At 43.3% G+C, this 116,147-nt stretch overlaps 5 protein-coding genes, 1 non-coding gene and 1 pseudogene across 7 annotated transcripts; 5 read left to right on the forward strand and 2 right to left on the reverse strand.

Moving 5' to 3' along the window:
• Nucleotides 1-1,273: 1,273 nt before the first annotated feature.
• ZSCAN4 (zinc finger and SCAN domain containing 4) lies at nucleotides 1,274-3,677 on the reverse strand. The gene is made up of 3 exons (XM_089902025.1): nucleotides 2,610-3,677; nucleotides 2,307-2,485; nucleotides 1,274-2,223 (listed from the first exon to the last, which is right to left on the reverse strand). Exons 1-3 carry the CDS (start codon nucleotides 3,003-3,005, stop codon nucleotides 1,470-1,472), a joined length of 1,329 nt encoding a protein of 442 aa, XP_089758151.1. The 5' UTR covers nucleotides 3,006-3,677; the 3' UTR covers nucleotides 1,274-1,469.
• Nucleotides 3,678-8,716: 5,039 nt separating this feature from the next.
• Nucleotides 8,717-8,823, forward strand: LOC115802599 (U6 spliceosomal RNA). Its single transcript, XR_004023101.1, has one exon. It is a non-coding gene; the product is annotated as a U6 spliceosomal RNA (small nuclear RNA).
• Nucleotides 8,824-18,987: 10,164 nt separating this feature from the next.
• LOC111170051 (uncharacterized) lies at nucleotides 18,988-27,405 on the reverse strand. The gene is made up of 4 exons (XM_022564863.2): nucleotides 27,139-27,405; nucleotides 26,475-26,513; nucleotides 25,736-25,862; nucleotides 18,988-21,167 (listed from the first exon to the last, which is right to left on the reverse strand). The coding sequence occupies exons 2-4, from the start codon at nucleotides 26,505-26,507 to the stop codon at nucleotides 19,852-19,854; spliced, it is 1,476 nt and encodes a 491-aa protein (XP_022420571.1). The 5' UTR covers nucleotides 26,508-26,513; nucleotides 27,139-27,405; the 3' UTR covers nucleotides 18,988-19,851.
• Nucleotides 27,406-33,778: 6,373 nt separating this feature from the next.
• On the forward strand, nucleotides 33,779-48,401 carry LOC111170048 (uncharacterized). The gene is made up of 4 exons (XM_022564855.2): nucleotides 33,779-34,052; nucleotides 34,678-34,716; nucleotides 35,329-35,455; nucleotides 43,982-48,401. Exons 2-4 carry the CDS (start codon nucleotides 34,684-34,686, stop codon nucleotides 45,373-45,375), a joined length of 1,554 nt encoding a protein of 517 aa, XP_022420563.1. The 5' UTR covers nucleotides 33,779-34,052; nucleotides 34,678-34,683; the 3' UTR covers nucleotides 45,376-48,401.
• Nucleotides 48,402-48,499: 98 nt separating this feature from the next.
• On the forward strand, nucleotides 48,500-71,171 carry LOC111171338 (uncharacterized). The gene is given in 4 exon segments (XM_089901964.1): nucleotides 48,500-55,648; nucleotides 56,763-56,889; nucleotides 69,232-71,021; nucleotides 71,024-71,171. Coding segments are annotated over 4 exon segments (1,980 nt in total). The 5' UTR covers nucleotides 48,500-55,615; the 3' UTR covers nucleotides 71,054-71,171.
• A 54-nt stretch (nucleotides 71,172-71,225) lies between these two features.
• Nucleotides 71,226-98,379, forward strand: LOC149744535 (uncharacterized; annotated as a pseudogene). The gene is made up of 2 exons (XR_016390807.1): nucleotides 71,226-80,481; nucleotides 90,686-98,379. The product of XR_016390807.1 is annotated as an uncharacterized LOC149744535 (transcript).
• Nucleotides 98,380-100,464: 2,085 nt separating this feature from the next.
• LOC111170042 (uncharacterized) lies at nucleotides 100,465-109,232 on the forward strand. Its single transcript, XM_022564842.3, has 2 exons — nucleotides 100,465-102,119; nucleotides 107,464-109,232. Exons 1-2 carry the CDS (start codon nucleotides 101,867-101,869, stop codon nucleotides 109,119-109,121), a joined length of 1,911 nt encoding a protein of 636 aa, XP_022420550.1. The 5' UTR covers nucleotides 100,465-101,866; the 3' UTR covers nucleotides 109,122-109,232.
• Nucleotides 109,233-116,147: the final 6,915 nt, after the last annotated feature.

Here is a 116,147-nt window from a genome sequence, read left to right on the forward strand (position 1 = left end):
TTCTGGTATTTGTTAATAAAATTGCATTCTGCAACTTTCAGTCACCATTCTTCTTTAGGTCCAGTTTAGCTATTAAATTGCCAGTAAATTAAATGATTATATATTATTTAAATACAAAGGGTCCCTTTCTTCAGTTAAGGCCTCTTTCTAAGTTTCCATCTTCGCTCCCCACTTTTTAGGTGCCTGTGGCTGCACTAGAGATAAAGGGTGTGGACAGAGGACAGGGCAGCAGGCAGGGAAAGTCTCGTTGGACCACTGAGCTTGGAACTCACTGTCTTATTGTAACCGAAAGTGGGGTCCGGCTGCTCTCCACTCAAAAGCCAATAAAGAGGCCAGGTTGGTGGAAAGGAAAGTGCTTTATTTTGGATGCCGGCAACCGGGGGATGGAGAGGGTGGACGCCTGTCCTAAGGCTGACTCCACCCCCATCCCCCACCCCCCGCGACAATCAGTGGGCAAGAACTTTTATAGACGGAGGGAGGGGACCACATGCAGAAACAGCACAGTCAGCTCTAACAGTCATCTTGAAATTGGTCATCTGTGCTCTGATCAGCGTCATCTTGATTGTTTTAAGCACAATTAGTCTTCAGGTTCAGGGTCTGTTCTTTCACCATTTCTTTGAGGCCAATTCTCGAAATTGTGGCAGCTATGTCATGGCTACAACCTGGTCATCATGCTGTTAACTTCTTCCACCTGGTGGGGGTTTCAGTATCTACAAGACAGCTCACAGGATATGGCTCAGAATATTATCTATAGTCCTTAAGGAGGAACTAAAGATCCTTGATTTTTGCTTAATGACTAAACAATTATTATTTGGTCTCCTTTGACTGTTTTCCTTTGTTTCTGCATTTTCTCACTTCTCTGATTAAACTTATTCTTTTGCTAAAGTTTTTCCACAGACAAAAGCAGGCTGAGGACATGGTGTGTGTGGAGGGGCAAGGACCATAGGGTCCTGCTCCTTTTCATTCTCACGTGGGACACACGCCAAAATTTTAAAGAATAAACACCAATATAACACATCCATTCATTTATTCAACAGATATTTATTGGTTATTTGAAATGTACCAGATGCTTTTCTACACACCTGAGATACTTTAGTGAACAAAACTGAGAAATTCCCTGCTCTTCATAAACTTACTTTTTTTGGAGGGAGGGGTGAAACAATAAATGGAAAATACAATCAGGAAATTACATTCTTTTTTTTTAACTGTCTTTTAAAATTTTCTTTCCTTTTTAAATTTTTAATCTTATTTAATTATTATTACTTTTGGCCGTGCTGCAAGGCATGTGGGATCTTAGTTCACGGACCAGGGATGGAACTTGTGCCCCCTGCAGTGGAAGTGTGCAGCCTTAATCACTGGACCGCCAGGGAAGTTGCCACATTTTTTCTTTTTTAAATTATTTTTATAAAGTATATTCTATAGAGCAGTACTATGGAAATAAACATACGCACATACATAATTTATATACATCACATTGGGGCCACAGCCAAGGAAGATTTTAGTGTGGAGGGAACACTTTTGAGGGCAATTTTCTGGTGAAACCTAAGGTGGCGGTGGTAGGTGGAGGACTGGCGGAAGCGTCTCTGGCAAAGGGAACATACATAAGGTTTCTCTCCCGTGTGGATTCTCTCGTGAGCCCGAAGGTTGGTTTTGTGGCTGAAGGCCATTTCACACACGCTGCACATGAAAGGCTTCTCTCCTGCATGAATCCTCTGATGCACATGTAGGTCTGATGCCTGGAAGAAGCCTTTGCCACACTCAGCACAAACATATGTTCTTTCATTATTGTGTCTTTTCTGGTGAACTTTTAACCGAGAGGAATACCTAAAGATCTTGGGACACGTCTCACATTTGTATACTTTTGGGGCTCCCTGGAATCTTTCTTGGTGTTCCCCACGTGCAGAATTCCCCTCAGTGCTCTGGTGCGTAGAAACAGGCTCAAGGGTGACCTGGTCTGGCTTGAAGAGAAACTCTGGTTCCACCTCCACAAGGACATCTTGATAGGAGGGTCCTTTCAGGGATCCTTCCTGGGACCTGGAGGGGTCTGGACCTGCTCTTCTGGAGCTGAGTGGATTCTCCAAACAAACACCTCCTTCTTCAAGCCTCGTACTGTTCTCTTCTTGGATAATGAGTAGGAAAGGTATTTGATTGCTTGGACTAGTAATACGGTCATTTACTTGACAAGTTTTCAAAGAAATGTTGCCACCATTTTCTTTACCTTCACTTTCTGTAGCGGGGGAAAAAGGGACTCAGTGAAGTTATGCCCAAGAAAGAGTCCACACAGATCATCCCTCTGGTACCTGGGCTTTCCCCACTCACTTTGTCTTGTTTCCAGGGAAGTATCTTGAGGAATCCAGAAAGGTGTCCCCATTTTCTCTCTTGCTGGAGTTCCTGTCGACAACTGTTTTGTGAAGTGAACAATGACTTCTCTTAAGGACGTATTCTCACAAAAGAGGGCTTCCTGTCCCTGCATGTGGACGTGGACCTGTGGACAAATCCTGATTACTATCTATAATAACTTCTTTCTCTACTTCCAGGCAACTCCAACAGACTACTTATTCCTTACACCCCCTTTCCCCTCACCCTGGGGGTCAGAACCCTCTACTTACTAAGCCAGGTGGCTTCATGCCATCATCGGTCAGACCTTCCATGAATTTCTCCAGGTTTCTGCCGCTTGCATTCCATTTCTCTTGTAAAGTGGACCTGTCACCGCAGCGGCCATTGATCATAAACTGTTCCAGGACCAAACGAGAAATTATTTCATCCTTGCTGTGTTTTTCTGGCTGCAGCCATGAGTGAAATAATTTATAGAGTCTTTGCAGCTCCTGCCTTGCACATGAGTTATTATTGTTTTGAAATAAGCTGAGCTGAGTGCTCTGGAACTCAGAGATCCCCTCTCTCTCTTGGATGGCAGATCCTTGGCTGGCTTTAAGCTCTAGATTATCTGACCCAGGATCCTTCCTGGATGTTTCATCTTGAAAGGAGATTCTGAGGTCTAAAGCCATTCTTAACAAGAATTCTCAGAGAGCTGCAACTTCAGGGATTCAATCTCTGCTGACTTGTTTCTTGGGGGATCTCTTTCAACAACTGGTGGATGTTTAAGAACTGCAAGCTAGAAATAGAAGAGATATGTAATAAATTACAACACTGGTATAATTGAAAAGAAACAAACAAAATTCAGGTTCAGTTGAGTTCACGGATGAATTCTACTAGACATTTGGTGAATACACAAATGGAGAAAAGCGCAACCTCATCAGTCATCCCAGAAATGCAAAATAAAACTACAAGAACGTGCTACAAAATACCTACCAGAATCACTAAAATAAAATAGAGTTAGCATTGGCATGGATTAGAGCACCTGGCACTCTCAGACACTGCTAGTGAATACTCACGTTGGAAATGCTTTGACTAGTATGTGCTAAATCTGTATTTATGCATTCCCTGTGACTCATCAATTTTACTCCTCGGCATGTACTCAACGGAAGAATATACTCGTGTGCATCAAAGGCATATACAATAATGTTTCTCCAACATAATTCATAATATTCCCATGCTGTAAATAATCTAAATGTCCAACATTCAATGGGACAGATTACAATTAATTGATGTAGAGGCATATTTGATAGCAATAAGAAGAAATTCTTCATGCAACAACATAGAATAACCACAAAACAGAATGTCAAATGAAATAATCCAGGCACCAAACAATACATTTTGTTTCTTCTTGTTTATGTTCATTGAAAAGCATATAAATACTATCAATATTATTTAGGATGTTGGTTAAAATTTTGGAAACAATAGTAGATCCTGGGATAGGTACATATGGAGGGCTCCATAGCACGACCCCATCCCAGTTTGCCTGGGACTAAAGAGAGAGTTCGTGTGATGCTGTACTTCCAATTTTAGCTGGCGATAGTCTACCTCTTGATCTTGGAGGTAGTTACATATGAGTGTTTCTCTGTAAAAATCCACCAAGCTATATACTTTCACTTTTCCTTTTTTCTGTATGTGCATTACATTTCAATTTTAAAAGTTCAATTTTAAACAGTAAACAGCGTCTTAAGTTGTAATTGGACATGATTTAACTGAACGAAGGCGATCTAGTACAAAGATGTTCTTTCAGTCATTATAAGAAAACAAAGTATAACAAACAATTGACAAGAAAGTGAATGAAATAGGACAGGCTGGAATCCATATACATGATTTCATCTTGTGTTAGAAACTCGTACACCAGACACAAACATCTGCAAAACCACCTCAGCTACACCCGGTGTCAGCCCAATGATACATTCCTCAGGAAATTTTCCTTTTACTTTCACCTCTTTCTTTTCTCCAATTACCCTTCCTTATGAAAAACATTTGTCTTTGCTTCACTGATCTTATCAAAGTTATAATTTTATGTTGATATGTTTCTTTCTTTTTAAAAGTAAATTTATTTATTTATTTTTGGCTGCGTTGTGTCTTTGTTGCTGCACATGGGCTTTCTCTACTTGCGGCGAGCGGGGGCTACTCTCCGTTGCGGTGCGCAGGTTTCTCACTGCGGTGGCTTCTCTTGTTGCGGAGCACGGGCTATGGGCACGCGGGCTTCAGAGCACAGGCTCAGTAGTTGTGGTGCACGGGCTTAGTCGCTCCACGGCATGTGGGATCTTCCCGGACCAGGGCTCTAACCCATGTTCCCTGCATTGGCAGGAGGGTTCTTAACCACTGCACCACCAGGGAAGTCCCTATTGAGCTGTTTGTATTGCCTATCCTTTTCTACTGGAGTGTAGGATTCAGAGGAGAAACTGAGTTTGTATTATTCAATATTGATTTCTGACTGCAAATCAATGATCTGGGCAACCACAGGCATATCCCTTGGGATGTCAAACAGATAAAAGATTTAATCCTCTTTCTATATCATTGCTCTATTTTTGTGTGTGTGTGTGTTTTTTTTATATAGTCAACATTTCAAAGACTTGTATTATTGTTATTATTATTTTTGTCCACACCAAGCAGCTTGCAGGATCCTAGTTCCCCCAACCAGGGATTGAACCTGTACCTTTGGAAGTGAAAGCACGGAGTCTGGACCACCAGGGAATTCCCAGAGTTTTTTTCTTTTGGCTGCGCCATGCAGCATGTGGGATCTTAGTTCCCCGACCAGGGATGGAACCCACACCCCCTGCATTGGAAGTTGGAGCTTTAACCACTGGACTGCCAGGAAAGTCCCTGGATTTGTTGTTGTTTTTTTTTAAAAGCAAACATTGTGCCACAAAATCAGAAAATGTGGGTGTTTGTTGGGATATGTGGGCTCCCAAATACCTAATTAATTTCTGTTAACTGATGTCATGTTTTATGTCAACCTCACCTGCTGATCTGATCAGACTAGCCACCCTCATCTCATCAATGAATGAGGCAAAGATGATCCTAGGCAAAACCCTATAGGAGAAAGTTGAACACATCCTTGCCTTCCCCTAATCCACTTATCACACCTATTTAGTCAAACTTTTTTTTTTTTTTTTTGCGGTAAGTGGGCCTCTCACTGTCGTGGCCTCTCCCGTTGCGGAGCACAGGCTCCAGACGCGCAGGCTCAGCGGCCATGGCTCACGGGCCCAGCCGCTCTGCTGCATGTGGGATCTTCCTGGACCGGGGCACGAACCTGTGTCCCCTGCATCGGCAGGGGGACTCTCAACCACTGCGCCACCAGGGAAGCCCTTAGTCAACCTTTTTAAAATGTTAATCTGCTCAGGTCATGCTCCACTTAATTCCCTCCATGGCTCCCTCTTGCTCTCAGGGAAAAGCACTAAGTCCTTCGTGGTTCCACCAGGCTTTGCCTGGGCCTGTCCTCACCCTTCCCACCCCACCTTAGGTACTGTGGCTGATTATCTACATCCTGGTATACTGGTCTCTATTGCTTTTCTTTTTTCTATATAATCCATACCTCCTCCTTCATCTGGGACTCCCCACGAGTTCTCTCTCTCTCTATATATATATATATATTATTTTTTGGCCACACCACATAGTATGTGGTAGTTTAGCTCCCCAACAAGGGATCGAATCTGTGCCCCCTGCACTGGAAGTGTGGAGTCTTAACCACTGGGTGGCCAGGGAAGTTCCATGGGTTCTCTTTCTGGACTACCCCAGGCACACACAGACCACATGGTCACATTTGCAGACATGCACTCAATTTCACACAAACAAGGCCACGGACCACTATTATGGCTAGGGCCTTGGAATTCGAAATTGCCATATTTTGAATTTTCATCACAAGAAAAAGGAATGTAATGATGAATGCTGACGGATGTTAACTAGACTTACTGTGATCATTTCCCAATACATGCAAATATTGTATCATATGCAGTACATCTGAAATTAATACAATGTTATATGTCAATCATGCCTCAATAAAAAACAAAACACAACAAAAACCCCCCAGACTGCCAATGTTCTCAACCCGGAGGCTGGCATTTACAAGCTGTGTGGCCCCAGACACGTTACGCATCAGGCCTCCATCCTTGTCATGGGGGCTCTGATCTCTAATGACACCCAGCTCAGAATTACCATGGGAGCTAAAAGAATTGATACATGTGAAGCACGTGGAGCATTCACTGGTAACTGACACACACCCTTTCATTTTCAGCCCCACCATCATCTCAATCGGCCGTGAACCTCCACTGCCACAAGATGCAATAAAAATGAATTACTAGAACATAAAATTAACAAAAAGCAATGTCAGACTAACAGACATTCCTAGGAGAAGTCTACTTCAGTCAGGCCAGATTTTGCACAGCCAGAGAAGCTTTCACAATCGACGATCCCCCATGCCTGAGAGACATCCATATCTTTGTACCTAGGAATTTTCTCCCCACAGCTATGCATAAATATACACGCATACACAATTGCACACACACACGAAATGGGAAACTTACCTCCTCCAGAAGACTGAACTTCAGACTGGGTAATCTTGAGCTGAAGGCTGAGGACTCGCTGTGTGACTCACTTTCTGAACTGGGTTCATCTGACGTGTCTTCCCAAGGCTCCTCCCTTTTATAGGATCAGGGAAAATAATGCATTTAAAGACGTGATTGGATAAAGTGTAACTGTTGATGGAATCTCTGTTGGAATCTTCATCAGCTGTAGCTCCAGCTTTTCAGTATGGTATTATATAACAGCCCTGGGCCTGGGGCAATAGGCCACAATCAAACACACATATTCCTGCAGTGAAATATAACAACATTCGCACTTAAGTGGGGATATAATGTTTAATCTCACGTCAAATTTTGTCCTATGTGAGTCTTATACAAAGTTAACACTTTCCAATTTTCCAACACTTGTGGATTGCAAGTGCAGAAAACAAGGCTAAGATTCTCTCCTTCTGGGAATTTCCTGACGGTCCAGTGGTTAGGACTCTGCACTTTCACTGCTGAGGACACAGGGAACTAAGATTCCTCAAGCCCTGTGGCACAATGCGGGGGTGGGGGTGGGGGGGATTCTCTCCTCCTGTGTATCGGGTCTGGTGAGTCAGAGGGTGCCCCAGGACCCCAAAGGAGGGGTTCCTAATCCAACAAAGAAATTGTAGGGGCTGAAACTAAGGTCATTTAGTGGGAAGGGAAAGAGCAGTTCTTATTTTATATAAAGAAAGCACATGATGTTTGATGGACTTGTGGGGACTGAGTTAGAGGAAGGGGTTAAAATGGGGAGAGGCTTCTGGTTTGAAAATGTTGTGGGAGGGGTGGGGTCTTACACTCACTAGGGGGAAAGCAGGAGGAAGAGATTTTAGGAAAACTCAGCACTTCTGTTTCCTGACTTCTTGTGGATTGAGTGACAACCTGGAAGATCAGAGAAGAGATAGGGAAGCAGATGGAATGTTTTTTTGGAGAGAAGGGACTTTTGCAGCAGTCCTTTCAAGTTATATCCATAATCAAATCACGTTTTACCCTGCACTGCCCAGGCCCCATCATCCTTCCCTTGGATTAATGAGGTCAGCTCCTAACTGGCTTCCCCTCCTCCCAGTAGTCTTCCTTCCTTTCTTTTCTTTTTTTTTTTTGGCTGAGCCACAAAGCTTGCAGGATCTTAGTTCCTGACCAGGGATTGAAGCCGGGGCCATGGCAGTGAAAGCACGGAGTCCTAACCACTGGACTGCCAGGGAATTCCCACACAAGTCTTTCTATTCCCAAAGCAGCCATCATAGGGACCCTGTTATAACCGAGCCTGGACACGTGCCTCCTCTGTGGAAGCTCCCCAGTGGCTTCGAGTTAATTACAGCAGGGCTCAGACTGCCTCTGGTAAAAAAAACTTCGCCGCTCCCCGTGGCCACACAGTTTCACAAAGTTCAATAAAGCCAAATTATCAGGGACTTCTTAGTGGTGCAGTGGTTAAGAATTCGCCTGACAGTGCAGGGGACACGGGTTCAAACCCTGGTCCAGCAAGATCCCACATGCCGTGGAGCAACTAAGCCTGTGCGTCACAACTACCGAGCCTGCGCTCTAGAGCCCATGAGCCACAACTACTGAGCTCACGCACCACAACTACTGAAGCCCGCATGCCTAGAGCCCATGCTTCGCAACAAGAGGAGCCACTGCCACGAGAAGACTGCTCACTGCAACGAAGAGCAGCCCCCACTCGATGCAACTAAAGAAAGCCTGCGTGCAGTAACGAAGACCCAACGCAGTCAAAAATAAATAAATAAACACATAAGTGAATAAATAAATTTATTAAAAAGAAAAAGAAAAGCGGTTTCATACTCGCTTCGGCAGCACATGTAATAAAATCAGAACGATACAGAGAAGATTAGCATGGCCCCTGCACAAGGATGACACACAAATTAGGGAAGTGTTCCATATTTTGTGCCCTTCCCTACCATCCTGAAACCCTTTGCCAATTCACACACACACACAGAAAAGCGGTTTCAGTTACCACCTACAAGGCCTCAGTTCAGTCATTACGAGCTGTACCAGCTTCAGACTGTGGTGCTGGAACAGACCGTGATATCTGGCAAGAGGAGTCTGAGGAGAGGTCAGGCAGATCAGCTGCCCCTGGGCTGTCAGGCCATCCCCTCTCATCCCGCAGACTTTTGGGATGACAGCTCAGGAGACGCCTCCACCCTGGCTAAGTTAAGATGAAAACAGATGATCCTGGTCGCCTAGTGTGGTGAAAACTGGGCTCCCTTCCCTGGCCCATCTCCTCATTTCATACTCTTACATCTGCCAGGGCATCTGGCCTGACCTTGGCCATTCCTCCATACACACACAGAGCAACTCATACATCCAGGAAAAAGTAACTAGATACGGAAGAAGAATCGCAACCTCACAAAAATCATAGTAAGCAACATATGTTATATAGTATAAAGAATTGGAAGTACAAAGAAATTAAAATAAGAGGATAAAATAATCCAGGACATGAGGAAAGAAAAAAGCCACAGGAGCAAGAAGATATGCTTCAAAAAATTGGGAAAATGTTGGTTATGGAAAACATTGATAAAGAAAGGACTGAGTAGAATACATAGGAAGATGGGGATATTTAAAGAATGAATCAGTGAGTCCGATGATCAGATTGAAGATGACATCTAAATGGCCAAGGGTAGGAGAATGAAATAGAAAGCATAAAAGAACAAAAGTTGTGATCAACCTGTGGGAAGGGATTTTCTCTGCTTTATGCCTCTCAAACAGTGGCTAACACCTATTGCTATTAAATACTAGTTGTGGGATACATAAAGAAAATGGAACTAGAAACACCAAGGTCTGGATCCAAGTAGTCTCCAAAAGAGGGGGAAAATATGTGATGCCCGGGCAGGAGACATGGGGTGGTGGTGGGGGAGGATGGGGTTCAGTGGTCTAAAGTCAGGTGCAGACATGAGATCCTTTTTTTTTCCTCCTAAATTATCCTTTTTTACTTTTTTAAAAACATCTTTGGGCTTCCCTGGTGGCGAAGTGGTTGAGAGTCCGCCTGCCGATGCAGGGGACACGGGTTCGTGCCCCGGTCCGGGAGGATCCCACATGCCGCGGAGCTGCTGTGCCCGTGAGCCATGGCCGCTGAGCCTGCGCGTCCGGAGCCTGTTGCTCCGCAACGGGAGAGGCCACAACAGTGAGAGGCTCGCGTACAGCAAAAAAAACCCCAAAAAAACCCCCAAAAACCAAAACTTTATTGGAGTATAATTGCTTTACAATGTTGTGTTAGTTTCTGCTATATAACAAAGTGAATCAGCTATATGTATACAAATATCCCCATATCCCCTCCCTCTTGCGTCTCCCTCCCACCCTCCCTATCCCACCCTTCTAGGTCGTCACAAAGCACCGAGCTGATCTCCCTGTGCTATGCAGCTGCTTCCCACTAGCTGTCTATTTTACATTTGGTAGTGTATATATGTCAGTGCTACTCTCTCACTTTGTCCCAGCTTACCTTTCCCCCTCCCCATGTCCTCAAGTCCATCTCTATGTCTGCGTCTTTATTCCCAGACACGAGATCCTTGAGTTGCTGGGCTCTGAAGGGCATGGTTGGAAGTGGCCAAAGTTTAGGGATGAGGCAGGACGACCCATGTGGGTGAGTCAGGGGACGAGAAGACAGAGGCACAGGTGACCGCAGTTGGGGACACCATGAAGATGTTACCTGAGGGCATATGTATAGAGGCTGGCAGGACTGGTAAAGAGGCCAGAATGCAAGAAGGCAAGGGTCCTGGGAATTCCCTGGAGGTCCAGTGGTTAGGACTCTGCGCTCTCACTTCTGAGGGCATGGATTCGATCCCTGGTCGGGGAACTAATATCACACACACACACACACACACACACACACAAATCCAAAAAAAAAAAAAAAAGGCAAGATTCCTAATCAGGAAATGGCGCAGCTCATTTAACTTGAGGGGGTGCGGCAGGGTCTCTCCCATCTCCCAGTGGCCCTTAATCTTGAGCCATTTAGTATAGCTCAGAGACAGTTACCGACTTGGGTTCTTGGATTTTTGCCTTTTTTTTTTTTTTTTGGCTGCGTTGGTATTCATTGCTGCGTGTGGACTTTTAGTTGCGGTGCGTGGGCTTATTGTGGTGGCTTCTCTTGCGGTGGAGCATGGGCTCTAGGCGCGTAGGCTTCAGTAGTTGTGGCTTGTGGGCTCTAGAGCACAGGCTCAGTAGTTGTGACGGACTTAGTTGCTCCACCGCATGTAGGATCTTCCCGGACCAGGGTTGGAACCAATGTCCCCTGCATTGGCAGGTGGATTCTTAGCCACTGCGCCATCAGGGAAATCCCTCTTGGACTTCTTTAATCAATAGAAATTGGTTAAGAGGCCAGGGACTTCCCTGATGGTCCAGTGGTTAACTCTGAGCTCCCAATGCAGGGGGCCCGGGTTCGATCCCTTGTCAGGGAACTAGATCCCACATGCATGCTGCAACTAAGAGTTCACATGCTGCAATAAGACAAGGGGCAACCAAATAAATAAATAATTAATTAAAAAAATAATTAAAAAATAAAAAGAAATTGATAAGAGGACAGATGAGAAATTTAGGCAAGGCTTTATTGGGACTTGTGCTGCATCAGGAGGGAGCAAAAACAAGTAATAGATGCACTTGCTCTCTCCTCACAAAGAGGCAAGCTGGTCTCTTAAATGGGGGGAAGAGCAGGAGCGGATTAGTGGGTCTGCCTGCCCCCTTAGTGGTGTTCTGTGCAGGTATCATGCATAGTACACTGCTTTTGCTCCTGGCAGGCAGTCACCTCAAAGGTGGCAGTTGGGTTTTGGCCTTTTCATATCTTATTGTTTATAATTTGCCCCAACTTCTCATGCATATATTTTTAGTCCCTTAGAGTTTCTTCGTATTCTGCTGTTCAAGAAGACGTTTGTCCAGGTGCAAGTACTGCAGTAAAGGGTCTCAGGTCTCAGGTCCCAGCCTGTCTCAAGGTGAGGAGCCAATCTTTCATTATTTCACCTGCGGTGGCCTATCAGAACTGGGCAGCTGAGGGTCAAATCCCAGTCTTTCTTTTGTTTTCCTGTTGGATGTTAACGTCCAATCTCAGTAGAAAGGCTTTTGGTCTCTCTAAGGCTGTTGTTGATATAGATGATGCACACATCCATACTTACTATAACGCTTTGAAATTGATGGGGGTTTTTCGCCCTGTATCAGTAGTTTACTCCTTAATATTGATGGGGAGTATTCCATTTATAAATATAACAATTTCTTAACCATTCATCTGTGCATGGATGTTTGTTTTTGTTATCTAGTTGTTGGGTTTGAAGAATAAAGTTCCTGGAAAGTGCCAATACGTACAAATAGTTCAGTGGACACAGGTTTCCATTTCTCTTATAGTTATACTTAGGAAGAAGTGGATGATTAACTTCATTAACTGCCAGTGTTTCCAAATTTATTTTTACTATTTTGCATTCCTACCAGCAATGTGTGAGAGTTCCACTTTTCTTCACATCTTCAACACCTAGATATTGTCAGTCTTTTAATGTTACCATTAAAATGAGTGTGCAGTGGGACCTCACTCTGGTTTTCATTCATATTTCCTTAAATAATAATACTGAATATTTTCATGTGCTTACTTATGATTCATACATCATATTTAGTGAAATGTGTTCAGATGTTTTGCCTATTCTTTTAGTAGTGTTGTTTACCTTATTACATGTTCTGTATACCTGCCTTTTGTCAGATATAGGTTTTTAAAATATTTTTTCTTAGGCCATAGATTTTTTTCATTTCCTTATCAGTACCTTTTGAACTGTAAGAAATTTTAATTTTAGTAAAGTCTAGTTTATCATATTTTTCTTTTATGGTTTGTGTTTTTTTCCTATGTAAGAAATCTTGGCCTAAAGCAAGAACAAAGAGCATTCTTCCTGTTATATTTAAGATGGTATATATTTCTATCTCTTATATTAAGGTTTATGGCCCATTTTGAGTTCACTTGTGAATATTTTGAGGGAAGGGTTGAGGTTCTTTACTTTTATGCATGAGGATATCACAATTTTTCAGAATAATTTGTTGAAAATATTATCCTTTCATTTTTAATTTGGCAACTTTGTTGAAAATAAATTAATTATATACATGTGGCTCTATTTCTGGACTCTTCCATTGCTCCATTGTCTATCCTTTCACCAATACCACATGGTCTCATTACTATAGCTTCATAGTTTTTTTTTTTTATAGTAAGTTTTGAAATCAGGTCTTTAAAGTCCAAATTTGTTCTATTTAAGAAAATAGAAAGTGCTCTGACTATTATAAGCCTTTTGCATTTCCATATATATTTTATTATTTTTTTAAAGAGAACATATTATTGTCTTCATAATAAAAAAGATGAAGCTTGGAACTGGATTGCTTGGCCTTGTATATTCTTTTCTCAATTCACATGTGAAGCAAGGAGTGTGGGCTAGTAGCTAAGTGCTTGGACTCTAGAGACACACTGTTTTTCTAATTCGTCTGAGCTGTGCCATTTACCAACTGGCTGACCTTGGTCATATCCATTCTCCTCAGTACTCAGGATTCATATCTGTAAATGTGGGAAAATGGGACATTGAACTGTACAGCTATGCAGTGCAATGAAGACCCCAACCAGGTGTGAAAGTGAAGAAAAATTCCCTGCAAAGAGAAAAGCATGTATTAACACCCCAAGGTTAGTGAGAGCTTGGCTTGTTGGTATAGTGAAAGACTGCAGGGCTGGAGCGGGAGACTGGTAGGTAGTGAGATGAGCGGGGCAAGGGCTGCTGCATGTATTTTGGAGTCTATGATGAGAAATTTGGATTGTATTCTTACTACTCTGGGAAGTTGTGGGGATTTAGCAAGACAAGACACATGATCTGTTGTTTTGTTTTTTTCAATGTCTTATTCCGAAATAACTGTAAATTCACAGGAAGTTGCAGGTATAGTACAGAGTATCTTTCACTTAGTTTCCTCTGTGGTAGCAGCTTATGTAACCTTAATATCAAAACAAGGAATTTGACATTGGTTAAATCCTCGTATCTTTTTCACAGTTTTTACGTGTGTGTGTGCATGTGTGTAGTTCTATGCAGTTTTTTGTTTTGTTTCTTTTGTTTGTTTGTTTGTTTTGCGGTACGCGGGCCTCCCGCTGTTGTGGTCTCTCCCGTTGCAGAGCAGAGGCTCCGGATGCTCCAGCTCAGTGGCCATGGCTCACGGGCCCAGCCGCTCCGCGGCATGTGGGATCTTCCCGGACCAGGGCACGAACCCGCGTCCCCTGCATCGGCAGGTGGACTCTCAACCACTGCGCCACCAGGGAAGCCCCTATGTAGTTTTATCACGTGTAGAATCATGTAGGCACAACCACAATCAAGATACAAAATTTTTTTTGGCAGGAGGCCAAAAGGTTATATGTGGCCCCCAAATGCAGATACTACAAGTCACATAAAGAGAGGGAAGTCTGATATGGAGGAGGATATGCCTGAAGTGAGAAGTATTTAGGGAAATAAAACCAATAGACCTTGAGGGCTAAAATCTTGAAAACAGCATTTGACATGTGCAACCAAGAATTAATATATTGCCAACAGGAATTTTGGTCAGAACCTTATAGTGACCATCCTGAATGGCTGGAGTTTTTTTTTAATTAAAAAACCACTGGACCGCCAGGGAAGTCCCTAGAGTTGGTATTTTAAAGGGAAGGCCAGGGAAATTTGCCCTTTAACTACATAAGCAAGAGCAGCCCTTAGGCACACTGGATGAAGATAAGAAATCCAGTGGGGTGGCATGAAGCTGAAATGTGTGGGGCAGTAGCCCATCTGTTCTCTGTAAGCACAACGATGAATGTATGCCTTGCACAAGTGTCTAGCAAATCCTCTCACGAGGGGATGTCATCAATGTAGCGCCATACTTGGGTGTGTGGGGACAGCTGGATCCAATTAATTTCTTGTCAGTTGAGGTTGTATGTGATGGCTGAACCGTTGCGGTATCCCATGGGCAACTAAGTAAAGGTGTATAGTACTGAGTTCCTATGTAAACGAAGGAGAGGCTGTTAAAATAGGTACTGGCTAGAATACATGTAAGAGCAAAGTATTGGCCTGTGAAGATTGAATGGCACATTCACTTGAATTATGTGAGGTATAGGGGCCTCAATGGATGGGATCAATGTAGCTGTAATCCACCATGAGACGCCATTCCTCCTAGGACAATTAACATCTATGGTGGTGTCTCAGATCTAAACAAAATTGGTTACTTCTTACTTTAAGTTAATGAACCTGATCTGTATGTCAAAGATATTCTTTTGATATGTCTTCAACATGATTTCTGGTCATTTTATTTTCTCATTTAATGTGTTATTTTTGTCTATTAATTCCTTTTTTTATTTCATGTTTAAATTTACTTGGAAAAGTTCGTGTAAATACACGAGGATAAATTTAACACACACTTTCCTCCCCACCTGTATACGTACAAAACGAATCAATTATGGTTGAGGATCCTTTCCGTAACATTTGGATTTGCTTACATACAGTAGCATCTGTTCTCACTCTCCCGATATGACCTCCTGACTCTTTGATTCATTCCCATAGTGCTCTTTTAGCCCCTGCCAGATGCCTGTATACAGCTGCACGATTGTAGCTCATGAGATATGCCCTTCAAGATCCTGCCCCAGAACTGTGGACAATAGGCAACTATTTTCTTCCCAAAACATTAGTGCTAATTATATTTATTATTACAGTATGCACCAAATATGGACAATTGGTATGTGACAAAGACAAAAATATAGAGAGGAAGAGTCTTCAACAAATCCTAGTTTATATGCACTGGATAACTTTAGAAATTAGGACCTAAAATCTGCTCCTCTGTTAAATATGGGTGATAATATTGAGAATGTCTAGAGCTAATAGCACTTTAAATTATAACTGTGCTCCCTCTGATTGTTCTAAAATGTACTGAAATTCCCCAATCACTTTACAGAACCCCAATTATTATGAATTATGTTGGATTACTTACGGCTTTTCTGTCAACAAGAACAAAGACACAAAATACTAGAGGATTCATACTGAAAACAGTATGGTTTTGACTCCAAAATAAAATGTTGGAAAACTGCATCTCAACTTTTAATTTATACGCTTTTTTTTTTTTTTTTTTGGCCATACTGAGTAGCATGCGGGATCTTAGTTCCCAGACCAGGGATAGAACCCACACCCCCTGAAGCGGAAGTGTGGAGCCCTAACCACTGGACCACCAGAGAATTCCCTAATATGCATTCCTTCTGATCTTTTGTGAGAAAAACATTTTCAAAGTTTGGGGGGTTTTTTCCCTCAAGAACTGCCTGTACTTGAAATATCTTGCCTGCTCTACTTTTGTTTCTTGCATAATTGAAGTAGTGAATTGAATAATTTAACTGAATAAGTGCCATTATTATATCAATAGACTGTCTTTTGTTTCCAATGAAAATTTTGGTTTCAGGTGTAAGAATGTATCAAAACATCAAAATGTACACCTTAAATACATGCAGTTTATATGTTCCGTCAATTATACCTTCATGAAACAAATATTCAAAACCTGTCACTTCCTAATAATTTTATTATGTTTTATTATCATCTGTGTCCTACAGGTTATTGTAGCTACTGGAATAGTATGGCAGAGTTAGAATGATGGACCTCTGACAACTTTTCCCAACTCCATTTTCAGTGACATCATGTTGGCAGTTTGAAATTGGCCATGGTGGGAGTATTTATATCAGGGAAATTGGAAAACACTACAAACCAGGACTTAACTGTATTATTGAAAGCCTAGACTTAAGAATATAGGAACAATGCAGATTAAAATTGTAAGTATATGGTGTATGTGGTAATTACATTGTACAGAATGCACAAAAATTGAGGAACAAAAATGAGCGTATTACTTGTTAATGAAAAGGGAAATAGTCACAACCTAAAAAAGTAAAATAAGCTTAAGATATAAACAGATATTTTACCAAGAAGGCAAACAGATGGCAAATAAACACATGAAAAAAATGCTCAACACCATGAATCCTTAGGGAGATGTAACTAAAACTACTGCTTCCTTACTAAAAGTGTAAATTCAAAAGATTGACAATACCAAGAATTGGCAAGAATGTGGAAGCATTTTACATAAACCTGGTGGGTATACAAAAGCAAACCATAATTTTAGGTCACCATTTGGCAGTTTTGTAAGTTAAACACTCACCTATTCTATGACTCAGGCATTATACTTTGAGTTACTAACACAAGACAAGTGAAAATACATACATACACATAGAATTACACACAAATGTTCTAGCACCTTTACTCACAATAGCCAAAACTGGAAGTAACCCAAATTCTCTTAACCAGACAAACGAATAAACAAATGGTATAAGTATAGAAAAGATACTACTCAGCAATAAAAAGAATGAACTACTATGGATCATTGAAGAATCTGAAAATAATTATGAACCATGAACGAAACCAGGAAAAAAAAAAGTAAACATTTTATGAATAAAACCATATAAAATTCTAGAAAATACAAAATAATCTATTATAAATAAAGGTAAATAAATGATGGCTTGGGGGCCTGGGGAGAAGGGCCTGAGGTAAACTGGGGGTGAGAGACATGTTCATTATTGTGATTATGATGAGGTTTCATGGGTTTATATGTATGTAAAATTTAAATTGTATACTTCAAATAGATACAGTATATTGCATGTTGACTATACCTGAATAAAAATTTACAAAATGGTTCAAAAGAAAAATATAGATATCCCACGCTTTTCAGAAAATCAGGCCTGGCAATCCTATATTGCCTCTCTTTCTAATGACCTTGGAGGAGCAGCCTTGCCTTAGTGGTAGCAAATACTGATGAGTAATAGATTCCTTCCCACCTGAGTTAACAGGAATGCTGGCTGGTCACAGAGCCACACTGTGGACTAAGGCAGCAGTCCCCAACCATTTTGGCACCACGGACAGGTTTCGTGGAAGACAATTTTTCAGCAGATAGGGGAGGGGGTTTGGGGGGTGAGGTGGGGTGTGTGATGGTTCAGGAGGTAACGTGAGCAATGGGGAGCAGCAGATGAAGCTTCACTCACTCGCCCACCACTCAGCTCCTGCTGTGCAGCCCGCTTCCTAGTAGGCCAAGGATGGGTGCCGGTCCGAGGCCAGTGGGTTGGGGACCCTGGACCAAGGGATCTCATTTCGCTCTATGCTTGTTTCTTTGTGTAGCAATGGCCTTTATCTGAACATCCAAGAGAGGCTATAGGAATCCAGAAAACCAATAGCTTATTTTCTTTCACAATGACCTCAGCTAAAAAAGATACACTTGCCTGGAGGTTCTGAGAATTTCTGGGCATCTGTGCTCACTGATATTGCACAGTCACAGTCAATTTGTTGATGGAATTTTAGAAGGGGCACACTCCATCTACTCCACTGCACTCTCCTCCGCTCCAGGGTTTCTTTACCAAGGTGGTTCCCCCTGGCCCTTGTCTTACAGTGGCATTATCTAGTGAACTCTGGGGATCACGGCATGTGGTTCTTTTGCAGGATAACTGCTGAGCATTATGTGATATTTACTGTGAATAAGAAAAAAATTTGTGTTGTTATCAGAAGCACTGAAGGCTGTCATAACTTCCTGGCTCCTCAGGGTGTTTTCTGAGCCCACAAAAAACCCTGATACCCAGTCCACAAATTAGGACGCTGAAACCCTGCAGTCTTTCCTAGGAGACCCTGGGTAACAATGTACATTAGGCCAAAACCAGAAAGAGAGCTATATTCTTTATTTTTTTTTTTTGCGGTACGCGGGCCTCTCACCGCTGCGGCCTCTCCCGTTGCAGAGCACAGGTTCCAGACGCGCAGGCTCAGCGGCCAAGGCTCACAGGCCCAGCCGCTCTGCGGCATGTGGGATCCTCCCGGACCGGGGCACGAACCCACGTCCCCTGCATTGGCAAGCAGACTCCAAACCACTGCGTCATCAGGGAAGACTGAGAGCTATATTCTTAATCATACTGACATGTGAGGCACACAAAGCAGGGGACCTCCATGAGAGCTGTGCAGTCCTTAATGCTGGTAGAGCCCAGTTGTTTTCAGATCACCTCACACAGTGAATAGAACCCCAAGACCAAAGGTGGCTTAAACATTAATGCCTTTATTATTAAAAAATGCAGAGCAATAGGAGGCATGCAGTTCCCAGCTTTGTGACTCAGAGGCTGGGAAAATCCAAGAGAAGTGTCACCAGAAACTAACGTGTCCCTGAAAATGCAGTGCTCCCTGACAAGTCACCAATAGAACTCAGACAGGGTCCACTGGGCCCAAACTAGGTCGGGTCCAGGCCCTACTTTGGAAATGAGAAGGGAATGAGGACCCCATAAGAGCTAAGACTACTCATTGCTTCCCCCACAAATGGGGATGGGACAGAGGTCAGCTTCCCTGAGTATGTTGAGAGGTAATTTTGCACACTGTGGACCTCCCAGGTGATAGAGATGAAATGAATTCTCCCATAGATGGCACTGACATAAAGCTGGCAAGGGTCCTGGGCAGGCAAGAAATTATAATACAGTTCCTTAAAGATTATCACATACCTGGGACTTTAGGGAAATCTCCCCACTGCAGACTTTCAGATATATGGGCTTTAATTCAGGCAGATGGCTCCCTCCCAACTTCTCTCCTCCAGTGTAATTATACTAAAACTGTACATCCCAGCATATCTATGGCTTTTCACTAGTCTGAAGGCTCTGGTATTGAATGAGATCAGATTAGCAGCTAACAGATTACCTGCATTCACTGCACTCGTAAGACATCTTCCACTGTGAACTCTCTAATGTTGAATGAGGCTGGAACTTTGGCTAAAGGATTTTCCACAGTCTCCACACTCACAAGGCCTTTCTCCAGTGTGAATTCTCAGATAAATGGCAGTTGGGGCATGTTCAACTGCCATTTATGGCATGTTCAACGAGGTTAGATTTGCAGCTAAAAGATTTTCCACATTCTCTTCACTGATGAGGTCGTTCTCCAGTGTGAACTCTCTGGTGGTAAATGAGACTAAACTTTCGGCTAAAAGATTTCCCACATTCATGGCATTCATAAGGCCTTTCTCCAGTATGAATTCTCTGATGTTGAATGAGGATGGATCTTTGACTAAAGGATTTTCCACACTCTCCACAATCATAAGGCCTTTCTCCAGTGTGAACTCTCAGGTGGTTAATGAGGTTAGATTTGCAGCTAAAGGATTTTCCACATTCCTGACACTCATAAGGCTTTTCTCCAGTGTGAACTCTCAGGTGGATAATGAGGTTAGATTTGCAGCTAAATGATTTTCCACACTCCTGACACTCGTAAGGCCTTTCTCCTGTGTGGACTTTCCGATGTGAACTGAGGCTGGAGCTTTGCTTAAAGGATTTCCCACATTTACTGCACTCATAAGGTCTTTCTCCAGTATGAAGTCTCCTGTGGTGAATGAGAGTGGAGCTTCGGCTAAAGGATTTTCCACATTCATCACACTGATGAAGCCGTTCTCCAGGGTGACCTCTCTGATGTTGAATGAGGTTGGATCTTTGACTAAAAGATTTTCCATATTCCCTGTATTCATAAAGTTTTTCTCCAGTGTGAGCTTTCCTATGGCTATTGAGGCTGTAGCTCTGGGTAAAGGACTTCCCATATTCATGGCATTTATAAGGCCTTTCTCCAGTGTGGACTTTCTGGTGCTCAATGAGGTTCCATCTTCGGGTACAGGCTTTTCCACATTTGCTGCAATTATAAAGCCCTTCTCTAGTGTGGACTCCTTGGTCCTCAACAAGTGTGTCTATGCAGCTAAAGGCTTTCCTGCCTTCTCCCCAGTTGTGATGCATTTTTCCACTGTGAAAGACAGCCTCACACTCATTATTGTTGTTTGGATTCTCTTCAGTGTGAGTGACTGGTTGATGGAAAAATCTCGTGCTGGCTAAGAAGTCTTTCCCTATCTCCCTACAGGAAAAGGATTTCCCTGACACATAGGTTGTGTGGCTCTTTATAAACAAGGCTCTGTCCACAGAACTTCTGATGGGTATCTTTCCAATGTGCTGCCCTTGATACTGTTGAAGGTTGGCAGAGAAATAGAATCGATTCCCACAAGTGTACGGTTTCTGCCCAAGATGTGTTCCCTGGTGATCAGGCAAGTGCAAAGTATCTCCCAAGATTGGGCCACACATCTCAAAGGGCTGGGCCTTCTGGGGAGATGAACCTGCCTTGAGAGTCCTGATCTGTGACACTCCATCTACAGAAATGCTCTGTTGAGAAGGTGCTTCCTTATCTTCTACTCCATGCCAACAGCCTGAAAGTAAAGAAGTGATGATGAAGTACATGTTAACCTTATTGAGAGAGGGCAAAATCATCACAAATGTAAATTGACACATCAAAGAATCAGTCCATGAAACTGTTTTCAGGAAAACGAAGTTGGGGTCAGCTTGAGGAAACAACTGCTGTGCCCTACTGGGTCCCTAAGGTCACAGGATGGTGCAGGCCTCACTAGGCACAGGACATGAGTAAAGGGTGTGGCCCAGGAGAAAGGCATGTTCTACAGCTTATTCTTCTGTCAACAGCTTTTCTTTTTTTGGCCGTGCCATGCGGCATGCAGGATGTTAGTTCCCCAACCAGGGATCAAACCCGTGACCACTGCAGTGGAAGCGTGGAGTCTTAGTCACTGCACTGCCAGGGAAGTCCTGTCAATGGCTTTTAGCAGGATTATATCTGCTGATGACATGTGATGCTGTTCAGAATTCTTGTTCAGGCCCAAAAATATCTGACTGAAAAAAGGTAACAGGTGTTTAAGGATTATTAGACATGTGCACTCTTTAGGACACTACAAAGTGGTAAAGCACTGAGGAGGGAAGAGTGTGAGGAATCAGTGAGGTAAACAGTCCAGAGAGGTGGGGAATAGTCTCAGCTGGAGTCAGAATACAAATGACTAGTATTAGACATGACAAGTCAGCAAAGTGTTAAGAATGGAGATGGAAAGATGGAGGTGAAGTGTGGCCACTGGTGATGGCATCACCAAAACAAAATTAAAACAGGACAGGTTCTTGATATGATTGATATGAACCAAGCCCTGAAGTCATGTCTTCCCCCAACTGCCATTTATCTGGGTCAGGCCCCATCTGGGCCCATCTTGTGGAGAATGGGATCATATCCATCCTGGGAAGCACAGAGGACTCTTCCTCTAACCCCAGCTGAGCTACTGCATGAGAGATGGATGATACAAATCCTAAGGGAAGGACAGGAGAAGTCAGTAGCCAATACTGTCCCAGACAACTCAGACACAACAGATCACAGGAAAGATATTTCAAATATTACAAGAAGTACCCATGGGCACAGCTAAAGGGAAGGTGGCAGAGTAGTAAAACCAGGTATTTTCCCACCTGGACAGAAACTACAATGGTAGAATCAATCTGATGTAACTACTTTGCAATGCAAAATTGCTTTAATTTAGGTCAACTGCAGCCGTTACTATTACCCTGATATTAAAAAAACAGGCAAAGACACTACAAGAAACCTACAGGGCAATATATTTGATGATTATTGGTGCAAAATTAATCAACAAAATACTAGCAAACTGTATTCAGCAGTATAGTAAAAAGATTATACACCATAAACACCTGGGATTTATTTCTAGAATGCCAGGATGGTTCAACATACAAAATTAATCAGGGTAATATGTCATTTTAACAGTAAGAAAAAAACTTATTATCACCTCAATCAATGTACAAAAACCATCTGACAAAATTTATCACCCTTTTATGATGAAAATACTAAACAAACTATATATAGAAGGAAACTAGCTTAACATAATGGAAGCAAAAAAATTAAAACCCACAGCAAACATTAAACTCAACGGTAAAATACTGAAAACTATTCCTCCAAGATCACTAACAAGAAAAGAATGCCAGCTTTCACCATTACCATTCAACACAGTATTAGAAATTCTAGACAGAGCAATTAGGCAAGAAAGACAAATAGGCATCCAAAAGAGAAAGGAAGAAGTAAAACTCACTACAGCTCATGACATCTTAAAGATTCCACTATAAAACTGTTAGAATAATTGAAGTTTGCAAAGGAAGAAGATATAAATACAAAATGAAAAAAATCAGTTATATTTCGATACACTAACAATGAAAAATCTGAACGGGGAACTAAGAAAACAATTCCACATATAAAAGTACCTGTAAAGGGACTTCCCTGATGGTGCAGTGGTTAAGAATTCACCTCCCAATGCAGGGGACTTGGGTTGAATCCCTGGTCAGGGAACTAGATCCCATGTGCATGCTGCAACTAAGAGTTCGCACGCCACATCTAAGGAGCCCACCAGCCGCAACTAAGATTTGGCACAACCAAAAAAAAAAAAAAAATACGTGTCAAAAGTATAAAATAATTAGAAATAAACTTAACCAAGGAAGTAAGATTTGTACAGTAAAAAGTACAAAATACAGCTAAAAAAAATTACAGACAATAAATGGAAAGATTTCTATACTCATAGGCTGGAAGACTTAACACTGTGAAGATGTCAATACTATCCAAGCCATCTACATATTCAATGCAATTCCTATCAAAATTCCAATGATGTTTTCTGCAGTAATAGAAAAATTCATCCGAAAATTTACATGGAATCTCAAGGGACACCAAATTGCCAAAACAATATTGAAAAAGAACAACAAAGGTGGAGGAGTCACAATTGTAAATTTCAAATATTACTGAAAACCTACAGTAATCACAACAGTGTGATACTGGAATCAAGGCAGACATATAGACCAATGGGATAGAATAAAGAGCTCAGAAATAAACTCTTGCATATGCAGTCAAATGATTTGCAACAAGGAGGCCAAGAACATTCAATGGGGAAGGGCAGACATTTTAACACATGATGCTGGGAAAACTGAATATACACATGCATAAGAAGGAGGTTGGATGGATACCGGGTACATAAATTATCTAAAAATGCATCAAAGATCTTAAGAGCTACAACTATAAAACTCTTTAAGAAAACATAGTGGAAAAGCTTCATGACACCACATTTGGCAATGATTCCTTGGATACGACAAATTCACAAGGAACGAAAGAAATACAAACTGGATTTCATCAAAATGAAAACCTTTAGTACATCAAAGATAGTATGAACATAATAAATGGCAACTCACAGAATAGGAGAAAATACCTGCAAATCACCTATCAGATGAAGGGTTAACATTCAGAATATATAGAGAATTCCTAAAACTCAAGAACAAAAAATCCAAGCAACTTGATTCAAAAATTGGCAAAAGACTTGAACAGACATTTCTCCAAAGAAGATATACAAATGGGCAATAAGTGCATGAAAAGATGCTCAACATCACTAGGCTGTCAGGGAAATGCAAATCAAAACACCATGAGATACCATTTCACATTAGTTAGGATGGTTATTACTCAAAAAAAACAGAAAAGAAGTGTAAGCAAGCATGGGAGAAATTGGAACCTTTGTGAAACTGCTATGGAAAACAGTATGGTGATTCTTCAAAAAATTTAAAAAAGAATTATCATAAAATGCAGCAATTCTGATTCTGGGTATATACTCAAAAAGAACTGAAGCAGGGACACTAAAATATATCTGCACACCCATGTTCATAACATCATAATTCACAAGAGCCAAAGGCAAAATCACCCAACTGTCTACTGATAGAATAATGGGTAAAAAAAACGTGGTATATACAATGGTATTCAGTCATAAAAAGGAAGCAAATTCTGACACATACTGCAACATAGATGAACCTTTAAGATACTATGCTAAGTAAAGTAGGCCGGACATCAAAGGAGAACTACTGTCTGATTCCACACACATGGGATACTCATAATAGGAAAATTCATATTTACAGAAAGTAGAATGGTGGTTGTCAGTAGATGAGGGAAGTTACTGATTATGGGGAACAGAGTTTGTCTGAAGATGAAAAAGTTCTGTGGATGCATGACTGATCATTGCACAATGAGAGTGTACTAAATGCCACTTAGAAATGTAAATATTTTGTTTTGTATATTTTGCCACAACTAAAATAAAGTAAAGAGACTTCCCTGGTGGTCCAGTGGTAAAGAATCTGCCTTACAATGCAGGGAACATGGGTTGGATCCCTGATTGGGGAACTAAGATCCCACACGCTGTGGGGCAACTAAGCCCGTGCATCTCAACTACAGAGCCCACACGCTCTGGAGTCCACCCGCCACAACTGCAGAGCCCACGTGCTCTGGAGCCCGGTTGCCACAACTAAAGAGAGAAAATCTGCAAGCCACAACTAGAGAGAAGCCCACGTGCCACAACGAAGAGCCCGTGCACTGCAATGAAGATCCCGCATGACACAGCAAAGACCAGGTGTAGCCAAAAGAAAATACAAGATAAATAAATAAATTAATTAAATATTTAAAAAAAGAGAAAGAAATATAAACCTTTAAAAAATAAAGTAAAACGAACTTAAGCAAAGGACCTCTCAAGATCATGTGTAAGCAGTGACTATATAAGTGACTACACTTCCAGGCACAGTCAGGAACAAATAAATGTGAGGTACAGGAAGGGAGCAATACTAGGGTGCCATGGAACTAGACAGTCACCCAGCGAGAGAGACGGCATGACAGGTGGGATCCATTAGGCTGACCTAAAGAACAGCGATACCTAATCCTTCCCTGTGAAGCTTCGGGGCAGGAGGTGCTGGAGTGATAAGGATGAGAAGTAGACATGCACTCAGCTCACCCCTTGAACCACAGCACATACCCAGGCAACTGGGAAAGGAAGCAGTACCCATGGTTTAGATGGAGACATACTTGACCCTGGAGAAAAGAGAAAGGCCAAGCCTTGCCCAGGGCATAGGGGCAGGCGTAAGAGCTTACCCAATGAAGATGTAAGTGCAAAATTCTCCAGCATCACATCGTGGTACAGGCATCTCTGAGCCTCATCAAGGAGAGCCCATTCCTCCCAGGAGAAATACAGGGCCACATCCTCAAAGGTCACACTTCCCTGCCAGGACAGAGACAGATGAAATCATCAACAGCCTCACTCCTGAAGACCCACAATCTATCTCCTCACACATCTACCCCACGTCCATCCTCCTCCTAAGATCGCAGAGGAGATCCCAGATCCCTGTGCCATTGGTGTCTGCTGTCTTCTCATACTCCCAGCACTGTGTTCACTCTGCTGTCCACCCTGCAACCACATGGGGCCTGTTAAGACCTAGATGCGAACACCTCCCTCATCTGATCCAGACCTCCCACTGCCTGCAGAACAGATGCCTAACCTCACAGGCAGTCATTCCAAGTCTGACTCTTACTCCCCACACCCAGTTTGTTCTCACCAGAAAGGAAGGAGACCTGCAATTCCCTAAACCAGCTTAGCCTCACCTCCAAGCACTTGCCGTTTTAGTGACAAGCTTCTACACCTCTTTCCATTGGTGGCCTGAAATGGGAACCCCTCCATCAAACCCCTGGACTCAACTCAGGACCCTGAGCTAGTATTCTCTAAGGTCCCCACACCCAAAGGTTGGGAAAATGGCAGGTGATAAGTCTCATGACACCACAAATTTGGAGAAAATAGGGGTTGGGACCAGTGAGGGAGGACGAAACCGCCACTTACCTGATTAGGTTCCAAAAGCACTTCCGCAGCCATGGAAACCTGTGGGAAGAGGCAGGTCTTAGGGGGATGTGAGCATGGCATCCTACCAGGGGCTCAGGCCTTCCCTGCACCCCTGGGAGTCACCAGAGCCAGGTAATCTCGGACCGACCATCTAACCTCTGTATTGACTCTCAGCAGTTTTGTGTCCTTGGGGAAAAAACCCCAAACACCCTCTGCCGCAATGTCCTCAGCAGCCCTACAATTTGTGCTTCTACTGAACAGACTCTGGGGATTTTTTCAAACTTAACTTAGATCATGTCCCTTTTACGCAAAAATTTCCATGGCTCCAAGAACCCCAAGAAGGAAGGTACAACTCCTCAGCCTGTCACTGCAGGTGCGACTCTACCCACACTTTGTTCCCTGCAGAAGCAACACGGACCCCAGTTTTCCCCAATCCTCCCGGCTCAATCCGACCTCCCAGCCTTTGCACCTGCCGGTGCCTCCACCTGTGACCCTCTGCCACGCGCCATCACACCGTCTGTCAGAAACAGGGCCCCACACACGGCCACCTCACCGTCCTGGACACCGGGGCCTGGGCTGCGGGCACGAGAGCAGGCGCCCCGCACTCGGGGCTTTAGTGTCTGGTGGGGTGAGGGCGGTGAGGGCCCGCAGGACGAGCGTTTACCTGAGGCGGGTCCCTCGGCGCCGCCGCCGCCGCCACCTGAGCCACAAGCCGGGGCAGAGAGGGGACAGCCGAGCGTCCCGAACGGACCGGGCACCAACGTCTCCAGACCGGCCCCGCAAGCGGCGATGTGCCCGACTATAGAACCGCCTCTAGTCACTGGGGACAAAGCCTCTTCCCGCGCCTCCTCTGTCTGTCTCCTCAATGCAGACTCTGCGCTCTCGGCCTTCTGACCCCGAGGACTGCCAAAATGACCGCCACAAAATACAGGAAGTCTCGCCTTCGCCCAGTGCGCCCTCCCGGAAATGCCGAAAGTCTGGATGTTCATTGGGTGTTCTTCGCTGCCGCTCAGCGCATAACTTTCTGGGTAATGGAGTTCCCGCCGGCACACAGGCCCGCAGGAGCGGCGCCTTTGCTGGAATCTCCCAGGGAAAGGGTCAAGCAATGCCACGGGGCTGCTCAGAGCTGAAGGCCTTGTTCTTCTAGGTCGGAGAGAAGCTTCGCTTCCTCTCAAAGGGGCGAAGGCCAATTTCTGGGGAGTCCGAAGTGCATTTAGAAATCCTTCAATGCTATTGATCTCTGAAGTGTTTAGAAACTCGGATTCCATGCGAACATTGTCTGGTAGATGTGAACATTGTCTGGTAGCTGCAAGTGATTATACATTATCCTATTGTCCTGTAAATGCACGCAGACTGAGGCATTAAAGTCATTTGTGTGAGCTTTAGTACGTTTTGTCTGGGAATTTAAAGAAAAGAAAAAAATCACCTGGGCCACAGTAGACAAGAAAGAGGAGGCATATTGGACGGCTCTGACGAAGCCGGATGTGGTGGGATCCGGGCCTCTCCTTCCTGGTAGTCAATGATTAATGATTATGCCCAACTCAGTGAGAAACACCGTCTTATCCATAAAACATTAAATCATTTTACCTAAAAAACATAAATCTGTTTAACACATGCACATTCCTTTTTGTACTACACAGCTGACAGTTTCTCTTGTATGAAATATAACATTGGCTATTGTTTATTAAGGAGTACTACTCTCTGTACATTTATAAAATAGAAAGTTGTTGATAAACAAAATTCAACTGACTACATGTTAAAGATCTAAATGTGTGTATTGAATGATTCATGAATCTGGCAGCATCATATGTAGCAAGTAGAGAGGAACTGCAAAGCTCCACCGAAAGAGAAAGATTTTTAAAGGCAACACAGGGAAGTTATAAACACAAAAAAGGATTATTTCACATAAGGTCATCTCCCTTTGGAGAAAAAAGTTCTTTTGAGGTGGGTTACCTCATCTTCCTTTGAGAAATGGAGAGGGCCCATGTGAAGGTTGGTCCAATTGGTACCGACCTCACAATTCCACACTTATTGCTTCTGATTACATTTCTGGGGAAGGTTATAACTGCAGCTATGTTAGGTATTAAGTCTTGGTGTTAGCATGAGTGACTCCACTTAGAGGCTGTTGTTTCTGGTTTAGCAAAGTGAAAAGTCTGATAATTCTATCTTGTGGAGAAAAGCAATGTTTATGCCATGGTAACTTTTATGAATTCTGTCTGCACATGAATGCATCTCTCTGTGTTTGCCTGTGTATTCATATATATATATATATATATATATATATATATATATATATACCATTTTTTTGTTTGTTTAGTAAAAGGGAATTCAAAATTTGTGTATAGATCTGTTGTTTGCTTATTTAGCAAGGGTTGTTCTTATTTACTATTATATCACCAATTCTAGCAGAATAATTTGGACCGACAATCATGTAATTTAAAAAATTAAAAATACAAATTAATATTGATCCAACTGGAGAAATCAGAAGACTTATAGCTATTTGAGCTAGATTAGGAAACTTTTTTTCCTGGTTCAGAAATCACGGAAGAACTTAGAGGCATGGGTGTCACTGCTGATGAACACAAAGGAAAGCAGGGAAAGTGATGCTATTAGCACAGACGTGTCCATCAGCCACTGCTTTGGATTCACAATAAGAGTAATGCAAAGACTCAAAATGGAAGAGAGACAATAAAAGTAGACAAAGGAGCTCACTAGAATCAGGGTGGTGTGTGTGTCTGTAGCCTCATGGGAAGGTCTGGGGGAGAGTCTGTTGCTGTGAATGTGTTGGACTTGTTGCTTGTGCCTGTGCAGGAAAAGGACCATGTACCCACTAGTCCAGATCATGAAGCCCAAACATATAACATCCATTTAAGATAATATAATTACACGTAATAAGCTGATAAATTTATCAGGCATGAGTGGGGAACAGTATCCATAATTTGTTTTTACACTTATATTTTTGCTACTTCTTGGGCCAATTACTCTAATAGGACTGCAGACATCTACCAAGAGTTGTAGGATCCAGAAAAGAAAACTACAGAAACCAATACACTTTGTGGATCGAATTCTGAAGTCCACCCATAAAGAGGTTCTGGGGCAAAACTTAATGGCCTGGAAACCACTCAGAAGACTGGTAGTGCTGAGAGAAACCCCTCTGGCCAGTTTGTGTAAATAGAAGACAAGTTTACATCCAGCATCATCCAGGAAATATTTCAATCAAGCTGCCATTGTCTGTGGGATCCCTATGGAGAAGAGAGACAAATTGTTGGCTAAGGCCAGTGGTTGATAATCTGATCTGTGGATCTCAACTTCTATCCAGTCAACAAAGTGAAGTTTAAAAGACAAAAGAGGGAGGAGTTTCCCAGGATCCCAACTCCAGTCTGAGTGAGGAAGATGATTTCCATTTCCAGGTTGGCATGCCTTTAACTTTCTTCTTCTTTTTTTTTTTTAATTTATGTTTGGCTGCGTTGGGTCTTCGGTGGGCTTTCTCTAGTTGTAGTGAGCGGGAGCTACTCTGTTGTGACGTGCGGTCTTCTCATTGCAGAGACTTCTCTTATTGCAGAGCATGGGCTCTAGGCGTGCGGGCTTCAGTAGTTGTGGTACGCAGGCTCAGTAGTGTGGCACACGGGCTTAGTTGCTCCACGGCATGTGGGATCTTCCCGGACTAGGGCTCGAACTTGTGTCCAATGCATTGACAGGTGGATTCTTAACTACTGCGCCACCAGGGAAGTCCAACCCTTCACTTTCATATCTAGGAGATATTGATTTTAATTTGAGATAGAAATAAATGAATAAATGCTAGAAAGATAAATGAACGTAAATGTGTCACCTTCTGCTCAGCTGTATCTACTGCTAAACATAGCACATGATTTCCTCTCTTTTGGTAACACGTTTTCTTAATTTAACTGGATTATAGGAGTACATACTTATGGGTGCAGTGGTTATTAATAAAGGTCTTGGGGTGGAATTCATACAAGTGTTCATATGAGGGGTATTTGAATAAAGGATGCACCATTCACAGAACATATTTTCCTACAGCCATGAACTGAATGAAGATCATTTTCCTCCATGTATGAAATTACCTTCAGGATATATTCTTAAGTGAGAAAAGGCAAGTGGGTTAAGAGATGTTCAGTATTCTACAATTATTCTTATGATTGTGAAGGAATAAGAATATAAATAATGTAGATAAATACACATTTTCTCTCTACCTATCTAGCTATACAATTACATTAAAAACAATTAAAGAATGAACTATAACCTTCAATAAGTAATGATATAGACGGGCAGAGATTAAACAATGTGGAGGGACGAATAGAAACTAGATATATCTGAATTAATTTACTTCTATTATAATTTTGACTTTGGGGTAAATATAAATATTTTACTTATTTATTAAACGATATTATATCAAAATGAAATTAAAACAATCAAACAAATTTAATGACAAAAGTAAAACAAATATATAAATCTCTTTGTGTAATAAAGTTGTAGTCTATCCATACAAAATAGTAATACTTAAAGTACTTTTTTTATTTTTGGCCGCACTGCACTGCTTTCAGGATCTTAGTTCCCCGACCAGGGATCCAACCTGGGCCCCTGGCAGTGGAAGCACAGAGTCCTGACCACAGGACCGCCAGGGAATTCCCCAACTACATTTTTAAAAACAGTTTTGACTGTACATTTGTACTGAAATATATCTATGGAAAATCCCTACGGAGATTTAAAAAATTTACTCATGTTTATATTTCAAGAAAATATTTATATTTAAAATTAATAAGTACATTATACAAGAGATTCATCACAGTTTGATCAAAAGTTAGAAAAATTGAAAGGAAACAATTTAAGGAAAAATTATATCATTTTAAACTTGTTTGGAAGAATGAATTTAAACTTGATCTGTATTTGTTTAAACCATGTTTAAACCATATATGTATATTGTATCTCCTCTCATTAAAGGGATCTACAGATGATAGCCCTGTTCTGAGTAATTACCATCCAAATTACTCAGGCTGTGTTCTCCAAATGCACTTTCTCATGAAAGAAAATAGCATCTTTAAAAAATTTGCCAATTCCAGATCTAGTGCAGGAAATGTTCAAGATGGAACATCTATTCAATCCAGGACACAAGGACAGTCTACCACACAACTGGGGTCACGTGAGAATGAGGATGCCACAGGATTCAACTTGAAAAGCATCCCCCTCCACAGTTATGGTACAAATTAAATCTCAAAGAAAATTACCTGGACAAGTTTTAAATGCATCAAGCACTTTAAGTAACCACATGCTCGTAATGCTACAAAGCCAGAGTCAGAAGCCTTTCAGAAAGTTAAGGAATTGGCTATTTATTCTGGAAACATAAAAATAAGGGAAATATGAATGATTTCTACTGTCATTCCAGTACAGACTATTTCAAGGTAATCAAATAGAGGATGCAGAAAAGTTTTTTGTAGGAGGATTCTAAGTGAAAATACAAAAATGGTAATAGAATATTAACATTCTGCTTCATCTAGTATAGTAGTGGATCTACAGAATGATCATCAGTGACAGCTGCAACCAACTGATGACAGGCTGTGGGAAATTGATATTGGGGCACATGGTTGTGCTGATCAATCCTCATGATCAATCCTCATGTCACAGAAAGGGCTAAATACAGCCTGTCATAATGGCTCTCCATTGTAGGCAATGAGAAGGACATTGTACCACCTGGGAAGTATCCTTGACAAAAATCTGAACCAACATTAGACCACCCTTTGGAGCAAATTATGCATTTATTGGCCATTTGGAAGAAGGTGTTAGACAATATAAAACAGCTGCAATTAGATAGTAGAATGATGGAAATGATTTTGTACAAATGATCCATTTTCTTCTCCACGAAAAAAAGTTTTGAAGGAGAGAGAAATATTAATTACAACTGGTCTAAAAGACAAAATGACTGGATTGTGATTCAAATGATCTAAAAAGGAAATTTTGGGCGGGGAGGAAATTTGTTATGCGTAAACTCTGACCATGTGTTTGATGTCACTGTTATTTTTGTAGGTGTGAAATGCACATACACGTTCTGCTCATGAATGAATTCCATGTTTAAGAGATACATTCATGATTATATACTTTTAATTTTTTTGAAAACTATTTTCTTTCTTTTTTAAAATTAATTAGTTTATTTATTTTTGGCTGCGTTGGGTCCTGGTTGCTGCGCGCTGGTTTTCTCTAGTTACCAGAAGCAGAGGCTACTCTTTGTTGCGGTGCGCAGGTTTCACATTGCGGTGTCTTCTTTGTTGCCGAGCACAGGCTCTAGGTGTGCGGGCTTCAGTAGTTGTGGCTAATGAGCTCTAGAGCACAGGCTCAGTAGTTGTGGCGCACGGACTTAGTTGCTCCGCAGCATGTGGGATCGTCCCGGACCAGGGCTTGAACCCGTGTCCCCTGAACTGGCAGGCAGATCCTTAACCACTGCACCAACAGGGAAGCCCTCATTTAGATCTTTAACATGTAGTCAGTTGAATTTTGTTTATCAACAACTTTCTATTTTATAAATGTACAGAGAGTAGTACTCCTTAATAAACAATAGCCAATGTTATATTTCATACAAGAGAAACTGTCAGCTGTGTAGTACAAAAAGGAATGTGCATGTGTTAAACAGATTTATGTTTTTTAGGTAAAATGATTTAATGTTTTATGGATAAGACGGTGTTTCTCACTGAGTTGGGCATAATCATTAATCATTGACTACCAGGAAGGAGAGGCCCGGATCCCACCACATCCGGCTTCGTCAGAGCCGTCCAATATGCCTCCTCTTTCTTGTCTACTGTGGCCCAGGTGATTTTTTTCTTTTCTTTAAATTCCCAGACAAAACGTACTAAAGCTCACACAAATGACTTTAATGCCTCAGTCTGCGTGCATTTACAGGACAATAGGATAATGTATAATCATTTGCAGCTACCAGACAATGTTCACATCTACCAGACAATGTTCGCATGGAATCCGAGTTTCTAAACACTTCAGAGATCAATAGCATTGAAGGATTTCTAAATGCACTTCGGACTCCCCAGAAATTGGCCTTCGCCCCTTTGAGAGGAAGCGAAGCTTCTCTCCGACCTAGAAGAACAAGGCCTTCAGCTCTGAGCAGCCCCGTGGCATTGCTTGACCCTTTCCCTGGGAGATTCCAGCAAAGGCGCCGCTCCTGCGGGCCTGTGTGCCGGCGGGAACTCCATTACCCAGAAAGTTATGCGCTGAGCGGCAGCGAAGAACACCCAATGAACATCCAGACTTTCGGCATTTCCGGGAGGGCGCACTGGGCGAAGGCGAGACTTCCTGTATTTTGTGGCGGTCATTTTGGCAGTCCTCGGGGTCAGAAGGCCGAGAGCGCAGAGTCTGCATTGAGGAGACAGACAGAGGAGGCGCGGGAAGAGGCTTTGTCCCCAGTGACTAGAGGCGGTTCTATAGTCGGGCACATCGCCGCTTGCGGGGCCGGTCTGGAGACGTTGGTGCCCGGTCCGTTCGGGACGCTCGGCTGTCCCCTCTCTGCCCCGGCTTGTGGCTCAGGTGGCGGCGGCGGCGGCGCCGAGGGACCCGCCTCAGGTAAACGCTCGTCCTGCGGGCCCTCACCGCCCTCACCCCACCAGACACTAAAGCCCCGAGTGCGGGGCGCCTGCTCTCGTGCCCGCAGCCCAGGCCCCGGTGTCCAGGACGGTGAGGTGGCCGTGTGTGGGGCCCTGTTTCTGACAGACGGTGTGATGGCGCGTGGCAGAGGGTCACAGGTGGAGGCACCGGCAGGTGCAAAGGCTGGGAGGTCGGATTGAGCCGGGAGGATTGGGGAAAACTGGGGTCCGTGTTGCTTCTGCAGGGAACAAAGTGTGGGTAGAGTCGCACCTGCAGTGACAGGCTGAGGAGTTGTACCTTCCTTCTTGGGGTTCTTGGAGCCATGGAAATTTTTGCGTAAAAGGGACATGATCTAAGTTAAGTTTGAAAAAATCCCCAGAGTCTGTTCAGTAGAAGCACAAATTGTAGGGCTGCTGAGGACATTGCGGCAGAGGGTGTTTGGGGTTTTTTCCCCAAGGACACAAAACTGCTGAGAGTCAATACAGAGGTTAGATGGTCGGTCCGAGATTACCTGGCTCTGGTGACTCCCAGGGGTGCAGGGAAGGCCTGAGCCCCTGGTAGGATGCCATGCTCACATCCCCCTAAGACCTGCCTCTTCCCACAGGTTTCCATGGCTGCGGAAGTGCTTTTGGAACCTAATCAGGTAAGTGGCGGTTTCGTCCTCCCTCACTGGTCCCAACCCCTATTTTCTCCAAATTTGTGGTGTCATGAGACTTATCACCTGCCATTTTCCCAACCTTTGGGTGTGGGGACCTTAGAGAATACTAGCTCAGGGTCCTGAGTTGAGTCCAGGGGTTTGATGGAGGGGTTCCCATTTCAGGCCACCAATGGAAAGAGGTGTAGAAGCTTGTCACTAAAACGGCAAGTGCTTGGAGGTGAGGCTAAGCTGGTTTAGGGAATTGCAGGTCTCCTTCCTTTCTGGTGAGAACAAACTGGGTGTGGGGAGTAAGAGTCAGACTTGGAATGACTGCCTGTGAGGTTAGGCATCTGTTCTGCAGGCAGTGGGAGGTCTGGATCAGATGAGGGAGGTGTTCGCATCTAGGTCTTAACAGGCCCCATGTGGTTGCAGGGTGGACAGCAGAGTGAACACAGTGCTGGGAGTATGAGAAGACAGCAGACACCAATGGCACAGGGATCTGGGATCTCCTCTGCGATCTTAGGAGGAGGATGGACGTGGGGTAGATGTGTGAGGAGATAGATTGTGGGTCTTCAGGAGTGAGGCTGTTGATGATTTCATCTGTCTCTGTCCTGGCAGGGAAGTGTGACCTTTGAGGATGTGGCCCTGTATTTCTCCTGGGAGGAATGGGCTCTCCTTGATGAGGCTCAGAGATGCCTGTACCACGATGTGATGCTGGAGAATTTTGCACTTACATCTTCATTGGGTAAGCTCTTACGCCTGCCCCTATGCCCTGGGCAAGGCTTGGCCTTTCTCTTTTCTCCAGGGTCAAGTATGTCTCCATCTAAACCATGGGTACTGCTTCCTTTCCCAGTTGCCTGGGTATGTGCTGTGGTTCAAGGGGTGAGCTGAGTGCATGTCTACTTCTCATCCTTATCACTCCAGCACCTCCTGCCCCGAAGCTTCACAGGGAAGGATTAGGTATCGCTGTTCTTTAGGTCAGCCTAATGGATCCCACCTGTCATGCCGTCTCTCTCGCTGGGTGACTGTCTAGTTCCATGGCACCCTAGTATTGCTCCCTTCCTGTACCTCACATTTATTTGTTCCTGACTGTGCCTGGAAGTGTAGTCACTTATATAGTCACTGCTTACACAGATGATCTTGAGAGGTCTTTAGCTAAGATTCTTTTTTCTTTATTTTAGTTGTGGCAATTTTGCACAACAAAACATTTACCACTTCTAAGTGGCATTTAGTAATTCTCATTGTACAACCATCACAATCATGCAACCACAGAAGTTTTTCATCTTGTAAACTTCAACTCTGTACCCATTAAACAGTAACTTCCCCCATCCACTCACAACCACCATTCTACTTTCTGTATCTGAATTTGACTATTCCGAGTGTCACATATTGGCGGAATCATCAGCAGCTTTTTTTTTTTGGTCTGGCTTTTTTGACTTAGCATAATATCTTAAAGGTTCATCTGTGTTGTAGTATGTGTCAGAATTTCCTTTCTTTTTAAGGCTGAATAATATTCTGTTTTATGAATGTACCACATTTTGTTTACTATTAATCTATCGGTGGACACTTGAGTGCTTCTACCTTTTGGCTCTTGTGTATAATGCTGTTATGAACATGGGTGTGCAGATATTTAGTGTCCCTGCTTCAATTTTTTTGGGTATATATGGAAATTTGGAATTGCTTCATCTTATGATAAATCTGTCTTTAATAGAATTAAAATTACAGCTGCACAAAGGTTCCAATTTCTCCCATCCTTGCCAACACTTCTTTTTTTTTGGGTGATAACCATCCTAATTGGTGTGAAGTGGTAGCATAGTTGGGTTTTTTTGTTTGTTTTGTTTTTGTTTTTTTAAAACAGGTATGTTCTTTTATTTATTTATTTATTTTTGGCTGCATTTTGTCTTCGTTGCTGGGCGCGGGCTTTCTCTAGTTGTGGCGAGTGGGGGCTACTCTTCGTTGTGGTACGCGGGCTTCTCGTAGTGGCTTCTCTTGTTGCAGAGCATGGTCTCTAGGTGCACAGGCTTCAGTAGTTGTGGCATGTGGGCTCAGTAGTTGTGGCTCGCGGGCTCTAGAGCCCAAGCTCAAGAGTTGTGGTGCACAGGCTTAGTTGCTTCGCAGGCTGTGGGATCTTGCCGGATCAGGGATCACATCCGTGTCCCCTGCATTGACAGGCAAATTCTTAACCACTGCACCACGAGGGAAGTCCCAGTATCATAGTGTTTCGATTTGCATTTCCCTAACAGCTGGTGATGTTGAGCATCTTTTTGTGTGCTTATTACCCTTTTGTATATCTTTGTTGGAGTAATGTCTGTTGAAGTCTTTTCCCAATTTTTTTTTTTTTTTGGCGGTACGCGGGCCTCTCACTGTTGTGGCCTCTCTCGTTGCGGAGCACAGGCTCCAGACGCGCAGGCTCAGCAGCCATGGCTCACGGGCTCAGCCGCTCTGCGGCATGTGGGCTCTTCCCGTACCAGGGCACGAACCCGTGTCCCCTGCATCGGCAGGCGGACTCTCAACCACTGACCCACCAGGGAAGCCCTTTTCCCAATTTTTGAATCAAGTTGCTTGATGTTTTTGTTTTTGAATTTTAGGAATTCTCTATATATTCTGGATATTAATTTTTTATCAGATATTTGACTTGTAAATATTATCTCCCATTCTGTAAGTTGCCTTTTTACTATTTTCTTAGCATCGTTTGATGTACCAAAGTTTTTCATTTTGATGAAGTCGTTTGTTTTCCTTTTGTTCCTTGTGCCTTTGATGTCGTTTCCAAGGAATCACTGCCAAATGCAATGTCATGAAGTTTTCCTCTGTTTTCTTTGAAGCATTTTATATTTGTAGCTCTTAAGTTTAGATCTTTGATCCATTTTGAGTTAATTTATGTACCTGGTGTCCATCTAATTTCATTCTTATGCATGTGGTATTCAGTTTTCCCAGCATCATGTGTTGAAAAGCCTGTCCTTCCCTGTCGAATGGTCTTGGTCTCCTTTTTGAAAACCATTTAACCAGATATGTGAGAGTTTATTTCTGAGCTCTTTATTCTGTGCCATTGGTCTGTATGTCTGCCTTGATTCCAGTATGACACTGTTTTGATTACTGTAGCTTCACACTGATAAATTGAAATTTAGAATTGTGACTCCTCCAACTTTGTTCTTCTTTTTCAAGATTGTTTTGGCTGTTTGTTGTCATTTGAGATTGCATATGAATTTTAGGATGAATTTTTATATTACTGCAGAAAACATCATTAGAATTTTGATAGGGATTGCATTGAGTCTGTAGATGGCTTGGGGGTCATATCAACATCTTCACAATATTAAGTTTTCCAATTTATGAGCATAGAAGTCTTTCCATTTACTGTCTTTAATTTTTTTTAGCAGTGTTTTATACTTTTTAGTGTACAAGTCTTACTTCCTTAGTTAAGTTTATTTCTAAGTATTTTATTCTTTTGATAGATAGTTTTATAAGTGGAGTTTTTCTTAGTTTCCTGTTCAGATTGTCCATTGTTAGTGTGTAGAAATACAACTGTGGAAAACTGCCGCCATGTCCTGCCTGCCGCCTGCCACACATGGTGGGTAGTCGATCCAGGACCTTGCTTCATACGTGTGGAGGAAAGCCCTTCCCCTGAAGTTAGTTATGACTTACAGCAATTGGGTAAACTACACCTGTGCGTAGAATTGAAACATTTTTCTTTTCTCCCTGCCTGGTGCCTCCAGAAATTGGGGACTCTTGGGTTCTGAACAGCCTTATCAGGGGAATGGAAAAGGCTGACTCCTGGCATGTGCAGGAATCTCAATATTTTGGGGACTTCTAGAAGAGAAAAATCCACCAAGGCATAATCTGGTGGCATGCCTTTGGCATGGCTTTCCTGGCCTTGAGAGGCCTTTTGGGAATTCATTCTGACACTCCTTCTGAGGAATTCCACCACAACTAGTTTGGAGGAGCCTAAGTGGTCAATTGACCACACTTGTTTTACAAACAGATTAGTTTCAATTTGGCTGTGTTTGGTGGAGATGAGGGTAATTTCAAGGAGAAAAAAGGCTATGTTTTAGTGGATATTAAATTCTTCTTCTCTTAATTGAAGTTTGTATTTATGAAAGTTATTGTGTTAGCCATACTTTTGCCCTGATGTTCTGGTTGGAAAGAAAATTATGTAGTGAAATTGCCACAGAGTGTGTGACAGTGTGACTGTGTCACGTGAAGTGTGACACTGCTTGCTTTAAGTCTGCTACTAAAAGCACATGTACAATGCTTGTGTGACAATTGGGTATAAGAAATATATGGTCTAGGGCTTCCCTGGTGGCACAGTGGTTAAGAATCCACCTGCCAGTGCAGGGGACACGGGTTCGAGCTCTGGACCAGGAAGATCCCACATGCCACACAACAACTAAACACGTGCACCACAACTACTGAAGCCCACGTGCCTAGAGCCCGTGCTCTGTAACAAGAGAAACCACCACAATGAGAAGCCCACGCACCACAATGAAGAGTAGCCCCCGCTCACCGCAACTAGAGAAAGCCCGTGTGCAGCAACAAAGACCCAATGTAGCCAAAAATAAACAAATCAATTTATTTAAAAAAAAGAAAGAAAGAAGTATTTGGCCTATAAAGTGTTTGTCCATTAACATTCTTCTGAGCCTGTTCATGAGATCTGATTGGTTTTCCCCCACCTTGTATAACTAGGCAAATATAAAGGAGGCCTAGCACTGAGGGACATGATCTGAACCTGGGGTAGGAGCCAGCACCCCAGCCTAGAGGGACGGATATTTTAGTCATCAATATTTTCTACTGAGAGATTTGCAATCAGAAGGGGAAATGATGGAAAAATCGCCATGTGTTGAGGTATAGGGGAGTCATTCTGGCTTAACTTAAATTTTACTGATCAGAGCAGCCTATTTGTGATCTTTCAACATGCATTGTACATCTGCTTTGGCCATTGAGGAAGGGAATGGGTTTGAAAGTCAAAATGGAGTAACTTGTTCAGACATCCAAGGTGAAACTAAGGAGCCATCGTATACATGATTTTAGTCACGTTCTTGTGTTATTGAAAGTTGAGTTTTTGAACTGTTTTACAGACTAGGAGAAAAACCACAGGCAGGTGTGTTATCTCAGAATGTGGTTACTGCTTGTGTTTTGCTTAATTTTCATAATCTCCCCTGTGTTCTGCCTGTTAGATGTCTTAAATTTCATCTCTAGCCTGAAGGAGGAAATCTATTCCACGACTGAGCAGCAACACTGGCCTCACTGTGAAGTGAGTCTAATTGCTGGGTCTCCAGCGAGATGCAATTGTCAGCCTTCTCTGGACTTCCATGAAAAATTGACCTGGCTACTATGACTATTTGGGGACTACTGACAATGGGGGAGAAAGACTCTCACCATATTTTTGTCCCACATGCCAGTACATCAGAAGGAGCCCTGTTGAACTAAGATCTCGCATGCTTCATGGCACAGCCAAAAATTAAAAAAAAGAAAAAAAAAAAGAAGGACCCCTGTTGGTAAACGTTACTATACAGCTGACTGCCCATGAGCCTCCCTTGGCTATGCTGTGTGGAATGGAATAGGCTGGCTTCCGGACACATAAGTCCAACTAGTGGGATTAACGCTTTTTTGTTTGGAAGGATCTAATGGGTCCAACCTTAATGGCACTCAACCCAGCATGGGGAGAAAGATCTGTAGTGCGACTGCTGACCATTGGCCAGGCCACCAGAATGTTTCTTTAAAATCCGGACCTCCCCATGGGGGTAGCTCTGGGTTTGTGAAAACCCGGGGTGGCCTTACCTTCCTTATAACTGGACAGGGCACTCCTACTATTGACTCTCTTTCCATTGACCTGGTAAGATCTTGGCTCCAAAATTTGCCCACATCCTGGCAAATGACTCTTCTGAGCATAGTAGGTATCTTGATACTCTGAGGCTGCTGCTGTTTGTATTGTGTTTGTGGTATCTGGTTGCAGTGCCCCCTACATACTTGACCCCAGGGATATCGCGGAAGAGGGTAGACCAAGATTGTAAGGGTCGTGCAGTGTGTGTAGGGGTAGAGTGTATGGTTAGGCCACTCAAGATGGCTGTTCTATTGCTCTCTGTACATCCCCTGCCCGACCATTGCCTGCTTCATCTATACCCTATGCACATGACTGACCTTCCTACTCACTTGCCCCAGACCCCAGCTAGTGATCATTCTTATCAAAGGGGTGGTGAGGGGTTTGCCTCTCTACTGGTTTCCCTGGTAACTAATGAGCCCACCTGATGCCAGTTCCCCTATAACTGGTAATCTTCTGTTCCCCCTGGGAGCAAGGACTGTTGTCATGTCCTGCCCATTGTCTGCTGTACAGGGTGGGGTGTCACGTCAGGACCTTGCTTCAGATTTGTAAGCTCCCCCATCCATTAAACCATTGATGTCTCTGTTGCTGGGAGGAAAAAAAAAAAAACACAACTGTTTAGTTCTTTTTTTTTTTGCCACACTGCCTGGCTTGGAGGATCTTAGTTCCGGACCAGGGAGTGAACCCAGACCTTGGCAGTGAAAGCTCTGAGTCCTAACTACTGGACCACTAGGGAATTCCCACAACTGTTTAATTTGTATCCTCTTCCTTTGCTGAATTCATTTATTCTAACAGTTTTGTGGTGGAATCTTTAAAATTTCATGAGCTATGGATGCTTTTTGTCTTTCCTGCCTAATGCTCTGTCTAGAATTTCCAGTACTATGTTGAATAGTAGTGGTGGAAGCTGGCATCCTTTTCTTGTTTTTGATATTGTAGGAATACTTTTCAGTCTTTTACCGTTGAGTACAATATTTGTCATGGATTTTAAATCCTTTGCTTTTTATTATGTTAAGCTAGTTTCCTTCTATTGATAGTTTGTTGAGTATTTTATCATGGTTTTTGTGCATTGATTGAGGTGGTATGATTTTTTCCTCATTCTGTTAATGTGATATATTACACTGAATTTTGTATCTGTTTTTAAAATATTTATTTATTTATTTTTTGGCTGCATCAGATCTTAGTTGCAGCACACAGGATCTTCCTTGTAGCATATGTGATCTTTCGTTGTGGTGCGTGCTTCGTTGTGGCGTGCAGGCTCAGTAGTTGTGGCTCAAGGGTTTTAGTTGCCCCGCGACATGTAGGATCTTAGTTCCCTGACCAGGGATCGAACCCGCGTCCCCTGCATTGGAAGGTGGATTCTTAACCACTGGAACACCAGGGAAACCCCTGAATTTTTTATGTTGAACCATCCTGGCAAGTTGTGTCTTGTAGAAAGCATATAGTTGGATTATGTTCTTTTATCCATTCTGCCAGTTTCTCTTTTGCTTAGAAATTTTATTCCATTGACATTTAGAATAATTACTAATGAGGGGGGAATTACTTCTGTCATTTTGCTATTTGTTTTCTACATGTCTTTTGGTCTCTTTTGTCCCTTGTTTCCTCATTATTGTTTTTTGTGTTCCACTGGTCTTTTGGTTGTAAAATGTTTACATTTTTTGTCGTTTCCTTTGTGTACTTTCTATAGCTATTTTTTTCTTTGTAGTTACCATGGAAATTGCATTTACCATGCTAAAATTATAACACATTATTTGAATTTATACCCTTTTAGCTTCAACGATATTTTAACAAGGGTGAAAGGGGGTGGAGGGATAAACTGTTGGTTTGTATGTCCCATGATTTTTTTTTGTTGTTGAAAAATGGGTGTTTGTGTCTTACATTGTGGTAACTTGAGATTCAGTTCTCCCTCTTCCTAGGGTTTGCTGGGATCTGTTTGTTTGTCTTTCTGTTTGCTTGTTTAATGGCTATAGGGTGTCTCCATCCTGGAGATCAGTCTGAGGTATAAAGTTAAGGTCTACTCAGATTTTTTTCTTACCCAGATATGCATGGTGACTTTGTAAATTCCCCTGCATATATGATTGATTTTGAGTGCCTTAGTCCTTGAATTTCTGCCTATCAAAATGGGACTAAGAGAAAAATGATGTGAGGGGGGTGGACGGAATAGACGCCTGCCCTTTAAATCCCCTGTGAAATTGCTTCAGCTAGTGAGGGGAGGGCCTTTGCATCATTGGTAGTGTGGTTTCCAACAATGGCTGCCCAACTCCGTAGCACTACCATCATTAGAAGCAGCAAAAAGAGCACAGATTTCTGATATTTGGAGGACAGATGCCTTATTGCCCAACCTGGCTCCTAGAAGCTTCTCCAGGAACACGTACATGGTGCCTGCCCCAGGGCTCAGAGTTAGGGGAGTTGGAGAATGAAAACCATTACCATGCTAAGAGCTGAAAGTGATCAAAATTAAAGCAGTTTAGCATTGCAGAGGGGTTACATCAGATTGATTCTACCAGTATAGTTGTCCAGAAGGGAAGACACATTGCTGGTTCTTACTTTTCTGCTCTCTTACCTCTGTCTGTCCTTAGGAACTTTTTTGTAGTATTTAAATAGCTTTCTGGTGGTCTATTGTGTGCTGAGTTGTCTGGGACAGTATTGGCTACTGACTTGTCCTGTCATTCCCTTAGGAATTGGGTACTCTTTGTCTCATGCAGATCCTCAGATGAGGCTACAGAAAATGTCCTCTGCTTCACAGGATGGACATGACTCCATTCTCAACAAGGTGGGCTCAGAGCAGGCCTGACACAGATGAATGGCAGTTGAGAGAGAACATCACTTCAGGGCTTTGTCAAAATCATACAAAGAACCTGTCCTGTTTAATTGTGTTTTGGTGCCATTGCTAGTGGCCACACCTCACTTCTACTTTCCCTTCTCCATTCTTAACATTTTGCTGACTTGTCATTTCTACTAGTCATTTTTATTCTGACTCCAGCTGAGAGCTACTCCCCACCTCTCTGGACTGCTTACCTCACTTATTCCTCACACTGTTCCCTCCTTAGTGCATTCCCACTTTGTAGTGTCCTAAAGTGTGCACGTGTCTAATTATCCTTAAGCATTTTTTACCTTTGTTCCAGTCAGATTTTTCTGGGACTGGACTGGACTTCTGCACAGCATCCCATGTTGTCAGCAGATATAATCCTGCTAAAAGCCATTAGCAGAAGAATGAGCTGTAGGACATGCCTTTTTCCCTGGGCCACACCCTTTACTCATGTCCTGTGCCTGGGGAGGCCCACACCATCCTGTGAACTTAGGGACCCAGTGGGGCACAGCAGCTGCTTCCTCAAGCTGACCCCAACTTTCTTTTCATGAAAACAGTTTCATGGACGGATTCTTTGATGCATCAATTTACATTTGTGATTGTTTTGCCCCCTCTCAATATGGTTAACATGTACTTCACCATCACTTTTTCAGGCTGTTGGCATGAAGTGGAAGATAAGGAAACATCTCCTGAACAGAGCATTTCTGTAGAAGGAGTGTCACAGATCAGGACTCTTAAAGCAATTTCATCTCCCCAGAAGGCCCAGCCCTTTGAGATGCGGGGCCCAATCTTGAGAGATATTTTGCACTTGCCTGAGCACCAGAAAATGCATCTTGGGCAGAAACCATACACATATGGGAAACAATTTTATTTCACTGCCAACCTTCAGCAGTACCAGGGGCAGCACATTGGAAAGATACCCATCAGAAGTTCTGCAGACCGAGACTTGTATGTAAAGAGTTGCACAACCCACTTGTCCGGGAAATCCATTATCTGTATGGAGATTGCGAAGGACTTCTTAGCCAGCATGGGATTTTTCCATCAACAGGTCATTCACACTGAGGAGAAGCCAAACAATAGTAATGAGTGTGAGGCTGTCTTTCACAGTGGAAAAAAGCATCAGAACTGGGGAGAAGGCAAAAAAGCCCTCAACTGCACAGACACACTTGTTGAGGACCAAGGAGTCCTCACTAGAGAAGGGCTTTACGAGTGCAGCAAATGTGGAAAAGCCTGTACCCGAAGATGTAACCTCATTCAGCACCAGAAAGTCCATACTGGAGAAAGACCTTATGAATGCCATGAATGTGGAAAATTCTTTACCTACCTTTCCAGCTTCATTATACATCAGAGAGTTCACACTGGAGAAAGGCCTTATGAGTGCAGTGAATGTGGGAAATCCTTTAGCCAGAGCTATAGCCTCAATAGCCATAGGAAAGTTCACACAGGAGAAAAACCTTATGAGTGCAGGGAATGTGGGAAGTCTTTTAGTCAAAGATCGAACCTCATTCAACATCAGAGAGTTCACACTGGAGAAAGGCCTTATGAGTGCAGTGAATGTGGGAAATCCTTTAGCCAAAACTTTAGCCTCATTTACCACCGGAGAGTTCACACTGGAGAACGGCCTCATCAGTGCGGTGAATGTGGGAAATCCTTTAGCCGAAGCTCCAGCCTCATTCACCACAGGAGACTTCATACTGGAGAAAGGCCTTATGAGTGCAGTAAATGTGGGAAATCCTTTAAGCAAAGCTCCAGCTTTAGTTCACATCGGAAAGTCCACACAGGAGAAAGGCCCTATGAGTGTGGGGACTGTGGAAAATCATTTAGCCATAGTTCCAACCTCAAGAACCACTGGAGAGTTCACACTGGAGAAAGGCCTATTGAGTGCAATGAATGTGGGAAATCGTTTAGCTGCAAATCTAACCTCGTTAAACACCTGAGAGTCCACACAGGAGAAAGGCCGTATGAGTGTGGGGACTGTGGAAAATCCTTTAGCCAAAGTTCCAGCCTCATTCAGCACCAGAGAGTTCACACTGGAAAAAGGTCCTGAGTGCAGTGAATGTTGGAAAAAATTTTCAGCTGCAAATATAACCTCATTCAACACAAGAGACTTCACACTAGTGAAGGGCCATAGATAGCTGGGATGTGCAGTTTCCTTCTAGTGTAATTACAGTGGAGGAGAGAAGTTGTGAGGGAGCCATTTACCTGAATTAAAGCCCATACATCCAAAAATCTGCAGTGGGGAGTGTTATGTAGGAATCCTTAAGGAGCTGTGTTATACTTTATTTCCTGCCAGGCTCTTTCTAGCTTTATGTCACTGCCAGTATGACAGAATTCATTTCACCTGTGTTACCCAGCAGGTTCACACAATGTGCAAAAGTTATCTCCCAACATGTTCAGGGAAGTTGACTTCTGTCCCATTCCTGTTTGCGGGGTAAGTAATGAGTAGTCTTAGCTCTTGTGGGATCCTCATTCCCTTCCCATTTCCAAAGTAGGGCCTGGACCCGATCCAGTTTGGGCCCAGTGGAGCCAGTCTGAGTTCTATTTGTGACTTGCCAGGAAGGACTGCATTTTCAGGGACATGTTTGTTTATGGTGACATTTCTTTTGGCTTTTCCCAGCCTCTGAGTCACAAAGCTGGGAATTGCAAGCCTCCTATTGCTCTGCATTTTGCAATAATAAAGGCATTAATGTTTAAGCCACCTTTGGTCTTGGAGTTCCATTCACTGTGTGAGGTGATCTGAAAACAACTGGGCTCTACCAGCATTAAGGACAGCACAGCTCTCATGGTGGGAGGGGGGTCCCATGCTTTGTGTGCCTCACATGTCAGTATTATTAAGAATATAGCTCTCGGGCTTCCCTGGCGGCGCAGTGGTTGACAGTCTGCCTGCCGATGCAGGTGACTCAGGTTCGTGCCCTTGTCCGGGAGGATCCCACATGCCGCGGAGCGGCTAGGCCCGTGAGCCATGGGCGCTGAGCCTGCGTGTCTGGAGCCTGTGCTCCACAATGGGAGAGGCCACAGTGGTGAGAGGCCCGTGTACCCCCCCCCACACACTACATATATATATGTGTGTATATATATATATATATATATATATATATCTTTCTGGTTTTGGCCTAAGGTAAATATATTTTTGCCCAGGGTCTCCTAGAAAAGACTGCAGGGTTTTAGGATCCTAATTTGTGGACTGGGTATCAGGATTTTTTGTGGGCTCAGAAAACACCCTGAGGAGCCAGGAAGTTATGACAGCCTTCAGTGCTTCTGATAACAACACAAATTGTTTTTCTTATTCACAGTAAATATCACATAATGCTCAGCAGTTATCCTGCAAAAGAACCACATGCCGTGATCCCCAGAGTTCACTAGATAATGCCACTGTAAGACTAGGGCCAGGGGGAACCATCTTGGTAAAGAAACCCTGGAGTGGAGGAGAGTGCAGTGGAGTAGATGGAGTGTGCCCCTTCTAAAATTGCATCAACAAATGCTCCATTGACTGTGACTGTGCAGTATCAGTGGGCACAGATGCCCAGAAATTCTCACAACCTCCAGCAAGTGTATCTTTTGTAGCTGAGGTCATTGTGAAAGAAAATAAGCTATTGTTTTTCTGGATTCCTATAGCTTCTCTTGGATGTTCACCTAAAGGTCATTGCTACAGAGACAGAGAAACAGAGAAAGGAAATCCCTTAGTCCAGGGTTCCCTAACCCACTGGCCTTGGACCAACAGGCACTGATTCGCGGCCTGTTAGGAAGCGGGTTGCACATCAGGAGCTGAGTGGCGGGCGAGTGAGTGAAGCTTCATCTGCTGCTCCCCATTGCTCACGTTACCTCCTGAACTATCACACCCCCCACACCCCCACCCCTCACCCCTCACACCCCCTCCCCTGTATGTTGAAAAATTGTCTTCCATGAAACTGGTCCCTGATGCCAAAAAGGTTGGGGACCACTGCCTTAGTCCACAGTGTGGCTCTGTGACCAGCCAGCATTCCTGTTAACTCAGGTGGGAAGGAATCTATTACTCATCAGTATTTGCTACCACTAAAGCAAGGCTGTTCCTCCAAGGTCATCAGAAAAGAGAGGCAATATAGGATTGCTAGGCCTGATTTTTGTTTGTTAGTTTTTGTTTTTTGGCTGTGCCATGTGGCTTGTGGGATCTTAGTTCCCTGACCAGGGATTGAATCCAGGCCATAGCAGTGAACCACTGGACCTGCCAGGGAAATTCCCCAGACCTGAGTTTTTGAAAAAAGTGAGAGATCTAGATTTTTCTTTTGAACAATTTTGTGAATTTTTATTCAGGTATAGTTGACATGTGATATACTGTATCTATTTGAAGTGTATAAATTTTTACATATAAAACCACAAAGTCTCATCATAATCATGATAATGAACATGTCTATCATCTCCAGTTTACCTCATGCCATTTTATAATGTCCTTCCTCTCCTCCACCCACAGATCACCATTCATTTACTTTTATTTATAGTAGGTTAGTTTGTATTTTCTAGAATTTTATATGATTTTATTAATGAAATGTTTACATTTTTTTCCTGGTTTCATTCATGATTAATAAATATTTTGAGATTCTTCAGTGATCCGTATATAAGCAGTTCATTATTTTATTGCTGAGTAGTTTCTTTCCTATACTTATAGTATTTGTTTATCCATTTGTCTGGTTATGGTTATTTGGGTTATTTCCAGTTTTGGCTATTGTAAATAAAGGTGCTAGAACATTTGTGTGCAATTCTATATGTATGTATGTATTTTCACTTGCCTTGTGTTAGTAACTCAGCGTATAATGCCTGACTCATCAAATAGGTGAATGGTTAACTTATGAAACTGCCAAACTGTGACCTGAAATTGTTTGCTTTTACATACCCACCAGGAGCATGTAAAATGCTTCCACATTCTTGCCAATACTTGTATGGTCAGTCTTTTGAATTTCCTTAAATTTTGAATTTAAGCAACCAGTAGTTTTAATTGCATTATTTTCCATTTGTATATCTTCTTGGTAAAATGTCTGTTCATATCTTTTGACTATTTTTCTTTTCATTAACAAATAAATAGCTTATTTTTATTCTCAATTTTTTGCGTGCTACATACAATGTAATTACCACAAAAACCATGTATATACCTTAAATTTAATCTGCATTGTTCACATATTCTTTTTTTTTTGCGGTATGCGGGCCTCTCACTGTTGTGGCCTCTCCCGTTGTGGAGCACAGACTCCGGATACACAGGCTCAGCGGCCATGGCTCACGGGCCCAGCCACTCTGCGGCATGTGGGATCTTTCCAGACCGGGGTATGAACCTGTGTCCCCTGCATCAGCAGACGGACTCCCAACCACTGCACCACCAGGGAAGCCCTATTCATATATTCTTAAATCTTGATTTTGAATAATATACTGAAGTCCTGGTTTGTAGTATTTTCCAGTTCGCCTGATACAAATACTGCCACAACGGACAATTTCAAACTAGGAAACCGATGAAACAATGATTGTTAATCAGCAAGAACTTGCCCACCCTTCTTTGGGACCCACACTTGACCAACCTAACTTAAAAGCTAAGTCTTAATGCAGGCAGACATCTCCAATGAAGACTGTAAAATGGCACTATGAAATCATTATGATTTTAATTGCATTTCTCTCAGTATACTTTTTCTTTTAAAATTAATTAATTAATTTTTTGGCTGCATTGGGTCTTCCATTGCTGTGCCCGGGCTTTCACTAGTTGCGGCGAGCAGGGTCTACTCTTTGTTGCGGTGTGCAGGCTTATTATTGTGGTGGCTTCTCTTGTTGTGGAGTGCGGGCTATAGGCATGTGGGCTTCAGTAGTTGTGGCACGCAGGCTGTAGAGTGCAGGCTCAGTAGTTGTGGTGCACAGGTTTAGTTGCTCTGCTGCATGTGGGATCTTCCCAGACCAGGGCTCGAACCTGTGTCCCTGCATTGGCAGGAGGATTCTTAACAACTGCACCACCAGGGAAGCCCCATCCCTCAGGATTCTTGATGTTGAAGTTTTTTTTTTTTCTCAAAAAATGCTCTTTATTCATTCACATATATTATTGCATTTAATGCTCACTTCATACCCATGAACAGAGGAAGCAGAAAGATAATTCCTTCACAGATGAAGAGTTTGAGATCCATAATAAAGTCCTTCTTCCCAATTAACAGCGAGTGAACAGAAGATCAAAAACCACCTCTGGAAAAAAAAAAAAACCACCTCTGCTTTCAGCTCTCCAACTTCACCCTTCTTTCTTGAAGACAATGGAGTGTTCAGCCCTCATTTTCACATATGTTTATTGTTATTAAAAATATTTTTAGCAACAAACTTGAAGTATAACCAAAAATCCATACTTCAAAATGTACAGAAATTATATTTACATATAATTTTTCACATTAACTCATTCAAAGTGTAACTATTATATTACAGGTGTTGGTTGAAACATCTAGGCATCTTAGCATTTTATCTTCATATCATGCAAAACTAAGTCCTAACCAGGACTTAGTGTGTGTCCTGTCTGGTTAAATTTTTATTCCTATTTTTTGCCTACTTTTATTTTGTGCGATTTGCCTATTTTCTCTTTTTTTGACAAATAGGAGAGCAGGGAAACAACAAAGACATCTGTGAGATTTCACTCATTCACCAATAATGTGAGTGAATTTTTTCTGAATGTAATTGTAATTTGGAATAGGTTCTCATGTTTTCTTCAATTTTTTTTACTATGCATGACATAATGACCACATACATTATACATGTTTAAGATAAATCTGCATTAACATATGCTACCTCAGGCCTAAGTCCAAACATTCAATTACACAGTAAATTAAGCCCTGTTTTGTAGTGTTTGCCGATTTCCCACCATAGCCAATGTCAAATTGCCAACATAATGTCACTGAACATGGAGTTGGGAAGCATTGTCAGTAGGCCACCATTGTATACTTTTTCCACCTTACAGGTTCAGCAGCAGCAAATAATTTTAAGATTGTAGTTACCATAGTAGAATGATTATAAAGTGACAGCTTTTGCATATTTTATGAATCATTTAATGGATGTATAGTTGACTTAGAATAAATTGCAAGTATTTGAAATGTACATTTTGACATTTTGATACTTGTGCACACCCCTGAAACCAGTTTCCTCCTGCCATTTTTAATTCATCCTCAACATTAAAATTGCTGTTGCAAGGGACTTTCCTAGTGGTCCAATGTTTAAAAATCCGCCTTCCAATGCAGGGGACCCGGGTTGGATCACTGGTCAGGGAACAAAGACCCCATGTGCCGTGGGGCAACTAAGCCCCCGTGCCACAACTACAGCAGAGCCCGGGTGCAGAAACGAAAAATCCTACATGCCACAACTAACACCCTATGCAGCCAAATAAATAAATATTTTTTTAAAATTACTGATGCAAGAACATATGCTACTTTTGTGATGACTATTTTCAAGTGTTTATATAAACGGAATGACTGTTGGATCCTACCCCTGTGTTAGATCATTTATCATATCATGCACATTTTTATGCTTGTGTAACATCATGTATGTAGTGATTTTTAAATTTATAATTCCAGGTATCATGTCATTGAATACATAATTTCTTAGCATGTATTTCTAAAATAAAAGAGCCCTCACATAACTCTGGTAACTTTATTGCACATGAAAGTATTCTAAATATTACTGCATATCAGCACAATTGGGGACACAGTGTGTTAGATTTTGAATGCTAACACCCTTCAATGCAGCCTGGACGTACAAGCTCATGTACCACAGCACAAAAGATGTGTGACAGAAATGAAACCTTGGGAAAATAAAATGGGAGATGCTGTCCCAGCATGGCAGGGGTGGCCACACAAACACTCCAGGTAGATTGTGGGACAGGCGTGTTATAGGGATGCTCAACATTCTGGCGTGTGGGTCACACACAATCACACAGTTCTCATGGATCCATGTGATGAGGTGGGTGCAGACTGGCTTAGAAAGTATAGCCTCTCCCACATCACTGCAAGTTTGATGATTCACTGATGGTGTTCAGGGACTGGGTCATCACCTTGTTACAAGCGGGAGATTCACACCTGTGAGCAGCTTTATCAAGCAAAGGACTTGGGGTGGGGATTTACAGGGTTTATGTGAGGTGTCAGCCTGCATTCAGTCCTTAGCATTTGGATGAAGGTTTGTCAAGGGTGAGTCCTGAGGAGTTGTGGGCACGTTCTTGCTGATTAGCAATCATTCGGTGATTTATGTTTTTCTGGTGGGTAGGAGGAGCTGTAAGGAGATGGGTGAGGGGGTTAGGAGGAAGAGCCTTTTTTACAGGGAGAGTGCTGCAGTGGACATCCTTTGTCCTTCAGGGACCCTCACAGGGCTCGAAATACTTACCAGGACAATTTGTACCCAGGCACATTGTGAAGTGGGTTCATGAAGAACATGGACACGACCTTGGAAACAAATCACTGCATATGTCTTATGGTGGAGGTATGTGTCATATTTGGGGTGATGCTGAAGACCCTGTGTGGTTTGTTGTGTTCGTGCTGCTGTCCCTGTGAACAACTTCACAAAAGGAAAGGTGTTTGCAGGGAGATGTACACTGGGGGAGGTGGAGCTGGAGGCCCTGGTGTGGATGCAGACGTGAGCTGTGGGTAGTTCATGGTCAGGACACAGCTGATGTATTCTGTGCAGGGAGGTGCAGAAGAGAAGCCAGTGCACCTGTTCAGTGTAGAGGATGCACTCTCATCAAAGGGATGGCAGCTGAATGCCATTCTGGAAGTCCCTCAAACTTTCTGAACTGCAGACCCCTCCTTTCACAAATGGGAAAAATAATAATACATTCCGAGCACTGGGCAGGTTGGGTAGATAAGTGGGGTCATTCACAGGAAAGCCATCAATGTTTGTTCCCAGTGAAAAGATAGTCCTGTCCATCAGCATGGGGTAGAGGGAATGAGAGGGGCTCTTGGGGAGAAGGGTACAGAGGGTGTCAGGATGGGCAAGGTGTTCTTTGAGTCCCCAAACCTGCTTGGGGAGTGAAAGAGGACTACAGTGACCAGACTGTCTGTGACCTGAACCAGGTGACCTAACATTGAATCCCAATTCCTAGTCCATTGCTGGGGGTTCACAAGCAGAGCAGAAGATACCCTGTATGTGGGCCACACTTTCCTCTCAAGAAATGGTCCATTTGCTGCAGGATAAATGCCCCTACATCCTCCCACCCTGTTACCACCTAAACTACAACCCCAGTGCCCTCCGTGACCTTTCTGATTCCTGCTCCATCTGAACTCCCTGGGTCCTCTCCCACAGTTCCTTGGGTAGGAAATGGGACTTTTCAAATCCCCTTCACAGCATTTGTTCCCTTTGAGCAGCCACAGCAAGGAGCAGAGGCTGCAGAGTCTAGAGACCTCTTTGTGGATTCTGACTGAGTCCCCTCTGGGGTTGTGACTTTGAGGAAGTCCCCTCTCAGCCCTTCCATTACTTCAGGTCTGAAATGGGGATATTATCAATACCTCCTATGGATTTAGAGGATTGTGGAGGGTACATGTGAGATCCAAGTTCCTCAGTGCCCAAGTGGCTCCCTAGGTGCCCTTTTTGGTGGTGCGTAAGGATCCTCCCAATACTCTGTCCTTGTCTACAGAGAGTAGGTTTATGTTTGACTGAAATGGATTTAACAGTGTTATGGGAAAACTTTATTCTGACACTTGTTAAAATGGTAAGGAATTCTTTATTCAGAACTATCAATATTTTGGATGTGTCAAGCTTCTGACAATATAGGTGAAATATTGAGTTCAACTTTAAGACAGCTGAGGATTTGAGCCAAGGAGTAGAGTGAACGGGTCAGTGGATGGAAAATTACTAACAGAAAACAGGGTAAGGGGTGTTCTTGGTAAACCAACTTAAAAATCTTGCCGTAGAGGTCAGATATCGAGGATAGGAAATGGGTGTTTGATCAGATATCACTGAGGGAGTTATTCTTACTAAGCGGGCTTTGCAGATTTCTTGATAAAACTTGGCTAAGCAGGCCCTGCAAGGATGGGTCAAAGACCAAGATCTGTGGGAAAGAACGCTCAGAAGATTCCGACTAAAGCTTAGGCAAATAGGCTTTGTCAGTCTCTGGTGTTGAAGGAAGTGACTTTTTGTCCTCCAAACAATATAGGTTCATTTCTCATTTGGTTGTTTTTGTTCGTTATGGACCAGCTGAGAGGAAATCAAGGTGGCAGTGTAAGAGGACTTGAGCTCACTTCTCCACATGAACACATCAAAAATACATCTACAGTGGAAAAATCTTCACTGAAATCTAAATGGAAACTGGCAGAAGGACTCCTGTACAACCAAGGTTGTAAGCATCATACACACGTAATCCGGCAGGAAGGGAAGAAAAGCACTGGGGTCTAGAGATGTGGGACTCAGAGGAGAAGGGAGATCACAGGTGGCAGACACCCACCCGGGGCAGTGAGCTGATCGAGCCACAGACTGGGTGACCCATTCCTAGGTTCTATATGGTAGAGGCAAGCCTCCTTACTTGTTGGAGGACGAGTGGGACAGAGAGAAAGGTTGGAGGATCCTGGACTCTGTTTGGAAGGAGTGTGCATGCTCCCACCGGGTCCTGGGGCCGGGCAGAGAGAGGTCTGCTTCAGCAGCTGTCGGTTTCCAGTGAGCAGGTTCACCACACACCCCGGCCAGAGCAGAAGAAATGCTCTGCCTCCACTAACTCCATGCCCCAACATGTCGCTGGATCTGGGGCAGTCAAGACCAGGGAAAGACTCCATTTATGGATGAAGAGGCAACCTAATCCCAGGGCAGAGCCCAGGTGGGGCTGCGGTGCCCATTGTGGGAACTTGCTCCACTGGTACATGAGAAGCAGCCCACACCTCTGACGGTAGCTGTTTGGCCACAGCTCACCCACTCCACCATACATGCAGAGAAACAACACTGGCTCTGCCTTCTCCCTTTGGAGCAGTGCCACAGCAGGGCGGGAATGGTGGAGGCTGGAGACACTGGTCAGCTGGGAGAGAGTAAGGGGTCTTGTCCCAGAGGCAGGATAATATATGAATAATTGCCCAGCCTGAAGACCAAAGAAAGAGCCCAGAGACAAGGACAGAGACATCAATGGTTTAATGGATAGGGGATCTTACTTATCCAGAGCAAGGTCCTGGAGACACACTCCCACCATTGTCTGCAGACAGGAGGCAGAATGTGAATGCAGTTCTTTTTTACTGGGGGGCAGAAGGAGTTTACCTGATTTAGAGGGAATTGACGTGAGGTTAGCTCATCAGTTCTCAGGGAAACCATCACAGGAGAACAGCACTCAGCCCCTTTGATAAACTATCAATGTGAAGAAGTTATGATCTAAAGATTAGAACAATCACTACCTGTGGCTAGGGCAAGAAGGTAGGCATTGACTGAATAAGCCTTATGATTAACAGGGAAGGTCAGCCATGTGAGTAGGGTGCAGGTGAATCAGACTGGTGGGGCAGGGATGTACATAGAGCAAGAATACAGCCATTTTGTGTGGCCTGATCATCCATCAGTGTTTCTCAGTGACTTGGGCACAATCACTGACTATGCAGCCAGGAGAGCCTTTGCTGGGGGACCAAAAGCTGTGCTTTCCCTCTTGTTTAGCTGCATCAGGCCTGCCCAATATCTCCTTTCCAGATTCCCAGTCAGGGTCCTGTCTTTTTTCTTGTCCCTGATCATAGCTTACAAAATGACTCTAGCACTTCAGGGTGCACGCATTTCAAGAGCAATAGGATGTTTATTTACTTCTAGTTACCACTGGATGTCGATGTGGTTTGGCTTCAAGGAGTCTGAGATTAAATAAATGCTGTGAAGTATACCCCCCCTTTTCCTCATGTATCCCCACCCAGACCTTAAGAGGGATGGAGCCGCTTCCTCGCCCCCCCACCACAGCTGATTTCCCAGCGCTCCGCTCGGTGCTGTTTGGCTTTATTCCTGGTGCTTCCAGTGTGGGGCGCCACTGCTTCAGGCCACGGAACTACATTACACAGAAGAACTTGCGCTAAGAGAACGTTCATCCAATGAAAATCTAGAAAAGGGGCATTTCCGGGAGGGGAACATCAGGGAGGAGAACTTCCGGTGTCTTCGTAAGGAGATTTTGATTGTTGTTGAGACTGTAGACCTGTTCAATATCTCCGCTGTGCGGTGTTGGGAACAAGGTGAAGGGCCCAGGAGGCGGAAGTGGAGGGTTTGTGCGCACTACACAGGGGCGGGGCGGGGACGACGCCGCCGCTTGCGGGGAGTAACCGTGCCGACCCCGACCCGGTCGCTGGACTGTCGCCGCTCCGCTCCGCGCAAAGGCTCCGATGGCGGCTCCTGCGCTGAGGGACCCACCTCAGGTAAACGCTGCGGTCTCCGGGTTCTCGCCTGCCCGTTTCCCCACCGAAATACAAACGCCCCGAGTGAGCGGTGCCTGGACAGGTCTGGTCCAGGACAGTGAGAGCTTCAGGGGTGTTTTATCTATTTCTGACCACCAGTGTATGCGGTGTGAATGAGGCTTGGAGATGCAACCGAAGCAGGAACATTCCGGGGACGTGTACTCCGTCTTGTTTCTGCGAGGAACTAAGTTTGAGGCCAGACTGTATCTGCAGTGGTAGCTGAGAGGCTATACTTTTCTTCTTAGGGCCCTCGGAGCGGTGGAGAGTTTTGAACAAAGGAAGGACACAATCTGAGTTAGGCTTTTAAAAATTCTCCAAAGCCTGTTCAGTGGAAGAAAAGACTCTAGGTGGACGATGAGGACTTTGAGGCAGAGGGAAGTTGTGGCTTTTCCAAGGTCACAACTGATAAACGGTAGCACTGGAGACGGAGGCAGGGTGGGGAGATTAGCCAGTAAGCCCAAGATTACCTGGCTCTGGTTCCGCCATGGGGCCAGGGAAGGCCTGATATACTGGAGTACCACCATGGTCACTTTCTTCTATGGCCTGCTTGTTCCCACAGATTCCCAGGGCTGCAGAAGCACTTTTGGTTAATGGAGGTTGTCCCAATCCCTCACTTGTTTTGACCCCCACGCACACATTCTCTGTATTTGAGGTGTCTTAGTGTTCTTCACCTGCCATTCTACTAGCTTTTTGGTATGGGGACTTTGGAGAACCTCATGCTCTGGGTACTGAGAGCAGGCCCAGATGTTCTATGGAGGGAGTATGGAAGGTTACTCCAGAACCCACACCAGTATGTGGAAGTACTTTGAGGTGAGGTTGAGTTGGTTTAGGTAAGTGCAGGTCTCCTTTATTTTCTGGTGGGAATAAACAGCACAGAAAAGCAGGATTTCGGCTTCAAATGACTGCCTGTGTGTTCTGGGGGTATTGGGAGATTCAGATCAGAGGAGGGATGTTTTCTACCCCAGGTCTCAAATGGCTACATCTTTTTGGGCAGTAGGGGAAGTGTGTGGGAAGATGGATTGTGGGTTTTCAGGAGTGAGACCGTTCATGGTTTCATTTGTCCCTCTTATACCAGGGCAGTGTGACCTTTGAGGATGTGGCCGTGTACTTCTCCTGGGAGGAATGGTGTCTTCTTGATGAAGTTCAGATACACCTGTACCTTGATGTCATGCTGGAGAACTTTGCTGTTGTATGCATGCTGGGTAAGGCCCTCACACCCACCCCTATCCTCTGAGCTAGGTTCTTCCTTTCTTCTCTTCCTCAAGGGCAGCTCTGTCCTCCCATCTGGAACATGGGCACTGCTTTCTTCTTAAATTCCTTGGTTATGTGCTGTGGTTACTATGGCTAGGCAGAGTGCATCCCTAGTCCTTAGTGCCCGAACACCAGTAGCCCCAAAGTTGCAGCTAAAGATTCAGGGTCAGTAGTCTTTTTGTAGATTGTTTTTAGTTTTATTGAAGTATTGTTGATTTACAATTTTGTTTTAATTTCTGCTGTACAGTAGGTCCGTGGTTATCCATTTAAAATACAGCAGTGTGTACATGTCAATTCCAAACTCCCTAACTATCCATCCCCTTCACCCTTCCCCCTTGGCAACCACAAGTTCATTCTCTATGTCCGTGAGTCTGTTTCTGTTTTCTAAATAAGTTTATATGTATCAACTTTTTTTTTAGATTCTGCATATCTTTCTCTTTGTGACTTAACGTCACTCAGTATGACAGTCTGTAGGTCCATCTATGTTGCTGTGAATGGTGTTATTTCATTCGCTTTAATGGCTGAGTAATATTCCATGGTATATAAGCACCACATCTTCTTTATCCATTCAACTGTCGATGAACATTTAGTTTGCTTCCATGTCTTGGCTATTGGAAACAGTGCTGCATTGAACATTGGGGTGCATGTATCCTTTCAAACCATGTTTTTCTCTGGATATATGGTGAGGAATGGGATTGCTGGAATATATGGTAAGTCTATTTTTCGTTTTTTGAGGAACCTCCATACTATTCTCCATAGTGGCTGTACCAATTTACAGTCCTAGCAGCAGTGTAAGAGGTTTCCTTTTTCTCCACACCCTTTCCTACACTTGTTATTGTAGGCTTTTTAATGATGGCCATTCTGACTGGTGTGAGGTTGTACCTCATTGTATTGAATAGTTTTGATTTCTATTTTTCTGATAATTAGCGATGATGAGCATCTTTTCATGTGCCTATTGCCCATTTGTGTTTTTGCTTTAGAGAGATGTTTATTTAGGTCTTCTAGGTTGTTTGTTTTTTGTTATTGAGTTGTATAGCTGTTTATATATTTTGGAAATTAAGCCTTTGTCAGTCACATTATTTGGAAATAGGATATCTTTTTGTTTTCTTTATGGTTTCCTTTGCTGTGCCAAAGCTTATAAGTTTGATGAGGTCCCATTTGTTTATTTTTGCTTTTATTTCTGTTGCCTTGGGAGACTGTCATGGTCAGTAGTCTTGCCATCCACCTGATCAATCCCTCCTTGTTTGCCCTGTCTTTGGCCAGGTGACTGTCCAAATGAATGGTACCCAAACTTTGCTCCATTCTTGTACCTGACATATTTTTGTGCCTGACTGTGTGACAGTGTTGTCACTGACATGGTTACTACTAAAACAGACCATAGGATGTTTTTTCAAGACCTTTTTTCAAGATTCCAATTTCTCTATATCCACACCAGCATCTGGTTTTTTGTTTCTTTTTATTTTTTTAACATTTATTTATTTATTTCAGTTTCGCCAAGTCTTAGTTGTGGAAGGCTGGTTCCTTAGTTCTGGCTCACTTGTTCCTTAGATGCGGCTTGCAGACTCCTTAGTTGTGGTATGTGAACTGTTAGTTGTGGCATGCATGTGGGATCTAGTTCCCTGACCAGGAATCGAACACCGACCCCCTGTGTTAGAAGCGCAGAGTCTTAACCACTGCTCCACCCCGGATGTTCCAGCATCTGTTATTTTCTGTTCTCTTTTTCTGTTTTGTTTCCGCCTTGCTGGGGGGCTTGTAGGATCTTAGTTCCCCAAGAAGTGATGACCAGGGATCGAACCTGCACCCCCTGCAGTGACAGCGTGCAGTCTTAACCACTGGACTGCCAGGGAGGTCCCTGTTATTTTCTGTTCTTTAGATCATAGCCATCCTAATAGGGGTGAAATGGTATATTTTTCCCATTTCAATTACATCCCTTTCGGTGTGCTTATTGGCCATTTGTACAGCTTTAGAAAAACATCTGTTCAAGTTCTTTTTTATTTATTAATCAAGTTGGCTTTTTGGTTGTTGTTGAATTAAAGATTTATCCATAAATTCTGGATATGAATCCCTTTTTATATACGTGTTTTGGAAATGTTTTCTCCCAATCTGTGGTTTCTTTCTTACTGTGTTTATAGTGTCTTTTGATGTTAAAAAGTTTTTCATTTTTTTCCTTTCTTCCCCCAGCTTTCTTAGGCTATAATGACACATAAGTTTGTGTAAATTAAAGGTATGCAACAAAAATTGTTTGTTTTTATGAGGTCCAATTTGTTTATTTTTTGTTTTGTTGCTTTTGCCTTTGTTGTCAAAGGCAAGAAATCATAGCTGAATCCAACGTTTTGAAGCTTTACTTGTTTGTTTTTTCTAACTCTCCCTGTAAACAAGGCTCTTACATGTTAGCTCTTACGTTTAGGCCTTTGATATATTTTGAGTGAATTTTTGTGTATGGTGTTAGGTAAGGTTCTAATTTCATTGTTGTGCATGTGGGTATCTGGTTTTCCCTGTGCCATTTGTTGAAAAGGCTGTCCTTATTCAATGAAAATCATCCTCTTGTTAGTAATTATTGCATCATATATTTGAAGGCTGATTTTTAGACACTCTAGTCTCTGTTCTATTCCACTGGAGTATATATCTGTCTTTATGCCAGTAGCACCTTACGGTGTTTTGCTTACTGTAGCTTTGTAAGAAAGTTTGAATTCATGTGTTGTGAATCCTTCAACTTTGTTGATTTTCACAATTGTTTTGGCTGTATTGAATCCCTTGAAAGTCTATGTGAATTTGAGTCTGAATATTTTTTTTTTGAATTTTTCTATTTCTTGAAGACGCCATTGTTTTTGATAGGGATTGCATTGAATCAAAAATCCCCCATCTGAGTGTTAAAACTGATGAACCTACACGAACATATCATTATCACTCAAAATCTAAAGTTTGCAATAGGGTTCACTCGTGGTGTTGTACATTCTGTGGGCTTTGATGAATGTATAATGACACGTATTCACCATTATAGTATCATACAGAATGTGTTCAATTTTCAACTAAAAATTCTCCATGCCCCACCTGTTCATCCCTTCTTCCCCCATACTCCTTGGTGTCCCCTGATTATTTTTTACTGTCTCATTAGTTTCCCCTTTTTGAGAATGTCATATCCTTGGATTCATACAGTATGTAGCCTTTTCATCTTGGCTTATTTCACATAGTAACATGCATTTTAAGTTTTCTGCATGTCTTTTCATGACTTGATAGCTCACTGCAGTTTATTTGTAAATAATGTTGCTGTTCTCTAGATGTATCATGTTTATCCATTCATCTACTGAAGGATTTCTTGATTACTTCCAAGTTTTGAAAGTTTTGAATAAAGCTACTGTAAATATGTGTTTGAAGGTTTTTGTGTATATGTCCCTTTTCAACTCCTTTGTATAAATACCACAGAGTACAATTGCTGGAGGATATAAGATTATGTTCAGTTTAGTAAGAAACTACCAAACTGCCTTTCAAAGTGGACTCTACCATTAAGCATTCCAATCAGCAATTAATGAAATTCCTGTTGCTCCACACCCTCACCAGCATTTGGTGTTGTCAGTGTTTGGATTTTGGCCATTTTTATAGGTATGTATTGGTATCTGCTTTTGAGTTTAATTTGCATTTCCGTGCATCTTTGTATATGCTAAATTGTTATGTGTATATCTTCTTTTAATAAAGTGTTTGTTAAGGTGTTTTGCTCATTTTTTATTTGGGTTGTTGTTTTTGTACTGAATTTTAAGGTTTTTTTTTTTTTTTTTTTTTGCGGTACGCAGGCCTCTCACTGTTGTGGCCCCTCATGTTGCAGAGTACAGGCTCCGGACGCGCAGGCTCAGCGGCCATGGCTCACAGGCCTAGCCGCTCTGCAGCATGTGAGATCTTCCCGGACCGGGTCACGAACCCGTGTTCCCTGCATCGGCAGGCGGACTCTCAACCACTGCACCACCAGGGAAGCCCAAGTGTTTTTTGTACTTAACTTTTAGGCCCATTATCCATTTTGAGTTAATTTTTTGTGAAGGGTGTAAGGTTTGTGTCTAGAATTCATGTCTTGGCATGTGATGTTCGGTTGTTCCAGTACTATTTATTCTAAAGACTTCATTTATCTCCATTGTATGGCACTTGTCATCTGTCAAAAGTCAGATGAGTGTATTTCTGTGGATCTGTTTTTGCGCTCTCAATACTGTTCATTGATCTGTTTCTCTGTCCTTTACACAATACTGCACTGGCTTGATTACATTTCGTTTTTGTTTTTTTTCACCATGCCACGCAGCTTATAAGTTCTTAGTTCCCCAACCAGGGATTGAACCCTGGGCCCTCAGCAGTGAATTTGCAGAGTCCTAACCAAGGGTGCCAGGGAATTCCCAGGCTTGATTACCTTAGATACTAAGTCTTGTTTTTCTTTTCCTTTCTCTTTTTTTCTTTCTTTTTCTTTTTAAGATACTAAGTCTTGAAGTTGAGTAGTGTCAGTCTGCGACCTTTGTTCTTCAGTATGGTTTTCGCTATTCTGGGACTTTTGTCTCTCTGTATAAACTTTAGGATCAATTTACTTATGTCCACAAAATAATGTGCTGGGATTTTGATTTGGATTGCATTGAATCTAGGTGCAGTCTAGGTGAAATTAGAAAGAACTGACTTCTTGACAGTAGTGGGTCTTCATATTTATGAACGTGAAATATCTTTCCATTTATTTAGTTCCGTTTATGTAGTTCTTTGATTTCTTCATCAGAGTTTTAGAGTTTCCCTTATGTAGATTTTTTTTCTTTTTATATTTATTTATTTCTGGCTGCGTTGGGTCTTTCTTGCTGCAGGCGGGCTTTCTCTAGTTGCGGCAAGCAGGGGTTTCTCTTCATTGCGGTGCGCAGGCTTCTCATTGTGGTGGCTTCTCTTGTTGCAGAGCATGGGCTCTAGGCACATGGGCTTCAGTAGTTGTGGCACGTGGGCTCAGTTGTTGTGGCTCACAGGCTCTGGAACGCGGGCTCAGTAGTTGTGGCTTATGGGCTTAGTTGCTCCACAGCATGTGGGATCTTAATGGACCAGCAATCAAACCCACCTCCCCTGCATTGGCAGACAGATTCTTAACAACTGTGCCACCAGGGAAGTACCCCTTCATGTAAATCTTGTATATGTCTTGGTAGATTTATAATTAAGTGTTTCTTCCTTTCTCTCTCTACTTGTTTAAGGGGGTGTTAATGTACATGGTCTTGTGTTTTTAATCTTGTGTTTTTAATTTCAAATTTCACTTGTTTATTCTTGATGTATTGGAAAGTGATTGACTTTTGTATAGTATCCTTGTATCCTGAAACTTGGTTATAATTGCTTCCAAGTTCCAGGATTTGTTTTGGGGTTTTTGTGTGTGTGTATATTTTGGATTTTACATAGCTGGTTATATCATCTGAGAATTAAGGCAGTTTGATTCCTTCCTTCCCAATCAGTATAACTTTTATGTAACTTTCTCCTATCAGTCCATTAATTATGATTTATAGTATAAAGTTGAAAGGGAGTTGCCAGAGGGAAGAGCCTTGCCTTCTTCATCTTATTGGGAAAGTTTCTAGTTTTTCTCTAGTTTTTCATCTGGTAAAGGTGAGAGTATAGGGTTTATTTCAATTGTCAAGTTGAAGTTCTTTTTCTATTTTTAGTTTACTAGGAGATGGAGATTTTGATCATGAATAGGTGTTGGATTTTGCCAGATCTGGTTTTCTGAATCTATCAATGAGATCATGTATTGGTGGATATTTTTTCTTTTTTCTTTTGGCTGTGCCACAGCTTGCAGTGTCTTAGTTCCCTGGCCAGGGATTGAACCTGGCCTAAAGCAGTGAAAGCACCAAGTCCTAACCACAGGACTGCCAGGATATTCTCACATATTTGTATTTAAAGTGGGTTTCTGGACTTAACTCATGGCACATTGGTTAAGAATCCACCTACCAACGCAGGGGACATGGGCTTGATCCCTGGTCCAGGAAGATTCCACGTGCCACAGAGCAGTTAAGCCTGTGAGCCACAACTACTGTGTCTGTGTGCTGCTACTATGGAAGTCTGCATGCCCAGATCCCGTATTCTACAAGAGAAACCACCACAATGAGAAGCCTGCACACTGCACTGAAGAGTAACCCCTGTTTGCTGGAACTAGAGAAAGTGCACATGCAGTAAGTTGATACAGCCACTATGGAGGACAGTATGGAGGTTCCTTGAAAAACTAAGAAAATAGCTACCATATGGCCCAGAAATCCCACTACTGGGCTGAGATCCCACTACCCTGAGAAAACCAGAATTCAAAAAACTACATGTACTACAGTGTTCATTGCAGCACTATTTACAATAGCCAGGACATGGGAGCAACCTAAATGCCCATTGACAGTTGAAGGGATAAAGAAGATCTGGTACACATATACAATGGAATATTACTCAGTCATAAAAAGGAACAAAATTGAATAATTTGTAATAAGGCGGATGGACCTAGAGTCTGTTATACAGAGTGAAGTAAGTCAGAAAGTGAAAAACAAATACCATATGCTAATGCATATACATGGAATCTTAAAAAAATGGTACTCATGAACCTAGGGGCATGACAGGAATAAAGATACAGATGTAGAGAATGGACTTGAGGACACAGGGAGGGGAAAGTGTAAGCTGGGACGAAGTGAGAGAGTAGCATTGACATATATACACTACCAAATGTAAAATAAATAGTTAGTTGGAAGCAGCTGCATAGCACAGGGAGATCAGCTCAATGCTCTGTGACGACCTGGAGGGGTGGGATAGGTAGAGTGGGAGGGAAGCTCAAGAGGGAGGGAATATGGGGATATATGTATACAGATAGCTGATTCACTTTGTTATACAGCAGAAACTAACAAAACATTGTAAAGCAATTATATTCTAATGAAGATGTAAAATAAATAAATAAAGTGGATTATTTTGAGAGAACATATAGCTGACTCCTGCTTATGGATTCACTCTGATAATCTCTCTTTTCATTGGTGCACTGAGACTATCAGTGTTTAATATATTGATATAGGTGGATAAATATTTAATGTATTTGTTACCATTTTCTACCATTGACCATATTCTTTGTTCCTATTTTAGTCTTCCACTCTTGTTTTTATTGTTTAGATCAAGCATCTTGTATGATTGCATTTTCTCTCCTTGTTAGCATATCAGATATACTCGTTTCTTTTCATTTTTTTAATGTAGTTGTGCTAGAGTTTGCACTCTGTATTTACATCTGATTGAAGTCCACTTTCATATAACACTGTATGGCTGCCTTGGTAGTTTGAATATCTTATAATTTAAAAAAATCCTAATTGCTATCCTGCATTGTATTATTGTTATCATTTGTTTTAATTTTACATAAGCATACATAAATGGGTGTGTTTTAAAATGCATAACGGGGCTTCCCTGGTTGTGCAGTGGTTGCGAGTCCGCCTGCCAATGTAGGGGACACAGGTTCAAGCCCTGGTCTGGGAGGATCCCACATGCCTCAGAGCAGATAGCCTATGTGCTACAGCTTCTGGGCCTGTGCTCTGGAGCCCATGAGCCACAACTACTGAGCCTGCATGCCACAACTACTGAAGCCTGTGCACCTAGAGCCTGTGCTCTGCAACAGAGGAGGCCACTGCAATGAGAAGCCTGTACACCGCAACAAAGAGTATCTCCCGCTCGCCACAACTGGAGAAAGCCCACATGCAATAATGAAGATACGATGCAGCCAAAAATAAATAAATTCATTAATTAAAAAATGCATAATGGAGTATACAGTTACTATTTTTCCTTAGGAGACATGCATATGGGCAATGGCTACATGAAAAGATGCTCAATATCACTAATAGTTGGGAAATGCAAATCAAAACCACAATGAGGATTTCCCTGCTGGCACACTGGTTAAGAATCCACCTGCCAATGCAGGGAACATGGGTTTGAGCCCTGGTCTGGGAAGATCCCACATGCCCTGGAGCAACTAAGCCTGTGAGCTACAACTACTGAGCCTGCACTCTAGAGCCCGGGAGCCACAACTACTGTGCCTGTGTGCCACAACTTCTGAAGCCTGCACGTGTAGAGCCCATGTTCTACAAGAAGAGAAGCCACCACAATGAGGAGCCCGTGCACCACAGCGAAGAGAGCCCCTGCTTGTGGCAACTAGAGAAAGCCCACATGCAGCAATGAACACCCAACACAGCCAAAAATAAATAAAGAAATAAATTTATTAAGAAAAGAATAATCCACCTGCCACTGCAGGGGATGTGGGTTAGATCCCTGATCCAGGAAGGTCCCACGTGCTGCAGAGCAGCTAAGGTCCCATGCCACACTACTGAGCCTGCACTCTAGAGCCCATGAGCCACAACTTCTGAGTCCGAGTGCCACAACTACGGAAGCCTGTGTGCCCTAGATCCTGCACCACAACTACTGAGCCCATGTGACAGAACTGCTGAAGCCTACGCACTCTAGGGCCTGTGTGCTGCAATTTTCGAGCCTGCATGCTGCAACTACTGAAGTCTGTGCACATAGAACCTGTGCTCCACCACGAGAGAATCCACCACAATGAGAAGCCCGTGCACCACAACAAAAGCCTAGCCCCCACTCATCACAATTAGAGAAAGCCCACATGCAGAAACGAGGACACAATGCAGCCAAAAATAAATTAAAAGTTAGGAAAAAAACCCACCGTGAGATACCACCTCACACATGTTACAACGTCTGTTGTGAAAAAGCCAAGAAATAAGTGTTGGTGAAGTTGTGGAGAAAAGGGACCCCTTGTGCACTGTTGGTGGGAGTGTACATTGTTACAACTACTATGGAAACTATGGAGAATCCTTACAAAATTCAAAAAGGAACTTCCATATGGTCCAGCAATTCCACCTCTGTGTATTTATCCACAGGGAGTGAAATCATCGTCTCAAAAAGATACCTGTACCTCAGGTTTATTTCAGCATTATTTACAATATTCAACAGATGGAAACAACCTAAGTGTCCATTGATGGATGAGTGGATCTAACAAACATGTGGTATATGTGGCATATTATGCAATAATATACAACCATAAAGAAAGATAGAAATTTTGCCATTTGCCTCAACATGGATAGACCTTGAGGACATTATGCTAAGTGAAATAAGTCAGAGAGAGAAAGACAAATCCACTTGTCCCACTGTTTCCACGGAGGATTGGTTCCAGGAGCCCCTGCATATACTGAAATCTGTGGATGCTGAAGTCCCATAGTCAGCCCTCTGATTCTGAAGTTTTCCCATTTGTGGATTCATCTAGCTACAGATCATGTGATCCTGTGTGTATTTGTTGAAAAATATCTCTGTACAAGTGGACCCAAGTAGTTTTAACCCATGTTGTTCCAGGTTTACCTGTACTACATGAGTATACTTACATGTTGAATCTTTAAAACAACAACACCACCACCAAACTCAGATACAGAGAAAGGATTAGTGATTGCCAGAGCGGGGCAAGGTGGTTAGAAGAAGTGAGTGAAGGGTGTCAGAAATTACAGACTTCTAGTTATAAGATGAGTAAGTCCTGGGGATGTAGTGCACAGCATAGTGACTTTAGTTAATACAACTGTATTGTACATTTAGAAGTTTCCAAAGGGTAGATCTTAGAAGTTCTCATCAGAAGAAAAAAATGTAATTATGTATGTTAACTAAACTTATTGTGGTACTCCTAGCAGTGTATACATAAATCATGTTGTACAACTTAAAGAAATACAATGTCCCATGTCAGTTTTATGTCATTGAAAGTTTTTTATTCTCTTATGGTCTTCCTTTCTCTATGAAACCCAAATTTGTGATCTATGTCATTTTTTCTCTCTGAAGAACTCCTTTTAATATAGTTCCACAATTTTTCTGTGTCTAAGAACGTGTTTATTTCATCATCAGTGTTGAAGATTTATGTTGCTGGTTACCAAATTCTAGGTTGGTGATGTCCCCTCCCCCTTCCCACTTTAAATATTTTACTCCATTCAGTTCTTATTTCCCTGAGTTCTGAGGAGAATTGAAATGTAATTGGGTGGCTTTTTTTGGCTTCTCTTGGGAAAGGTGTTGATTCCTTTAGCCTCTTTTAGTATTTTTTTTTCTGCATTTGAATGTGATAAGCCTAAGATGTAGTGTTTTTGGCATTAAACCTGCCTCATGTTCACTGAGCTTTCTCGATCTGTTGGTTGATATCTGACATCATTTTGTTAGAAATTCTCCATCATTATTGCTTCAAGTATTTATTCCGTTTCTTTTTTTCTTTCTGTTTCCATATGTGTGTGTTAAACATTTTGTGTTTGTCCCACGGATGTTGTATATTTGGGTATTTATTTTTTATTTTAATTTTTGTATTTTTTCAGTTCATTTTTCAGTTTTGGAAGTTTCTCCTAACAGAAAAAGAAGCTCAAATATTCTCTCCTCAGCTGTGTCCAGGGTACGAATAAGCCCATCATAGTCATTCTTCATTTCTGTTATGGTGTACTTGTTCTTTAGCATTTCTTTTTGGTCCTTTGTTAAAATTTTCATCTCTCAGCTTACATTTCCCTTCTGGCATTGTATGCTGGCTGCTTTATCCATTAGTAGGCATTAATTAGCATATTAGTCATAATTATTTTATATTCCCAATGTGATTGTTCAAACATCCCTGTGATATCTGATTTTGATTCTGAAGCGTTGTCTTTTCAAACTGTTTTGTGGGACACTGCAGATCTTCAGAAGATGCCATGGTTGCAAAAGAGTTAGATCAATTAGATTCTGCCAGTACAATAGTTGTTTAGGTGGGGAGATACATTCCTAACATTTTGTACTCCATCCATTGTACATCCTTTCCTCTGGCTCCACCGGATGTTCTTTTTTTGGCCCAACTGCGTGGCATGCCTGACCAAGAATTAAACCTGTGCCCCTTGCATTAGAAACAAAGAGCCTTAACCACTGGGTCACCAGGAGAGTCCCTGCACCAGACATAAAATGTAATATTTATATATTGTGTATTGTGTACTTAGTTCCTCTTGGCCAGTATTGGCTATTCAGCCATCCTGACTATGTTAGGACTTGTATCATTTGTGTCCCGTGTAGTTGGTCAAATTGGGATGGAGAGTCCTTTGGGCTTCATGGGATGGACATGACTCTGGTCTCAGCAAAAAGCCTCAGAGGTGGCCTGATTAAGATGAATGACAGGGCTTCCCTGGTGGCAGAGTGGTTGAGAGTCTGCCTGCCGATGCAGGGTACACGGGTTTGTGTCCCAGTCTGGGAAGATTCCACATGCCGCGGAGCGGCTGGGCCCATGAGCCAGGGTCACTGAGCCTGTGTGTTTGGAGCCTGTGCTCTGCAACAAGACAGACCACAACAGTGAGAGGCCTGCATACCGCAAAAAAAAAAAAAAAAAAAAAGAATGACAACTGGGAAAGGCCTTGATATTAGGTCTGTGTTTGAATGACAACTGGGAGAGGCCTTGATATTAGGTCTGTGTTTAAGTCATATCAGGAAGTATGACTGCCTCTTGACTAGTGTTTTAGTGCCATTGTCAGTGGCTACAAATCACTTCTCTCGTCTTTCTCCATTCGTGACATTCTGCCAACTTGTTATTTCTACTACTTCCCATTTTTATTCTGACTGCACTCTCGGATTCATTACCTACCACCTCTCTAAACCACTTATCTCATGTGGTCTTCACACTGTTTTTCCTGTAGTACCTACTGACACTATTTGTGTCCTCAACATAGGGATCCTTTAATATTTCTGGAATGCCAGTGACATGTTGCAGTCAGATTTTCTGAGACCTGGACATACACTTTTTTTTTTTTAACATCTTTATTGGAGTATAAGTCCTTTACATTGTTGTGTTAGTTGCTGCTGTATAACAAAGTGAATCAGCTATATATACACATATATCCCCATATCCCCTCCCTCTTGCATCTCCCTCTCACCTTCCCTATCCCACTCCTCTAGGTGGTCACAAAGCACTGAGCTGATCTCCCTGTGCTATGCAGATGCTTCCTACTAGCTATCTGTTTTACATTTCTTAGTGTATATATGGACATACACTTCTGTACGTTATCAGAGGTCACCAGGAGATGCAGTCCTGGTAAAGGCGATTGACAAGGAGTGAATTGCACAAGACGCCTTTCGCTTTGGGCCCCATCCAGTCCTTGTGTCCTGTACTTGGTGAGAACAGCTGCTTCTCAATTTGACCCCAAATTCATTTCCTGAACACAATCCTGTGGACTGGTTCTTTCACTTGTCAAATGTAGACTTGTGATGGCCTCACTCCCCGCAATAAACTCAACATGAACTTCATCATCGCTTGTTTTCAGGTTCTTTTCCTGCAGTTGAGGATGAAGAGATGCCTTCTGAACAGAGTGTATCTGCAGAAGGAGTGTCACAGATGAGGACCCCCAGGGCAGGTTCATCTCCTGAGAGGGCCCAGCCGTGTAAGATGTGCATCCCTGTTTTGAGAGACATTTTGCACTTGGCTGAAGAGCAAGGAACAAATAGGGAGCAGAAAGCATACAGATGTGGGGCATGTGGGAAAGAGTTCTGTTTCAGTGCAAACCTTCAAGAGCACCAGAAGCAGCACATTAGAGAGAAACCCTTCAGCTGTGATATGGGGAGACCCGCATTTTTCAAAAGCTGCAGAATCCATGTAATGGAGAATCTCTCTACCTACCTGGAGATTGGGAACAACTACGTGGCCAACATGGAACTTCAGCCACAGACCACTAATACCAGGAAGAAACTGAACAACAGTAAGGAGTGTGAAGCTGTTTTTCACAGTGGAAAAGGTCATCACAGCTGGGGAGAAGGCAAGAAAGCCTCCAGATACACAGAAATACTTATTCAGGATGAGAGAGTCCTCACTACTGAAGGGTTTTGTGAGTTCAGAGAATCCGGGAAAGCCTTCACCCAAAGAACTAACCTTATTCAGCATGAGCAAGTTCACACTGGAGAAAGGCCTTATGAATGCAGCCATTGTGGAAAATTTTTTAGCCAAAAATCCCATTTCCTTACACATCAGAGAGTTAACTGTGGAGGAACGCGCTATGACTGTAGTGAATGTGGGAAATCCTTTAGCCTAAGGAAGTACCTCAGAGCACATAGGAAAATCCACAGTGGAGAAAAGCCTTATGAATGCAAGGAATGTGCTAAATCTTTCATCCAAAAGTGGAACTTAATTGAACATCAGAAAGTTCACACTGGAGAAAAACCTTATCAATGCACCCAATGTGGAAAATATTTTGCCCGCAAATCCAATTTCCTTGCACATCAGAGAGTTCACACTGGAGAAAAGCCTTATGAGTGCAATGAATGTGGGAAATCTCTTACTACTAGCTCTGGCCTCTATTATCATCTGCGAGTTCACACTGGAGAAAGGCCTTATGAGTGCAGTGAATGTGGGAAATCTTTCACTACTTGGTCGATCCTTTGTAATCATCAGAGAATTCACAGTGGAGAAAGGCCTTTTGAGTGCAGTGAATGTGGGAGATTCTTTACCCGAAATGAAAAACTCAGTGCCCATATGAATGTTCACACTGGAGAAAAGCCTTATGAGTGCAATAAATGTGGGAAATCGTTTACGAGTAGGTCGAACCTTTGTAATCATTGGAGAGCTCACAGTGGAGTGAGGCCATTTGAGTGCAGTGAATGTGGGAAATTCTTTAGCCAAAAGGCATACCTCAATGCCCATAAGAAATTTCACACTGGAGAACAGGTTTATGAGTGCAACAAATGTGAGAAATCTTTAACTCCTAGGCTGAACCTCAAGTGTCATCAGAGAGTTCATACTAGAGAAAGGCCTTATGAGTGCAGTGAATGTGGGAAATCTTTTGTTGCTAGGAGTGGCCTCCAGTATCATCAGAGAGTTCACAATGGAGAAAGGCCTTATGAATGCAGTGAATGTGGGAAATCTTTTACTGCTAGGTCGAGCCTTTGTGACCATCAGAGAATTCACACTGGAGAAAGGCCTTATAAGTGCAGTGAATGTGGGAAATGTTTTACTGGTAGCTCTAGCCTTCTTCGTCATCAGAGAGTTCACAGTGGAGAAAGGCCATATGAATGCAGTGAATGTGGGCAGTCATTTACTAGTCGATCCTCTCTCTATGATCATCACAGAGTTCACACTGGAGAAAGGCCTTATAGGTGCACTGAATGTGGGAAAGCCTTTAAGAAAAGACAGCTCCTCCGCATCCATAGGAAAATCCACACTGGAGAAAAGCCTTTTCAGTGCAAGGAATGTGGTAAATATTTCACCCAAAGGTGCCACTTGATTAAACATCACAGAGTTCATACTGAAGAAAGGGCTTTATGAATATCATGAACGTGGCCGGCAGTGACATTGAAGGAGTTCCAGGTGGTAAGAGAGTGAGAAGAACCCGTGCAGCTAATGGACCCTTTCTAGAGAGGAAACTGAGACATAGAGATGATGTGTCATGTGTTTGTGATCTCCCAGAAATGGACAGTGATCTGGGCTTCAATGCCAGGTTGCCTGGTTCAGGATATCGAGAGTCTGGTCACTTCACTCCTCCCCTGCCCCCACCCCCAGGTTTGGGGACTGAAAGAACACCTTGTCCATCCTGACACTTCTGTGCTCCGATCCCCACACCAGGAGCCCTGCTCACACCCCAGCCCCATGCTGATGGACAGGATTATCTTTTCTCTGGGAACCAATATTGATGACTTTCCTGTGACTGACTCCATTTATGTATCCAACAAATCCAGTGCTGTGATTCAGTTATTATTATTGGCATTTGTGAAAGAAGGGGTGTCCAGCTCAGAGATGTTGAAGGATTTCCACAAGGGCTCACTAATGTCAGCCCTTTGATGAGAGTGGTTCCTCTACACCCTGCACCCGTCCACTGTCTTCTCTCCTGCCCCTCCGAGCAGGGCCTCCAGTTGCTGTGTCCTGACCCTGAACTACCCACATCTGACATCTGCATCACTACCAGGGTCTCCAGCTTCATTTTCACCAGTACACATCTCCCGGAAACACCGTCCTGCTTGGGAAGTTCTCCACAGGGACAGCAGCACTAAGCCAGGGACTCCGGACTGGGTCATTGGTGTCACCCCAGATTTGACACAGGCTCTATCACCATATGCAGTGATTTGTTTCCAAGGTCCTGTCCATCTTTACATACCCATCTCAGGATGTCCCTGTTGCCCTGTTATGTGGTTGACCCACTCACTGTTCTGGGCAGTGTGACAGACACAGAAGGATGAAGAATGTCCAGCGTGGCCCTACGTGACCTGGTCTCCAAGCATCCTCTTCCTAAGCCCTTGATCCATTGCCTCACTGTTCCTCCCATCCCTCCAGAAAAAGTGTTAACTCACCAAAATGATGATTGTTAATTAGCAAGAACTTGCCCTCCCCGCCTTGGGTCCCACACTTGATCAACCTACCTTAAAAGCTAAGATTGAATGTAGGCTGACCCCTCCCATGAAGACTTTAAAATTCATCTATAAAAAATTATGATTTTAATTGCATTTCTTCAGGATTTCTTTTTTCTTTTTGACCGTGTCAGACAGCATGTGTGATCTTAGTTCTTCTGATCAGGAATCTAACCCATGCCCCCTGCTGTGGGAGCCTGGAGTCCTCACCACTGGACTGCCAAGGAATTCCCTTTCTTAGGATTGTTGATGTTGAATTTTTGTTTTTCATGTGTCTGTTTTTTACCTGTGTCTCCTCTCTGGTTAAATTTCTATTTCTATCTTTTGCCTACTTTTATTTTGTGAGATATGGCTATTTTCTCTTTTTTTGACAAAAGAGAGCTGGTGAACAGCAAAGACATCTGTTAGATTTCGCTCATTCATCAATAACGTGAGTGATTTCTTTTCTGAATGTAATTGTAATTTGGAATAGTGAAAGAATATGTTCTCAAGTTTTTCTCAATTTTATACTATGCATAATGTAATGGCCACATACATTATACAGGTTTAGGAATAATCTGCATTATTAATATATGCTACCTTAGTGTTAAGTCCAGACATTCAGTTACACAATAAATTAATCTCTGGTTTGTAGTGTTTGCCGGTTTCCGTGTATAAATATTCCAACCATAATCAAGGTCAAATTGCCAACATAATTTCACTGAACATTCATTTGGGAAGCATTGCCAGCAGTCCGCTATTGTATTCTTTTTCCACCATTACAGGTACAGTAGCCGCAATTTTAAGAATGTAGCTAATAAACCATAGTAGAATTATAATAAAGTGATAGGTTTTGCATTTTTCTTTTGAAAATCATTTACTGGATGAATAGTTGACTTAAATTTTACCTAGTTAAAATGTACATTTTGACATACTTCTGTATAGCCCTCCAGCCAGTTTCCTCCTGCCATTGTTAATTCATCCTCAACATTAAAATGACTGATGCAAGAGCATATTCTACTTTTGTAATAGCTATTTTCAAATGTATATATAAATGGAATGACTGTGTTGGACCCTTCCTGTATCTATATCATTTATCGTGTTTATGCACATTTTTTGTGTTTGTGTATCAAGACTTACTACATAGTTTTTAAAATTTATAATCCTAGGTATCATGTCTTTGAATACATAACTTCTTAGAATGCATTTCTAAAATAAGAGAACCCTGGGACTACCCTCATGAAACAGTGGTTAAGAATCCGCCTGCCAAGGACTTCCCTGGTGGCGCAGTGGTTAAGAGTCCACCTGCCAATGCAGGGGACATGGGTTTGATCTCTGGTCCGGGAAGATCCCACAGGCCACTGAGCAAGTGAGCCTGTGCACCCCAACTACTGAAATCTGCGTGCCTTAGGGCACACGTGTGGCAACTACTGAAGCCTGTGCTCTGCAACAAGAGAAGCCACTGCAATGACAGCCCTTGCAATGCTTCGAAGAGTAGCCCCTGCTCATTGCAACTAGAGAAAGCCTGCGCACAGCAATTAAGACCCAACACAGCCATATATATAATAAAAGAGCCCTTCCTAACTCCAGTAACTTTATTACACACGGAAGTATTCTAAATGTCAGTCCATGTCAGCCCAACCAGGGACACTGTGTGTTAGATTTTGAATGCTAACACCCGTTGATTCAGCCTGGACCTACAAACTAATGTACCATTACACAAAGGATGTATGACAGAAGTGAGACCCTGTTGGGGAAATAAAATGGGAGGTGCTGACTCCGCACAGCAGGTGTGGCCACACAAACACTCCAGGGACATTGTGGCACAGGTATGTGTTAGGGATGCTCAAAATTCTCATGTGTGAGCCACACACAGTCACACAGTTCTCGTGTATCCGTGCGGTGAGGTGAGTGCAGACTGGCTTGGAAAAAACAACCTCTCCCACATCACCACAAGTTTGATGATGCACTGATGGTGTTCAGTTCAGGGACTGGGTCACAGCTTGTTAGAAGCTGGAGATTCACATCTCTGAGCAGCTTTGTCAAGCAAAGGACTTGGGGTGGGGTTTTACAGCCTTTATGGGAGGTGTCAGCCTGCACTGAGCCTTTAGCATTTGGACTAAAGTTTGTCAACGGTGAGTCCCGAGGAGATGTGGGCACCTTCTTTCTTATTAGCAATCATTTGGTGATTCATATTTTTCTGTTGGTGTAGGAGGGACAGTGGGGCAGTGGGTGAGGGGGTTAGGAGGAAGAGCCTTGGGGACAGGGAGAGTGCCACAGTGGACATTCTTAGTCATTTTGGGCCCCTCACAGTGCTCAGAATAGTGACTAGGACAATTTGGACACAGGCACATCCTGAAGCGAGTTTGTGCAGAAGATGGACAAACCCTTGGAAACAAATCACTGCATATGGCATATGGTGGAGGCCAGTATCACATCTGGGGTGACACTGAAGACTCTGTGTGGTTTCCTGGGTTGGTGCTGCTGTCCCTGTGACCAACTTCACAAAAGGGAAGGTGCTTGCAGGGAGATGTACACTGAGGGAGGTGGAGCTGGAGGCCCTGGTGGCGATGCAGACGTCAGGTGTAGGTAGTTCATGGTTGTGAGACAGCAGATGAAGTCCATTCAGGGAGGTGTAGAAGAGAAGCCAGTGCACCTGTGCAGTGTAGAGGAAGCACTGTCATCAGAGGCCTAGCAGCCGTGTGCCTTTGTGGAAGCTCCTCAACCTCTCTGAGGTGCAGACCCCTCCTTTCACAAATTGGAAGACTAATAATAGACTGATCAGTGGGCAGTTTGGGTAGATAAATGGGGTCATTCACAGGAAAGCCATTGATGTGGATTCCCAATCAAATGATAGTTGTGTTCATCTGCATGGGGCTGGGGTATGAGCTGGGCTCTTGGGAGGGAGACAGAGGGTATCAAGATGGACAAGGTGTTACTTGAGTCCCCAAAGCTGGATAGGGAGGGAAACAGAGTGCAGTGACCAGAATCCCCATGCCCTGAACCAGGCAACCTGGCATTGAATTCCAGATCCCTCTCTCTTGCTGGGAGATCACGAGTAGAGGACAGCCACCCTCTGCCTCTTTCCTCCCTAGACATGGTCCATTTGCTGCAAGATTAATGCACCTGCATCCTCCTACCCTCTTATCACCTCACACTCCACCACCCCCAGTGCCCTCCATGACCTTTCTGTTTCCTACTACATCTAAACACCCTCAGGGACTTCTGGTTGTCAAGTGGTTAAGACTCCAGGCTTCCACTACAGGAGGCACAGGCTTGATCTGTGGTTGGGAAACTATGGGCCCACATGCCATGTGGCATGGCCAACACACCCCCCAAAACAAAAAGCACACCCTCAGTCCCCTCCCTCATTTCCAAGCTAAGGGAATGGGACTCCTCAGAACCCCCTGACACTATCTGTTGTCCTTGAAGCAAGACATAAGAAGGACCTGGGGCTGCAGAGTCCAGAGACTTCTGCGTGGATTCTCTCTGACCCCCTCTGGGGTTGTGAGGTTGAGGAGGTTCCCTGTCAGCCCTTGTTTTCCATTTCCTTAGTCCTGGAATGGCAGTATTAGCAATTCCTTCCATTGATTTAGAGGACAGGGGAGGGTACATGTGTCATGAAAGCCCCTGAGTACCCAGGTGGCCCCCTAGGTGCCGCTTTTGAGAGGTGGGTAAGGATCCTCCCTTCCTCTGTCTGTGTCTATAGAAGTAGGTTCAGGTTTAACTGAAATGAACTTAACAGTGTAAGGAAAAAATTATTCTGATATTTATTAAAATGGTAAGACATTCTTTATTCAGTACCACTGGGATATGTGTCAAGATTATTACAATATGGAAGAAAAATTTAGTTCAACTTTAGATATAGTAAAGACAACTGAGGATTTATAGACAAGGAGCAGATTGAAGGGTTCAGTGGATGGAAAATTATTAATGGGAAACATCAAGCGTGAGGGGGGTTCTTGCTACATTGACTTAATAAGAATCTTGCTGAAGAAAGACCAGAGACATCAGATATCAGAGATAGGAATTGAGGATTTGATCAGAGGGTCAGGTATCAATGGTTAGATTATTACCTAACTACCTTTGCAGTTTTCTTTCTGAAACTGAGCTAAGCCATTCCTGCAAGGATGTGGGAAAAGCCAAAGACCAGTGGGGAAGAGAGCTCAAAGGAATCTGACTAAAGCTTAGGCAAAGAGACAGGGGTCCCACGTTCAATCCCTTATCGGGGAGTTAGATTCCCCATGCATGCCACAACTAAGCGTTCACATTCCACAACTGAGCAGTCCGCATGCTGCAACTAAAGATAGCGCATATCACAATGAGGGTCTGGCACAGCCTAAATAAATAAATAAATATTTAAAAATAAAATACAGGTTAGACAGAGTCTGTCAGTTCCTGTTGTTCAAGAAGGAAGAGACCTTTTTTCCTCTGAAGAACACAGGTTTTTTTCTCTCATTTGTTTGCTTTTGTTCCTTAAGTAATAGCTGAGAGGAAATCAAGGTGTACCTGGAAACTGGCAGAAGGACTCCTGTACAACGAAGGATGTAAGAAACATACACACGTAATTGGACAGGAAGGGAAGAAAAGTACTGGGGTCAAAATATGTGCGACTCAGAGGAGAAGGGAGATCACATGGACAGACACCCAGACAGGGCAGTGACCTGATCGAGCCACAGATTGGGTGACCCAGTCCTAGGTTCTATATGGTAGAAGCAAACCTCCTTACTTGTCGGAGGACCAGTGGGACAGAGAGAAAATTTGGAGGAGCCTGGACTCTGTTTGGAAGGAGTGTGCATGCTCCCACCTGGCCCTGGGACCGGGCAGAGAGAGGTCCGCTTCAGCAGCTGCCAGTTTCCAGTGAGCAGGTTCACCACACACCCCAGCCAGAGCAGAAGAAATGCTCTGCCTCCACTAACTCCATGCCCCAACATATTGCTGGATCTGGGGCAGTCAAGACCAGGGAAAGACTCCATTTATGGATGAAGAGGCAACCCAGTCCCAGGGCAAAGCCCAGGTGGGGCTGCGGTGGCCATTGTGGGAACTTGCTCCACTGGTACATGAGAAGCAGCCCACATCTCTGACGGTAGCTCTTTGGCCACAGCTCACCCACTCCACCATACATGCAGAGAAACAACACTGGCTCTGCCTTCTCCCTGTGGAGCAGTGCCACAGCAGGGCGGGAATGGTGGAGGCTGGAGACACTGGTCAGCTGGGAGAGAATAAGGGGTCTTGTCCCAGAGGCAGGATAATATATGAATAATTGCCCAGCCTGAAGACCAAAGAAAGAGCCCAGAGACAAGGACAGAGACATCAATGGTTTAATGGATATGGATCTTACTAATCCAGGGCAAGGTCCATGATAGACACTCCACCATGGTGCAGACACATTAGCTAGGAAGTGGCAGCAGTCTTTTTTACTGTGGAGCAGGGGGAGTTTATCTGATTTAAAGGGAATTGATGTGAGGTTGGCTCATCAATTCTTAGGGAAACCAGCAGAAGAGTATGCCACTCACAGTCCCTTTTATAAACTATCAATGTGAAGAAGTTATGAACTAAAGATTAGAACAATCACTAGGACTTCCTTGGTGATGCAGTGGTTAAGAATCCGTTTGCCAATGCCGGGGATGTGGGTTCGATCCCTCGTCCGGGAAGATCCCACATGCTGTGCAGCAACTAAGCCCGTGTGCCACAACTACTGAGCCTGCACTCTATGACCCACATCCCTCAACTACTGAAGCCTGCACCTAGAGCCCATGTGACCCAACAAGAGAAGACACCAGAATGAGAAGCCCTGAGCAGCACAACGAAGAGTAGCCCCCTGCTTGCCACAATTAGAGAAAAGCCCGTGGGCAGCAATGAACACCCAACACAGCCAAGAGAGAGAGAAAGAGAGAAAGAAAGAAAGAAAAAGAAAAAAGAAAGACACACGATTACTATCTGTGGCTAGAGAAAGAAGGTAGGCATTGACTGATTAGGTCTTATGATTAAGAGAGAAGTTCTGCCATGTGAGTAGGGTGCTGGTGAGTCAGACTTGGTGGAGCAGGGGGTGTATAAAGAACAACAGTACAGCCATTTTTGGTGCCTGATTATACCTCAGCGTTTCTCAGTTGGGCACAATCACTTACGATGCAGGCAGGAGAGCCTTTTCTGGGGGACCAAAAGTAGTGCTTTCCCTCTTGTTTAGCTGCCTCATGCCTGCTGAATATCTCGTCTCCATATTCCCAGTTACGGTCCTGTAGCTTTTTTTTTTTTTTCTCTGACCATAGCTTACAAAATTACTTTTATCACGTCAGGCTGCATGCATTTCAAGAGCAATAGAATAATGTTTACTTGCTTCTAATACCAGTGGATGTAAACTTGGGTTGGCTCCCAGGAGTCTGAGATTATGTCCAAACACTTCAGTAATCAGTAGCATTAAAGACTTTTAAATGCTCTGATGAATCTCGCCAATTCTCTCATGGATCCCCCACACCTTAAGAAGGATGGAGCCTCCTCCCCGCCTGCCCCATCCCATTGATTTCCCAGCGCTCCGCGCGATGCTACTCGGCTTTTTCCTGGTGTTTCTAGTGGGGAGCGCCACTCCTTGAGCCTTTACCCTTACATTACCCAGAAGAACTTGCGCTAAGGCGAAGTTCATCCAACGAAAATGTAGAAAATGGACATTTCCGGGAGGGGAAACATCAGGGAGGGGGACTTCCGGTGTCTTCGTGGCAGACGTCTTGATTGTTGATGAGGCTGTGGACCTGGTCAATAGCTCCGCTGTGCGGTGTTGAGAAAGAGGTGAGGGGCCTAGGAGGCGGAAGTGGAGGGTTTATGCGCACTACAGAGGGACGGGTCTTAGGGACGGGGACGACGCCGCCGCTTGCTGGGAGTAACCGTGCCGACTCCGACCCGGTCGCTGGACTGTCGCCGCTCCGCTCCGCACAAAGGCTCCGATGGCAGCGCCTGCGCTGAGGGACCCACCTCAGGTAAACGCTGCGGTCTCCGGGTTCTCGCCTGCCCGTTTCCCCACCGAAATACAAACGCCCCGAGTGAGCGGCGCCTGGTCACGTCTGGTCCAGGACAGTGAGGGCTTCAGGGGTGTTTTATATATTTCTGACCACCACTGTATGCGGTGTGAGTGAGGCTTGGAGATGCAACCGAAGCAGGAACATTCCGGGGACGTGTATTCCGTCTTGTTTCTGCGAGGAACCAAGTTTGAGGCCAGGCTGCATCTGGAGTGGTAGCTGAGAGGTTGTACCTTTCTTCTAAGGGCTCTCGGAGCAGTGGAGAGTTTTGAACAAAGGAAGGACACAATCTGAGTTAGGCTTTTAAAAATTCTCCAAAGCCTGTTCAGTGGAAGAAAAGACTCTAGGTGGGCGATGAGGACTTTGAGGCAGAGGGAAGTTGTGGCTTTTCCAAGGTCACAACTGATAAACGATAGCACTGGGGACGGAGGCAGGGAGGGGAGATTAGCCAGTTAGCCCGAGGTTACCTGGCTCTTGTTCCGCCAGGGAAGGTCTGATCCCCTGGAGTACCACCATGGTCACTTTCTTCTATGGCCTGCTTGTTCCCACAGATTCCCAGGGCTGCAGAAGCACTTTTGGTTAATGGAGGTTGTCCCAATCCCTCACTTGTTTTGACCCCCACGCACGCATTCTCTGTATTTGAGGTGTCTTAGGGCTCTTCATCTGCCATTCTACTAGCTTTTTGGTTTGGGGACCTTGGAGAACCTCATGCTCTGGGTACTGAGTGCAGGCCTAGACGTTCTATGGAGGGAGTATGGAAGGTTACTCCAGAACCCACACCAGTTTGTGGAAGTACTTTGAGGTGAGGTTGAGTTGGTTTAGATAAGTGCAGGTCTCCTTAATTTTCTGGTGGGAATAAACAGTGCAGAAGAGCAGGATTTCGGCTTCAAATGACTGCCTGTGTGTTCTGGAGGTATTGGGAGATTCAGATCAGAGGAGGGAGGTTTTCTACCCCAGGTCTCAAATGGCTACATCTTTTTGGGCAGTAGGGGAAATGTGTGGGAAGATGGACTGTGGGTTTTCAGGAGTGAGACCGTTCATGGTTTCATTTGTCCCTCTTATACCAGGGCAGTGTGACCTTTGAGGATGTTGCCGTGTACTTCTCCTGGGAGGAATGGTGTCTTCTTGATGAGGTTCAGATACACCTGTACTTTGATGTCATGCTGGAGAACTTTGCTGTTGTGTGCATGCTGGGTAAGGCCCTCACACCCACCCCTATCCTCTGAGCTAGGTTCTTCCTTTCTTCTCTTCCTCAAGGGCAGCTCTGTCCTCCCATCTGGAACATGGGCACTGCTTTCTTCTTAAATTCCTTGGTTATGTGCTGTGGTTACTATGGCTAGGCAGAGTGCATCCCTAGTCCTTAGTGCCCGAACACCAGTAGCCCCAAAGTTGCAGCTAAAGATTCAGGGTCAGTAGTCTTTTTGTAGATTGTTTTTAGTTTTATTGAAGTATTGTTGATTTACAATTTTGTTTTAATTTCTGCTGTACAGTAGGTCCGTGGTTATCCATTTAAAATACAGCAGTGTGTACATGTCAATTCCAAACTCCCTAACTATCCATCCCCTTCACCCTTCCCCCTTGGCAACCACAAGTTCATTCTCTATGTCTGTGAGTCTGTTTCTGTTTTCTAAACAAGTTTATATGTATCCATTCTTTTTAGATTCCGCATATAATCGATAACATACGTTATTTGTCTTTGTGTTTGTGACTTACTTCACTCAGTATGACAATCTCTAGGTCCATCCATGTTGCTGTGAATGGCATTATTTCATTCGTTTCAGTGGCTGAGTAATTTTCTGTGGTATATAAACACCACATTTTCTTTATCCATTCAACTGTCTACGGACATTTAGGTTGCTTCCATGTCTTGGATATTGTAAACAGTGCTGCATTGAACATTGGGGTGCATGTATCCTTTCAAACCATGTTTTTCTCTGGATATATGGCGAGGAATGGGATTGCTGGAATATATGGTAACTCTATTTTTTTGAGTTTTTGAGGAACTCAAAACGGTTTTTGAGGAACCTCCATACTGTTCTCCATAGTGGGCTGTACCAATTTACAGTCCCAGCAGCAGTGTAAGAGGTTTCCTTTTTCTCCACACCCTCTCCAACACTTGTTATTTGTAGATTTTTTAATGATGGCCATTCTGACTGGTGTGAGGTGGTACCTCGTTGTATTGAATAATTTTGATTTGCATTTCTCTGATAATTAACAATGATGAGCATCTTTTCATGTGCCCATTGCTCATCTGCGTTTTTGCTTTGGAGAAATGTCTATTTAGGTCTTCTGGGTTGTTTGTTTTCTGTTACTGAGTTGTATGGCTGCTTAGATATTTTGGAAAATTAAGCCCTTTTTGGTTACATTATTTGGCAATAGGTTATCTTTTTGTTTGGCTTATGATTTCCTTTGCTCTGCCAGAGCTTATAAGTTTGATTACGTCCCATTTGTTTATTTTTGCTATTATTCCTGTCGCCTTGTTAGGGTCAGTAGTCTTCCCCTCTGCCTGGTGGTAGATCCCTCCTTGTTTGACCTTTCTATGGCCAAGTGACTGTCCAAATTAATGGTACCCAGGTTTTGCTCCATTTTGGTACCTGACATTTTTTTGTGTGACTGTGTGACAGTATTGTCACTGATGTGGTCACTACTACAACAGACCATGAAATGTGGCTGCAAGACACTTTTTCAAGGTTCCAGTTTCACTGTATCCACACCAGTATCTGTTATTTTCTTTCTTTCTTTCTTTCTTTCTTTTTTCTTTCTTTCTTTCTTTCTTTCTTTCTTATTTATTAATTAATTAATTAATTTTTGTTGTGCCAGATCTTAGTTGTCACAGGCGGGCTCTCTAGTTGTGGCTTGCGGGCTCCTTAGTTGCTTCTTGTAGGCTCCTTAGTTGCACCACACAGGCTACTTAGTTGTGGCATGCAAACTCTTAGTTGCGGCATGCATGTGGGATCTAGTTCCCTAACCAGGGATCGAACCCCAGCTCCGTGCATTGGGAGCATGGTGTCTTAACCACTGCGCCACCCGGGAAGTCCCAGAATCTGTTATTTTCTGTTTTTTGTTTTGTTTTGTTTTGTTTTGTTTTGCCCTCACTGAGGGGCATGCAGAATCTTGGTTCCCCAAGAAGTGATTGCCAGGGATCGAACCTGCACCCCCTGCAGTGAAAGAATGCAGTCTTAACCACTGGACCACCAGGGGAGTCCCTGTTATTTTCTGTTCTTTTGATCATAGCCATCCTAATGGGTGTGAAATGGTATATCTTTCTCATTTCAATTACATCCCTTTTGGTGTGCTTATTGGTCATTTGTATATCTTTAGAAAAATATCTGTTCAAGTCCTTTTTTATTAATTAATCAGGTTGGTTTTTTGGTTGCTGTTGAATTACAGATTTATCCATAGATTCTGGATATTAATCCCTTTTTTTTGTTTTGTTTTAGGGGTTGAGCTATTCTTTTTTATTTGATTGATTGATTGATTGATTGGCTGCGTTGGGTCTTCTGCTGCTGCGTGCGGGCTTTCTCTAGTTGCAGCGAGTGGGGGCTCCTCTTCGTTGCGGTATGAGGGCTTCTCATTGCGGTGGCTTCTCTTGTTGTGGAGCACAGGCTCTAGGCACGCAGGCTTCAGTAGTTGTGGCACATGGGCTTTAGTAGTTGTGGCTCAAGGCCTCAAGAGCGCAGACTTAGTAGTTGTGGCATGCGGGTTTAGTTGCTCCGTGGCATGTGGGATATTCCTGGACGAGGGCTCGAACCCATGTGCCTTGCATTGGCAGGCAGATTCTTAACCACTGTGCCACCAGGGAAGCCCTTAATCCCTTTTTGTATACGTGTTTTGGAAATGTTTTCTCCCAATCTGTGGTTTCTTTCTTACTGTGTTTATAGTGTCCTTTGATGTTAAAAAGTTTTTCATTTTTTTCCGTTTCCCCCCCCCCAGCTTTCTTGAGTTATAATTGACAAATAAGATTGTGTAAATTAAGGTATGAGACAAAAATTGTTCATTTTTATGAGGTCCGGTTTGTGTAGTTTTTGTTTTGTTGCTTTTGCCTTTGTTATAAAGGCAAGAAATCATGGCTGAATCCAACATTCTGAAGCTCTTCTTGTTTGTTTTTTCTTAGAATTTTCTAGTGTTAGCTCTTATGTTTAGGCCTTTGATATATTTTGAGGCCTTTGTTTAGTCCTATAGTTTAGGCCTTTGATATATATATTACGTTTAGGCCTTTGAGTTTTTGTGTATGGTGTTAAGTAAGGTTCTAATTTCATTGTTGTGCATGTGGGTATCTGGTTTTCCCAGCACCATTTGTTGAAAAGGCTGTCCTTATTCAGTGGAAACCATACTCTTCTTAGTAATTATTGCATCATATATTTGAGGGCTGATTTTTAGACACTCTAGTCTCTGTTCTATTCCATTGGAGTATATATCTGTCATTAGGCCAGTAGCACTTTATGCTGTTTTGCTTACTGTAGCTGTATAAGACAGTTTGAATTTATGTGCTGTGAATCCTTCAACTTTTTGTTTTTCACAATTGCTTTGGCTGTATTGAATCCCTTGAGAATCTATGTGATTTTGAGTCTGAGTTCTTCTGTTTCTTGAAGGCATCATTGTTTTTGATAGGGATTGCGTTGAATCAAAAAAATCCCCCACCTGAGTGTTAAAATTGATGAATCTTCACGAACACATCATTATCACTCAAAATCTAAAATTTGCGATAGGGTTCACTCGTCGTGTTGTACATTCTGTGGGCTTTGATAAATGTATAATGACATGTATTCACCATTATAGTATCATAAAAAATGTGTTCAATTTTCAACTAAAAATTCTCTGTGTCCCACCTGTTCATCCCTTCCTCCCCCATACTCCTTTGTATCCCCTGATTATTTTTTTACTGTCTCATTAGTTTCCCCTTTTTGAGAATGTCATATCCTTGGACTCATACAATATGTAGCCCTTTCATCTTTGCTTCTTTCACACAGTAATACGCATTTAAGTTTTCTACATGTTTTTTCATGACTTGATAGCTCATTGCAGTTTAGCTGTAAATAATATTGCTGTTCTCTGGATGTATCATGTTTATCCATTCATCTACTGAAGGACTTCTTGATTACTTCCAAGTTTTGAAAGTTGTGGATAAAGCTACTGTAAATATCTGTTTGAAGGTTTTTGTGTGGATGTCCGTTTTCAAATCCTTTGTCTAAATACCACAGAGTACAATTGCTGGAGGATATAAGATTATGTTTAGTTCAGTAAGAAAGTACCAAACTGCCTTTCATAGTGGACTGTACCATTAAGCATTCCAGTCGGCAATGAATGAAATTCCTGTTGCTTCACACCCTTGCCAGGATATGGTGTTGTCAGTCTTTGGATTTTGGCCATTTTTATAGGTATGTATTGGTATAGGCCCTTTTTAAATAATTTATTTAATTTTGGCTGTACTGGGTCTTTGTTGCTGCACATGGGCTTTCTCTAGTTATGGCAAGCGGGGGCTACCCTTTGTTGCAGTGCGCAGGCTTCTCATTACAGTGGCTTCTCTTGTTGTGGAGTACGGGCTCTAGGTGCACGGGCTTCAGTAGTTGCAGCATGCAAGCTCAGTAGTTGTGGCTCGCACCTCTAGGGTGCAGGCTCAGTAGTTGTGGCGCATGGTTGCTCCCCGGTGCTTAGTTGCTACCTGGCATGTGAGATCTTCCCGGACCAGGGCTCGAACCCGTGTCCCCTGCGTTGGCAGGCAGATTCTTAACCACTGCGCCACCATGGAAGCCCTGGTATCTGCTTTTGATTTTAATTTGTATTTCCTTGCATCTTTGTATATGCTAAATTTTCATGTGGATTTCTTCTTTTAATGAGGTGTCTGTTAAGGTGTTTTGCTCATTTTGTATTTGGGTTGTTGTTTTCATACTGAATTTTAAGGGGTTTTTGTACTTAACTTTTAGGCCCATTATCCATTTTGAGTTAATTTTTTGTGAAGGGTGTAAGGTTTGTGTCTAGAATTCATTTCTTGACATGTGATGTTCAGTTGTTCCAGTACTATTTATTCAAAAGACTTCATTTTTCTCCATTGTATTGCACTTGCTCATGTGTCAATGGTCTGATGAGTATATTCCTGTGGCTCTATTTCTGCACTGTCAATACTGTTCATTGATCAGTTTCTCTATCCTTTCAACAATACCACACTGGTTTGATTACTTCTTTTTTTTTTTTTTTTTTTTTTGCCTGCTAGGCCTCTTGTAGGATCTTAGTTCCCCAACCAGGGATTGAACCCCTGGCCCTCAGCAGTGAAACCGTGGAGTCCTAACCAAGGGACCACCAGGGAAGTCCCAGGCTTGATTACTTTAGATACTAAGTCTTATTTTACTTTTTCTTTCTTTCTTTCTTTGTTTTTTTTAAAGATACTAAGTCTTGAAGTTGAGTAGTGTCAGTCTGCAACCTTCGTTCTTCAGTATGGTGTTGGCTATTCTAGTACTTTTGTCTCTGTGTATAAACTTTAGGATCAATTTATTTATATCCACAAAATTACTTCCTGGGGTGATTTGGACTGCATTGAAACTATAGGTGAAGTTGGGAAGAACTGACATCTTGACTGTAGTGGGTCTTCCTATTTATGAACGTGAAATGCTTTCCATTTATTTAGTTCTTTGATTTCTTCATCACAGTTTTATAGTTTCCCTCATGTAGATCTTGTACATGTCTTGGTAGATTTATAACTAAGTATTTCTTCCTTTCTCTCTCCATTTGTTCGGTGGTGGGGGTATTAATGTACATGGTCTTGTGTTTTTAATTTCACATTTCACTTGTTTATTCCTGATGTATAGGAAAGTGATTGACTTTTGTATCTTATCCTTGTATGCTGAAACTTTGCTATAATTGCTTCCTAGTTTCAGGATTTTTTGTTGTTGTTGTTCTATATTTTGGTTTTTACATAGCTGGTTATATCATCTGTGAATGAAGGCAGTTTGATTCCTTGCTTCCTGATCAGTATAAATTTAATACAACTTTCTCTTCTCATTGCATTAGTTATGACTTATAGTGTGAAGTGGAAAGTGAGTTGTAAGAGGGAACATCCTTGCTTTCTTCATCTTGCTGAGGATGTTTCTAGTTTTTCTCTAGTAAATATGATGATAGCTGTAGAGTTTTATTTAGATTAAGTTGAAGTTGTTACCTATTTTTAGATTACTAGGAAATGGAGATTTTGATCATGAATGGGTGTTGGATTTTCTCAAATCCCCCCCCACCCCACATCTGTTGATGAGATCATGATTGGTGGATTTTATTTTTATTTATTATTATTTTTTTGGCTGCACCACAGCTTGCAGTGTCCTAGTTCCCTGACCAGGGATTGAACCCAGGCTAAAGCAGTGAAAGTGCCGAGTCCTCACCACTGGACTGCCAGGGAATTCCCGCAGGTTTGTATTTAAAGTGGGTTTCTGGACTTCACTGGATTGCATAGGGGTTAAGAATCCACCTGCCAATGCAGGGGATATGGGTTTGAACCCTGGTCCGGGAAGATCCCACATGCTGTGGAGCAATTAAGCCCATGCGCCACAACTACTGAAGCTGGCACGCATAGAGGCCATGCTACACCACAAGAGAAACCACCACAACGAGAAGCCCGCGTACCACAACAATAGAGTAGCCCCTGCTTGCCGTAACTAGAGAAAGCCCACACGCAGCAACAAAGACCCAATGCAGCCAAAAATAAATTAAAAAATAGGGCTTCCCTGGTGGCTCAGTGGTTAAGAATCCACGTGCCAATGCAGGGGACATGGATTCGAGCCCTGTTCCAGGAAGATCCCACATGCTGCGGAGCACCTAAGCCCGTGCACCACAACTGCTGAGTCTGCACTCTAGAGCCTGAGAACCACAACTCCTGAGCCCGTGTGCCACAACTACTGAAGCCCATGCACCTAGAGCCCCAGCTCTGCAACAAGAGAAGTCACTGCAGTGAGAAGCCCGTGTACCACTACGAAGATTATCCCCTGCTCACCACAACTAGAGAAAGCTGTGTACAGCAACAAAGACCCAATGCAGCCAAAAATAAATAATAAGTAAATTAAAAATTTTTTCTTAAATAAAAAAAAAACACAATGAGATACCACCTGACACATGTTACAATGTCTGTTATGAGAAAGAGAAGAAATAAGTGTTGGTGAAGTTGTGGAGAAAAGGGACCCCTTGTGCACTGTTGGTGGGAATGTACATTGTTGCAACTACTATGGAAAACAGTATGGAGAATCCTTACAAAATTAAAAAGGGAACTTCTGTATGGTCCAGCAATTCCACCTCTGTGTATTTAGCCACAGGGAGTGAAATTATCATATCAAAAAGGTATCTGTACCTCACGTTTATTGCAGCATTATTTATCATATTCAAGAGATGGAAACAACCTAAGTGTCCATTGATGGATGAGTGGATCTAACAAACATGTGGTATATATGGCATATTATTCAATATTATACAATCATAAAAAAAGATGGAAATCTTGCCATTTGCCTCAACATGGATAGACCTTGAGGACAATATGCTAAGTGAAATAAGTCAGAGAGAGAAAGACAAATCCACTTGTCCCACTGTTTCCATGGAGGATTGGCTCCAGAAGCGCCTGCATATACTGAAATCTGTGGATGCTGAAGTCCCATAGTCAGCCCTCTGATTCTGAAGTTTTCCCATTTGTGGATTCATCCAACTACAGATCATGTGATCCTGTGTATATTTGTTGAAAAATATCCATGTACAAGTGGACCCAAGCAGGTTTAACTGTACTGCATGAGTATACTTACATGCTGAATCTTTAAAACAAGAACAACACCAAACTCAGATACAGACAAAGGATTAGTGATTGCCAGAATTGGGCAGGTGGTTAGAAGAAGTGAGTGAAGGGTGTCAGAAGGTACAGACTTCTAGTTATAAGATGAGTAAGTCCTGGGGATGTAGTGCACAGCATAGTGACTTTAGTTAGTACAACTGTATTGTATATTTAGAAGTTTCCAGAAGGGTAGATCTTAAAAGTTCCCATCACAAGAAAAAAAAATGTACCTATGTATGTTAACTAAACTTATTGTGGTAGTCATAGCATTGTATACATAAATCATGTGGTACAACTTAAAGAAATACAGTGTCTCATGTCAGTTTTAGGTCAATGAAAGTTTTTATCTTCTCTGATGCTCTTCCTTTCTCTATGAAACCCAAATTTTTTGATCTACGTCATTTTTCCTCTCTGAAGAACTACTTCTAGTATAGTCTCACAATTTTTCTGTGTCCAAGAACGTGTTTATTTCATCATCAGTGTTGGAGATTTATGTTGCTGGTTACCAAATTCTAGGTTGGTGATGTCCCCTCTCTCTTACCACTTTGAATATTTTACTCCATTCAGTTCTTATTTCCCTGAGTTCTAAGGAGAATTCAAATGTAATTGGTTTTTTGGCTCCTCTTGGGAAAGGTGTTGATTCCTTTAGCCTCTTTTAGGTTGTTGTTGTTGTTGTTTTCTGCATTTGAATGTGGTAAGCCTAAAGATGTAGTTGTTTTGGCATTAAACCTGCCTCATGTTCCCTGAGCTTTCTGGATCTGTTGGTTGGTGTCTGGCATCATTTTGTTAGAAATTCTCCATCATTATTGCCTCAGTTATTTCTTCCGTTTCTTTTTTTCATTCTGTTTGAGATGTTTCCATATGTGTGTGTTAAATTTTTTGTTGTTCTCACACGCGTGTTGTATATTCCGGTATTTTATTTTATTTTTTGTCATTTTTCAGTTCGCTTTTCAGTTTTGGAAGTTTCTCCTAAGAGAACATGAAGCTTAAAGGTTCTTTCGTTAGCTGTATGCAGGGTATGAATAAGCCCATCACATCATTCTTAATTTCTGTTATAGTGTACTTGATCTTTAGCATTTCTTTTTGGTCCATTGTTAAAATTTTCATCTCTCAGCTTACATTTCCCTTCTGGCATTGTATGCTGGCTGCTTTATCCATTAGTAGACATTAATTAGCATATTAGTCATGATCATTTTATATTCCCAGTGTGATCGTTCACACATCCCTGTGATATCTGATTTTGATTCTGAAGCGTTGTCTTTTCAAACTGTTTTGTGGGACACTGCAGATTTTCAGAAGACGCCATGGTTGCAAAGAGCTAGATCAATTAGATTCTGCCAGTACAATAGTTGTTTAGGTGGGGAGATACATTCCTAACATTTTGTACTCCATCCACTGTATATCCTTCCCTCTGGTTCCACCGGATGTTCTTTTTTGTTTTCGGCCACGCTGCATGGCATGCCCGACCAAGAATTAAAGCTGTGCCTCTTGCATTAGAAACAAAGAGTTTTAACCACTGTACCACCAGGAAAGTCCTTCCACCAGACACTCTTTTTTTCTTTTTTTTTGGCGGTACACGGGCCTCTCACTGTTGTGGCCTCTCCTGTTGCGGAGCACAGGCTCCGGACGCACAGGACCAGTGGCCATGGCTCACGGGCCCAGCTGCTCCACGACATGCGGGATCCTCCCGGACCGGGGCACGAACCCGTGTCCCCTGCATCGGCAGGTGGACTCTCAACCACTGCGCCGCCACGGAAGCCCACCAGACATTCTTTATGTAATATTTAAATGTTGTGTATTGTGTACTGAGTTCCTCTGGGCCAGTGTTGGCTATTCAGCCATCCTATGTTAGGACTTGTATTATTTGTTTCCCGTGTAGTTGGTCAGATTGGTATGGAGAGTCATTAGGGCTTTACGGGATGGATATGAATCTGGTTTCAGCAAAAAGCCTCAGATGTAGCCTGATTACGATGAATGGCAGCTGAGAGAGGCCATGATCAGGGCTGTGTTCAAGTCATATCAGGAAGTATGAATTCCTTGTGACTAGTGTTTTAGTGCCACTGTCGGTGGCTGCAAAGCACTTCTCTCGATTTTCTCCATTCGTGACATTCTGCCAACTTGTCTTTTCTATTTCCCATTTTTAGTATGACTCCGGCCTCGCATTCATTCTCTAACACCTCTGTAAACCACTTATCTCATGTGGTATTTACACTGATTTTCCCATAGTACCTACTGACACTGCTAGTATTCTCAACATAAGGAATCCTTTAATATTTCTTGAATGCCAGCAACTTGTTTGCAGTCAGATTTTTGGAGGTCTGGACATACACTTCTGTACACTATCACAGGTCACCAGGAGATGGGGTCCTGGTAAAAGCCATTGACAGAGGAGTGAATTATAGAAGACACCTATCGCCTTGGGCCACATCCAGTCCTTGTGTCCTGTACTTGGTGAGAGCAGCTGCTTCTCAAGTTGACCCCAAATTCATTTCCTGAATACGACCCTGTGGACTCGTTCTTTCACGTGTCAAATGTAGAATTGTGCTGGCCTTACTCCCCCCAATAAAGTCAACATGAACTTCACCATCACTTCTTTGTTTTCAGGTTCTTTTCCTGGAGTTGAGGATGAAGAGATGACTTCTGAACAGAGTGTATCTGAAGAAGGAGTGTCACAGATGAGGACCCCCAGGGCAGGTTTGTATCCTGAGAAGACCCAGCCCTGTAAGATGTGCATTGCAGTCTTGAGAGACATTTTGCACTTGGCTGAAGAGCAAGGAACAAATAGGGGGCAGAAAGCATACAGATGTGGGGTATGTGGGAAACAGTTCTATTTCACTGAAAACCTTCAAGAGCACCAGAAGCAGCACATTAGAGAGAATCCCATATGGTATGGTATGCAGAGACCCTCATTTTGGAAAAGCTGCCCAATCCACACAATAGGGAATCTACCTACCTACATAGAGATTGGGAGTGACTTCGTGGCCAACATGGGAGTTCAGCCACAGGCCACTAATACCAGGAAGAAATGAAACAACAGTAAAGAGTGTGAAGCTGTTTTTCACAGTGGAAAAGGTCATCACAGCTGGGGAGAAGGCACGAAAGCCTCTAGCCACACAGAAATACTTGTTCAGGATGAAAGAGTCCTTACTAGTGTAAGGTTGTGTGAGTGCAGCAAATGTGGGAAAGCCTACACCCAAACGTGTAAACTTATTCAGCCTGAGCAAGTTCACACTGGAGAAAGGCCTTACTAATGCAGCCATTGTAGAAATTATTTTAGCCACAAATCTGGTCCCCTTGGACATCAGAGAGTTAACTGTGGAAGAACACTCTGTGACTGCAGTGAATGTGGCAGATCCTTTAGCCTAAGGAAGTACCTCAGAGCACATAGGAAAATCCACAGTGGAGAAAAGGCTTATGAATGCAAGGAATATGCTAAGCCTTTCATTGAAAAATGCATGTTAATTGAGCATCAGAGAGTTCACACTGGAGAAAAGCCTTATGAGTGCAGTGAATGTGGGAAATCTTTTGTTGCTAAGAGTGGCCTCCACTATGATGAGAGAGTTCACAATGGAGAAAGGCCTTACGAGTGCAGTGAATGTGGGAAATCTTTTACTGCTAGGTCAGGCCTTCATGATCATCAGAAAGTTCACACTGGAGAAAGGCCTTATAAGTGCAATGAATGTGAGAAATGTTTTACTGGTAGCTCTAGCCTTCTTCGTCATCAGAGAGTTCACAGTGGAGAAAGGCCTTATGAGTGCAGTGAATGTGGGCAGTCATTTACTAGTTGATCCTCTCTCTATGATCATCACAGAGTTCACACTGGAGAAAGGCCTTATGGGTGCACTGAATGTGGGAAAGCCTTTAAGCAAAGACAGCTCCTCCGTATCCATAGGAAAATCCACACTGGAGAAAAGCCTTTTCAGTGCAAGGAATGTGGTAAATATTTCACCCAAAGGTGCCACTTGATTAAACATCACAGAGTTCACACTGAAGAAAGGCCCTTATGAATATTGCGAATGTGGCCGGCAGTGACATTGAAGGAGTTTCGGGTGGTAAGAGAGTGAGAAGAACCCGTGCAGCTAATGGACCCTTTCTAGAGAGGAAACTGAGACATAGAGATGATGTGTCATGTGTCTGTGATCTCCCAGAAATGGACAGGGATCTGGGCTTCAATGCCAGGTTGCCTGGTTCAGGATATCGAGAGTCTGGTCACTTCACTCCTCCCCTGCCCCCACCTCCAGCTTTGGGGACTGAAAGAACACCTTGTCCTTCCTGACACTTCTGTGCTCCGATCCCCACACCAGGAGCCCTGCTCACACCCCAGCCCCATGCTGATGGACAGGATTATCTTTTCTCTGGGAACCAATATTGATGACTTTCCTGTGACTGACTCCATTTATGTATCCAACAAATCCAGTGCTGTGATTCAGTTATTATTATTGGCATTTGTGAAAGGAGGGGTGTCCAGCTCAGAGATGAAGGATTTCCACAAGGGCTCACTAATGCCAGACCTTTGATGAGAGCGGTTCCTCTACACCCTGCACCCGTCCACTGTCTTCTCTCCTGCCCCTCTGAGCAGGGCCTCCAGTTGCTGTGCCCTGACCATGAACTACCCACATCTGACATCTGCATCACTACCAGGGTCTCCAGCTTCATTTTCACCAGTACACATCTCCCGGAAACACCGTCCTGCTTGGGAAGTTCTCCACAGGGACAGCAGCACTAAGCCAGGCACTCTGGACTGGTCATTGGTGTCACCCCAGATTTGACATGGGCTTTACCGCCATGTGCAGTGATTCGTTTCCAAGGTCCTGTCCATCTTTACATACCCACCTCAGGATGTCCCTGTTGCCCTGTTATGTGGTTGACCCGCTCACTGTTCTGGGCAGTGTGACGGACACAGAAGGACTAAGAATGTCCAGCGTGGCCCTACGTGACCTGGTCTCCAAGCATCCTCTTCCTAAGCCCTTGATCCATTGCCTCACTGTTCCTCCCATCCCTCCAGAAAAAGTGTTAACTCACCAAAATGATGATTGTTAATTAGCAAGAGCTTGCCGTCCTCGCCTTGGGACCCACAGTTGATCAACCTACCTTAAAAGCTACGACTGAATGCATGCTGACCCCTCCCATGAAGACTTAAAAACCCATGTACAGGGCTTCCCTGGTGGCACAGTGGTTGAGAGTCCGCCTGCCGATGCAGGGGACATGGGTTCATTCCCCGGTCCGGGAGGATCCCACATGCTCGGGAGAGGCTGGGTCCGTGATCCATGGCTGCTGAGCCTGCGCGTCTGGAGCCTGTGCTGCGCAACGGGAGAGGCCACAACAGTGAGAGGCCTACGTACCGCAAAACAAACAGACAAACAAAAAATGTATAAAAAGATTATGATTTTAGGGGCTTCCCTGGTGGTGCATTGCTTAAGAATCTGCCTGCCAATGCAGGGGACATGGGTTAGAGCCCTGGGACGGGAATTTCCTACATGTCACGGTGTAACTAAGCCCACATGCCACAACTACTGAAGCCCGCGTGCCTAGAACCCATGCTCCGCAGCAAAGAGAAGCAACCGCAATGAGAATCCCATGCACTACAACGAAGAGTAGCCCCCAGTCGTGCAACTAGAGAAAGCCCGTGCACAGTAACGAAGACCCAGTGTAGCTATAAACAAACATAAATAAATAAATGTATTTTTTTATTGTGATTTTAATTGCATTTATTTCAGGTTTTAGTTTTTTAACCCTATCACACAGTATGCATGATCTTAGTTCTGACCAGGAAAGTAACCCATGTGCCCTGCTGTGGAAGCCTGGAGTCCTCACCACTGGACTGCCAGGGAATTCCGTTTGTTAGGATTGTTGATGTTGAATTTTGTTTTTCATGTGTCTGTTTTTTACCTGTGTGTCCTGACTGGTTAAATTTCTATTCCTATCTTTTGCCTACTTTTATTTTGTGAGATATGGCTATTTTCTCTTTTTTTGACAAAAGAGAGCAGGTAAACAACAAAGATATCTGTTAGATTTCACTCATTCATCAATAATGTGAGTGATTTCTTTTCTGAATGTAATTGTAATTTGGAATAGTGAAAGAATATGTTCTCAACTTTTACTCAATTTTATACTATGCATAATGTAATGGCCACATACATTATACAGGTTTAGGAATAATCTGCATTATTAATATATGCTACCTTAGTGTTAAGTCCAGACATTCAATTACACAGTAAATTAATCTGTGGTTTGTAGTGTTTGCCAGTTTCTGTGTGTAAATATTCCAACCATAGCCAAGGTCAAATTGCCAACATAATTTCACTGAACATTCATTTGGGAAGCATTGCCAGTAGCCCACTATTGTATTCTTTTTCCACCATTACAGGTATAGTAGCCGCAATTTTAAGAATGTAGCTAATAAACCGTAGTAGAATTATAATAAAGTGATAGGTTTTGCATCTTTCTTTTGAAAATCATTTACTAGATGAATAGTTGACTTAAATTTTGCCTATTTAAAATGTAAATTTTGACATACTTGTGTACAGCCCTCCAACCAGTTTCCCCCTGCCATTTTTAATTCATCCTCAACATGCAAGAGCATACTCTACTTTTGTAATAGCTATTTTCAAATGTATATATAAATGGAATGACTGTGTTTGCCCCTTCCTGTATCTTACATCATTTATCGTGTTTATGCACATTTTTTTGTGTTTCATGATTTACTTAATAGTTTTTAACATTTATAATCCTAGGTATCATGTCTTTGAATACATAATTTCTTAGAATGCATTTCTAAAATAAGAGAGCTCTGGGACTACCCTGGTGGCACAGTGGTTAAGAATCCACCTGGGCTTCCCTGGTGGCGCAGTGGCTGAGAGTCCACCTGCCAATGCAGGGGACACACGTTCGTGCCCCCGTCCGGGAAGATTCCACATGCCGTGGAGTGGCTGGGCCCGTGAGCCATGGCCGCTGAGCCTGCGCGTCCGGAGCCTGTGCTCCGCAACAGGAGAGGCCACAACAGTGAGAGGTCCGCGTACCGAAAAAACAAAACAAAACAAAACAAAAATACCTGCCAAGGACTTCCCTGTTGGTGTAGTGGTTAAGAGTCCACCTGCCAATGCAGGGAACACGGGTTCAAGCCCTGGTCTGGGAACATCCCACATGCCGCGGAGCAACTAATCCTGTGTGCCACAACTACTGAGCCTGCGCTCTAGAGCCCACAAGCCACAACTACTGGAGCCGGTGCGCCTAGAGCCCATGCTCCACAACAAGAGAAGCTACAGCAATGAGAAACCTGCGCACCTCAATGAAGAGAAACCACTACAGTGAGAAGCCTGCACACCTCAATGAAGAATTGCCCCCACTTGCCGCAACTAGAGAAAGCCCATGCACAGTAACGAAGACCCAACACAGCCAAAAATAAATAAATTAATTAAATAAATTAAATAACAAACTGAGGCTGGAACTTCACTGGTGGTCCAGTGGTTAAGACTCCAATGCAGGGTACACTGGTTCGATCTCTGGTCAGGGGACTAAGATCCTACATGCTGTGTGGCAAGGCCAAAAAGAAAAAAAAAAGAAAACAAACTGAGACCATGAGACCACCTTACACATTAGGATGGCTAATATGTGATATATATATTTGTTGTGAAAAATGTAAGTTTTTAATCTAATGTGTTTTTTAATTGAGCATTTATTTTTTTAAAAAACTGTAGAATTGATGTTGCACATCTGGTTAGACCTCATAATGGCCTTGTCAGTATACTTTGGACAAAATTAGAATTTTGGACTGGATTTATAATATATATCAGTACCAACCATTACATATGTTTATTGTTTGTCCTCACACCATATGTCTCCTCTATTTCTGCATTCCAAACATGGTGGATATCTTCAGATCTCTGATAACTCTGTGAAGCTATGTGTGGGGCTCTAGAGGTGTTTTTCGTCTACCTGGAACTCCTGGATCTGAATATGCCTTAAAAATTTGTTTTTAAAGTAACCATATAAGATACAAGTACATAAAGACACAAACTTTTTATGTCTAAATTTCCTGTTTCTTTCCATAGTACTTATTTAATGAAAACTTTCTGAAGAGTTGCTACTAGGTAGTATAGTATAAGTAGATTAAGTAAATTCTGTATAACTAGAGAAAATTTTCATTTTCTGCATATTCTATTAACTCTAGAAATGCAAGAATTTATCTGTTCTTATTCAGCAATATATCCCAATTAATGAATGAAAATTGAAAGCCCCTTAGCCAATCACCTTTTCATTGTATTATTATTTGTACCTGACCATCACCTAAGTTAAAAAAGAAAATTAGGGACTTCCCTGTTGGTGCAGTGATTAAGAATCTGCTTGCCAATGCAGGGGACACGGGTTCCAGCCCTGGTCCAGGAAGATCCCACATGCTGCAGAGCAATTAAACCCATGCACCACAACTACTGATCCTGTGCTCTAGAACCCACGAGCCACAACTACTGAGCCTGCGTACCACAACTACTGAGTCCCATGCGTCTAGAGCCTGTTTTCTGCAAGAAGAGAAGCCACCGCAATGAGAAGCCCGAGCACTACAATGAAGAGTAGCCGCTACAATGAAGAGTAGCCGCCACTCGCCACAACTAGAGAAAGCCTGTGCACAGCAACAAAGACCCAATGCAGAGAAAAATAAATAATAAATAATAAATAAATAAATTTAAAACAAATTGAGGTCCAGAGCTCTCACGTGGCTGAACTAGGAAGGAGTAGATCCCAAAATTTCCCTTAAAAAAATTAATTGTTTCACTGCAGAAATAAGAAGACAAATGTTTAACAATATTAGGAAAATAATTTTTTGGGAGCAGAAATCATAGAAAAATCACTGCTGATGAGAACAAAGGGGCTGAAAGCTGGGAAATCCGGAGCTAGTAGCAGAGATGTTTCCATCAGCCACTGGCCTGGATTTACAATTACAGTAACACAAAGACTCAAAATGGAAGAGAGACAGTAAAAAGAGATGAAGAAACTCACCAGGATAAGGATGGTGCATGTGGCTTTGGCCACGTGGGGAGGTCTGGGGTAAAGTCTGTTGCTGTGGATGTATTGGGCTCGCTGCTTGTATCTGTGCAGGACAAATATCATGCACCCACTAGTCCAGATCTTGAAGCCCAAATAACATCCAGGGGATAAAATATAAATGCATGTAATAAGCCGAGATTTCTGTCTGACGTGGCTGAGAAACCGTATGTAAAAATTTTTTTCACACATTTGTGCTGTTTCTAGGACCAATCACATTCATAGGAATATAGACATTTACCAACAGCTGAAGGAACCAGAAAAGGAAAGTAAAGAAGCCAATGCATTTGGGGAGATTGAATTCTGAAGTCTATTCACCAAGAGGTTCTGGGGCAAAACTTAATGGCCAGGAAGCCACTCAGAAGGCAGGTAGTGCCGAGAGAAACCCCCGTGGCCACTCTGTAAATACAAGAAAAATGTACACCCAAGATCATAGAGGAAGTGTTTCAATCCAAAAGCTGTCATTGTCTGTGGGATCCCTCTGGAGCTAAGAGCCAAGTTGTTGGGGAGGCTAATAAAATAGTCTTGTTCAGGCTTCAGAGACAACAATAGGCTTTTGACTAAACAAAGATTCTGAAAGAGCTACACATCAAGCTGCTAGACTACATGCAGGTCAGCAGAAACGGTGTTAGTCAGTCTTGGGATCCAACAGATAAAGAAGGGAGTAAGTCACAAAGCTTCCTGGGACTTGGGAATCTGGCTAGTTCCTAGAATTCAGCGAACATTCTGAGACTTACAACTAAAGTATCAAAATATTTGCGTTAATAATCAGAGCTGCGTACTTGCACGCAAGCTGATGACTATCAGCTTGCGGCTTGGCGTTAAAAGCAGGACTCCTTTGGGCAGCACTCTGAAGTCCCACCCGTGGGGTGGACTCACCGCCCGGGACCTTCCCAACTGGGACTCCAGATTGCTGTTCAAGGGAATTCCTAGCTGCCACTTGGATCTGGAAGTAGGTGTCGGCCCAATTCGGTGATGTATGCTCTGTTATATACTCTGTTAATATTATTGCTCTCCCTCTAATGATTGTATATTGAAATTTATATACTCTGTTAATATTCTTATTGCTTTCTCTCTAATGATTGTATATTGAAGTTAAGTTAAATCACTTTCTATTAAAGATTTGATTGAAGCTGTTTATTCGTGTGAGACAAGTGGTTATTTTGCCAGCGAATCCAACGAACCTTAAAACTGAAAGCAGGGGCCTTCCCTGGTGGCGCAGTGGTTGAGAGTCCGCCTGCCGATGCAGGGGACACAGGTTCGTGCCCCAGTCCGGGAAGATCCCATATGCCGCGGAGCGGCTGGACCCGTGAGCCATGACCGCTGAGCCTGCGCATCCAGAGCCTGTGCTCCACAACGGGAGAGGCCACAGCAGTGAGAGGCCAGCGTACAGCCAAAAAAAAAAAAAACTGAAAGCAGGCTTTTGGCAAAACCGTTGTTGGCCAAGATCAGTTTGTTGTCAGTCTGATCAGTGGGTCTCAACTTGTAACTGGTGAGCAAGGTGAAGTTATGAAGACAAAGGCAGGAGGAGTTTTCTAGGACCCCAGCTCCAGCGTGAGTGAGGAACATAATCCCTATTTCCAAGTTGGCATGCCCATCACTTTAATATCTAGGAGATATTGATTTTAATTTGAGACAAAGAAATGGTAGAAAGATAAACATAAATGTATTACCTACTTCTACTCAGCTGTATCTTCTGCTCAGCTGTATCAGATAAATGGGCACTGAGTAATCTGGAGAAAGTAAATCTTGCCTAATATACAGGTGTTTCTAAGCTCAGCCAGTTATTCAATTGTTTTTGATAGTTATATTTTTTCCAAAAAAACAGAAAAATCTATCTTGGGTTAGGAATCCACCAATATTGATAATTTTGTAAAGTCTATATTAAGAAAATTGTGCGTTGCACACGAAACTGCTCTGTTTTCAGTGAAACCTCTGGGTAGCCTCTGTACATCAGAGCAAACCAGTTTCAGTAATAGATAAAAATGTGGAAATACAAAGTGAAATATTATCTAAAGATTAGCACATTCACTAGCTGGGGCCAGGATAAGTAGGTACGCATTGACTGATTAGGCCTTATGATTAAGAGGGAAGGTCAGGGAATTCCCTGGCGATCCAGTGGTTAGGACTCCACCTTTTCCCTGCTGTGAGCCTGGGTTTGATCTCTGGTTGGGGAACTTGTAAGGTCGGATCTTAACAAACGGCACCGCGAAACAGAGGAAAGCTTCAAGTGAGCTTTATTAGGGAGCGCTCCTGGGCGAGGTTCACTGGTCTGAGAGAAAGGAGCCAGAGAAGTCGCGCCCGGGCGAGGGTTTGGACAGAATTTATAGGGGAAGAAGGGGAAGGGGTGTGGTGAATCCGGGAGGGCGCAGGGTAGTCCTTATTTGGTGGTCTCTTCGGGTATCGTGGCAATATCTGGTGCCGGTTGCATCAGTCTTGGGACCGTTAGTCCCGCCCCTAGAAAGGCGGGAAGGCTGGGCCGGGTGGAAAGTCCCCAGGTCAGTTCCTGGAACTGGGTGTGTGGGAGCTCCAGGTCAATTCCGAGAACTGGGTGTGTGGAACGTTCCGGGCTGATGCAACCTGTGAGTCTGATTGCGTTCCCCTGCCTCGGGCCAGTTGGCCTTACAGAACTAAGATCTCAAAAGCCACACAGTGCGGCCAAAATAAATAAATAAATAAAATAACAATAGTAAGGGAAGTTCATTCACGTGAATAGAGTGTAGGTGAATCAGACTGGTGGAGCAAGGAAAGTACAAAAAGCAAGAGAACAGCTATCGTGGGTGGCCTGATCATCAGTTTTTGTCACTGAATTGGGCACAATCACCAACTATGCAGTCAGAAGAGTCTTTTCTAGGGGGACGAGAAGCAGTGCTTTCCCTCTTGCCGAGCAGGCCTGTCCAAAATCTCCTCTCCATATTCCCAGTCAGCGTTCTGTCTGACTTTTTTCTGGTCCCTGAACAAAGCCCACAAAATCACTTTAACTCTTCAGGCTGCATGTATATCAGGAGCAATAGGATAATGTTTAGTCTTTGTTCCTGTTACCAGTGGGTTTAAACGTGGGATGGTTTAAAGGATTCCGAGATAATGCACTCCCCGACCCCATGGGTCCTCCGCCCCAGTAATAAGGCTGGAGCCCCCCCACCCCAGCCCTAGAGGTCATTTCCTAGTGCTCCTCCTGGTGCTTCTTGGCTTTTTCCCAAGTGGGGCTTCCCGGTGTGGGGCTTCCTTCCTTGAGATTTTTGCACTACATTACCCAGAAGAATTTGTGCTAAGGGGCAGCGACTTTCATCCAATGAAAATCGAGCAAGGGGGCATTTCCGGGAGGGCGAATCTCCTGGAGAGGGACTTCCGGTTTCTTCGTGGCTGCCATTTTAATTACGGTGAAGTCTCTGTAGATGGTCAGGGGCTTCTGTGTGCGGTGTTGGGAGCGAGGTGACAGGCTAAGAGGCGCAAGAGGAGGCTCTGTGCGCACTGAACCGGGGCGGTTTTGAGGGTCGGGGACAGACACTTGCAGTGTCCGTGCAGAGTGGGACCCGGTCGGTCGACTGTCGCCACTCCTTTCCGTCCAGAAGTTCCGATGGCGGCGTCTGCGCTGAGGGACCAGGCTCAGGTAAACGCTGTGCGTTCCGAGTTCTCCCCGGCCTGTCTCCCCACCCAGATACGAACGGCCCGCGTGGGAGGCGGCTGTTCACGTCGCTTTATCCCAGGCCCAGGGTCTAGGACAGAGGGGCCTCCAGGGGTCTTTTCCCTTTTTCTGCCTGCGTGAGACTTGGAGATGGAACTGAAGCAGGAACATTCCGGGAACCTGGAGTCCATCTTGTTTCTGCAAGGAAGAAAGTTTGAGGCCAGGTTGCATCTGGAGTGGTAGATGAGAGGTTATACCTTTCTTCTCCGAGAGGAAAGCCCTCCGAGAAGGGCTCCGAGAGCCCTCGGAGCGGTGGAGAGTTTTGAACACAGGAAAGACACCATCTGAATTAGGCCTTTAAAAATACTCCAGAGCCTGTTTGGTGGAAGTACAGACTGTAGGGGGTGATGAGATTATTGAGGCAGAGGGAAGTTGTGACTTTTCCAAAGTCACAACTTGTAAGAGGTAGCACCGGGGACCGAGGCACGGAGGAGAGGTTTGCTAGTCATCCCGATGTTACCTGGCTCTGGTACCTGACAGAGGTCCAGTTGTGAGAAGGACAGAGATGTCCTTGGGAAAAAGAGAAAGGCAGAGCCTAGCTCACAGCATAGAGGTGTGTGTGAGGGCTTTACCCAGCATGCATACAAGTGCATGAGCCTCTGGAACACAGCCATGTTCTCTTTCCTCCATAGTTTGCCTTTTCTTACATGTTCCCAGGCTGCAGAAACACTTGGAGCAAGTGGAGGTTGTCCCAGTCCCTCGCTTGTTCTCACCCCCCACGCACACATTCTCTGTATTTGAGGTGTATTGGGGCTCTTCACCTGCCATTCTCCCAGCTCTTTGGTTTGGGGACCCTGGAGAACCCCATGCTCAGTTTCCTGAGTGAAGGCCGGGTTCTATGGAGGGGTTTCCCATTTCCCAACACCAGTGGAAGGAGGCGTGGAAGGTTACTCATGAATCCAATACCAGTATGTGGAAGTGCTCTGAGGTGAGGCTGAGCTGGTTTAGGTAAGTGCAGATCTCCTTTTTTCTGGTGGAAATAAACAGGGAAGGGCAAGAGTTAGACTTGAAATGACTGCCTATGTATTCTGGAGGAAAAGGGAGGTGCAGATCAAAGGAAGATGGTTTTCTTCCCCAGGTCCCAAGAAGCTCCATCTGATTGGGTAGTAGGGGAAATGTGTAGGAAGATGGATTGTGGGTTTTCAGGAGTGAGACTGTTCATGGTTTTATTTGTCCCTGTTTACCAGGGCAGTGTGACCTTTGAGGATGTTGCCGTGTACTTCTCCTGGGAGGAATGGTGTCTTCTTGATGAGGTTCAGATACACCTGTACCTTGATGTCATGCTGGAGAACTTTGCACTTGTATGCATGCTGGGTAAGGTCCTCACACCCACCCCTATCCTCTGAGCGAGGCTCTGCCTTTCTTCTCTTCCCCAAGGGCAGCTCTGTCCTTCTCACATCTGGAACACAGGCACTGCTTTCTTCAATTTCTTGGTTATGTGCTGTGGTTACTATGGCTAGGCAGAGTGCATCCCTATTCCTTAGTGCCGGGACACCTGTAGCTCCAAAGTTTTGCAGGTGAGGATTTAGGTTCAGTAGTCTTGCACTCAGTCTGATAGATCCCTCCTTGCTCGCCCTCTCTGCCCAGGCGATTGTCAAAATCCATGGTACCCAAGTTTTGCTCCATTCCTCTCCATGACATTTTTTTGTGCCTTACTTCACAACAGACTGTTGTCACTGACATGGTCGTTACTAAAACAGACCATGAGCCGTTTCTGTAAGACCTTTTTCCGAGGTTCCAATTTCTGTTTATCAACACTGGCATCTGTTAAGCATTCCGGTCAGCAATGAATGAAATTCCTGTTGCTCCACACCCTTATAGCATTTGGTGTTGTGAATGTTTGGATTTTGGCCCTTCTCACAGGTATGTAATAGTGTGTACTTTTCAGTTTAATTTGCATTTCCTTGCATCTTTGTATATGCTAAATTGTCATCTGTATATCTTATTATTATTATTTTTGGCTACGTTGGGTCTTCATTGCTGCACGTGGGCTTTTTCTATTTGCGGTGAACAGGGTCTACTCTTCATTGTGGTGCGCGGGTTTCTCATTGCAGTGGCTTCTCTTGTTGCAGAGCATGGCCTCTAGGCACGCAGGCTTCAGTAGTTGTGGCACGTGGGCTTCAGTAGTTGTGGCTCACAGGCTCTAGAGCGCAGGCTCAGTAGTTGTGGCACACGGGCTTAGTTGCTCCGTGGCATGTGGGATTTTCACGGACCAGGGCTTGAACCTGCGTCCCTGCATTGGCAGGCGGATTCTTAACCACTGCGCAACCAGGGAAGTCCTGTATATCTTCCTTTAATGAGGTGTTTGTTAAGATGCTTTGCTTATTTGGTATTTGGGTTTTTGTTTTCTTACTAAGTTTTAAGAGTATTTTTGTATTTAGCATTTAGGTCTGTGATCCATTTTGAGTTAATTTTTTGTGAAGGTTTGTGTCTAGAATTCATTTCTTGGCATGTGATGTTCGGTTGTTCCAGTACTATTTATTCAAAAGACTTAATTTTCTCCATTGTATTGCGCTTGTTCATCTGTCAAAGGTCAGTTGAGTGTATTTCTATGGGTCTATTTCTGGGTTTTCAATACTGTTCATTGAACAGTTTCTCTGTCTTTTCAGCAATATCACACTGGCTTGATTACTTTACATACTAAGTCTTAAAGTTGAGTAGTGTCAGTCTGCCAGCTTTGTTCTTCTTAAGTTTTGTGTTGGCTATTCTCGGACTTTTGCCTTTTTGTATAAATTTTAGGATGAAAGTATTTATGTCCACAAAATAACTTGCTGGTATTTTGATTTGGGTTGCATTGAATCTATTGATGAAGTTGGGAAGAACGGACATCTTGATGATACTGGGTTTTCCTGTTTATGAACGTGAAATAGCTTTCCATTTATTTAGTTCTTTGATTTCTTTATTAGAATGTTTGATCGTTTATTTGTTTTTTGGCTACTCTGTGAGACCTGAGGAATTTTAGTTCCCCTACTAGGGATCGAACTCAGGCCCATGGCAGTGAAAGCATGCAGTCCTAACCATTGGACCACCATGGAATTCATGATTTCTCTATCTAAGTTTTATAGTTTCTCTCATGTATATCTTGTACATGTTTTGGTAGATCTGTAACTCAATATTTCTTTCTATTGCTCTCTTTTTCTTTTTGAGAGGGTGGTAATTTACATGGTATTGTGTTTTTAATTTCAAATTCACTTGTTCATTGATGGTATATAGGACATAATTGACTTTTGTATATTAAGCTTATGTCCTGAAAGCTTGCTATAATTGCTTCTTAGTTCCAGGAATTGTTTTTTCCTCTATTTTTTGGGTGTTTTACATAGCTGATCATGTCATATGAGAATGAAGACAGTTTTATTCCTTCCTTCCTGATCCGTATGCCATTTATATAACCTCATCTCATTGCCTTTGTTTTGACTTCCACTGTAAAGTTGAAAGGGAGTTGTAAAAGGGAACATCCTTGCCTTCTTCGTCTTAGTGGGAGAGTTCTAGTTTTTCTCTAGTAAGTATGATAGTAGCTATAGGGTTTTATTTAGTTTATCAAGTTTAAGTATTTTTTCAATTTTTAGGTTATATCATATGGAGATTTTGAATATGAGTGGCTGTTGGATTTTGTCAGATCCTTTTTCTGCATCTATTGATGAGATCATGAGTTGGTTTTTAACCTGTTGATGACATGGATTATATTAATTGATTTTTTAATGTTAAGTCAGCATTGTATAACGTGGATCATTCTCAGTTTGTCATGGTGTATAATCCATCCTTCCTTCCTTCCTTCCTTCCTTCCTTCCTTCCTTCCTTGCCTTCCTCCCTCCCTCCCTCCCTCCCTCCCTCCCTCCCTCCCTGCATTGGATCTTCATTGCTGCGCACAGGCTTTCTCTAGTTGCGGTGATTGAGGGGCTACTCTTCATTGTGGCATGCGGGCTTCTCATTGCAATTGCTTCTCTTATTGTTGAGCATGGGGCTCTAGGTGCGCGGGCTCAGTAGTTGTGTCTTTCAGGCTCAGTCATTGTGGCTCACGGTCTTAGTTGCTCTGCAGCATGTGGGATCTTCCCAGACAAGGGCTCCAACCCCTGTCCCCTGCATTGGCAGGCGGATTCTTAACCAGTGTGCCACCAGGGAAGCCCTCCTTTTTCACTTTGATATTAATAATTTGTGTCCTCCCTTGTTTTTGTGACTAGGCTGACTAGCATGTTTTTGATTTTATTGGGCATTTTAAAGAACCAGCTTTTTTTTGCCTTTGTTGATTTTTCTCTACTGATTTTTTAAATTATTTCTTTTTTTCTTCTTTTGTATTTCATTTTCTCCTAGTTTCCTAAGATAGAGGCACAGATGACTGATTTTAGGTTTTTCATCTTATCTAATATATGCATTCAGTGCTACCGATTGCCATATAAACACTGCTTTCACTGCATCGGCATTTTTTTTTTAAGTTTATTTTTCGGTGCGTTGGGTCTTCGTTGCTGTGTGTGGGCTTTGTCTAGTTGCAGTGAGTGGGGACTACTCTTCGTTGTGGTGCACAGGCTTCTTATTGTGGTGGCTTCTCTTGTTGTAGAGCGTGGGCTCTAGGGGTGCGGACTTCAGTAGTTGCAGTGTGTGGGCTCTAGAGCGCAAGCTTAGTAGTTGCGGCACACGGGCTTAGTTGCTCTGCAGCATGTGGGATGTTCCCAGACCAGGGCTTGAACCCGTGTCCCCTGCATTGGCAGGCAGATTCTTAACTGCCACCAAGGAAGTCCCCATCTGCATGTTTTCACAACTGCTGTGTTTCTTTCTTTCAAAATACTTAAAAATTTATCTTAATATTTATTCTTTGACCCATGTTTTATTTGGAAGTGTATTGTTGAATTTATCAGTGTTGTGCAATTTTACAGCTATCCTTTTGTTACTGGTTGCCGGTGTAATTCCACTTTGTTCTGAGAACTGATCTTGTATGTTTTCTATTCTTTTAAATTTGTTAAGGTGTGTTTTCTGGCCCAAGGTGTAGTCCATCTTGTGAATGTTCTATGTCAGTTTGAGAAGAATATTCTGCTGTTTTTGAATGGAGTAGCCTAGTAATCTGTAGGTGACTGTTACATCCAGTTGACTGATGATGGTGATCCTCAGTTTACCAGCATCCTTATAGATTTTTTTCTTTTCTGGATCTGTTCATTTCTTAGAGAGGTTTGTTGAATGAAGTCTCCAAGTGTTATAGCAGATTCATCTATTTTTTACTTGTAGGTCTGTTTTGCCTCATATTTTGAAATTGTGTTGTTAGACGCAGACATGTTAAGGATTGTTGTGTATTCTGGAGTATTGACCCCTTTACCATTGTGTCATTCTCATTATCCCTGATGACTTTGCTTATGCAAAATCTGCTGTGATATCAGTATAGTTACTACCACTTTTCTTTTTTTTCTTTTGATTTGTGTGGACCTCTTTTTCTGTATTGACATACTTTTAATTTATATGCATCTTTTTTTTAAGCATTTTTTCAAAAAATTTTTGTGGTATGTGGGCCTCTGACTGCCGTGGCCTCTCCCACTGTGGAGCATAGGCTCCAGATGTGCAGGCTTAGTGGACACGGCCCACGGGCCCAGCAGCTCTGCTGCATGCAGGATCCTCCTGGACCGGGGCACGAACCTGCGTCCCCTGCATCGGCAGGCGGACTCTCAACCACTGCGCCACAGGGAAGACCTTTAAGCATCTTTTTAAAAAAAATTTAAAATTTTGATTATGCTGGGTCTTAGTCGAGGCTCGCAGGCTCCTTAGTGGTGACTCACTTGCTCCTTTAGTTGTGGCATGTGTGCTCCTTAGTTGCGGCACGTGTGCTCCTTAATTGTGGCTGGTGGGGTCCTTAGTTGTGGCTTACGGGTTCCTTAGTTGCAGCTCGGAGGCCCCTTAGTTGTGGTGTGCAAACTCTTAGTTGTGGCATGCATGTAGGATCTAATTCCCAGACCAGGGATCAAACCCGCGTCCCCTGCATTAGAAGGTGGACTCTTTTTTTGGGGGGGGGGTACACAGCCCTCTCACTGTTGTGGCCTCTCCAGTTGCAGAGCACAGGCTCCGGACGCACAGGCTCAGCAGCCATGGCTCACGGGCCTAGCCGCTCTGCGGCACGTGGGATCTTCCCAGACCAGGGCACGAATCCGCATCCCCTGCATCGGCAGGTGGACTCTCAAGCACTGTGCCACCAGGGAAGCCACCTACTTCCCATTTTTATTCTGACTCCAGCCTGGGATAATTTCCCTACCACCTCTCTAACCCATTTATCTCATGTGGTCTTCACATTGTTTTCCCCTTAGTACTTACTGGTATTGTTTATGTCCTCAACCATGTATATATCCTTTAATATTTCTTGAACACCAGCTACCAGTTGCAGTCAGATTTTCTGGGGCCTGGAAATACACTTCTGCATAGTATGATAGGTCACCAGTAGATGTGGTCCTGTAAAAGCCATTGACAGAGGAGTGAATTGTCGAACTTGCCTTTTGCCTTGGGCCACATCCAGTCCCTGTGTCTTGTACTTGATGAGAGCACCTTCTTTCCCAATTTGACCCCAACTCCATTTCCTGAACACAATCCTGTGGACTGCTTCCTTCATGTGTCAGATATACAGTTGTGATGGTGTCACTCACACCCAATAACATGAACAAGAACTTCACCATCATTTCTTTGTTTTCAGGTTCTTGGCACTGGGTCGAGGATGAAGAGACACCTTCTGAACAGAGCGTATCTGCAGAAGGAGTGTCACAGATCAGGACTTCCAGCGCAGGTTCATCTCTTGAGAAGACCCAGCCCTGTAAGATGTGCCTCCCAGTCTTGAAAGACATTTTGCACTTGGCTGAAGAGCAAGGAACAAATAGGGGGCAGAAAGCATACACATGTGGGGCATGTGGGAAACAGTTCTATTTCACTGCAAACCTTCAAGAGCACCAGAAGCAGCACATTAGAGAGAAACCCTTCAGCTGTGATATGGGGAGACACGCATTTTTCAAAAGCTGCACAATCCATGCAACAGGGAATCTCTCTAGCTACATGGAGATTGGGAACAACTATGTGGCCAAAATGGGACTTCAGAAAGAGGTCACTAATACCAGGAAGAAACTGAACAACAGTAAGGAGTGTGAAGCTGTTTTTGACAGTGGAAAATGTCATCACAGCTGTGGAGAAGGCAACAAATTCTCCAGCCACACAGAAATACTTGTTCAGTCTGAGACAGTCCTCACTTGTGAAAGGTTTTGTGAATGCAGCAACTGTGGGAAAGCCTGCACCCAAAGAAGTAACCATAGTCAGCACCAGAAAGTTCACACTGGAGAAAGGCCTTATGAATGCAGCCAATGTGGAAAATTTTTTACCCACAAATCTAGTTTCCTTACACATCAGAGAGTTCACAGTGGGGAAAGACCTTATGAGTGCAGTGAATGTGGAAAATCTTTTACTACTAGGTCTGGCCTCTATTATCATCTGCGAGTTCACACTGGAGAAAGGCCTTATGAGTGCAATGAATGTGGGAAATCTTTTAGTAATAGGTCAATCCTTTGTAATCATCAGAGAGTTCACAGTGGAGAAAAGCCTTTTGAGTGCAGTGAATGTGGGAAATTCTTTAGCCGAAATGGACACCTCAGTGCCCATAAGAAAGTTCATACTGGAGAAAAGCCTTATGAATGCAATAAATGTGGAAAATTTTTTACTGCTAAGACGAGCCTTCATTACCATCAGCGAATTCACAGTGGAGAAAAGCCTTATGAGTGTAGTCAATGTGGGAAATCTTTTACTACTAGCTCTGGTTTCTATTATCATCAGAGAGTTCACAGTGGAGAAAGGCCTTATGAGTGCAATGAATGTGGGAAATCTTTTACTAGTAGTTCTGGTCTCTATTATCATCAGAGAGTTCACAGTGGAGAAAGGCCTTATGAGTGCAGTGAATGTGGGAAATCTTTTACTACTAGTTCTGCTCTCTATTATCATCAGAGAGTTCACAGTGGAGAAAGGCCTTATGAGTGCAGTGAATGTGGGAAGTGTTTTACTGGTAGCTCGAGCCTTAATCGTCATCAGAGAGTTCACAGTGGAGAAAGGCCTTATGAGTGCATTGCATGTGGGAAATGTTTTAGTATTATATCTGATCTTTATGTTCATCAGAGAATTCACACAGGAGAAAGGCCTTATAAGTGCAATGAATGTGGGAAATGTTTTACTGATACGTCAAGTCTTCGTCGTCATCAGAGAGTTCACACTGGAGAAAGGCCTTATGAGTGCACTGAATGTGGGAAATCCTTTAGCCGAAGACAGCTCCTCCATATCCATAGGAAAATCCACACTGGAGAAAAGCCTTGTGAGTGAAAGGAATGTGATAAATCTTATTGAAAGGTGCCACTTCATTAAACATCAGTTCACACTGGTAAAAGGGCCTTATGAATATAGCGAATATAGATGGGACTAATGTTCAAGGAGTTTGAGATTGTAACAGGGTGGGAAGAACCCCTGCAGTTACTGTGCAGCAAATGTACCCTTTCTTGGGACAAACTGAGGCACAGAGAGAATGTATCATCTGTTGTGAACAGCGATCTGTATTCAATGTCAGGTTGCCTGGTTCAGGACATAGGGAATCTGGTCACTTCAGTCCTTTTCTCCCCCTTCCCCCGTTGAGGACAAAAAGACACGTTGTCCATCCGGACACTTTTGCCCCCCACCCCAGGAGCCCTGCTGATACCATAGCCCCATGCTGATGAATAGGGCTGTCTTTTCTCTGGGAAACAACATTGATGGCTTTCTTGGAAATGACTCCCATTCATCTACCCAACCAAACCAGTGCTTATAGTGTTTTTATTCACATTTGTAAAGGAAGACATGTGCAGCCCAGAGACGTTGAGGGAATTCCACAAGACCTCACTACTGCCAGGTCTTTGATGAGAGTGCTTCCTCTACACTGCACCCTTCCAGTGGCCTCTCCTGCTTTGAGCAGGGACTCCCATTTTCTTTGTCCCAAAGATGAACTACCAACACCTGATGTGTTTTCCACCTGGACCTCCAGCTTCATTTTTTCCAGTGTACATCTCCTTCCTGCAAACACCCTCCCTCTTGGGACGTTCTTACAGTGACAGCAGCACCAAGCCAGGTACTGCAGAGGATCATTGGAGTCACCCCAAATGTGACACTGGCTCCACTGCCATATGCAGTGATTCGTTTTCAAGGTCCTTTCCTTCTTTTTCATAAACCCACTTCAGGATGTCCTCGTTTCCCCATTATGCAGTTGACATGCTCACTGTTCTGGGCAGTGTGAAGGACACTGAAGGACTAGGAATGTCCACTGTGGCCCTCACATGGCCTGGTCCCCAAGGCTATTCCTCCTAATCCCTTTTACCATCCCCTTACTGCTCCTCCCCCACCACCCTCCCCAAAATGTAAGTCACCAAATAATGATTTTTAATCAGCAAGAACTTTCCTGCCCCCCTTTTGCGACCTACATTTGACCAACCTAGCTTAAAAGCTAAGACAGAATGCAGGCTGACCCCTCCGATGAAGACTGTAAAATCGCAGTATAAAATCAGTATGATTTTAATTGCTTTTTTCTCATGGTTCTTTTTTTTTTTGGGTGCACTTTGTGGCATGTGGGATTTTAGTTATCCAACCAGGGATTGAACCTCTGCCCCCTGCAGTGGAAATGCAGAGCCATAACTAGTGGACTGCCAGGGGATTCCCTCAGGATTTTTCAGTTTGAGTTATTGTGTTTTTTTTTTAATCTGTCTATTTTTTACCTGCATGTCTTGTTTTGATAAATTTCTATTTCTTTTACCTGCTTTTATTTTGTGAGTTCTTGTCTGTTTTCTCTTTCCTTGACAAGTAAGAGATCAGGGAAACAACAAAGGTATCTGTGAGATTTCACACATTTACCCAATGTGAGTGACTTCTTTTCTGCATGGAACTGTAATTTGGCATAGTGAAAGAATATGTTCTCAATTTTTTCTTAATTTTGGTCTTATGCATAATGTAATGGCCACATACATTATATATGTTAAAGATAAATCTGGGGCTTCCCTGGTGGTGCAGTGGTTGAGAGTCCACCTGCCGATGCAGGGGACACGGGTTCGTGCCCCAGTCCGGGAAGATCCCACATGCCGTGGAGCGGCTGGGCCCGTGAGCCACGGTCACTGAGCCTGCACATCTGGAGCCTGTGCTCCACGACGGGAGAGGCCACGACAGTGAGAGGTCTGCATACCACAAAAAAAATAAAATAAAATAAAAGATAAATCTGCACTATTAACATATGCTACCTCAGGTTTTTTCCTCTTTTTATTCTCAGCCCCCCCCTTTTTTTCCCCACACCACACAGCTTGTGGGACCTCAGTTCCCTGACAAGACATCAAACCCAGGCCCCAGCACTGAAAACCCAGAATCCTAACCACTAGGCCACCAGGGAACTCCCATATCCTACCTCAGTCTTAAGTCCAGATATTCAGTAACACAGTAAATGAAATCCTGGTTTGTAGTCTTTGCCAATTTCCCTGGTGTAAATACTTCCAGCATATCCAATGTCAAATTGCCAACATAATGTCACTGAATATGGAGTTGGGAGGCATTGCCAGGAGCCCACCATTGTATTCTTTTTCTACCTTACAGGTACAGTAGCCACAAATAATTTTAAGAATGTCGCTAGTAAACCATAGTAGAATGATTATAAAGTGACAGGTTTTGCATATTTGTTTTAAAAATCGTTTAATATATGTATAGTTGACTGAAAATAAATTACATGTATCTTAAATGTACATTTTAACACTGTGATACTTGTGTAAAGCCCTGAAACCAGTTTCCCCCTGTCACTTTTAATTCATCCTCAAAATTAAAAATACTGATGCAAGAGCATATTCTACTTTTGAAATAACTTTTTTCAAATGTATATATAAATGGAATGACTGTGTAGGAACCTTCCTGTATATTACATCATTTACTGTATTTTGTAGATTTTTTGTGTTTGTGTATCGTGATTTACTTAGTGGTTTTTACAATTTATAATCCCAGGTATGTCTTTGAATACATAAATTTCTTTTTTTTAATTTATTTTATTTACTTTTGGCTGTGTTGGGTCTTCGTTGCTGCACACAGGCTTTCTCTAGTTGCAGCGAGTGGGAGCTACTTTGCAGTGCATTGGCTTCTCATTGCAGTGGCTTCTCTTGTTGTGGAGCACGGGCGCTAGTCGCATGGGCTTCAGTAGTTGCAGCCCTTGGCATGTGGGATCTTCCCAGACCAGGGATCGAACTCATGTCCCCTGCATTGGCAGGCAGATTCTCAACCACTGCACCACCAGGGAAGCCCCTGAATACATAATTTCTTAAAATGTGTTTCTAAAATAAGAGCCTTTACATAACTCCAGTAACTTTATTACACATGAAAGTATTCTAAATATCAGTGCATATCAGCGCAAATGGGGACACTGTGTGACAGATTTTGATTGCTAACACACTTCGATGCATCCTGTACCTAAAAACTACCACAGCACAAAGGATTTATGACAGAAGTGAGAACCTGTTTGGGAAATAAAGTGGGAGATGCTGACCTAGCACAGCAGGTGTGGCTACAAAAGTCACAAATACTCCAGCGAGATTTTGGGGCAGGCATGTGATAGAGATGCCCAACATTCTGGTGTGTGGGCCGCACATAATCTCCCAGTCTTCCTGGATAATGTGTGATGAGGTGAGTGCAGACTGGTTTGGAAAGAACAACTTCTCCCACATCATTGCAAGTATGGTGATGCACTGATGGTTTTCAGACCAGGGACTGGGTAACCACCTTGTTACAACCTGGAGATTCACACCTGTGAGCAGCTTTGTTAAGCAAGCAGAAGGACTTGGGGTGGGGTTTTACAGGCTTTATGGGAGGTGTCAGGCTGCATTCAGCACATAGCATTTAGACTTAGGTTTGTCAAGCATGAGTCCCGAGGAGATGTGGGCACGTTCTTGATGATTAGCAATCATTATTTGGTGACATTTTTCTGTTGGGTAGGAGGAGCAGTTAAGCAGTGTGTCCTAGAGTTAGGAGTAAGAGCCTTGGGGACTTGGAGAGGGCTACAGTGAACGTTTCTAGTCCTTCAGTGTCCTTTACAGTGCTTGGAATAGTGACTGGGAGAATTTGGACACACGCACATCATGAAGCAGGTTCATGAAGATGGACATGACCTTGGAAACAAATCACTGCATGTGGTGGTGGAGGCCTCTGTCACATCTGAGGTGAAACTGAAGACCTGTGTGTGTTGCTGGGTGGTGCTGCTGTCCCTGTGAAAGTCTTCCTAATAGGGAGGCTGTTTGCAGAGAGGTGGTGTGCACTGGGGATAGTGGAGCTGGAGGCCCTGGTGGAGATGCAGACGTCAGGTGTGTAGAGTTCATGATTGGGACACAGCAGATGGAGTGCCTCCTGGAGGGGCCCCAAGAGATGCCATTGGACAGGTGCAGCTTAGAGGAATCACTCTCATCAAGGGCCTGAGAGCTGTGTACCTTTGTGAAAGTCCCTCCACCTCTCTAAGTTGCAGACTCCTCCTTTCACAAACTGCAGTAATAATAATTACTAGGTATCACTAGGTAGATTGGGTAGATAAATGGGGTCATTCACAGGAAAGCCATCAATGTTGGTTCCCAGTAAAATATACTCTTGTCCCTCAGCATGGGGTGTAGGGTATGAGTAGGGCTCTTGGGTGGAGGGTCACAGGGTATCAGGATGGGCAAGGTGTTCTTTAAAGGAGCCCCCAAAGACTGAAAGATTGAGTTCAACATTAAGTAAAGACAGCTGAGGACTTATAGCCAAGGAGTGAAGGAGTCAGTGGATGGAAAATTACCAACAGAAAACAAGGTAACGGGTGTTCTTGCTAAACCGACTTAGTAAGAATCTTGCTATTCAGATCAGATATCAAGGGTAGGAAATGGGTGTTTGATCAGATATCAATGGGGGAGTTATTCTTACTAAACTGGCTTTTCAGGTTTGATAAAACTGGGCTAAGCAGGCTTGTCCTCCAAACAATATAGGTTCATTTCTCATCTGGTTGTTTTTGTTCATTATGGACCAGCTGAGAGGAAATCAAGGTGGCAGTGTAGGAGGGCATGGAGCTCACGTTCCCCCACGAACACATCAAAAATACATTTACTTTGGAACAATCCTCACTGAAAACTGGCAGAAGGACTCCTGTTCAACCAAGGCTGTAAGAAACATATACATGTAATTGGGCAGGAAGGGAAGAAAAGCAATGTGGTCAGGAGTTGTGGGACTCAGAGAGGAAGGGCGATCACTTGGGCAGTGAGCTCCCTGGGGAGTGAGTGGCTTGAAGTACAGACTAGGTGTTCCAGTCCTCGTGTCTATATTGTGGAGATAAGCCTTCTTGACGGGGTGGAGGACCACTGGGACAGACAGAAAGGCTGGAGGAGCCTGGACTTTGCTTGGGAGGAGTGAGCAAGCAAATGCCTGTCCCTGCGGCCAGGCAGAGAGAGGTCTGCATTAGCAGGTTTTTGCAGGTTTCTGGTGACCAGGATCTTAGCACACCCAAGTCAGAGTGGAGCAAATGCTCTGGCGTCACTAACTCCATGCCAGAGCACGGGACTGCATGTGTGGCCGCCAAGACCTGGGAAAAGAGTAGATGTTTGGAAGCAGAGACAACCTGGTCCCAGTGCAGAGTCAGAGTGGGGCTTTGGTAGCCATTCTTGGCACTTACTCCCCAGGTATATCAGAAGCAGCCCAGTCTTCTGATGGCAGCTGGCTGGCCACAGCTCACCCACCCCACCACACATGCACAGAAACCACAGGGGCCTGCCTTCTCCCTATGGAGTGGTGCTGCAACACAGAGGGAGTGAGGGAGAGTGGAGATACTGATCAGCTGTGAGAGAGCAAGAGGTCTTGTTTCCAATGCAGGGCAGCGATAGGCCTCTAGCAGCTGTTGAGTTCACCATGATCACCTCACCATGGTCCCCAGTCCAGTGAACCCTGTCCAAGCCAAGAAAATGCTCCAGCCCACTGCATGCCACAGTGCAGCACTGGATCTGGGGCAGCCACAACTGGGGAAAAGACACTAGATTGCATCTGAGCATAGCCACAGAGGCCTACACAGACAGCATACCAGACCGCTGTATGCACGAAAATCCCACTTGCTTCAACACTCCCTTCCTGTGGCTAAAGTCCCAGTGTGGGGAGAAGGAAGGACACACAATTAATGGGAACAGAGCCAGCCCCAGCCCGACCCTCATGGCTTCTGGTCCTGCAACTTGGGATCAGGTCTCACACCCGGAGCTGGCTGTAGTCCCTCAATCTCCAGTCTCAGCCCTTACTGTGGTGATAGCTGCCATCACGCTCTGAGGAAAGACGTGACTTGCACCCACATCAAATCCAACCCTCCCACCAAAAGCATTGGGTATATCCACTCTGCATAGTCATAGTCCCTCAGAAGGCCACCCCTTCAAGACCCCAAAGGGAAACTGTATCACCTAAGTTTATAGAGGTAGAGAAAGTTAAATAAAATGAAAATTGCCAATGAAATACTCTCAATTGAGAGAAAGAGAAAACCCCTGAAAGAATAAACAATGAAACAGAAATAACTGTTACAATGTAAATAATTCAAAACATTGGTAATAAAAATATTAACTGAACTAGGAAAAATAATTGAGCTAAACACTGGATATTTTAACAGAACTAGAAAACAAAAGGAGACCCAATGAAAAATAAATACTTCAAGGGAGTTCTCTGGTGGCCTAGTGGTTAGTATTCTGGGCTTTCACTGCTGTGGCCCAGGATCAATCCCTGGTTGGGGAACTGAGATCCAACAAGCTGCGTGGAGCGGCCAAAAAAAAAGTTCAGTGGCTCAAATAAAAAGCACGCTAGCAGGAATGAACAGCAGAGGAAGAGAGACAGAGAATGCATAAGTGGTCTGGAAGATAGAATAATGGAAATCACAGAATCAGGAAAGCAGGCAGAAAAACTATGTTTTTTAAATGAAAGGAATGTACAAGATCTCTAGGATAACGTTGTGTCCCAATATTCGAATTATAGGGGTTCCAGAAGGAAAAGAGAGGGAGCATGGGAACAAAAATATTTTTCAAGACATTATGGCTGAAAATTTCCTTTACCTGAAGAAGGAAACTGGTATTAAGGTACAGGAAGTATTGATACACAGGATCCCAAACAAGATGAACCCAAACAGACCCACACCAAGACATATCATAAGAAAATGGCAAAAGTTGAAGATAGAGTTCTCAATGCATCAAGAGAAAAAGAAAGAGTCATAAACTAGGGAATCCCAATAATGCTATCAGCTGTTTTCTCTGCAGACGCTTTGCAGGCCAGAAGGGAATGGCAGGATATATTCAAAGTGCTGAAAGGGAGAAAGCTGCAACCTAG

The sequence above is a fragment of the Delphinapterus leucas genome, chromosome 20, assembly GCF_059928025.1.
Source record: "Delphinapterus leucas isolate spDelLeu-1000000601 "Yukka" chromosome 20, BTC_Dleu_Yukka2, whole genome shotgun sequence".
Lineage (NCBI taxonomy): Eukaryota > Metazoa > Chordata > Mammalia > Artiodactyla > Monodontidae > Delphinapterus > Delphinapterus leucas.

What these genes read in the sequence shown, in the direction of transcription:
- ZSCAN4 (XM_089902025.1), bottom strand. Translation starts at nt 3,005, where the DNA reads ATGGCTTTAGACCTCAGAATCTCCTTTCAAGATGAAACATCCAGGAAG. An exon ending in GCATGAAGCCACCTGGCTTA is followed by an intron (nt 2,486 to 2,609) that starts GTAAGTAGAGGG and finishes ATTTGTCCACAG; the next exon opens with GTCCACGTCCACATGCAGGG. An exon ending in AGACAAAGTGAGTGGGGAAA is followed by an intron (nt 2,224 to 2,306) that starts GCCCAGGTACCA and finishes CGCTACAGAAAG; the next exon opens with TGAAGGTAAAGAAAATGGTG.
- LOC111170051 (XM_022564863.2), bottom strand. Translation starts at nt 26,507, where the DNA reads ATGGCTGCGGAAGTGCTTTTGGAACCTAATCAG. An exon ending in TGCTTTTGGAACCTAATCAG is followed by an intron (nt 25,863 to 26,474) that starts GTAAGTGGCGGT and finishes CTGTCCTGGCAG; the next exon opens with GGAAGTGTGACCTTTGAGGA. An exon ending in TGCACTTACATCTTCATTGG is followed by an intron (nt 21,168 to 25,735) that starts GTAAGCTCTTAC and finishes CTTTACTTTCAG; the next exon opens with GCTGTTGGCATGGAGTAGAA.
- LOC111170048 (XM_022564855.2), top strand. Translation starts at nt 34,684, where the DNA reads ATGGCTGCGGAAGTGCTTTTGGAACCTAATCAG. An exon ending in TGCTTTTGGAACCTAATCAG is followed by an intron (nt 34,717 to 35,328) that starts GTAAGTGGCGGT and finishes CTGTCCTGGCAG; the next exon opens with GGAAGTGTGACCTTTGAGGA. An exon ending in TGCACTTACATCTTCATTGG is followed by an intron (nt 35,456 to 43,981) that starts GTAAGCTCTTAC and finishes TCACTTTTTCAG; the next exon opens with GCTGTTGGCATGAAGTGGAA.
- LOC111170042 (XM_022564842.3), top strand. Translation starts at nt 101,867, where the DNA reads ATGGTTTTCTTCCCCAGGTCCCAAGAAGCTCCATCTGATTGGGTAGTA. An exon ending in TGCACTTGTATGCATGCTGG is followed by an intron (nt 102,120 to 107,463) that starts GTAAGGTCCTCA and finishes CTTTGTTTTCAG; the next exon opens with GTTCTTGGCACTGGGTCGAG.